General features: G+C 48.7%; 1 protein-coding gene across 2 annotated transcripts; it reads right to left on the reverse strand.

Moving 5' to 3' along the window:
• Nucleotides 1–17,186: 17,186 nt before the first annotated feature.
• ETS1 (ETS proto-oncogene 1, transcription factor) lies at nucleotides 17,187–81,430 on the reverse strand. Of its 2 annotated transcripts, XM_062197336.1 has the most exons (8): nucleotides 81,118–81,430; nucleotides 49,724–49,843; nucleotides 48,064–48,264; nucleotides 44,559–44,636; nucleotides 42,652–42,900; nucleotides 38,240–38,500; nucleotides 21,800–21,918; nucleotides 17,187–20,869 (listed from the first exon to the last, which is right to left on the reverse strand). In XM_062197336.1, the coding sequence occupies exons 1-8, from the start codon at nucleotides 81,197–81,199 to the stop codon at nucleotides 20,654–20,656; spliced, it is 1,326 nt and encodes a 441-aa protein (XP_062053320.1). In that variant the 5' UTR covers nucleotides 81,200–81,430; the 3' UTR covers nucleotides 17,187–20,653. The 2 variants fall into 2 exon arrangements, with proteins under 2 accessions (XP_062053320.1, XP_062053321.1); XM_062197337.1 differs by lacking the exon at nucleotides 38,240–38,500.
• Between the last annotated feature and the right edge of the window lie 62,749 nt (nucleotides 81,431–144,179).

Genomic DNA, 144,179 nt, shown 5'->3' on the forward strand with positions numbered 1-144,179 from the left:
TCTCCCATGCAGGTGCAGGGCCCAAGCACTTGGGCCATCCTCCACTGCACTCCCGGGCCACAGCAGAGAGCTGGCCTGGAAGAGGGGCAACTGGGACAGAATTTGGCGCCCTGACCGGGACTAGAACCCAATGTGCCGGCGCCGCAGGCTTAGCCTATTGAGCCGTGGCGCCGGCCCATCAATTTTCTTTTAAAGAGATTTAAATAATAAGAAAAAAATTTGCACACATAATTCTTATTTCCAAGGTTCTTAATCCTATCCTATGCATCCAAATTTTCATCTAGTATTAGTTTTCTTCTGCTTAAAAGATATCCCTTACAATGTTTTTGCAATGCAGTTTTGTTGGTGATAAAATCTTTCAATGTTTTTTTCTTAAAAAGTTTTTGTTTTGCCTTTATTTTGAAAGATATTTTCACCAGATGTAGAATTCTACGTTGGCTGGTTGTTTCTCCTTCCACTCTTTTAAAGACGCTGTGCACTATCTTCCTGCTTGAACGGCTTCTCATGGGAAACCTTCTGTTATCCTTGCTTCTGATCCTCCGTTTGTAGTGTGTCTTCTCTGGTTGCTTCCAGAGTTCTTTTTGTCGCTGGCTTTAAGCAATTTGATGGAGATGTGCCTTGACATTTTTTTCATGTTTCTTGTACTTGGGGTTTGTTGAGCTTCTACTTCTTGGATCACTGAATATACAGTTGTAATTAAATTTGGAATAGCTTCAGCCATTAATAATTCTTCAAATATTTTTCCTGTCACACTCCCTGCTCCACTGGAGGCTCCAAATACATATTTGTGCAGACACTTAAAATAGTCCCACAGCACACTGCTACTGTACTCATTCTCCCTTCGCTTTTCCTCTATATCTGCTTATTTCTGGACTGCCTCTGTTGCTCTGCCCTCACTAACTTTTGTCGTCTGCAATATTGAATCTGCCCATCAGTCCATCCAGGGTATCTTTCCTCTCTAGAATTTTTACTTTAGTCTTTTTTGTATTTACTTGCATTTTCATTCTTTCCTCTAACTTCCTATTTTCAAAAAGATTTTATTTATTTGATTATATTTATGTGTTGAACATGTGAAAGCATTAATCTCTTTTAATATCCTTGTGCGCTAATTCTATCATCTATGTCATTCCTTGGAAATTGTCAACTGCTTTTTTTCTTCACTATGGATCATATTTTCCTACTTCTTGCTGTGCCTGGTGATTCTTTATTGGGTGCCAGACATTGAGAACTTGGTGGATAAATTTGTATTCCTAAAAATATTCTTGAGCTAAGTTACTTGGAAATAGTGTGACCCTGTTGAGCCCTGCTTTTAAGCTTCAGTAGGCACAAATAGAATGGCATTTAGTCTAGGGTGAATTTTGCTCCGCTATCAATACAAAAGCTTCCAGTACTCTACTCAATGCCCATGAATGATGAAGTTCAAGAACAGGCAAAACTAATCTATGGTCAGAAAAATTAAAATAGTGAGGGACTGTAGAATGCAGATATGGGAACTTTTGGGGGTCTAACTTACACATAGACGCATCAAACTGAGCCAAATCTGTGCATGTCACTGTATGAAAGTTTTACCTAGGCCGGCGCCGTGGCTCAACAGGCTAATCCTCCGCCTTGCGGCTCCGGCACACCGGGTTCTAGTCCCGGTCGGGGCACCAATCCTGTCCCGGTTGCCCCTCTTCCAGGCCAGCTCTCTGCTGTGGCCAGGGAGTGCAGTGGAGGATGGCCCAAGTGTTTGGGCTCTGCACCCTATGGGAGACCAGGATAAGCACCTGGCTCCTGCCAACGGAACAGCGCGGTGCGCCGGCCGCAGCGCGCTACCGTGGCGGCCATTGGAGGGTGAACCAACGGCAAAAGGAAGACCTTTCTCTCTGTCTCTCTCTCACTGTCCACTCTGCCTGTCAAAAAAAAAAAAAAAGAAAGAAAGTTTTACCTAATAAAAATCATGATATGTGTAGATCTATACATGTTGAAAAGATTTCTAGGGGCCGATGTTGTGGCACAGTAGGTTAATCCTCTGCCTGCAGTGCCAACATTCCATATGGGCTCCAGTTCTAGTCCCAGAGGCTCCACTTCCAGTCCAGCTCTCTGCTGTGGCCTGGGAAAGCAGTAGAAGATGGCCCAAGTCCTTGGGCCCCTGCATCCACATGGGAGACCAGGAAGAATTGCCTGGCTCCTGGCTTCAGATCGGTACAGCTCCAGCCATTGCAGCCATTTGGGGAGTGAACCAATGGAAGGAAGACCTTTCTCTCTGTCTCTCCCTCTTACTGTCTATAACTCTCTCAAATAAAATAAGTAAAATCTTAAAAAAAAAAAAAGATTTCCATCAAATTTTCAACAGTAGAGAATAATAGGTGATTTTTAAAAATATCTTCTGAGTATTTTGTGTTATCTAAATTATCTTTTTTAATTAAAGATTTTACTTATTATTTGAAAAGCATACTGACAGTGAAAATGAGAGCAAGAGTGAGAGTGTGAATGAGAATGAGAGAGATAGCCAGAGATTTTGCATCCCCTGGTTCACTCCCTAGGTGGCTGCAATGGCTAAGGCTGGGCCAGGCCAAAGCCAAGAGCCTGAAAGCCATCCAGGTCTCCCACATGGGCAGCAAGGGCCCAAGCACTTGGACCACCTTCTTATGCCTTCGGAAGCAGAGTAACACAGCAGAGACTAAAGGCAGGATGCCATCATCACACCAACTGCACCCCAGCACCAGCTCCTCAATTTTCAATGCATATAAGCCTTTTGAAAACATATCAAACTAATATTTCGTGAAAGTCTATCTTGTAGGATACAGGAAAAGAAATTAACTTTCATTGGGTATTTGCTGCATATCACGTCCCTTGAAAGTCACTTTACTCCATTACTCCATTTGATCAACATAACAATTCTATGAAATAACTAATGTCCCATTTGCAAAAGAGGAACTTGTGGTTCAGAGAGGTTACAAGTTCAAGGTCCTCCACCTGATCTAAGGTCTGCCCTCTTCTGAAGCCCCAGTCTTGATCCTAAGAAAATAATTAAACTACCAGGGACGGCTGTTTTAAATTCAGAGAGTAAAGAATCCGTGGCAGGGTGGAAGGCTCCCATGAGTATATCGTGGTGCACAGGCATAAGATTTGCCACAGGACCCTGAGCAGTCACCCCTAAAAAGGCAAAGTGAGTTATCCTGATGTCAGAGGCACAAATCAGGGAGTGTTCATGCGAAACTCAAGGAAGTCTGACCTGAGACAAAGAAAGAGGTGAGTTGTTTAAGGAAGAGTCCAGAAACTCTAATACTCAGCGTGGTGTTTGGTGGGAGAGGGAAGGCCTCTGTTCCTTCCTTCTAACCGCCCTGATGGAGGAAGGGTCAAGGCGGTCAGATTACATGATTGAGAATGGGGGTCTTCCCAGTATCAGCTCCTCCAGCCCAGCCCAAGCCTGACTCACTGCTTGGTCACCTGTCTGGAACGGGCTGCGGAGAGCACACCGGTGAGTCACCGGCAGGGCTAGGGGCCAGAGCCGCTTCCAGCAAACAGCGTTCAGGCCAAATCCTCCAGCTGCGTTCGCTCCCTCCACTCGCCGTCATAGACCGTTTCAAGAAGGCTCTCTTTGGGTATCTGCGGCAGACGTTGAGGGCTGGACGTCAACAGCCACACTTGCTTTCTGTTACATCCAGCATCTTAGCACTGGGACTGGCAAATGCACTACTCTTACAGCTTAGACCGCAGTCTCTGACTCCCAGAAAGCCCCCTCAAAACTGACAGCAGAGTAGGGGCTGGGGAATCTAGCATTCAGACTCTCTGTTTAGAATGTGGGTTGTGACAGCTAAAGGACTTCCAAATGTGCAAGTTATCCTCAGAAAGCCAGCCTATGCCTTTTATCAGAAAATGTCAATCCCAGTTTGAGCAACCATTTGGGTGGCAATTGGTAGAAGGAAGATCATGGCCACATTGTGATGGCTTCACCCTCCTTCAGCTTGTGTATAAAATGGGAGCTGGGGAGAGAAATGGAAGAACTGAATTCGGCCTCCCGTCTCCTACACACACACACACACACACAGAGAGAGACTTCACCCTTTTTCATTGCTTAGCTTGGCTGTGCCAAATGCTGTGTGCCCAGGGCCTGGTCCAGACTCAGTGGGGGCCTCTGGGTTTCCATGGCTCGTTTATTTCTGAGACCTTTGGCTGAGTTGTATCAGAGGGGCTAATTACCTCCAACTGTGGCACTGTTGTGTGATACATTCTGAAGAGAAAAAAGAATGAATGAAAAGGGAAAAAAAATGATCTGCGGAGAGCTGGATGCGAACCAGCATACAACCATTTACTGCGCATTGCTTGAGGAGCCCCAGGAAGGCCTCCCTAAAACGGTTTTTGAACACGTATGCGTTCAATCCTCCTCTCTTCTCAGGGCCAGCCCATCCGTGCTATGTTGAAAAACACAAGCTTACATTTCTGGCCATGAGCAGTGGCTCCCCGAGGGTCAGTAGTCGGAATCTGTATTTCTACAGGATCCACTCAAGCCTGTGGATCTTCCCCAGAGCCCCAGCAGAAGCAAGGTGAGCCCAGGAAAGGCCAAAACTTCTTGAGCACTAACTGTGTGGCAGGTACTATCCTAGGCACTTAGAAATAAATATGCCATTGATCCTGTAAACAGATCTGTGAGGCAAGTGTCATTATTGTGATGTGGAGCAAACAGAGACTCAGAGAAGTCCGTGTGTTTCCAAAGCCACATAGTAAATTCAATCTGTAAACTCTACTTGGTTGCTAGAGTCAGAACATAAATATTTCCTTATTGCAAATGTTGAGCTTCCCCTACCACAAGCAAATATTCCTTTAGAGCAGTCATCTCAGAACTTCTGACCCCATACTCCCATCAGTAAATGCCTTTAAGAACCACTCTGGGACCAGCATTGTGGCATGGTAGGTTAAGCCACCACCTGTGACACCGGCATCCCATACGTGTCTCGATTTGAGTCCCAGCTGCTCCACTTCCAGGTCAGCTCCCTGCTAATGTACCCAGGAAAAAGTGGAAGATGACCCAAGTCCCTTAGGCCCTGGCACCCTCATGGGAAAACCAGATGGAGTTCCAGGCTCCTGGCTTCAGCCATCTGGGGATGGACCAGCAAATGGAAGGTCTCTTTCTCTCTGTATCTCCCTCTCTTTCTTTAACTCTGACTTCCAAATAAATAAATAAAGTCTTTAAAAAAAAAAGAGCCACTACAATACATGCATATCTATTTATTTACAAACTACCTGTGATATGTAATACCTGTTGGCATGTACTAATAATACACCCCAGAGGACTAGTGATTGTTTATCTAAATTTAATATAGTCTTGATAACTTGGAAAATACTTTTTACCAAATTTTATCAAATCTAGTTAAAATCATTGTTGTTTTACTGCAATACATAGCTGAAAAATAATTTGTTTCTGGAACAGAAATAATCCAGTTTTTTCCTTGTCTTCATGAGTTTGAATTGTTCCTACTGTCTATAGCTCACAGTCTCATTACAGGCAACATTTTAAGTTACTTGTCCACTTTGTGAGGGTTATGTGGTTAAAATTGGATAATTTGGTTTGTAAATCCATTCATTGTTCATATGCAAACCTTAAAATACCATAATACACTAAAAGAGAAATAAAGACACCATTGTCGGCCCTCCACCCACACACATTGCACAATTCCACTTTCCTCACAGTGCTTTGACTACATGCAAACAACCCAAGGAAGCCTGACTGAGGGCTCCAGGGCCAATACGTATGTTTAGTATTTGTATACATATATTTACATTTTGCCTACTAACAAAAAAAGTCTCGTCCACTTCTAGATTAAATACAACTATCACACTGCTTCTTCCCGCATCCCATGTCACACTCCGTCATTCTGAGCACCCCTCTTTTTGGACACCCTTGCAGGATGATTGTCATGATATTGCTGAGTTGGACCCTGCTTAGACACAGGAACTGAGGACTAGACTAGAAAAACTGGTGTCTGAAAAACCGGTGGTGGGCAGATGGAACAGGAGTTGCCCACAGTGTGGGGGCCAAAGGGTATTCTCAGAGCCCCAAGCAAGACCTGCGCCTGGGGGTGAGACCACGCTAGCCCAGGGTTCTGGGTCATCCCCAGTGGATTCTCAGCCTAGGGCGTGCTGGCTACAGCAGCCTGGCTTTCTCAATTTCATCCTTTCTGAGTACAGCTATTCCAAAAGCCTCCCTCTTAAATACTTGAATACCAGAGTAAATGAAAACACTCTCTTTCAGCACAATGATCCCTTAAGGTTTGTTTTCCAATATGGAAAATAAAGGCATTTCTGCCCTTCCATGGATAAAAATAACTTGCCGTTGATTTTGAAATCCCTTTCATTTGTCTCCCGCAGACCAGTCTCATACAATGGCACTTTGTGTGAGAGCTTTCTGCACGGGCCAGCCTGGCCCCATGGCCTACCGCCTGCCAACCGGAGGAGACCAGAGGAGGGCCTGGAGCTCCATAGTGGGAGAGGACTTTGGGCAGGCCCAACGTTGCTGTTGGATGTCATTCAGAAGTCCCTGCTCAGCGGGGGGAGCCCAGAGAGGAAAGCAAACAGCAAGGAGAAGTGGAAAATGCTGAGTCCTGGAGCTAGTGGAATAGCACTCACCCTTCCCAGCCTGGAGCCAGCGCTCTGCTCACCTGCAGCTGCCATAGCAGGCGGGGCCGCAGCAGGCGAGGAGGCCTTGGCACCCAGAGCCGGTGCAAGGCTGGGAGGGCAGAGAGCAGAAGCTCATCTCTTCAGACAGGCCTCCAGCGTTCTTACCCTCGGGCGCTGAATGTTTTCATTGTCTGAAGGGTTCAAGGAAAAATGGTTCGCAAAGAAGGGATGAAAAGATTGTATTGAGCTATGGTATTAGATTTACAAATGGTTCCCACTTACCTAGCACTTCTATTAAGCATCAACGTATACTAGTGGCAACCACCATACCTATCCTGTGAGACTGGTATTAACATCTCCTCTTCACAAATGAAGAATCAAGGCGCACAGAAGGTGAAAAATATGTCTAAGATCACACAGTTCAAAAATGGCACGGCCATTTAAAACCACAAGTCCAGTTTGATAATCTGAAGTCTTTAACATGTGACTGCCTCTTCTCTTTGACTTATCAAATTTCCTCTCTACATAGACAAGATGTCATACACACACAGAGAGGAAACTCCAGATTGAAAGTAAATGCAGTGGAGGAAAATGAGAGAAAAAGAACCAAGGACTAGAATATGACAAAGACTTTAAAAAAAAAAAAAAACTAAGATAAAGAGATGGTAAGGAATGCAGAGTTGGGGGTAGAAGTGATCATTGCACTGGTCACACAGACACCTCCTCCTTCCTATGGCCCAAATTGGATTCTGGGAGTGACGGGGAGACTCGGGGTTCATGTAGCAAATGGGACTCAGACTTCTCTCAAGGGAAGCTCCGAGAAGCAGCAGTTGGAGCAGAGGGTGAACAGCTTCTCTTTCCCTTCCAATTACAGCCTGGGATGGAGGGAGATACAGGGCTCCAGAGACAGATCAGTGCTCTGATGAGAGAAGACAGCCTGTGTCAGTCATGCACACAGTCCTGCCGCACCCACTTGTGACAGAGCCGAGTAGCTCTTTTCCCCCAAGGAAAGAAAGGGAGGAAAGAATGGAGGAGGGAGAGAGAGAGGGAGGAAGGAATGAAGGGTGGGCATGGAGGAAACAGAGAGATGATTTCTCGCTGTGTTGGAAGGGGTAAGCCCCCAACCCTTATTAGATACCTAGCATTGGCTCTGGAGTCCTCAGACCTGAGTCCTAATTTTGCCTGTTCTTACCTTTTTTTTTTTTTTTTTTTTTTTACAATCAGAGTGGACAGGGAGAGAGAGAGACAGAGAGAAAGGTCTTCCTTTGCAGTTGGTTCACCCTCCAATGGCCGCTGAGGCTGGTGCGCTGCGGCCAGCGCACCGCGCTGATCCTAAGCCAGGAACTTCTCCTGGTCTCCCATGTGGGTGCAGGGCCCAAGCACTTGGGCCATCCTCCACTGCACTCCTGGGCCACAGCAGAGAGCTGGCCTGGAAGAGGGGCAACCGGAACAGAATCCAGTGCCCCGACCGGGACTAGAACCCAGTGTGCCGGCGCCTCAGGCGGAGGATTAGCCTATTGAGCCGCGGCGCTGGCCTGTTCTTACTCTTAAACCCTTTATCTATACAATAATGGGGCTGGATTTTAAATGTGAGCTTCTTTCCAGATCACAAATCCACTCTCTTGCTTTTTAGGGTGTTTGTTTGTTTGCCTCTGTATGTATTCTGGATATTAATTCTCCCCAGATCTGCAGCTTACAAATATCCTCTCTCATTCTGTCCAATGTCTCTTCACCCTGTTGATTGTTTCCTTTGCTGTCCATAAGCTCCTTGGCTTGATATAATCCCATTTGTCTAGTATGGTTTGGTTTTCTGTGCTTTTGGGGTCTTATCCAAAAACTCAAGGCCTACACCAATATCTTGGAGTGTTTCTCCTGTGTTTTCTTCTAGCAGTTGCATGGTTTGCGGTCTTCAATTTTGGTCTTTGATTCATTTTGAGTTGATTTTTGTATGTGATGAGAAGTGGGGTCCTAATTTCACTTTTATACATGTGTGTATCCCATTATTTCCAATGCCATTTATTAACTCCCTTCTCCAATGTGTGTTCTTGGCACCTTTGTCAAAAGCCAATTTGCTGTACACAGATGGACAGGAGGAGATTGAATAATGGGGTAGAAATCAGAGTGAGATAAAGGGAACAGGCTTCAAGTGTTACACAGACAGTGGAGTGACTATAATTCACAAGAACCTGTTACATATTTTCTGAGCAAGTGTAAGAGAGGAGCTCCAAGGCTCCCATCCTAATGTAATGATAAAAATAATGAAATGGTAATCACCCTGTTTTGATCAATACAGTGAGATGTGACACACTATACCCCATTCATATGTATGATTACTGTTCATCAAAATAAATGTTTAATGTTTTTTAAAGTAATTTTTTTTTATTTTTTATTTTTATTTTTTTATTTTTTGACAAGCAGAGTGGATAGTGAGAGAGAGAGACAGAGAGAAAGGTCTTCCTTTTGACATTGGTTCACCCTCCAATTGCCGCTGCGGCCGGCACATCTCGCTGATCCGAAGCCAGGAGCCAGGTGCTTCTCCTGGTCTCCCATGCGGGTGCAGGGCCCAAGCACTTGGGCCATCCTCCACTGCACTCCCGGGCCATAGCAGAGAGCTGGCCTGGAAGAGGGGTAACCGGGATAGAATCCGGCGCCCCAACCGGGACTAGAACCTGGTGTGCCGGCGCCGCAAGGCGGAGGATTAGCCTGTTAAGCCACAGCGCCGGCCTAAAGTAAATTTTAAAACATATATATTCTGTGACCAAGGACAGGGGTTGCCACGGTCATCTTTGTTTATAGCACCTATGGCTGGGGTCCTTGGACATGCACAACAACACACAACCCTTGTCTGAAACACAATTTCTGTGTGCCCACTGCACTGCTGCTTCTTTTGCAGGAATCTCTTCTGAGAAAACCCAAGAGTTTGCCAACACATTCCTTGCCTCCATCCTTGTCCCTTGTGACCCGTTTTCTACTCTACAGGCAGAATGGCTTTTTGAAACACACACTGGGCCACACGTATGGCCTCAAGATGCCAAGTTAATGTTCACATCCCCAGATCATCTCCTGTCCATTCTTTCTCCTCATCTCCCACCCCTACTCCTTTGTATCTATAGCTCTGGTTCCACACATCTCAAGCTTCTTGCCTAGTCCATATGCTTTCCCAACTCCTCTCGACCTGGCCCTCTTTTCTCTCCACCTAGCTAACTACTGCTCACTTTTAAGCCCTAAATTCCTTCAGGTTAGGTTTCCCTAGGTGTCAAATCATAGTATTGTTTTCCCAGATGGTGATGCTCCCTTTACTCATCTATGACCCTTAGCTTACTAAAAGTAGAGCAAAGGAAAAAGTTGTTTGCCTTCTTCCTGACAGCTTCCCTGGTACTGAACCCAGTGTCAACCACATAGCCAGGGCAAAATGAGTGTTTGTTATCTGAATGAATGTGTTTGTTGGCATCATAGAGTGAGGCATCTTCTAGCTATAGCATCCTATGGAGCCATGAAAAGGAGTCTCATAGACTGCATTTTCAGTTTCTGCAAACCAGAGGCCATTAGACCTCCCACCACTCCAGCAGTTACCCTTCTTAGTCTCCCATTTCCAACCCAAACCTCAACTTCAGCAAATCCTTATGACCATGAAAACCAATGGAAACAATTATTACAATTGATAACTGGGTCAAGCAGGTTCAGCCTAAAACCTGGATGTATCACCTAGAAATTGGATGAGACCCAGGACAGTACAGGAACAAGGATAAGGCTGACAGGAGCTGGGGAGAGTTAGCTCTACTGTCTGGTACCAGTTATATCACTGACTCTAAAATGTAGAAGTTCTGGGGCTGGCACCATGATGTAGCGAATAAAGCTGCCACCTACAATGCTTGCATCCCAAATGGGCAAGGGTTCAAGTCCCAGCTGTTCCACTTCCAGTCCGGGTCTCTCTTATGGCCTGGGGAATCAGTAGAAGATAGCCCAAGTCCTTGGGCCCCAGCACCCACATGGGAGACCTGGCCATTGTGACCATTTGGGGAGTGAATCAGCAAACTAAAGGCCTCTCTCTCTCTCTCTCTCTCTCTTTTTCTCCCTTTGCCTCTTTGTAACTCTGCCTTTCAAAAATATAAATAAATCCTTAATATATAAAAGTTTCAAATTCTGGTGCTTTCTCTTCTACTCATCATTATCTAGGCCATTGTTGAGTTTAACAGGATCATGGAGAGTATCACAGCAGTGAAAGGATTTACTGTAAGTATGCCAGGATGAGTGGACACTGGGACTCTCACAGATACTCCAGGATGAGTGAACACCGGGACGCTCACAAGTACACCAGGATGAGTGAACACCAGGACTCTCACAGGTAAACCAGGATGAGTGGACACCAGGACTCTCACAGGTAAACCAGGATGAGTGAATACCAGGACGATCACAGGTACACCAGGATGAGTGAACACCAGGACTATCACAGGTACACCAGGACGAGTGAACACCAGGACGATCACAGGTACACCAGGATGAGTGAACACCAGGACTATCACACCAGGATGAGTGGACACCAGGACTCTCACAGGTACACCAGGATGAGTGAACACCAGGACTATCACAGGTATACCAGGATGAGTGAACACCAGGACGATCACAGGTACACCAGGACGAGTGAACACCAGGACGCTCACAGGTACACCAGGATGAGTGAACACCAGGACTCTCACAGGAACACCAGAATTTGTGGACACCAGGAATATCACACCAGGATGAGTGGACACCAGGACTCTCACAGGTACACCAGGATGAGTGAACACCAGGACGCTCACAGGTACACCAGGATGAGTGAACACCAGGATGCTCACAGGTACACCATGATGAGTGGACACCAGGACTATCACAGGTACACCAGGACAAGTGAACATCAGGACGCTCACAGGTACACTAGGATGAGTGGACACTGGGACTCTCACAGGTACACCAGGACGAGTGAACACCAGGATGCTCACAGGTACACCAGGATGAGTGGACACCGGGACTCTCACAGGTACACCAGGACGAGTGAACACCAGGACGCTCACAGGTACACCAGGACGAGTGGACACCAGGACTCTCACAGGTACACCAGGACGAGTGAACACCAGGACGCTCACAGGTACACTAGGATGAGTGGACACCGGGATGCTCACAGGTAAACCAGGATGAGTGGACACCAGGACGCTCACAGGTACACCAGGACAAGTGAACATCAGGATGCTCACAGGTACACCAGGACGAGTGAACACCGGGACGCTCACAGGTACACTAGGATGAGTGGACACCGGGACGCTCACAGGTACACCAGGATGAGTGAACACCAGGACTATCACAGGTACACCAGGACAAGTGAACATCAGGATGCTCACAGGTACACCAGGACGAGTGAACACTGGGACGCTCACAGGTACACCAGGATGAGTGAACACCAGGACTCTCACAGGTACACCAGGACAAGTGAACATCAGGACGCTCACAGGTACACTAGGATGAGTGGACACTGGGACTCTCACAGGTACACCAGGACGAGTGAACACCAGGATGCTCACAGGTACACCAGGACAAGTGGACACCAGGACTCTCACAGGTACACCAGGACGAGTGAACACCGGGACGCTCACAGCTACACCAGGACGAGTGAACACCGGGACGCTCACAGGTACACTAGGATGAGTGGACACCGGGACTATCACAGGTACACCAGGACGAGTGAACACCGGGACGCTCACAGGTACACCAGGACGAGTGAACACCGGGACGCTCACAGGTACACCAGGACGAGTGAACACCAGGACGATCACAGGTACACCAGGACGAGTGGACACCGGGACGCTCACAGGTACACCAGGATGAGTGGACACCGGGACGCTCACAGGTACACCAGGACGAGTGAACACTTGGACACTCACAGGTACACCAGGACGAGTGAACACCAGGACTCTCACAGGTATACCAGGATGAGTGGACATCACAGTTTTAATGCAGTCTTTGCCAGCTGGGCTTCAGATGGTTTGGTTGTTCCTTGTAGTAACAGGAGGCAATCTGGAATTGTTACTCAGGGCTATGAGATGGTATTTTAGGGATGTTGCACACATGTGCTCCTAGAGCAGCTAAGATGCACAGCTCTGGGTCATCAGCATGAAAATGATGCAGAGAAATCAGAAACATGAATGAGACATCCACTATTCCTGTCACCCTGATGACACTGGTCGTTGTCTTTATCATCACCCTTACCTTTCTTCAGCATGTAGAAGCATCTCAAATTAAAGGTGCGTTGGCATCAAAATGGATGTCAGTAGAGGACATCATGTTGAGAGAAATAAGCCAGACACAGAAAGACAAATAGCACATTTTCTCCCTTATGTGTGAGAGCTAAAATTTAAAATAAAGGGTTGGGAGAATCAAGAAACAAAAAGGAAAAAAATGAAAGAAATGTCTGTGTGTACCAGTATTGCTGCATACCTAGCTTTGTCAAACTTTGTTTTAGACCTTTGTCAAACCAATGGTTAAGAATGTTATACGACTGTAATTTTAATGATATGTGATTAGATACTTTAAAATTTTCTGCCTATGAATGAAATGCTTGTTTTTCCATTTAATTATTGTTGATAGTTGTTGCCTACAGCCCTACTAAACTAGAGTCTATTTGCTTTTCACTTGCTAAACTTCTTCTGTGGTGAAGCATTAAATCTTTTTACTGTAATGTAAATTTGAAATATGCCATCTCAAAAACAAAGAAGGAAGAAAGAAAAAAGAAACAAAGAAATAAAGAGGGAGGGAGGAAAGGATGAAGTGAATATCATTACATTCTTCCAGTTGTATCTACAAACTATATTGAGTTTGTTCAAAATTAATTAAAAATAAAAATTTAATTAAAAGTAATTTAAAAATAAAGGTACATTGGTAGCACTACAGTTGTCAATGTTCTTTTCCCTATGAAACCAGAACAAATGAGCAACTCTGGTCTATTTGAGATTATTAGCACAGAAGGGCTTCCCAATTCTTAGAATTTGTGAACTTGCCTTCATCAGAGATCTGTAGGAACAATTCCCTTTTTTAAAAAAAGATGTATTTATTTATTCGAAAGGCAGCAGGACAGGGTGGGATTTGGGGGGGACACAGACAGAGATCTCCCACCCAATGGCTCAGTCCTCAAATGCCCGCAACAGCCAGGGATAGGCCAGGTCTAAGCCAGGAGCCAGGAGCTCCATCCGGGTCTCCTATGTGAGCGGCAGGGGTCCAGGCAGTGGAGTCATCACTTGCTGCCTCCCGAACGCATTAGCGGGCAGCTGGGTCGGAAGTGTGGAACAGCTGGGACTCAACACTAGCACCCCAATACGGGATGCAGACATTCCAAGAGGCAGCTTACTCACTGTGCCAGAACACTCACTCTGGAAAAAAAATGTTTTTAAATGAATACTACACAATTCCAAAAGCTGTTTGGAAGCTCTCAGTCCCATCTCTCCTGAAGTCTGGACCATTCTTGCATCATCAAGGCAAACCCAGACCAAAGCTCATGGTCATCATCCAGCATGGGATGACTGTTGCCATTTCTCCAACTATCTCTGCACACTTACTACTTCCAGGCACTTCTGGGACATGGGCATCGAAAGAAGGGTCACAGCACAAATCGTCAAGCTGCCTGTAACCAGGTTCATAGCAGTTCACTCCTGCCCAGGGCCAGCATCTCAGGCTGACAGCACGGAATGGACACGACAGAGATAGGGGCTATCTCTTGACCCTCAGTAATTCCCACAAGTGGCTGTTGAAAACTTCCTTGTTCCTCTACATCCTATCACATGGAGTGGCCAGAGCTGAGCTGACATCAAAGCCCTGTGCAAACGCTGTGGCTGAGAGAACTCCAGAGCCTGAGTGGCAGGCATGAGAGATTAGAGACAGGACTGTGGATTCCAACAGGCCTGGGGTTCGTGTAGCACGTCACGGTGACCTGGCCATTGTCATTCCCTAGTGTCGCTCTGGACAGGGGCTCATCCCTATCATTGCTGTGGACGTCAGCACGTGGAGATACACCAGGCAATTCAATGAAACAGGCTTTCCCAGGATAGAAAGCATTTGCCAGGAAAACAAGACAGGGAAAGGGACCCGCACATGAGTAACAGGAAACACCATTCACCAAGGAGCAAGACAGCCACAGCCACTTGATCCCTTAACTGGGGACTCTAATTTTTCAGTGCATGGTTTTTAATTCAGCTTCAGACCTTTTAAAATGTCAGCATTTGATCAACACTTGGCTTTTGTCAGATTCCTTAAACCTCTGCCTCACTGTAAGAGGTGCCAGACAGCCATTTCTTTCCTGCTACTGATTATTCTTAGGTGAGGATTCTCACCGCATGGATGCACCCCCACAGAGAAGGGCACCACCAGCAGCTGCTGAGGCAAGACGCCCATCAAAGAGCAAGGGCCTGGTCCTTGAGCCAGCTACCACGTGGGTCAAGGACCCCCCACATGGGATATGGCTTCTGTTCAGCCAGAAGTGTGTCACAAACACTTCCCCGAGCAGCCGCTGGGAAAAAGCAGAGAGCAATAGAGGAGTGGACTGAAAGGAGACTTTGCCCTTGCCCTGTGTTTGCGGTGTGAGACGTACCTCTCCGCACCCACAGATGGTGAGCCATCAGCCAGCATCCTCAAAGGGGACCTTTCAAGTTCTACGGTGGCACTGTGGCGTCATGGAAAGAACCAGGCCTTAGCAATCAGATGGCTGCTGATGAACCTGATGCCCTCTTGTACTCGCCTCCAGTGTACGTTCCGGAATAAAATGAGCTCCATGCCAAAGAAACACAGAACATGGGTAGGCATGTACACTGTGGTCATCAACTCCAATTCTACGGGGACCAGGCAAGGAAGTGAGTGCGTGGGGCTAACCCCTCAGGAACAAACGTAGGAGTCGTGTCCATCTACAAAGGGAGGCTCACCCTTACTGCCCATGGGGGATGCTAAAAAGGTTGCCAGAATTCTGAGACCCTCCCATCACCCCATTCACATGGGCTGCCCGGGTGGGTCCAACACCGCGCGGGCCAAACAGGATGTCTCTACGGCACAGAATCGGTGTGTGCGTAACCTCTGGTTTACATTGTCTGCCCTCTTTTACCCCAAAGCACAAGTCATAGTCTTTCTCCTTTTTAGGTTAAAATAGTTGCATTTCATTATACTGGAAAGTTCTGTTGCTGTCTTATGAAGGTGGTTGTGGGGCCTGGGGCCATAGCTCGCTCTCAAGATGTAGCAGTGGAAAATCAGACTAGCCGTTTTTCTCCCACCACTTCCTGAAAGGCTGTTCCATCTAGACGTGGACCACGACTTTGCTTCACGATTCCTTTTTCCTGCATACCCTGTGTGTCCTTCTAAGCCCACCCTACTCTATCCAAAGCCCCCAGCATGGATTTTGGTGGCCCCAGCAACATGATTCAGAGATCGCCGAGGCCAGCTGCCTGACACTTACTTGCTCACATAAAACCCTAGCTCTTGCTTTGGGAGACAGAGGCCTGAGCCGATTTCATTAAAGTTTATCTTGTGTCTTCTACCCCAGCCAGTATTATTAAATCAGATACTTTGAGGGATCACAGCAACTTGGCCCAGAAGGAAAGCCCTCTGACCAAATCCTTGACACAGGCACAAAGCTATTCTCCCTGTATTGCTGATTTAGGGGAAGGAGAGCTCCAATGTGGCCTCAGGTTGGCTCAGGAGTTGTGGTTTTGCCCAGGTTTGCAGCTGAAAACTCGAAAAATGTCAGGACCTCAAGCCGTTCTCCCAATGCCTCCCAGTGAGAGGTGAAGGCTTCCCTGGGATTCAGGGGCCAGGGCTTCCTCGCGGCCAGTCCAGCTCTCCGACCACCAGACCACACAGTCCGCGCCGAACGTGTACTCAGCAAGCCTCAAGCTCCTGCCCAAAGAAGCAGATTTTCCAAAAACAGAGCTCTCTTTGTGATCCATTCAGCAAAAAGCCTCCTTCCAGCTGTGAGTCGGGCTTCATGTTGCAAACGCTGGTGTTCATTCAAAACATCCACCTTCTGCAGTCTCAACAAGGAAAAAGGCCCTTGCGGGACGCATCCCTGAGCCCTCCCCTCCAAAGCACTTACAAACACCATCTCCTTTATGACACGATGTGCGGGGGGTTCTGCTAACATGGCATCACTCCCAGGGCCCGAACTGTCACGGAGCAGTTGGTGTCAGAGAAGAAACGTGGATCAACAGTCTCCACTCAGGATCCGCAGCTCCCTGGGGTCAACACCAGGAGCTGTTCCTAGCTGAGATCAAATGTGTATCTGTCGAGTCCCTCACATCTTCCTCAAGTGGCTCTTAGTCCGAACAAATGAGGTGTGACAAGGCCCAGGACTCTCCACAACGGAAGACACAATCTACTTAAGAAGTCGGTTACTCAATGACTTCCCTTGGGAAGTCCTTCCCTGAAATGGTCCTGAGCTGACGAGATCAGAAAGACTGCCCTGCCCCTCCGTGAGCTTGTCTCTGGATGGTGAATTTGTCTTACACCAACACATGATCCAGACAGGAAAGAATCAGGCCAAAGCCGCATCATTATGAATGAATTTCTTTGTTTTAATTTCACACAGTTTAAAATACAATATGAAATCAGGCTACAGTATATAAAAAACTCTCCAGCAAAATGATGTGCCAGCATCAGCTACGAAAATAAACAAACAAAAAACTCCCCCATAAGAAATTTTTTTTGCATTTAAAAAAAAAACCACATAGACACTTACATCGCTACATCTCTAAGCTACCTCAGTTCTGATTTTTTAAAAAGCACCTGCTTTTCCTTTTTTTCATCTTGCTTTTAAATTTTCAGCTTTTAAAAAATATAAATTATATGAAAATACAAGTTGGAAAATAGTCAAACACAATATAACATCTTTTTCACCCCTGTACTTCTCAGCTTTTAAAAAAAAAGGTATTCTTAAAAAAAATTCAATAACTGAGGCAGTATTCCTGATAGAGATAATTTCATTTTAATATATATATTTTATATATGTATATGTATACATATATTTATGGTTCCTTGAAACTTCTTTGGAATGTAGGTAAGAGTTCAACAGATTTATATAGACCCCACCAGAGACAGCAGCATGCACAGCATGTCTAGGAGAGAGAAGGTATATTTTTCACCATGACGTTAGGCAGGTTAATGCTCTAAAACCCAGAGGGCTCCTCTCCAAAGTGAGGAAAAGCACATCTGATCTCTGAATGCCACCTCCAGTCCCCACAGCCACAAAATCAGGGCTCTGTGTAGGGAAGTCCCTCCCTTCCGTGGACCCTGACCCTCACAACCAAAACCCACACAGGTTAAGGCATCTCTGGGAAAATAAAGGTTTCACCCAGCTAGACCAGATCTGCCCATCCTTCCTCGGAAGTTAACATGTGTTTTTAAAAAGCATAAATGCAACAATTCTGCTACATTTCCAGTGTATAAACCACCCACCACTCTTCCTGGGATGGTCTCTGGCCTTGGACAAAAGGAGAAAAAGCATGCGGCCAGATGGACAAAAGCTGTCTTTAACTATCTACAAATCCTGAAAACGGTGGACCAAGAGAGGGGGAGGTGGATCCTAGCACACGAGCGGGCGGAGGAGCACGAGGAGGCACTTTCTTCCGTCTTTTCTGCAACAGCAACTGCAGGAGTTGGACAGACTCACAGAAGGGGAGTTTGCAGCTAGATTGAGTCGGAAAGGTTGCTGATTCGAGAAAGTGATGTTATGCCTGCTTCCAAGAGCGAGCAATGACGGATATCCAGCCTTGCTCTGCTCTCACTCGGTACTGAAATATGGGAAGACTTCCCTAGAAAGCCCAGCTATTATTTCAGCTGCAGTTTTGCATGTCTGCACACACACACACACACACTCCCTTTGCCAGTGCCCTACAAAAAGATCATATAATCTAAGAGAAAAGAATATAGTCCAAACAGTTCCACCTAACACTCCCTGAGCAGCTCCTAAAGTATTCTGAGAGCTTCATTAAGGCACCTGCATCTGACAGATTAAAATTACACAGCTGGGAGAGTTCTGCCTTTGCTCCAATGTGTGGGTGTGGGGACACTGGGAATCACAGGGCGATGTTCCTGATAACAGCTCAGGGTCTGCAAGAGGATCTGGGAGTAACAGCTTTCCTGCCGCTGCGCTTGAAGGCAATCACCACGGCTTGTCGCTCAGCTAAATCCCAAAAGGGCCAGCTCTGAGACGCTCTCTTCAGCATTTCTTCCCTTTTCTCAAGGAAACGTAAGGCCACCCCCTCCACGGAACTGGGCATCTTTAGAGCAGGAGGGATTCTGATTGTATTCGGCATTTTTTTTCCCCACAAGTTAGATGTTCATTTTTGCTCCAAAATCCCTTTTTGAGATCCTGTCTCACAACCAGCAGAAAGATGGGTGCTTCGGTTGATCATGGTTGCATTTAAACTTTAAGGAAATTAAAAATGCCTTCGAATCTCATGAATCACCGTTTTTTTCTTTTTTTCACTCAAGCTCCTCCCCTTTGTTTCCTTTGCCTTCAAGTCATTCCTCTCTTCCACAAGTAATCTTCATTTGCCCTGGCCCAGGACATGAGACCCACGCCTCGGGAGGCCCTGACACCACTTATACCCTTGCCTTTGCACACACAGTCTCCCGACATCCTTCCCGACTGGCTTAGCCTCTTCCAAGGAGAGCCTTGTACTTCTCTTCCCAAAGACAGCCAAGTTAGCATTGTACTGAAATGCTCTCTTGCCTAACGCTTCTGGAAGCCAGCACGCTTCACCTCGTGTAGACTCTGAAGTTATTCTCACACTCACTCAACAGAAAGCTGCCCGTTTCGGCCTACTGAATAACAGAGTCGGGGGAACGGGCAGCAACGGTGGGATGGACACTGGGACAGGGAGACATCCTCGTACAGGAGAGGCTGCAGGTTGTTAGTGAGGGATGCTAGGGATTCAGGACTTCCTTCTTCAGACCTGCATGCAGCCTTTATTCCAAGTAATCTATGTTACAGGTGTAGAACGAATCAAGACCCAAGTCCCTCTTGCTCCTCGGCTTCCTTTCCACGACTTTAGCAGTGCTCCTAAGCTGACCAAGCCCCAAACCAGAGCTTACAAGAATACATTCAGTTCCAAGGCTCAATGTTTCCTAGCCCAACATTAAGCCCAAACCCCAAGAATCCACTAATGACAAGTAAGTAAAGGGGTGAGAGAATATTTTTTTAAATGGTAAAGAAATTCACAAGCACAGTTCCCCTGTGCCCAAATCAGCATTAATGTTTCCTTCATATACAAGTCACATGAATTTGGAATCCCTGATCTTAGTCACAGAGCCTTGCTTTTCCAATGGGGTCTATATAAACGGGTTTCTTTCACTGTGACAGAATCCTCAGCCTGCAAATAAAAACAAACTGGCATGATACTGCAATACTGAGACCACCTTAGAGCTTAAGACGATTTTTAAGAAAAAAAAAAAATACTGGCACAAAATTTAATAAAATAAATTTTAACACAAAAAACAGTTTTGGCCCCTCCCCACGGAAGTCCATCTTTGTTTTGAAAGAAGAGTGAAAAAGGTAAGTAGTTGTCAATTTTTAGCACATCCCCCCGACAAATATTTTAGCCCACCCCCCTCTTTTTTTGTCACCCCGGATTTCAACACAAGAGAATGAACTGCCTCTCACCAGTCTTAAGACTCTTGATGTGACAATTTTCTCTTGCTAATGGGTTCCTAACTCAGGACACGGTTTTGTCATGGATGACTGAAGAAACATATTGAACACGTTAGTCTCTTCCTCCCTCAGCCAGATCCTTCTCTGAGAAGATCCTTCTGTCTCCTGAGAATCTGCCCGAGAACTTCTTGCCCCACCCACCCCACAGGTCCTGGCTTTCTGCTTCCAACCACACACAATGGCTTACAGCTGCAGCTCCCTTAGCTCCCACCCCTGAATGTAAAAAAATTGAGTTCTGGAAAATAAAAAATAGAATAACAATGGAAAATTGAGAGTCCAACCAACGCGGCTGTTCTTTGCAAGGTCTCAGCAGGGTTGGCCCTGCCCCTTCCATGTCCATCACTCATCAGCATCTGGCTTGACATCCAGCATGGCGTGGAGCTCCTCGGGGGTATAACCCAGCAGGCTCTGCAGGTCACAGACGAAGCGGTAGACGTAGCGTTTACCCGCTGTCTTGTGGATGATGTTTTTGTCGTAATAGTAGCGTAGGCCACGGCTCAGTTTCTCATAGTTCATCTTCGGCTTGTTTTTCCTCTTTCCCCATCTCCTGGCCACCTACGGTGTCAAAAATAAGAGGGAAAGCAGGTGGAAATCTACAGGATCGATCAAGTATACATCGCTTCATTGCCTAATGCCATTCGCGGAGACCCATGAGATCTGCAGATTCATGTACAGACGGGGCACTTCTCTGAGCCGTGGCTTCTGAACTCCATCCTTGCAGGACTGGGCAGGGATGGAAGCCAAGTTGATGAAAACACGGTGACCCTGAACTTCCATGTAATGAGGTTAAAGTATTTGGTTTTGGAGGGGAAAAAAAAAAAAGGAAGAAAAGTTGCCTTAAAGATGCTCCTCGTAACCCACACGGTTAAACGGAGCACGTTCTTGCTTTAAAAGCGTGAGCCGTAGCGGGAGGGTGTGGAGGGGAACAGCTGAGCTGCAATCGCACCTGCCTTTCATCAACAGGAAGTGCTTTCTCTGTACCAGGGCATAAATATTTTCTCATGTCTGCCAGAATAGAGATCTTGTCTCTTGCTCATTGTTGTTTCTACTCAGAATTGGGCCTGGCACAGATCAAGCGTCAGCAAGCACTTGTGTAAGGAAAGAATGGGTGAGTGAACAAAGCATACTCATCTTCCAAGGGCTCTTGAGACATCCGGGCCCTTTCACATGGGGATAGGAAGAGGACCAACTCGGAAAAGGCAACTCTACTGACAAAGGGCCTACTCTGTATGCTCCCGGCACTGCAGGGGCATCCTATCAGTCAGTCCAGGAAAACAAGTGGGCAACGCTGGTGTTTTCCCTATTGTTCAGATAATGAAAGTGAGGCTCAGACAGGCTGTGTAACTTGCTCAAGTTCACACAAGCAGCAAGTGGGATTGCTGGGATGCCAATCCTAGACTATGTCATCTACGCCCACACCGCCCCTTCTCTGGGCTTTCTCTCCCCCTTCTCAACACAGGGGCTCTCAAGTCACTTCTTTCTTACCTCATCTGGGTCCGAAAGCTTGAACTCCCAGCCATCTCCTGTCCAGCTGATAAAGGACTGACAGGATTTATCAGTGAGTAATTCCAGAAGAAACTGCCACAGCTGGATTGGTCCACTGCCTGAAATCACAAGCCACAGGAATCATCACATCACATACCCAGCGCTCGGGGTGGCAAGTCCAACCTCGCAGCAGCCTGCCCGCCCCCGCCCACTGTCCCTCCAGCCAGAAGAGGAAGGTAACCTACTGGGGGGATGCTGGTGGAGGGAGTAGGATGAACTCAGACAGAAAAAGAGAAAAACCTCTTGCCCCTCCCCCCCAAAAAAAATGTAAGATAATCTATCATTTGCCTTATTTTAACTGACTGAAGGGCTAAGAGAACTTTATTGCTAAGCAAACTCCAGATGGTTCTAAGTTGTCCCCTGGAATATTCTAAGGCAGCATAATCCCTTTACACCTTCAACAACGCAGTCATTATGTTTGCCCGAAGGAGTGAGGAAGGTGCTAAGGATGTCTTTACCAGCTCCAAGGAGAAGTCAGGGCTCCCAAGTGCTCCTGCGTAGCAGGGAGCTGCTAGCCAGACTCCTGTCACAAGGAAGCAGACACTGCATGTCCTTTCAGTCGCAATACTCCTCTCTACCATTGCCCCAGCCTCCCAGGCCAGCATCCAAACCAGGAAAGGAAAGCTCTGTGGATACCTGAGGAGTTAACCTGCCACCCAGGAACGTCTCAGACGCCCTACACAGGTTTCATATCTTCTAAACATACACACACATGCTTCCTTTTGTTTGCCATCAACGCTGCCAGAATCTTAGCTCTGGGAGGCCTGGCATACTCTGACAGTCCATTTGTTCTCTGCTAAAGGATGTATGCCACATAGTTTCCCTGGAAGAAAATTTCTATGCTGAAAAGATAACCCTACCAGTGGTTTCCTATCCAATGTATGGGCACAGCTGGAGAGCCTGTGCTGCTGGTGTCTACACTGTACCTTCTGACACCTCTCAGAAACAATCCAGGCAGGGTGTGACGAGGAAGACCCGCCCATGTAGATTAGTGACGCTCAGGATGCTCTAATCATATGGGAGCACAGGACATTCTACAGCTCTCATCCTGCACCTGAATTTCAAATAGCTGCTCCAAAGTAAACGGAGATTCAACGGGAAGCAAGCTTTAGGTTCTTTCAGTGGAAAAAAGAAATATCCTTTGTGCCCTCTCATGGAGATGTCTCACTGTATCTTGCATCTTGTACTTCCACAAGTCATGTTTAGATTTATCATTTTACTGGCTCCTAAAATCCACTCCCCAGTCCTCTGCTGTAAGCCAGGCACAGAGGCCCTACCATTTCCATCCTACTGGGTGCAGAAGAAAAAAGCTATGTCACTTTGCTCTAAGGCACAGTTAGCCAATGGTGACACTGGACCTAGCAACCAGGCCTTTAGCCTCTAAATACTAGGGTGACTGCACTGATGCTTGGCAAGGAGACGGCTCCTGAGCTGCACTAATCATCCCACAGGCCACGACTTCCCACGGTAACAACTTCCTAACAGCGGTCCCTAGCGCTCCTCCTTGGCACACCCCAAGCTAACCACGGAAAATGAATTATCCCTACCTCATCTTTCCAAGAATGCATCTTTAGCTCTGTAAAACCATCCTGAGGGAAATACTTTCCATGTTTTCCAGAACACAAGGATGGAGCAAATGCCTATACAATCATTTAACATCCTAAGAAACAGCCCAGAGGGCTACACTGGTAAAGCCTCAACTTCTCTATCTTTTGTTGAAAACTAGTCTACAACTCAGGTGCATCTGCACATTTCTTTGGGGTTGACAGGAGTCACCAGCTACGACTCCATGCCTTGGCTCACAAAGCAAACATGACATTACAGGAGGAAAGAGAAGCCATCCCAAGGGGCCCAAGGAGTTAGGAGAGCAGATCTCACTTAAGAAACACAGCTGCGAGAGCCTTGTGATGTAATAGGTTTCCTGAAGAAGTCTACACAGCATCCCTGAGTAGAGACAGAAGAAGAGAAACCAACTACCCCAAAGCTTTGTCACTGAGGCCTCTCCAGAGTCGAGACCTCAGATCTAGGATATGAGGGGGTGAGCAACTGCTTGAAGGCCCTGACAGAGAGAAAACTCACAGGAGATGATTGAACCACGCACCCCCTTATGAACCTGTGCGGCAGACACGACTGCTATCCCATTTGTTCCCCCTCACTTCACAGCAGAGAAAGCTGATGCAGTGTGGGGCTCCCCGACCTGTGCAAGGGCTGTCAGGTCAGATGGGGAACATGCAGTGTGGCCCCCACATTCTTCATCTGCACACTGCGGCGCTCTAGACAAGACCCAGCATTCCCAGCCGCCTGCCTGGCTGTACTGGCCCAAGGAATCCAAGGACCTGGCTTTAAAATGTTCATCTTCTCTTCCTCAGCCCTTATGGCAGTCACAGGACACTGGGCACGGCCAGGGGTTCTACCTCCACAGGTGATGTCCCCAGCCCCATGCGTCGGGTGGCCTGGAGCAGCTGTGACGTTAGCTGTGACATTTCATTACTGCTGTGTCCACCTTACAACCGCTCTCACACTCCCTTATTAATTAACCTCTCGGGGGAGATGGGGGGTTAACTATGCCAAGCTGAGGAACGGGATGGACAGATAGGGGAGCCTTCTACCCCCACAAACCCCAGCCACAGGCAGGGAGCAGCCAGCACATCAGCATGTCCTGGAGAGGAAGGCGCTAGAGTCAACCCAGCCTCCCCGCCCCAGAGACTCAGCCACCATCAAGGAGCAGGGATCCGGTTCTCGTCGCCGGTGCCCGCTCACAGCAGACGGAGCGGCGGGTGGAGCGGTTCCTGCGGTTTTGTTCTGCCACTGCCATTTCCAGATCTGAAATGTCAAACGGTCGCAGGCTGCAGGCGCCCTGCTCTGGGCCCTTCTGTGTGTACTTGACCCCTGGGGCCTGTGTATATGACCACAGGACAGGGTGAGTCCTGGCCACAGTATTTGTTCCTTCATCGGGAGTTTCTCTTTGTTCAAAAGCATCATAAAGACGTTAAATTCCGAGACTGGGGCCGGCGCCGCGGCTCACTAGGCTAATCCTCCGCCTTGCGGCGCCGGCACACCGGGTTCTAGTCCCGGTCGGGGCACCAATCCTGTCCTGGTTGCCCCTCTTCCAGGCCAGCTCTCTGCTGTGGCCAGGGAGTGCAGTGGAGGATGGCTCAAGTCCTTGGGCTCTGCACCCCATGGGAGACCAGGAGAAGCACCTGGCTCCTGCCATTGGAACAGTGCGGTGCGCCGGCCGCAGCACGCCTACCGCGGCGGCCATTGGAGGGTGAACCAACGGCAAAGGAAGACCTTTCTCTCTGTCTCTCTCTCTCACTGTCCACTCAGCCTCTCAAAAATAAAAAATAAAAAATAAAAAAAAAAATGCCGAGACTGGGACCCCAAGTCCTAGGTACTGCCCACCAGAACTCTTTTCACATCAAAGGAAGAGGATAAACAGGAAAAGCAGATGCCTGCGGACAGCACAGGGCCTTAAAGGGAAAAATTGTTTCCGGTTAGCTTCTGCTGTGGTTTGGGGATGGATTGAGTGTGTCCCCAAGGGCTTGCATGTCAGGAGCCTGGTCCCAGTGTGGCAGCAGCAAGCAGTGGGGTCCAGTAGGCGCTGCTCACGTCTGTGGAGACCCTGCCCTTCGAATGAAAGGGGTGATTTTGTAGTGGGATCCCTGAGCTGGTGGTGAAAGGCAAGCCTGCCTCCTCCTCACAATCTGGCTTCCCTTCTCACCAAGGGTATTCTCTCCCTGGCACACACATGCTCCTGTCTTGTCGTCTTCTACGGTGCGACGCAGCCAGGCAGGCCCTCGCCAGAGCCTGCACCACGTGCAAGCTAAGTAAACCTCTTTTCTCTGCAAAATGCCCAGCCTCAGGTATTTCATTATAGTAGCAGGAAAGGCAACACAAAGGTGATGTCAGCTCACTGCTCCGTCCCCTAGTTCTTGCAGACAAGCCCTGGAAGCTCAGCCCAGCCCACATGCACACCCAGTATCCCCATCCTTTGGAAAGCCCACTCGGTTCTACCGACGAGAGGGACCCACCGCTGCTGCTGAAGCTCCCCCTCTGGGGTCTTCTGACCGACTCCCAAACTGCCCTTGTGTGGCGGGGAGCAAGAGAAACAGGGCAGCTGCGGAACAGTCCTCCCAGCCAGGATGCCGGGCCACAGCACGAGTACCAGCACTGGGCCTAGTGGATGGTCTCCCTGGGGAGCCTGTGTCTCCCTCGCTTCAGGTCTCAGAGGGCAAATCAGGGCCCCGGAGGCCGCTCTGGGGTTGGAATGCGGGCTGGCCAGGCACAGCCGGCAGCCACATCCGAGGCGAGGCCCATCGGAAGTTTTCAGGCCCCAGACTCATCCTGCGAATCCCTCAGGCTCGCTCTCCAGGTTATGGCTTTGCCAGAGGTGGTTTCTGCACTGCTTAGCTTAAGTCTGCCCAAATCCACAGTGCTCCAGGGCTCTGGTCCTTGCCCTTGCTCCAACAGAGCCTACCATTATCAAGCCCCTTTCTCTCTGCTCCCAGCGCCTCCCTCCCTGCCCCTGGGCCCAGCCCTATCCAGCTACCCAAATGGACAGTGGTCCCAGTGACCTCTGTCCCTGGGAGCAGAGACCACTGCTAAGAATAGCGCGCATCATGGGAAAGGCGAGCTCACATGTTCAGTGACTCACAATGGCGTCCCTGTCTGGGGGCCCCACGGCGGTCAAGAGTGCCCTTCACCATGCCGCCCGGGAGTGTCACACATCAGGAATCCAGTGCCTCACTGGGAAACTATGCTTCTCAAGTGGAGGCTCCGAGTACGACAACAGAGGGAGCCCTGTTAGGAGGAGGTCCGCGGGAGCGAAGGCGGCACACACACTCACACACATGCCCCCCACACGCACCCTCTGCACCCTTCCAGCACCCCCTCACCGGCCACAGGCAACTTCCTGCACGCATGGTTCTTCCCAGCGTCTGACTGACAGGTAAGGTCTTTACAGCAACACTGCTGCTCGTTCGAACGTGAAGAACACAAGGCTGCCCCAGAAGACCTCGCAGGCGAGCGGCTGGAGGGGTCCCAGCCAGCACAGCCACACTGAGAGCTCTTCCCACCCCAGCCAACCCTGCAGGCACCTCCGAGCTAAGGCAATGATCTCAGTTTTTCATTTTTTATTTTGAAAAGGAAAGCTCGGGGGCTGGCGCTGTGGCATAGTGGATGAAGCTGCCACCTGCACTGCCAGCATCCCATCTGGGTGCCAGTTCGAGTCCCGGCTGCTCCACTTCCAATCCAGCTCTCTGCTACAGTTTGGGAAAGCAGTGGAAAATGGCCAATGCCCTTGGGTCCCTGCACCCACGTGGGAGACCCAAAAGCTTCTGGGCTGGCTCCTGGCTTCGGATCAGCCCAGTTTCAGCCATTGTGGCCATCTGGGGAGTGAACCAGCAGATGGAAGACCTTTCTCTCTGTCTGTAACTCTACCTCTCAAAGAGAGAGAGAGAGAGAGAGAGAGAGGAAGGAAGGAAGGAAGGAAGGTAGGAAGACAGACTCAAGCAAATTCCTGCTCACGTGGATCTTGTTTAAAGTCCCGTCTCCTTGTCCAGGAGCTGCAGTGCCCAGCATGTACCTTGATGAGGGTTGGTTATTTAAAAAAAAAAAAAAAAAAAAAAAAAACCTTCCTTTTTAGCCCCTTATCTTGAGGCTAAGAACTGAACAGCCTAAATACATAAATGGCAGTGGGCAGGATAAACTCTAGCAAAATGCCCGTGGAGATAACCCTCTCTGCTGACCAATGGGTCGGTATCTTTCTTCTCATTTTCCAGGTTTGGGGGTGGCCTGCCCTTGGCTGGCGAACAGCGTTCGTGACTGACTTTGGGTTTTGCCTGTACTCCTTCCTCATTTCCATTTCAACCACGAGTTCCCATCTGTCATCTGTGCCCAGTAAGAGGCAGGAGCAGAAGAGAGGTGGAGGTCCCCGCTGGGCAGCCCCCTCCAGCTCTCACTGTGGCCCACCTGCTCTCTACCCATACGTCTCCTCGCCAGAACACACACGCAAGAGAAGACGCTTCTGTTTTTCTACTGCTGTAACCCAAAGCATAGAAGACCACCCCAGGAAGACACACCTCACCTCACTAATAATCATCAACCAACAAACAGAACTCTTAGCTGTTGGGCGACACTAGCGTTAGCTTCCTGAGCACAGAGACTTGACCCTTGTTCGTATTCTCTGTGAAAGGTACGACAGCTCAACTCCAGCAACCCTCCCTAAAGAAAGACATGAGGATCTGAAAAGCCCCCCCAATATAGCATGGGTGACTCCCAGGCTATGTGTCATCAACAAGCTCCCCCAAAATAAAACTGACCACACCTCCTGCCCTTTGGGGGTTCACCTGCTACTCTGAGAAACTAATCTCCTTTAGCTCGACTCTAAAAGTCAAGTCAAATACCTCGGTGTGGGCAGGACACCAGATTTATTTTAACCTATGAAACTCTCATGGTTGGTTGCCCTTGCAACAGGTCTGACTCTGCCCTCATCGCACACATCTGGCAGGTGGCCCCAAAACAGAGACCGGGTCTAGCGGCCCCTCCCTTCCAGCCAGGTGTCTCTAGCCACAGCCAAACGAAGACAGCAAAAACAGAACCCTTGAATCCAGAAATGACCCATCTGCTCTCAAACGTACCTTCTTTCACGCCACTATAGGAGCACCCGCCTCTCAGGGTGGGCTAGGGGACTCCGGGGTCTGAGCGTCATACCCCCCCTAAATCTGCATTCATAGAAGAGCCCCACATCTGTTCCTATGAAGTCCTTATGAAACAAGATTACCGGCAAAGTCAACAGAAAACAGTTTCTTGTCCTTTGGACCAAACTCAAGCTAAAGTTGCCCAGTGGTTGGCCTGAAAATGAATTACACGAGAGGTGATATGAGCTGAGCTATTTGGCAGTCAGGGCACCGGTGAGACCTTTTTTTTTTTTTTTTTTTTTTTTTTTAAGAAAAGTAAGGGCAGGGGCTGTTTGGTATTTATATGGTACAGTTTTATGCCTGGGAGTGCCTCCTCCATTTCTTCTGAGTTATGCCCTTTCTTTGCCAACACCTTAACCGAATCTCATCTCATCTGTACCATGATCCAAATATGGTGCTTTTGGTAACTAGCCAACAAGGTTTTGGTTTAATGAGTCACTGAATAGTCAACGTATTCTATAAATATGCTCCTGTATCAATGGCTAGGGCAGTACTGGGGATATGAGTTCCAATAACTCAATTCGTAACAACAGAGAACAACGGAACAGGTGTTTAAGAAACACACCTGATGAACCCAACGATGAACAGTAACTTTATGAGCTTGTATTTATTTATTGCTAAGATAGCCAGTATCTGACAATGGAAACAAACTGGAAAACAACTCACAAATCAATTAAAACCAGTCTGTGAATGTTAAGTTCATGTCCCTTGACACACTGGAAGGGGAAAAAAAGGAGGAAGCATTTCAAAGAAAAATTAAGAAATCCAATCTTTTCACAATGGTAAGCAGTGGAGGGCTAACAGATGATGACATGGCATCCTATAAAATTTTTAAAAATTCACACACACACATACACACACACATACATTCACACACACACACACACCTCCCTATAGGAAAGTCTCAAATGAGGATTCAAAGTTGCAAGGCTTAAATCTCAATTCTCTGATTCACTGTGCAATCCTGTCCAACTCCTCAAACTTCTCTGGGCTTTAGCTTTCTCACTGGTAAAATGGAAATACCAATCCCTACTCCACTTTACTGAGATGTAAATCAAGTCCTTATTATACAAAAATATCATCTTTCTAGATAAATCTACAGAGGCAATCGCAGCGAAGAACTGTTCAGGATCAACAGAAAATGCGGCAAGGGGATTAAACAGAAAAGTGGAACAACAGGGAAAAGTTTTAAAATAGAATCTTCAAAGAAATAAAGATTGAACTTTGAAATTTCAAAAGCACTAGGTAAGATTTAATTAGGCTTCCAAGAATGAAATTGGCCATTTACAAGGCAACTTTATGAAAGCAGGTTGGAGGTAAAAAAGTTTTAATTATAAAAATGTAAATTTTTTTAATATTTTCAATGTGAATAGTTAAGATTTTTTAAAGTTAGGGATGACTCTGAAATCCTTGCTCTAATTAGAAGTAGGCACCAAAAGGGAGAGCAGATGCAAACTGCTTTGCAAGTGAAAGTATCACAGACATTTATGGTTTGGGGAAATCTTGGCCACAGATGGACTTAGATCCTCTTTCTCCCAAGGCACTTTTCTCCCTAATCATTCATGCCCCTCTCCAAGTGCCCTCCACCCATCATTATGTACAGCCAGCCTACAGTCAGCTCAGCAGCACTGCCCACACAGCAGGTAGCCTGGGCTGAAAGACAGCTCCCACCAGCACTAACAGAGGGTAATGCAGTTCTTGTCCAACCATCATTGCCTGGGGCGCCCCCTCCCAGCCAATCCAGTTGCCTAGCAACTGGCTGGCAGGTGCCCCACCTGCAGCAGACCTAAGTGAGGCTCACTCAGCCAGTTGGCTTGGGTCTGAGAACAAGACAGTTAACACATTTTTAGTGTCTGGAGGAAAAACCTTTGTTTTTGCTTGGCTCCCACACCTGCATGTGTTGAAGTACACATGTGTGGGGGTGGCTGCAGAGAAAGGAGACTGTTCCTCTCTTAAAGGGGCAGCCTCTATTCAAATGCAGCTACCCCCTTCCTTGCGACCCACCACAAACTCTGTCTAACCCCAGCTGACCCAACACCCAAAGGTAAACTTGGACAGCGAGCTGGTGAGCTCAAGTCAGGAAGTGGCTTCTTTATCGTTTTTTCCTCCTGATGTCTTCTAGGTAAACTTTACTCTTTCAAGAAGTCACCAGAGATGGGTTAGGTTTGAACTTGGGGATGGTGGGGCTAACAGTTTTGTTATAAACCGAAGAAACAGTGCTGACCAAGGTGAAATGTCTTAAGAAAACACCTTCCTCTGCATCTAGGAAACGAGAGGACACGGAAGACGTGTCCACTGATGGAGAACAGGACTTCCAAAGTCTACAGACTAACATTTCTCATCAGGATGCTCAACTTGGTCTCTGGAATTTATTTTGTCCTAGGAGTACAGTCCCTCTGCATATTAAGAGTGAGAGAAAACACTAGTTAGGCACATGAGGAGACTTTTTTTAAAAAAAAAAAAACATGTGGAAAAATGGAATTAAGCCACATTTACCTTGGTGCAAAAAATTTTTTTGAAATGCCAGCAATTTTTTGATAACATGAAATTTTCCACACAGTTTTGGAAGACTCCTTGTATGCATGGATTTCCATTTTTTTTAGAGCAAAATAAACTTACCTTTGAATTCCATTTTCCGGGAACTTTTTGAAGCATCCTCAGAATTCTTGGGGAGGGGAACTAGATACTAAGTGATCGTTAGCACAATGAATTTTTCATGGCGCTGATGCAGCAAATAATTTCTGAATACCCCTCAGATCTAAGGTGCAGCATCCAGACTGGCAAAACCAGCACCACAGAATAGTAACAGCACGGGAGCAGCAGAACAAACACTTTTAGTTTCACCATAATGTGAGGCATTAAAGGCGCCCTGCCTACGCCTTTTAAGAATTAAGAACAGAGACCCAAGCTTGAGAGGCCTTCAACCAGAAACTGCACTGCGCTTGGCTCTGAGTGACAACCACCTCCACAAAGCTCTGCCCTATGAGCATCTCCCCATCCTCATTTCAGAGCTTAAACTTTCACATTCAATCAGCCTAGGAGAACTTTCACTCTCGTTATCTCTCAGGGAGAAGTGAGTCACACAATACAGTTGGGTGAGTTACAGTCAACAGTGAGCCCAGCATGGGCCACCCACCACAGGCATGGGGATGGTTGGTCTCGAGCCCTGCCTTACCCACCAGCCGGATTCACCCACCAAGTCAGCGGTACCTCTCATGCTACCTGGGCTGCTCAGATCTCCACTCCAAAGTCATGCTTCCTAGGGCTGGGAGGGAGCATGGTGGGGAGGGGGTGGCAGGCAGGCCCCTTCCTGTAAGAAAAGAGCTCCTCCCCTGGGCGACTCTGTGACCCAAGGATTCTCCAAGCCTTTCCTAGAACTGAGCTACAGTGATGCCCGGACTCCCCCTGCCTCCTCTTTGCATCGCCCCCTCCCCTGTCCTTTGACAATGACCCCCATAAACTCCTAGCACATCTAACCACATCTCTGCATCTGTTTCTCAACAGACCCAAATGAACACATGACACTTCGGGCAGTTTCCCACTAATTGTCTGACATTGTGAAAAAACTTGAAAAGCATCAAATTTCTTATTTGCCGTGTGGCTTTGGGCTACACTTCTCCCTCAAAAAAAAAAAAAAAAAAAAAAAAAAAAAAAAACTCAATTCCCCTCACGTGTACAGTAGAGATAACACAACCTTCCTCATGTGGTTTTTGGTGAAGGTTTAAAAAAATCACGGTGTATGGAAGGGTCGAGCAACACAGTAGAAGCTTAAAGCCCTGGATCGAGCTCAGTGAGTGCAGTGACCCAATCCGTTACTAATGACCCACCAGAAATTACTAGAATTCCATGAAGGCATTGGCCCCCTGACCTCAAGGAACTTAGAGTTACACTGATAAGACAAAAGGTTTGGAGGACAACACGGAGTCATAGTAATAGCTAACACTTAGTACTTCCTATACACCTGGCATGGTTCCTGGTGCTTTCCATAAACTAACCCACTGATTTCCACAACAAGCCTATGGGAAAGGGGCTACTGTTTCCGTCATTTTGAAGATGCGAAAACTAAGGCACACATATGCCAGCTTGCCCAAGGGCAGTGGCAGAGCCCACAGCTATGCTCTATTTAAAAATATGCTTTTATTTTTTTTGTTCATTTATTTATGAGACACAGAGAGAAAGAGAGCTAGAGAGCTCTATCTGCTGGTTCACTCCGCCTACAACATCCAGGGCTGGGCCAAATTGGAACCAGGGGCTAGGAACTCAATCCAAGTTTCTCATGTGGGTGGCAGGGACGCAACTCCTTGAGCCATCACCTGCTGTCCCCCGCTCCAGGGTGCACACTAGCAAGAAGCTGGACTCAAACCCAAGCAGTCCAGTATAGGATGTGGGTGTCCCCAGCATCTTAACCACTACACTAAACATCTCTCATCTCCCTCCTCCCTCCCCTGCTGTCTATGCTCTTGAGGTCCCTGCTATCAAATCCCAGGCACCCATACTGGGACTGAGGTGCGAGAGATACTGCAGCAAATTAGTAAGTACAAATAGACCTCTTTGCCCTGAAAATATCTTGCAAGGAAGGTATTGCTGGAGCCGAATCGAGACACAGAGGTGCTTCAGCCGGCTGCTGCCTTCAAAGTCCCCCAACGCCTACGGGGAACCTCTGCTTCCTACATTTAACAAGGAGGCCGACTTCTCTAGCCATGTGATCTTTCTCTCCTGGTGGCAGATGACTAAGAAAAAACTCACCAAGCTCATCCATGGAGAGGCAGAAGCAGTCAAAGGGGCTTTTCTTCCCATCCAGTTCAAATCTTTCCTCCCCAGGGTTCTAGAAAGCTATTTCCCTATCCATCTCTCCTGACTGTGTAGTCTCCACGGAGACTCCCCCAACCCAGGGCCTGCGTGCACGATCCTCCACAGACGCAGCACACAGTCGGGAGTCCTCCCCAGCACCTGAGGGGCTGAAGCTGGGGGTCTGGCTGGCTTCCTGCACCTGCTAATCTCAGCAGCCACTGGGCAAGGGAGGGGAGATGCTCTTCCTTCCTCACTCCCAAGCTCTCATCCTCTTCTCCACCTGGACTCTTTCTGAAGGTGCTGTCCACTGGGGCTGTGATGGCTGCAGCAACCTGCAAGCTAGCCCTGCCTCTGCCTGGCCCAAGGACCCCGGAGAGGTCACCTCACGTCTCTGGGCCTCTGGCAATGAACACAAACTGGTGCTCCACCCGGGTCATCTCACACGGTCTTAGACCCACAGTGGACTTTACCTTCCAGAGCTTGGCTCAGGGAACTCCCCAAACGTGAAAGCCCTGCTCTGTTCCTAGTAACACAGCCACTTGCGCTGAGAACAGTCCCAGCCTCCTGCACGTCAGTTCCCTGGGGACTCCTTCCCATCACTCACTTAGGCTCCGACCAGAAGCTTCTTCTGTCGCTGTTTGTATGTGAGTACAGAGAGACGATTTCGCAATCCTGCTTTCCTTCGGAAAACTGGGATTTCAGCGAATACTGCCAAATCTCAGGTTTCACTCTGGACTGAAGGGCTTTGAAGTACTTCCCTTTGCAGTAAAGTTGTTTATTTTCAAAAGCATGTTTTAGCAGCAGCTTCGGGTTACTGAACCTGAAAATTCTCCCGTGAGCCAGAACTTCGGGGTTCTGGGCCTGGCCTGGGGACTTTCTTATTCTGTGACTTGAGACTGGCACTAGAGCCACTGGGGGGGGGGGGGGGGGGGGGGCAGCAAGTAGAGGATTTAGCTCAGGACGTGGAGGGGCTTCTTTTTGGTGACACTGGGGCCTTTTCCGCCTTAGCCAGGACACCGAGAGCCTGTTTGTTTACAAAATCTGCACAACACTCTAAAACAGCGCTTCATTGCCATTAACAAATAGCTTTGTGCTCCGCCTGTCGGGGCTCCAGGAAGAAACAAGTTAAAACCATTTCATTCAGAATTGCAACTCCAAGGGTGGGACTACAACTAGACACTGCCAAGGGCATTGCCACACGGCCCACTCAGTACAACTGCAGAAATGATAAGAGTGGGACTCCTTATCAGAGGCCACCTCTGGCTATGTCGGGTGAAATTTAGTAAAGGTGATTTATAAGCCATTACCTTTGGACTGATGCCAAATGCTAGCTCCACCCCCCTCCCACATGCCCTAGCCCACACACACAGTGTTAATTAGTGACCAGAGACCCAGAGTCCAGTCACTCCAGGCAGACAACGGAAACACTCAATGTGTATTCTCAATTCTTACTACAGAGCAAAGATGGTATTCAGGTGAAGCATCTAGGACTAAGGACTCAACCCGGAAGCTGCCTTCTGTGTAGACTGTAACTACATGGCCTAAAGTAGGTCACTCATTTGTGCCTCAGTGTCAACATCTATAAAACGGGGCTGACAATTCTGTATTTTACTCTTTACCTCCTGAAACTGAAAAAAAAAAAAAAAAAAAAAACACATCATCAGAGATGCCTACTTTTCTTCAAGGACCTGGAAGGCATTTTGCTTAGATCTATAAAATAGAGAACCTGGCACTACTTCTCTGTAGCCTGTGCTGTAATTAAAGGGTTCATAATGTACCTCTGAAGAAGAGAAAACTGAGCTTTCTGATTGTATCAGTTTGATAACCGTAGCAGTTCACGGCGAGGTAAGGAGGTGCACTTTGGCGGAAGCCAGCACGCATTTGATGTACTCTGCGCTCAGCTCACAGGCGGGCTCTCCAGCCATGTTATCTGCCCCCACATCTTGACCTAATTTAACAAGTTGCCATGGGAGCCCAAGGAGGGTTGATGCAATTTTCTTATCTTTGAAGAAAGACTATAACTGTGCCAGAGACGGCGAAGATTCAGTTCCTAAGTGATTTCTACACTTGCAGTGCAGTAACTAAGACATCATACCAAGAAGTGAAATGGATTCCTTTGGAGGCGATACGGACAAAAACCTAGGCTCCCGGTGGAATGGGGGGAAGATGGAGGAACCAAGGATGCACCCTTTAGTGCAGGTCAAGGAACATTAACGGGAAGAGCACGTGGCCTTGCTGTGTGGCCACTGCCTGGTGCGGCTGAATTTTAAGGCAACAGATCGAAATGAGGGAGAAGAGGCAGAACGTGACAGAGAAAATATTTTCATGAGCCATAAAAATATCACCAACACTTGTACAACGATTTCTGCTTTTCCACATTTCGGCTCTTCTAGACCTGTCTCACGCAGCCAGAGCCCTGTTTGTAGGCATTCTAGTACTGTGCGGGTGGCAGCCGAGGCTGAGTGTGTGTATCCTATCCTTCCTCCCGCTGCTAAGATGGGTCTGAAATGACAAGGGACACAGGCGGTGGCAAGAGCAGAAAATCCACCATGTAGGTCTGGCGTGCCGTGCAAAAGCAGATGGTGTTCACCAGGCGTGGAGTTTAGGGGGAAAAAAAAACCACCAAAAATGTAGTCCACCCTTGGACTCTCCTAACAAATCCCAACCTTATTCAGCCCCCAAGAGTACGAGACTGCAGTCCAAGTGAAGGCACACTCACAATGTCCCGAATTCAACCACAGACAGCGAGCCCCCGAGCTCCTCTGTCTGCTCTGTGCTAAGTGCTCAGATATTTGCTGAAATAATTGATTTGTGACAACGAAGGGTTTTTCCCACCAAGGTCTTGCATTCGTTTGTTTAATTAATTTGAGGCAGTTCAATTACATTTTCACAGCTCTGCCACCACCAAGATAAGGATGAACACCTCTACTTCACCAAAAGCAGAAAAAGGCACAAGGTAAATTTGCCTAAAAGCACACGGTGTTACCTAAGCATGGGGAGGGAACACGGGGGACTTCTGGTTTCTGGGCTATTGTTCTCACCAACAGGAGAGAGAATGAAAAGTTCAACCCCCAGTGATAAAAAGACACCACTACATGGCCAGAGGCCTAAGATTGGAGTTTGATTCGAATGACTCCTTATGTATGGGAGACCTCCTCCCCTTCCACTCCCAGAATGCTTCACTCTCAGCAAGGGGAGAGGGAAGGAGGGAAAGGAGGGAGGGAAGGATTCCACAGACAGATGCAGAGCTACCTGGACAGATATGGAGGGAGATGGAGGCGGTAATGGAAGGAAAGGGCTGGCACCTACTAGACAATCTACCCAAGCAAGGGCTGACACCAAACCTAACTCAGACCTTGGGAGCTGTTTCCCCTGCACTGTAGGAAAGCAAGCAAGTCATGGTTAGAGACAGAGTCATTTTAGAACTCACTTGGCCTTTTCTTTCCTGGTCCCCATCAGGAAGGGCTTCTCCCCCACCCCCCTTCATGAGCAAAGCCAACCAGCATCTAGTTCTTAAATCACCTTGGAGCTATAATGATAATAGAGGAGCTGGCACCCTGTACATCCTCAGAGAGACTTAATACACTTTTTCTCACTCCACATGTCCTCAATGCAAACAGGCAAACTTTCCTGGAGTCTCCTGTCCAGACACAGGACAGGACCCCCTTGAAAGGTTGCAAGTGCCCACAGACAAGCCACATTCAAGCGAAGATCATAGCCTTATTGTCAAAAAAAAAAAAAAAAAAAAAAAAAGCAGAGAACATTCAGGTTGCTTTCCTGGCCCACGACTCTCCATATAAATTTTGGTGCTACCTCCAAACGGACGTCATTCCTGGGCACTCTTCATGCAATGAACTGCCCCAGCAGTTCCTAGGGTATTTATTAGAAAAAGGGGGGATTTTTTTTTAACAATTCAAAGCAGAGTTATAGAGAGAGGAGGAGAGACAGAGAGATCGTCCATCCAGTGGTTCACTCCCCAGATGGCCGCAATGGCCAACACTGGGCCAGGCCAAAGCCAGGAGCCTGGAGTTTCTTCCAGGTCTCTTACATGGGTGCAGAGGCCCAAGCACTTCAGCCATCTTCTGCTGCTTTCCCAGGCCACAGCAGAGAGATGGATGCGAAGTGGAGGAGCCGGGTCTCAAACAGGCGCCCATAGGAGGTGGCGGCGCCACAGGCAGCAGCTTTACCCATTAGGCCACAATGTTGGCCCCTCCTTGGGTATTTCTGAGACACACATGACAAATGTTGCCCAGGTGAGGCAGCACAGGTGCTACAGCTCAACAAGCAGCTCTCTGGCTCCATCACGCGATTCTCAATCCAAGCCTGAGCTCGCTTTCTTCGATGAACTTGCCTCACTCACCGTGTCTATAATTTTAACTCCAGGAAGACAAATCCTCAAAACTGAACCAAGCAAGAAAGACTCCCTAAAAGGCCAGGATTGATCTGGACAGGGTTTAGGGCCCCTAAGGGCACCTTCTACCACCTCTAAGTTGGAACAGCTAAACAAACTGCACCATACAGTCTGGGGCATAGCCCATCCCATCATGCCTTTGGGTGATGCTGTTGCCGCTGCATTTTACAAAGACCTCCCATGAGAAGGCAAGGAACCGTCCCTCACTGCCAGGCCACTAAGCAGAGTTCCCAGCAGCTCCTTTGGCCCAGATACAGAATAAGGTCCAAAAATATTAAGTTCCCTACCACCCTTGGGAGGACACTAATTTGTTTCCAAAAAGCAACGGCTACTCACAAGCAGAGTGGCTTGGGAGACAGACGTCCTCTTGGGCACTTCTCCCCCACAAGCCCCCAAAGAGAAAGAAAAGAGCATGTTGTTCAGTCTCTAGGTAGATCGCACGGTGTCGTCCACTGGCCCTGCCCAGGGGAACACGCCTACCTGTGTAGCCAGCCAGGGCAGCAGCAGGAATGACAGGCTTGTCCTTGTTGAGGTCAGCGCGGTCACGCACATAGTCCTTGAAAGTGCCCTTGGGCTTGTGGTTGGGCAGGGCGGCCGGGTAGTCCTCGGAGTCGAAGCTGTCATAGGAGGGCACGCGCTGCAGGCTGTTGAAAGATGACTGGCTGCTCCAGGACTGCGTGAGCCGATCGCAACTATCGTAGCTCTCTACGCTCTCAAAAGAGTCCTGGCCCCCGAGCTTACCTGGAGGTGGAGGAGGAGGAGGGGAGACGGGGAGGAGGGATCAGGAAAAAAACAAACTGTGAAAACCCTCTTAGGCAGAGCTGCAGGAGGGAGGGGCTGGTGGGCACAGCAGATCCGGGGGTCATGGCAGGAGAGGGAAGCCCTGACACTGTGCCGCCCTGTTACACAGCTCCCCACGCACACTCAGACATCGCAGCTCTGCTGGCTCCTAGCTGGCACAGAGACCCGACGTGTGCTAGGGACCTCGAGAATTCTAACGTCAGGAATCTAAAAGATGAGTATCATACATTGTTACAGGATTTCTGACTGATGTATTTGACCTGACACGTAAATGCAGAAATTGGAGCAATGTCAGACTGAATTTTCTATTCCATCTTGGGCCAATGAGATGATTGCAAATGGCCCCATTTGGCAAAATATTTTGGTCCTAAGAAAAAGAAAAAAATTCCACTAAGCTAAGAGCAGACTGCCCTTCCCCAATCTTAGAGCTGAAGTGTCATTTTTTTAGCATTTTTCCCAAATACTATTTAAAATTAAATACATGTACTGCCCTTATGCCCTCTCAAATAAAGAGAAGTTATGAGATGCTTTTTCCAAGAGATTAAAATTCACTATCACTCTTGTGAGCAGAAAGCCATATTCTTTATCCTCTCAAGTGCAATTCTGTACTTGAAATTTATACTTCGTTGGGGGAAGTGTGGGCAATAAAAAAACAAAGAGGTTGATGAAAGAGTTAAGGTCCACAGCGGTGTCAGGAATCCTTGACCCTGTACATTGCTTAAGGCATTCTTAACTGCCCACAAGATCATGCAAGTTCATTAATTTCCCAAACCAGGTTATAAACAGCTGCTAGATTGCACAACAGCTCCTGGAGAAATTTCCATTGGCAAAAATGTCATTGAAGAGGAGGCTAACAAAAAAAAAAAAAAAAAATGGTGGGGGAGGAAATAAATGCATTTAAGAGGTAAAAAGGTTCTTGGAAATGTTTTTTATGTTCTACTTTTAGATACTTTCTGGCAACCTAAGCTAAATCATGGGAGATGAGAGAACCACCTCAATGTGGCATAAGCCAAGAGGCAAAGGGATGTGACAGATGTTTACATGGAAAGAAATATCTCTAAGTCAAGTCTCAATTGTTCAGGGATGACTGATTATAAATTTTCAATGCCAGAAGATTCACTTTATACAATCCCAACATAATGTGTCCCCAGTGTGTTCTTTCCTTCATAAGCACAGTGGCAACTGGTTAAAACAATGAAATTCAAACATGAACAGGTTCTCAAAGCAAAAGTAAATGTACAGGAAAAAATACTGCTCCCAACATTACAAAAAAAAAAAAAAAATCCAGATAAAACGCATCAGAGTTGAGGTGTGCGTTCTGTCTGTCTGTCTGTCTACACCACCTGTCCCTCCAGGGCTGCTTGTAACAGAAAGGAGGAAATACCAGGTTCATCTCCTGCCTTCCTCTCCTTGTCCATTCAGCGGCACATAGCCTCCAGAAGGCAAATCAAGAGCTGCATAGGATTATGGGCCTGCCTACCCAGCCCGCTGCCTCACTTGCACCTCTTTGTCCCTTCCTGCAATGCACGTGCAGTGACCCCAGGAGAACAGTCCATAACCAGAACGCCACGGCCTCTTCTCAGCAAATGGGCTTTATGACAGCTCATAAAAAGGTGTTTGCTCATACCAGCAACCGATCTTAATGGCCATTCAGTTTTTCTGGGAGGCAAACACACCAAAACACTAAGAAAGAGAATTTAAGTTTTCACGACAAAACATCCTCACTGAGTCACGAACACTGAGGTTGCACTGATGCTCCCTGAAATGATTCCATCTCTATCAGCCACTTCCACACTTGGAGGGCAAGGAGATCAGAGTTCCCACAAGCACAGTGGCTGAGTTTCCAAGGAGTTCCAACAAGCAATGGCACCAAACTAGGCCATCGCCAGGCCCTGGCAAGCTCCCAAACATGAGCCAGACCCAGCACCGCCGAGAGCTGTGGTTCAAAGAAGTGGGCTGCTTTCACTCCAGCTCTATTTCACAACCGAGAGCTGGGAACCTTCATTTACTGGTATTTTCTCCAAAAGCGAGTTGGATCCAACTGGATGAGACGGTGGGTTCTGCTACTACGCCCGGGCAAGGAAGCACGGGTCCTCCAAGACGCCGGCCCGCCGGCCAGCTTTCCTGAGAAACGCTGCAGCGAGTCTCCGAGTCCTCCACACAGACCTCAGAGCTCTCAGAACCATGCATGGGGCAGCGCCACAGCAACCCACCCAACAGACCCACACAAAGACCAGCCTCAGAGTCCACATGAAGTGGGACACAGAAGCACTTTGTGTACCACCATGCATATGAATACTATGATTATTAGTAATCAGCTAAGAGGAATGCTTTCAGTCTAGACCAATCGCACCAGCTCGGGCCCTTGGACCCGGTCCCATCTGCAGCACTTCTCACGAGCGGCCAGCAGCCCTGCACCAATGGCCTTTCCCTCAAGTGTCTGTGGCCTGAAGCTGGAGGCAGCGAGGAAGAGGAGAGCAGAGAGAAATACCTCCCGAGCCTTTCTAAGGGTCACTTCTGGTTTAGAGTCATTCATTTGGGGTTGGAGGGGTGGTAGGGACCAAAACCAAGAACCAGGAAGAGGAGAGGGAGACGGACAATTACACAAAATGCAAAGCCAGACGTAATTTTTAGCAGTGGGCCAGGAGATCTACCCAAAGTTACAACAGGGCCTGGCCCCAAACCCACAGCCCTGGCCTCACTGCACATATGTAAAGAAAGCCCCATGAGAAAGAGGGCCGTTCTAGTGCTCTGAGCCGCAGATACACACAGACACACACTTGTGTGTGTGCATTTAAATAGATACGCACCCAAAAATAAAAGACAGAAAGGGGAAGACAGAAGTGGTCCCACCCATTCCCCTTGGGTCTGAAACACAAACACACAGGGGCCCACAAAGGACGCCTGGAGGTTCTGAGTTCGGGGGACTTTCCCTGGACGGGGCCTGATGGGAGGAAGTGCGGGTCTGAACACTCGAAGAAGCTGACCGCGTGCGGGGCCCGGGTTAGTACGTGTAGGGTGACTCCTCAACGCAAAGGTGCCCGGGGCTCCCCTCCGAGAGCCTGACAGTGGGTACCACACATGGTGGTACCTCTAACGGGCCAGCCCCAGCCTGACTTCTGTGGCCACAGACCGGCTTTCTCCTGTTCCCCTTCCTGTGTGTAATTATTTCCCACTTATCCACCACAAGGCATCTTTTTCAACTTTTTAGCAACCAGCTAGCTCTTCCTGGATGAACAAATGCCCCCTACAATAGACTGCACTTGTCTCAGACACAAAACCACTTGGACACTCTGCTAAGTGGGCTGTGCCTCCGAGTGCTTGTGTCCCGGTATGCAAAGCTGGGTGTCTTTTACCTCTTTTGCTCTATGTCAGCCACCTCTTTTTGAAATGTTTTCCTTCACTGTCAGTGAATATTTTGTCACTACTGTAATAGTCATGTCAACAGAGGACCTTCTTTTGGGAAGCTCTGGCCACCTCTGCGCCTGCTCGTTGAGCTAAATACACACTTTCAACCACACTGCTGATGACCAGTTCCAAATAAGCCACTGGTTAACCACCTTGTATCTTCTCAAACCAGGGAAGTTACAGGAGGCTAAAGATCCAGGCTGGGTAGCAAAGGTCATCCCAGGTGCCACGCCAGGAGCCACTGTCTGATCTGAGGGTGCTCTGGGTGGAACTCAGAACACATGCAAAGCTTCGAACCCCCTTGGCCACTTTTACTTGACTGTGTACTCTTCAAGCTAAATCCTCTCAAAGGAAATGGAATACGCCTTCAAAAATAACCAAACGCAGCTAGAGCCACTATCCGGGTGACATATTTCACCCAAGTAAGACACCTGAGTGCTTATCCCGCCGGATTTGAGTTCTGCCAGGGAACCCCCCCACCACCCCCCCACCCTGGTCTGTGTCATGACGATGACTTGGATGAAAGGTCATGATGGGAAGGTGTTGATATCTAGACATTCCAAGACGGGAGAGCTGAGCCTGGGAAAGTCACAGGGCTAATGGCAGGGAGGGGACCTGAAAAGCTCCCGGAGTTTGGTCACTGTGGGAGACCCGGGGGCCTCTAGAGAAGAGACGTGACCTACCACGACTGGTCCGCCCCATGCACATGTTGTCTGGGGTCACGACTTCTTGCTTGATGGCGAAGTAGTCGGTCTGCAAGGGGTCGGTCTGGAGGGGGTCGCGCAGGATGACCGAGGGGTAGTCGTTCTCATACTTGAGAGACAGCAGTTCCTCCGAGCTGATGGGATGCAGGGTCTGGTAGGACTCTGTGATGAAGCTCGGCTCCGAGAACTCCGACGGAGGGACGCACTGGGCATGCTCGATACCGTAGCCTGGAAACAGAGAGCGTGTGCAATGGGACAGGGCAGAGGTGTGTCACCCACATGCAGCTCTTGGCCATCTACAGTGCTCCACAGTGGGGAACGAGCTGACCACCTTGGTGAGGAAGAGGAAAACACTTTGAAATCAGAAGGGCTTGGGTTTTTAACCCTCACCCCACTACCTCATAGCCACGGCCCAGACAAGCTGCTCCTGTTGTCTGATTTAGTATCCTCAGCTATAAAACAGGGAAGATGGAACTGGCGCTGTGGCGTAGCAGGTAAAGCCACCGCCTGCAGTGCCAGCATCCCATATGGGCGCTGGTTCAAGTCCCAGCTGCTCCACTTCAGTCCAGCTCTCTGCTATGGCCTGGGAAAGAAGTAGAGGATGAACCAAGTCCTTGGGCCCCTGAACCCATGGTGGGAGACCTGGAAGAAGTTCCTGGCTCCTGTCTTCCGATCGGCACAGCTCCAGTCATTGCCACCATTTGGGGAGTGAACCAGCGGATGGAAGACCTCTCTCTCTCTCTCTCTCTCTCTCTCTCTCTCTCTCTCTCTTTCTGCCTCTCCTTCTTTCTGTGTGTATAACTCTGACTTTCAAATAAATAAATCTTAAACAAAACAAAACAGGGAAGTCACCCATCTGCTCTGGGGCGTTGTGATGGACATCCGGAGAGCACGTATGTAAAATGCCCCCAGCACTTCTGACACACACCAAGTCCTTAACACACAGCCGTTCACATTACTGCTGTCACGGCAATACTCTTCATAATAAAGCGCAAAGATACAATGAAAACAAACCTATGTCAGACTCCCTTTGCTGGGTAAGGCCGCGGGATAACAGCCGCACACCAATTCTTTTTCTCTGGTCACCCCTCCACTATGCTTAGGTGTCTTACGCTAAAAAAGGAGAAGGCCGTATTTTCTGTCACAGAACTTGAAGCTGCATGGTGCATTCTTAAAGAAGGACTTCCCAGGAAAACTGCCATCTCCACAAGGCAAAAGGCAAGAGCCAAGTGCAAGGTCAAATCCCCAAGGCAACCCTCCGACTCAGGAGCAGACAAGGTCAAAGTTTAGGGCTCAACCTGTCTTCTCTTTGCATGAATTTCATGTGGAAGACTTCGAAGAGCATGTAGAAACTTGCTGGTTAACACTAACTCACCTAGGGCAGACGCTGTGGCACAGCAGGTAAAGCCGCTGCCACGTGCAATGCTGGCATCCCACATGGGCACTGGTTCAAGTCCCGGCTGCTCCACTTCCTATCTAGTTCCCAGCTCCTGGCTTTGGCCTGACCCATCCCTGGCTGTTGTGGCCATCTGGGGAGTAAATCAGCAGATGGAAGATCTCTCTCTCTCTCTCTCTCTCTTTGTGTGTGTGTGTCTCTCCCTCCCCCCTCTGACTTTCAAATTAATATATCTTTAAAAAAAAAACAAAACTAACTCAATTGTTTAGGTTAAAACTCAACTGATGTCTAACACATACAAACAGACTGAAAACTTTCAGCATTTTGTGGGAAATAATATGAAAAAAAAAAAAGGAAAAGTCTCCATTTAATAAAGGATTACTTCCCACAGGATCCCCTTGAAGGAGCCTGAGATGAGCCAACTGGGGTCCCTCCCCAGGGTCCCACGCAAAGAGCAAGGTGAGGGAAGAGGAGCGGGAGCTGAACTTACTAATGAAGTAATCCGAGGTGTAGCGGGATTCTGGATAGGTAGGGTTGACTCCATTCACTTGATATGGTTTCACATCCTCTGCAACAGACAGGGTCGGCAATGAAACCACGAGGGCAACACGCAAGTCAGCTTGGCCAGCGGCCGCGTTGGATGCAGGGCCACAATGACCTCAGCCCCTTCTCTAAGAAATCTGCAGGCTTGTTAACCGTGCTGTCTGAGTTGGCCCTGCCGGAGGCCTCTGAGGATGAGCTCACAACCCTATGGCTAAGATCATCATTTCAGTAGCTGCAGAGTGGGATTGAATATCTTGGAAAGAGAAATCCGTGAGTAATCCCTGAGGGTTGGAAAAGCAGCCGGGCCTCGCTCCCGACGTCTCAGTGCCGTGTGCACCATGTGAGAGTGGTACAGGCTTGAAGACAGACGGGGGGAATAGCAAGTCTCCAATGGATTCACTCCCCAAGCTTTCCAGAAATAGATGGCAATCCCTAGGCAGAGGATGGCACAGCCTTCGTGTCTCCAGCAGACATCTGTTCCTTGCATTGCTTTGTGTTTCTTGCATTGCCCTCAGATGGCAAGCACAGGCCCAGACAGGAAGCAGGACGCTGGAAAGGTGTGTAGTGCAACACTACAGCGCTCCCGCTGTGGCATCAAATGGCTGCCCAGGGGCCTACCTCTCCAGGAATGAGACAGGGATGGAGAGGTGGGAAACTGAGGGCTTCCAGAAAGCCATGGAATCAAACAGCAGTGTCTCTGACTAAATCTTAGGGGACGGCTTTGTGGCATAGCAGGTAAAGCCACCACCTGGAATGCCAGCGTCCCCATATGGGCACTGGGTGGAGCCCTGGCTGCTCCACTTCCAATCCAGCTCTCTGCTGTGGCCTGGGGAAAAACAGCAGAAGATGGCCCAAGTGCTTGTGCCCCTGCATCCACATGGGAGACCGAGAAGAAGCTCCTGGCTCCTGGTTTTAGCCTGGCCCAGCAATGGCCATCGCAGCCATCTGGGGAGAGAATCAGAGGATGAAGATCGCGATCTCTCTCTCTCTCTCTCTGTCTCTCCCTCTGTCTCTCTCTGTAACTCTTTTAAAATAAATAGATAAATCTTGGCCAGCGCCGCGGCTCACTAGGCTAATCCTCCACCTTGCGGCGCCGGCACACCGGGTTCTAGTCCCGGTCGGGGCACCGGATTCTGTTCCGGTTGCCCCTCTTCCAGGCCAGCTCTCTGCTGTGGCCTGGGAGTGCAGTGGAGGATGGCCCAAGTGCTTGGGCCCTGCACCCTATGGGAGACCAGGATAGGCACCTGGCTCCTGCCATCGGATCAGCGCGGTGTGCCGGCCACAGCGCGCCAACCACGGCGGCCATTGGAGGGTGAACCAACGGCAAAGGAAGACCTTTCTCTCTGTCTCTCTCTCTCTCACTGTCCACTCTGCCTGTCAAAAAAAAAAAAAATAGATAAATCTTTAAATAGATGATTTTTAAATTAAAAAAAAATAAATCTTAAAAAAGAAGATGAAGAACCAGACACAGAGCGAGTGTACTGGCTTGGTTTTTCCCTCAGGCATTTGATCGTTTGTTGAGACTAAAGACTGCAGGGGAAAACAAGTTCATGCCTGTCTCCCAAAGACACAGGTCCCAGTGAGATGAAACGGTTCAGTGCTGCTTCGGCAGCTTATCAGGTAGAAACATCCCCCGAGCCCGTGGCCTCCCAGCCCGCTGCGAGCAGCTGTGCTGTCCGGGCGTGTGTGGTCCTGCTGCTGCGTTGCTCTAGTGTCCCTGCAGCCTGGGGACAAACCCCTCGCTGTCCTCTTCAGGTGCGCGTCTCTGCTGCCAGTCTCTCTCCGCACGACATGGCGCAGGATGACAACAACAGGACGCCTGCTCTCTCACCGGCCTCACCCTAGCTCTCAGGACTTCTCCGAAATGACTCCGTCACAGTGAGGTAACCCAAACCTGCCTTTGTGACAAATGTCCCTCCTCCCAGCCCCCGAAGTCCTTATGATTATAATAAAGGAAATACAGGATGGGAAGTTAAACTGACAAAGATTAAAAAAAAAAAAAGATGAAATTAAAAAAAAAAAAAGGTTTAGAAGTTAAATACAATAAAGGTTAAGGAAATGAGTGAGATTGAGGAAAGCAGCTAAGGTGAGCCTCACTGGAGGGACACAGACAATACAAGCACTTGCCCTTCCTATCTCACAGGGTCATCTCGAGGCTCCAGAGGGGAAAAACATCACTTAATGCACCTTGGAAACAGGGAGACACAGAGACAGGCTTGGACGCCCCAGAGCACCTGGCAGCTCCACTCTGATACACAAAGGGGAACATTGTGTCTGTAGAACACATTTGGGTTGGACTGCCTGGCCCAGTCTGCTGCTGTGTTTAGAAGCCAGCAGTGAGATCAGATCTGTGCGGGGCCTGCTGTATCTTCCCCTCTATAAACAGGTCGCTCATGTCAACACCTCCTCGTGGGCGTGTGTGCCGCTACGCAGAGAGTACACCGGCACTGTGGGGAAGACGGTGCAGCTGCCTGCCAGCCCCTGGGAACAGCAGCCACAGAAAACTCCATCTCGGTCTTTACAGCAGCTGCACAGGAGGAGTAAAGATAACACTCTGCGCTCGGAGGCCCCGGATCTGGGGCTCTCTGGAGCAGCGTAGAAAAGGGTTTTGCGGAATGACAGTGCTAACCCCCGGCTCTCTCCCTGCCTCCAGCCTCTGTGCCCATGGTTGGAGCTGGTGACCACAGGCAGGGGTGGGCCTGGGTGAGAGAGGGCAGCGGGCTTCTAAGCTTACAGTCAGCTGGAGGGCACTGCTGACTGCTGGTAACTGCCATTTATTTTAAGAAGAAATACAGAAAAATAAGTGCAAAAACACCCAAGTTTGCCGCCTGTTGCTGTTTCTATACTCAGCCAGGACTGTGGTACATGAGTCACTTGGTCCAAAAAGGTTGGAAGAAGCTGGTAGGGGAGGCCGTGTCATTATAAGGTTGCGACACAGCGTCCTGATATAACCCTGCTCTCTGCTCCAGATGTAAGGGTGGACGGCACCAGTACAACGCCAGTCCAGTTAGTGGGCAGAAAAGTCCGTCTTCTGCATAAGCTTTGAGAAGCTAAGCATTCCTGCGGGTGCAATCAGGTATTATGTGGCTACAGATCAAAGGAGTGTGCATTGAGATTTCAAGAAGGGGGGAAAAAAACCTAGTCTAGGGTTGGCTGTGCGCACTGTCTGTTCACACAGTGCATGGGCCTCAGTAAGGACTGGGTTCAGAATTTTGCTGGCTGAGAAGCTTCATGAGTACAATCTTGCCAAAGATTAACATCTGAACCCCCAATACATAGAAGAGAAAGAAACTAATGTGCATTGAACAACTGCTATAAGCTACAGCTGCAGCAGGCACAGCCCATAGACCACGCATGCTGTGATAGGACACCCAGAGACAACGGCACGGTGGTCCCACCCGCCACTCCTACAGCAAACCCCGCACAAGATGCACCTACCCTGCCACACTCACCTTTCTGCAGGATCTCCAGGTGCTCCCACAGGATGTCCCCCACAAAGTCTGGGGCCAGCTCGAGAAAGCAGTCTTTACCCAGAGCGCAGAGGGCTGCTCCATTCATACAGAACTTCTGGAAGTCCACGCCTTTCAGGCTGAACTCATTCACCGCCCACATCACCCAGTCACGCACGTGGGTTTCTGTCCACTGCCGGGGGTCTGAGGGAAAAGACCAAATGAGGATCCAGCGAGTGAGCCTCTGGACGGGGCACGGGAGGGCCTGGCCTTAGCTGAGGACGCCATCCTGCTCACAGAGCCAGCTAGCATCGGCCTGCAAACGCTACCTCACTGGGCACCTTCCAGCCACATCCCCACCTGCTCTGTGCTGCGAGCTAGGAAATCACTATCATCAGCCAAAAAGTAACCTAAGAGCATTCTCTGCCGTCCGCTCGGGAGGAGATGCCCATGAATCTCCCTTCTCGCTGCCTTAATTCCATTAGACTTTTTTAAAAGCCCTGGACAAAGAACAAATGGCTTCTTTAATAGCAATAATCATAGTAATATGTTTTCTAGGGATTACACAGGCCCCTCCCTGCTCCTAACTCTAACAGTAGACTTGAAACCATTCTTTGCCATTATTTTTATCTAAATCACATTTAGTAATAACCATGGCAATTAGTGGCAGTCATTCACCCAAATAGCTCTCGGTAATGACAAAACTCCTAGGTGCCTGTATTACACTGGAATCCCTGGGGAGCTGCTGCCTATCCGAGGCTCCGCTGTGAAAGCATCGCAGTGCAGACAACACAAACTCTTCACGCAGGACCTGAGACTTAACTCGGTGACACCTGCTAATGATCGAGCCTTGGAAGGCCAGCATAGCTGCTCCAAGAGCACTCGTCCATCTAGCACACTGCTCCAGGAGACGCTGCCAAGTGCAGCGGTCAGAACTGACTTTGTTCTGCCCCGAGTCTCCCGAGCACCTGGCACTGCTGTCTGCTGAGGTTTGCAGTACAGAAGTACACATGGGAAAAGGTGTCTGGACACATTCAGAGTCTACCCAAGGCTTGGGTCTCCTGCGGTTGGAGGCCTTTCATCTGGTGGCAGTGGCTGCTCCAAAGATAGGCCTACTCCTCTTCAAGACGAAAGCATCCCGCCTGGCCTCCACTGCTCCTGAAACGTACCCCAGGGAAAGCTGACGTGTTCCCCATCACGTCTCCTTTCTGACAGCTCCAGTTCCCCAGTAAACCCTCTGGATAAGAAGAGAAGGGAGTCTTCAGTCGATTCAGAAATGCAGCTCACTAGGTTCAGTTCATTCAATGGAAGCCCAGGGAGAGTCTAAGAGAGGGTTTCCCAAACTTGTCTGTACCAGTGCCACCAGCAAGTAAGATTCGACTGATGTGGAACAGGACCTGGGCTGTGCACGTTTTCCAAGATCCAGAAGCGATTAGAAGGCATGGGCAAGTTTGGAAAGGACTGTCCCGAGGCCGGGAGGGGCTGACAGAGCCGGGAGCTGCAGAAGCAGCAGCAGGTGGGTCTCTGGCTGTTCCCACCGAGCCTGCAACCATCCGCCCACTGCTGCCAACCCCAGTGTGCTTGGTCGGACGTCTGCCCCACGGACGACACGTGATTCCCTTGGAGTCTGGCCTCGGACTGTTTTACAACTACAAACACGTACCTTTCGGGATTCCCAGTCTTTGCTGCTCTTTAGCAAAACCACTGAACGTAGCTTTCAAGGCCTGAGACATCATTTCTTTGCTACTGGGAGTCAGCAGTGGGACATCTGCACATTCCATATCTGGAAGGAAAAAGAATAGTGTAGGAATAACAAGACTTAAACAGGTAACTAATCACTCATAAAGCCCAGCAGGACGTGGATAGGCTAAAGACGACAAGCTGAGAAACACTGTAGTCACAGCCTCACCATAGGCCCCTAGTGGTTCAGACTCCAACCCCGCCCTACATCAGGGGCGGGACCCTTTGTTTTGCCAAATGGCTATAGCATCATTCCTGGACCATACAAAATTATCAATTTAAAAATTAGCCTGCTTGGGGCGGGCACTGTGGCATAGTAGGCTAAGCCTCCACCTGCAGTGCTGGCAGCCCATATGGGTACCTGTTCATGTCCTGGCTGCTCCTCTTCCGATCCAGCTCTCTGCTAATAGCCTGGGAAAGCAGCAGCAGAGGATGGCCCAAGTGCACCCACACAAGGAGACCCAGAGGAGGCTCCTGGCTTCGGATCAGCTCAGCTCTAGACATTGAGGCCACTTAGGGAGTGGACCAAAGGGTGGAAGATCCTCTTTCTCTGTAACGCTCCCTCTCAAATAAATAAATAAAATCTTCTTTAAAAAAAATTAGCCTGGTACAGATTTATGGAAGTTCAAGTCCCGCCTTGGCACAAGTCTTAGCTAGCCTGCACCTGCATATTCCCCAACCCTGCCTTACACAGTGGCCTACATCCAGAGCACCCAGATTCACCTCCCAGCTCTAGCTGCCAAGTCTACCTTCCTGCTAATGCAGACACCGAGAAGCAGCAGGTGATGGCTCAAATACTTAGATCCCTGCCACCCACAGGGGAGACCTAAACTGAGCTCCTGGCCCCTGGCCGCAGTCTCAGCCCTTGTAGATGGGAGGGATGTCTCTCTCTCTCTCTATCTCTCTCTCTCTCTCTCATTGTGTGTGTGTGTGTCTCAAGTTAAAAAAAAAATTTTGAGGGGCTTTCCACACAATGTGCTAGGCCCCCATAGAAAAAAACCCTAACTCTTGCCTGTACCCCTGCATAAAATATCTTCATTCTTCCTGTACTCCTCTACTAGTGAACCCACAGTCCCTGCTTATCTTTCATCCTCACTGAAGATCTTAGCATTACTGCACATTTTGTTATCGACATAAAATAACAACATTCATTCCTTCAACAAATAATTATTTGGCATTTGCTACATGCGAGGAAGGAAAGAAAAAGCAGTGAAGAGCTGAAACGGTGCCCGCCCCAATTCTGCAGAGGAGTCGGTCATTAAAAACCTGTTTACACAACAAACGTTCAAATACAACATCAAAGGTGAAGCCAAGATGCAGCATTGGTGACCCACAGGGACTCCTGCAAGTCTGGAAGCACCAGCGCAGGCTTCCCTTTGGATGAGAGACAGGTGGGACCGCAGAGCTGAAGGGCGCATGGGAGTAAGGGGAGGGAAGGATGCTCCCGAAGGGTAGGCCCCAGGGCACCTACATCAGCATCAGCATCCGCATCACCTAGAAACGGTTAAGACGCAAATTCTCCATCCAAATTCCAGGCTTACTGAATCAGACCCTCCAGTAGCCCAGGAATTCTGTGACTTTCAACTGAGATCCAGGTGATTCTGATGACTACCAGGGTGGGCAGACAACCATGCTTCACAGAGGGAAGCAGCAGCAAAGCAGGGCGTGTGGTCGTGTGGCCGTGTGGCCGGGTGGGAGTTAAGTATTTCAGTGTCACACAGATCAGTGCAGCTGCAGCAGGGCCCTAGGGCCTGAGGGGACGCTGGGGAGGGGTGCAGGGAGCACACTAAGGAAGCAATCATTTAATTCCTAACAACGCAGACGTCACTGGAAGAGTCACACAGATGACCACATCTTGTTGTAAGAGGATGGCTGTGGCTGTTCCGTAAAGGCTGATGTGGGAGGTGACTGTGAGTGGATGAGGGAAGACTTGTAAGAAAGCTACAGCACTGGTCGTGGTGAGGGATGCCAGTCCTGACTCGCAAGGCGGCAGTGCCGATAGTGAGAGCTAACAAACCGGCAGCACATTCGGAGGCAACCTCTAACAAATCTGGTTTCCGTAGGTGGAGACAAAGAGTGAGGGACCCCAGCCTGCAGACTGACCAACAAGTCTGTGTGTGCTAGGCTCATGTGCACACCCATCGAAATCTCCATTGCATCCAAACTCTCCTAGACCTACAGGCCATGTCCACAGGGCAGGCCCAGAACCAGCGCTGACATTTAACATCTCGATGCACCTTGGCCACTTCTCACCGAAAACTAACACGCAAAGACATGAGCTGGGAATCTGCTGGTTTTCATGTGGCTGGCTGGCAGCAATGCACTCCACTATGGTAGCTTCCAGATGTTTCTACCTTCGGGGCGTCGTGCAAAATGGACTTAGGAAATGGCTGAGTTCCACGAGAGGCTACTACAGAAGTTCCCCCAACTAGCCACTTCTGAGCCTTGGCTAGTTAAAAGCAAACAAGCAGAAAAAGTCCCTGGACATATATAATATGCTATAGGCTGAATCAACAGGCACACATGACAATGGGTGAGCTCCTTAAAAAGGAGCTTCTAAAAGGAACGGAAATTGCACTGCACCAAAGAAGGCCAGGCAACATCTTCCCTCCCTGTTTCTTTTTAGCAATGCTGTCAAGAAATTGCTCAGTCCAAAACCTGCCTGGGAAGATCAGAAGGGCCCACTGGAGCTGCTCCCCCAGGCCTGCCAGTGACCGGCAATCTGAAGTTCCAGGGAGTGGTGAGTCCGGGTTGCCCTGGGACGTGCCCCAAAAAAAAATCTAGTGGAAAAATCAACATGCCTCCAGGAAGGTTGACAAAATGATGGAAAATCCCAGATTGTTAGGGGGAAAAATACGGGGGGGAGGGGCAGAGAATGCTGATTACATAACATCGAGCATACAAACAATGGAGCCATCATCAAATGAGTCACTAAGAAACACATCAGTGCTCCCCGATCGTCCCCACTCCACTCATCCAAGAACAGCTAAGCCACAAGCCCAGAAGGGCCTCCCCTTAGAGCAGAAGTCGCCTTTACTACAGAGAAAGGGGCTCTTTAGGTCATCAGAGTATTGCTGCCGAAAGAAGGGACAACTGTAGCTCCTAGCACAAAGCTAAACACACAAGTCAATCAACCGAAGTTTGGTGAATTGAATTTTTCCAAATCTGGATCAACTCTGCTGCTTGCACCTCCATCCAACACAAACTCATGAACGAACTCTGTGTGGATTCTGTTTTGTGTGTTTGTTCCCGCCAATGGATTTATGACTCGATGAAAAGGACTTTACTGAGAGCAGAAATCAGCCAGGACAACACATGTGGAAAATACACTCCAGGCGGAGTGGACAAGGAGTGGTTCTGTTGCAAACGGGAACTGCGGGAGGAGGACCGGCCAGGAGGCCCCAAGCATCTTCTCAACATGAAACCTGGGCAGGTGACACCGTGGGACAGCAAGGCCAAGGGCGACAGCCCCAAGCCCGAGTCTGCTTCCTGTAACTCCACACGCTCTGGCAGCACGGCTGGACGGGATGCTGAGCTGACAGCTCCCTGGGCAGGTTTCTGCTTCCTGTCAGGGAGCCTGCATTTCCGAGTTCTCTCTTGCTCTCTCGGAGGGAAGCAGCTGGAATTACTTCTGCCTGTCCACCTCCTGGCCATCTCCAAAAGTCCCGTCCATGCGCTGCCAGCCACAGCTGCACTGGGGCCCTGCCAGTGGTGCCTGGCTCTGCCTCTCTGGCTGTGGGATTCAAGTGCTGGTTATCTTGTTAAAGATGGGCTCGCAGCCCGCAGCCAGTGAGGGCCAGCCCCGCCCACATGAGACACCTGCCTTTGGACCTGAGGAGCTGCAGAAATGGCACATCACTACCCTGGGATGTAGAGGATGCAGAAGTGAAAGTCACAGCTTTACCCATGTTAATTTTGCTTAAAAAAAAAAATCAAATCAAACCAAAGCACCTCCATAAGAAAGAGAATTCTTGGCCTAGATCATCTTTTTCAGTGAGGTGAGCACTACATTTGAATGATGATGAATAATCACGTTCAAAAGCAGACATTTATAGAAAATATTAAAATACTAAATTCATCACACGAGATACCATGCAAAAATAAGAACTGTCCTACATTCTGAAAGGAAAGCAGTGTAGAAACTGGGGAAAGAAGGAAGTATCCCAAGACTGCCCAGCATTGGGGCACATGTGACGCAGCAGCTGTCCCTGAACGAGCCCAGGCGTTCTGAATGCAGGCGGACATCTCATCTCTCCCTGTGGCCTAACGCAAAACCACCTCATAGATGTTTCAAGTGAAATGTAAAACAAGGGTTTCCATGCACTTACACGGAACGGCCAAGTTCAAAGCCGTATAGTTTGAGAGGACCCTTCAAGGGTGTGGCATGTGTCCTTTCCTACCCTTAGGTTGAGTTCTTGGAAATCCAATGGCTCACACCAACAATGCCACCCACAGGGAGACGACCCTCCTGGTGGCTTCTGTTTGGGAGGAAGTTCAAGACATTGGTCTCACTGGTCTCACCATTTTCTTCTCTCAGTGCAAAGACAAATAGAAGCCTAGAGCCCCTGGGGTCCTTGGGGTTAGGTGGGAGGTGCATGGCCAAGGACAAGAAATCCCAAGTGCACGTCCCAGGCTCATGTGACCACTGCACTGGGCCAAATCCCAGCAGATGACGATACTAGTCATGTGTCCTGGGCACTGTCACAGCAGAGGCATAAGAAAACACCAGGAATGAGTAATGTGCCGCTCATCTGCAGACGGCTTTTCAGTTCTCCAGTACTCTTCACATACACTATTCCATAACATCCTCACAACGCGAGGCTTCTGAAGGGACTGGAGCGGTCCTACCGAGCCCCCACTGTACAGACGAAGAAATCCAGACTCCAGGAGCGCAAGAGCTTGGCCTAAAGCCACAGGTCGGCAAGGTCCAGCCAGGACTGGAAGCCAGTCTTCCGACACTGGAAATAAGGAGTGGTTCTACTCTACCCTCTACCAAAAAAAAAAAAAAAAAAAAAAAAAAAGAGTAGATCAGAGATCCAAAGATGATAAAATTTTCAGATCTGAGAGAGAACACCAGACTTCACATTTCTTAGTTTGAGAATTAGTTACTCTGAGGGAAATAATCAACAACTTAAAGCTATCTGAAGAAATCCAGGGTGTCACATGGCTAGCCCCATAAAGCCCTAATTGAAAGCCATCGTTGTCTATGATCTCCTCCCTTCCTGGGACTAAGAATAGCAGGCCTCCGTCCCTCCAAGTGAAGCAAACAGGTGAAGTGACAACGGGGCTTCCTTCCTTGTCAGTGTTCACCACCGACAGCCGAATGGGCCACTGTGCGCGCAGCCCAAGGTTAATTAGTTACATAAAGGCTCACAGAAATATGTGGCTTAAAGCAAAAGGAAACCAAGCAGAAAGCTTCCAGATCCTATACAGAGGGGAAACGCAATGGGAAGAGAGGTTCCTGATGGTGTAAAAACAAAAGATAGAGAGGCTAGCCCTGGGGTTGACCGACTTGGTGAAAATCCATGGGTTCTGATGTCAATCGTGCCATGAACAGAGCCACACCGGTTAAGTTCTCTCCCCAGTCCATTTCTAAAGGAGGGCTGTAGATAGGGGTGTCTGTATCTTTCTTCATTTGGCAGTTTTCAAACTACATGCAAGGAGGCTAAGGCTAATGCAAAGCAGAGAGATCAACGCCCCTGCTAGCCCCTCAGTGTTCATAAACCGAAAGCTATGAAAAAGCCCTGGACCACAAGCAGGGGAGAGCCCAGCAATAAACGGCTCTGTCCCAACCCAACAGTCCTGCACTGTCCCCATGGGTGGGACACGGCGGGCCCTGGAACAGACTCCTATCTGTCAGGGACACGGGCAACCCGGCTTCTGCACTTCTCTTAAGTCCCCAACCCCCTCGAGGGCACCAGCCGGTAAAATCCACTCCGAAGAAGGGAGAGCGAAGCTGCACAGAAAATCCCCCATTCACCCTCCAGTGACCTGGCTGACCCAAAATGCGAGCCTGTCTCAGATTACAGCATCCTGGCTCTGCTGCCAGCACACACAGCCACTGCCGGGGAACGCACACTGTTTGGGTACCATGCGCCAACTCTGCGGTGCGTGCCTCTTCACCCAGGGAAGCTGCCCTAGGGCCCCCAGGGACGGTCTTCTGCGGGGTACAGCACACCCCAAACTGCCTGGAGAAGCCGGAGACAGAAGCCCACAGAGAGGGCCGCGCTCCCAGAACATCTGTAGGAAGTGACCTCAGACTTCTGCCTCCTTCCCTCCATCCACCCCGCCCCATCCCCCAAAAGGCACTGCAACACATTATTACCACAGCAGTCCTGACGATTGGTGACTCACCAGGCTCACACATGGTTCCAATGAGCCCTTGACCATTACATGGTAGGGAAGCAGGAAAAACAAATGAAAGCAGTTGTAATTCGGCAGCGCCGGAGCCCAGACCTGCCAGACAAAAGGGACTGCAGGCATGTTCCCAAATTCGTTCAGGCACCTGACACGCAAAGCTATTTTTAATCACTGGATTTATTTCTTTTCCTCCCCCTCCACCATCCTCCACCTCGGCAAATGTTTCGAAGCCGGAGCAAAACCCAAATCAGTTCCAGGTGTTCAGGGAAACCCAGAGAGGCTCTTCCGCTCCAGGATCCCATCCAGAAAGCACAACCGCCCCCGGGGGCCTGCAACTCCGTCTTCCCCCCACTTCCCTGGAATACTTTTCCCACCCTACACACTGGGCACATGGTGAAGAGGAAACGTCGGAACCATGGCTGGAAAGACATCCACACAAGCATCTTCTCCAGCAGCCCTGGGCAAGTGCAGACACAGAGACAGCGCCCAAAGACCCCGAGGAGGAGCGGGCTTCTCTCTGCCTCGCCGTGAGCACGGTGTGAAGTGTAAGTGTGGGAACGCCCATGCCTGGCACATGGTAGGTGCTCAATAAATTCTTGATGCATTGGACTACAAAGCATTTTAGGAAATGCAGGAGGATGTCAAAAACTTCATGGATAATGTGTGTTAGGAAAACACGATGTTTGCACCAAAAGAAACTTTTAATTCCATTTACTACCTACTTCCTGAAGTGCCCCCTCCTGTAAAGACTACAACATAAATTTAAGATTTTGTCAATGTTTTAGACAGAAAGAAGGATCAGGCAACTCCCCAGGTACAACTATCCAACCAAAAAAAAGAGAAAAATGAACGCTAAAAAATCAGATTCTGAGATATAAATGGAAACTGACATCACCTGAAACTACATCTCTTTTTTTTAACAAAGCAGATTAATTTCTTACCTATTATGCACCCTCCACTTTGCTGGGGAAAATCCTTTTTGTAGCAATAAGCACCTAAAATCTAAATTATGTGTGCCCTGATCACACTTCCCAGCTACATGAATGCAATGGACCCACTGAGCAAGAAGTACCTTCGAATTAACATGGCACAAAACACAAGCGTAATCTGATGCTACAAACTCGCTCCTGTATGTTTGGAATTTGCCAAAACTGAAGCTGTGTTTTACCCTCGTGTTTTACAAGTCAGGGAATGTTTTAATGACTGAGATGAGGATTCTTGTGTGCACGGACCACCTCACAGGGTCCACTTGAAGAAGTTAGGGTTCTTAAATGATCATCTTGGGTCATTCACAAATGCTTCACCTGTCCCCAGTCCTGGCCTATACCTAGGACTACACTCGACTCCCACCACACAAGCCCTGCGTGCTGCACAGCTGGGCGATTTCTTTATCATGAAAAGCACAGACTCACAGCCTCCAGATTACTTGGAGAGATGTGAATGGGGCCCTTTCAGCTCTCGGCTTGCCTGAGTCGGCCGCACAGCATCCCATTGGCTCTTCCCTGTCTTACGCTTCTGGGAGCGGGGAACTCCTGCCTTGCGCCTCCGACTGCAACACTCACCACACGGTCATAAGGCCTGAGGCACCAGTGTGACACGGGACAGCCCCACTCAAGGAGAAGATGGAAAATCTGTGACATCCTGCGTCTCGCCCTGATCCTGGCTTCAGCTACTTCTGGTTTGCATAACAGTGCTGAGGCTCATCTTCTGAGACCCTGAAGATGCTGGCTCATTGGGCCAGTTAATTTCAAAGTCGCCTAATTCCTACCTTTGAGGATCATTACTGCTATCTGAGTAGCACTTTACACTTTAGAAAGAGTTGTCTGGAACATTCTAGAAGGATCCTCGAAACAACCAAATGTAATATTATCTGCATCATAGAGGTGAGAAAGCTGGGGCTCTCAAAGGTGACCAAAACGACTTAACTAAGATTATCAAGACTCAGATCCTCAGACAATAAAACTCAGGTGTTTTCTCCCTGGACCTGTCCCCGCCAAGTTAAACACCAGGGAGGCAGAAATGATGGGGCAGAAGAATATTGCATTTCCTCCACCGTTTTCATTATAGGAAAAAAAAAAAAAAACCTCCTGCTGGAGAAGGGAGGAGCCTCAGTCCCTGAGACTGTTGGCAACACTGGCGTCACAGGCTCCACGGCTCATCCTGCCCAAAGCCCTGCTCACATGCCCGGCTCAGAGCCACTTGGTACTTGGTCTGGGCGGCAGAAGAGGTGTGGTGGGGGAGGGGTCCTGAGAATCACAAGGCAGGCCAGGCAGGGCAAGGTGGAGGATGAGGCATATGCTCCATGGGCAAAGGAAAAACCTGGGCAAACAAATGGAGTGGAGCCCGTTTATTTAGGCTGGAAGAGTTAACGTTTTTCTGCACTTTTGAACTGTTTTCCTAAGGCCTGCCTCTCCCTCCCACGCAGGAAACAAACACAGCCCAGTGAGGGCTCTGGTGGCTCAAAGCTAGCCAGGCAAGGGCAGAAGGAAGCAGGGCTGGAGAGAAAGGAGAGGAGCCAGCCAAGGCAGGCGCTGGGAGAGGAGAGGAGAGGAACTGCAGAGAAGCAAACAGGGAGGGAGAGAGAGAAGGCGGAGGGAGAGCATTCTGGAAAACTTGAAGCCAGAATCAAAGGACAGAAAGCAGAGTGGGAGTGGGCTGGCAGGAGGCAGCTGCTGGCTCCCAATTAATAATGTCCAGAAAGCAACATTTTTCCATAGATTTTGAAAGGAAACTCTCTCGGCTTTCTTATTTATTTATACTTTATATAAATACATTTTTAAACCAAAGAAGGACCATTTTTCCAATGGGAAAAAAAAAAAAAAGAAGCCTTGTCAGAGATGAAAGCCAGTCTTCAAAAACCCCTCGGAGGAAGCTGAAACCCCACATGTCTTGGTGCGACAGAAAGGAAAACAAAGTGGACATTCTTTCTGCGTTCTAAGGCCTTTGTATGCAGATGTGTTTTGCTTTTAATAAATAAATCTGGACAGAGAAGGAAAAGCATGCTCACACACGTTCACCCAGTGCACTGGCTGGTCTCCACCCAGGAAAACCCCAGTGAGAAAGAAAGGGTAGGTGAGTCCCTCTCCTCCCCAGGACAGGAGACAAATAGCCATGCACACACTCGGCCCACGCTCTCCAAATCGACAGGGGGATACTTGCTCATGAGTGACAACAGCCAGCAGTGGGGCACTGGCACCAGACTTCCCCAGGGGTCTGTGCACTGAAGCTGGAAGAGGCTCTCTACTTCTGTGGGCATTCAGTTAAGCCATCTTCATCACAAAAGGGTTATAAACACTGACTTAAAATCTGCTGTCTAGGGTATTTTTGGCTAACCATTACAACACAGCTTGGGACACCTACTTACCGTATCAGAGTGCCTTGGATACAGTCCCAGCTCCACTCCAGACTCTAGATTCCTGCTAATGGGCCTCCTAGGAGACAGCAGATGGTATCTGCAGGAGTTGGGTGCCTGCCACCCACCTGGGAGACTTTGGGCTAACCTCACCCTGGCCATTGTTTGCATTTCGGGAGTGAACCAGCAGATGGGACCTGTGTGTATATGTGTCTTCTTGTCTCTCAGCCACTCAATTTTTTTTTTAAGACATCTGCCTTAGTACAAATGAATGCACTGACCCTAGTCCTATTGATTGAAGACAGTGAGTACTGAGTTGACCTTTCTGTAGCAGTGGTCACCCTTTCTGACCCAGACTTCAAACCCCTGGGTCGTGTCCACCACTCATGATACTGCGGATTCTCTCCACACCCCTGCTGTATGCCCAGGCTCCTGACGAGCACGGTAAGTCAGGAGAGATTCAGAGAACCACCACTTTACTCCGTCAATTTAGGTTGGTTTCACACCAAGACAGCGCGGATATTTCTAACCAGCAACACTGCAAAAGCCATCCAACTACACTGCCACCCAGAACACTTCTCCATATAAATAAATACTGAGCCAGCTCTGTACCCGGGGACTGAATCTTATTAACAAGCCAGTAGGGCTCTACCGTCACTCATCTTAAACTTCACCTTGTCTGATCCATGTTTCTGTGGGTAGGGATTTTACTGGTACCATGACTCTATCCTCAACACACCAGCTATCCTTCTCAGCACCGTGCCATCTGCAACCTACTAAGTTTGCTTTCTGCAGCCTTCTCTATTCTAAACCCCTGATAAAAACGCTGACAAGGCAATGACCAAGTACTGAGCCCCATAACCTAACACCAGAGACCATACATTACTCTGACACTGACATATTACTCAAGACCCTGTGGGTATAGTTGCTCAACCAGTTACAAATCCTCCCCGACTTTACTATCACTACATCCACACATCTTTGTCTTGGCCACAAATATATCATGAAAAGACTCAGACAAAGGCATTACTGGAATCAAAATATGAGCTTACAACATTCAGCTGATCTACCCACCACGGAGCCGGTTCTCCCTAAGCACCAGACAGTGCTAAAGGCAGCTGATGGAGATGGCTGAGCTGGGATTAGGCCCTCCCCTCCCCTCAATGAGAGAAAGGAGGAAGGGGGCTGGGGGGGAGGGAGTTTGGGAAGGGTGCACCACAGGCAGAGCAATGCTTTGCTTCTAGAAACAATGAGCAGTTAGAGAACAATGGCTACAGACAAAGTCTTGGTCTATTTATAGCTGCCCCTGTGAGTCCCAGACAGCAGGAACTGGAAGTCTGCCGGGCGAGCACAGCTCCAACTGGACCCGAGCTGGAAGGAAGATGAGGTCACCAGGAACGCTGCTGCCTGCTTAGGAATGGGCTTCTTTTCCGAGCGAGCGCGTAGTTCCTTCTGAGCCCCAAAGAGCTCCTTAGCCAAGTGCAGGAGCTCGCTCGCCAGCCGCAACAGACGGCAGCCACCACGGAGGGGCGGGGCGGAGAGTTACCTGCTCCTCCGCCCTGCCCAAAGCAGTGAAGGCCCCTGTCTGTGGAGGTCATGGGAAGGGGGGATGCCAAGGACAAACTAACCCTCCACTGATGGAAGTCCACTCTGAAACAACAGTCTTATCGTGTCTGTTAACTATACAAGTTCAGGGGCACTAGAAAAGCGTTCCTCCGTGGGAAAGTCTCCTCCTCACTTCCATGGAGCTGACTTAAGAGCCCAAAGCTGAAATTCACGGGTCTGTGTGCATGGCCGTGCAGCCTGCTGAAAAGCGCTCCTGTCAGTCTCTTTGGATGGTAACTCTGTTTTCTGGAATTTTATCGTTTGCTGTAACATGACTACGGAGTGACAATTTTCCCAACTGTGCTTATATTCTTAATCTCCCTGCTTCCCGACAGACTAACTCCAAAAGGCTACCAGTGAGGCTGGCGCCGCGGCTCACTGGGCTAATCCTCCACCTGCGGCGCCAGCACGACGGGTTCTAGTCCCGGTCGGGGCGCCGGATTCTGTCCCGGTTGCTCCTCTTCCAGGCCAGCTCTCTGCTGTGGCCCGGGAAGGCAGTGGAGGATGGCCCAAGTACTTGGGCCCCTGCACCCGCATGGGAGACCAGGAGAAGCACCTGGCTCCTGGCTTTGGATCGGCACAGCGCACCAGCCGCAGCGGCCATTTGGGGGGTGAACCAACAGAAGGAAGACCTTTCTCTCTGTCTCTCTCTCTCACTGTCTAACTCTGCCTGTCCAAAAAAAAAAAAAAAAAAAAAAAAGGCTACCAGTGGTCAGATTAACAGGTAAAAAGAAACCAGAGTGAATATGAAAGGGAGCTGGGCAGAGGAGGGAGCCCAGGAGGAAAAGTCCTGTGCCTGCTCCGTGTGCTGTCACTGGGAGTTTCCACTCACTGCCCTCAGCACGAACAGCCGACCAGCAGTCAGCAACTGCACCCTTGCATGCAGCCCAACCTCAGAGCTTTAAGAATTCTAAGTGCAAAGCTGGAATCTTCCAAAGACAAAAAAAACATTCAGCAAACTCCTGAGGAGTAACTTCAGCTTTCCACTCGTGTCACTGACTCCTTTTCATTTAAATAGCTTAGGACATTTCATGGAGCATATGCCAAGACATCTCACCTCCACTCAGAGGGAGGTGGTGGCAAACGTGAACACTTTACACTTTCAAAGCTCAGGTGCAGAGCAGACAATGGCCGGACGCTACTGCAGCCAACAGATCCCAGCAATGGTTAAAAGGGATGCACTGCGTTCCTGCCCCAAGCCCCACTCTCTCTCCACATTAACTTCAGACGGGCACGCGTGCAGATGCTCAGGGTCCAGACCATCTGGAGGAGGCTCTAATAAACTTGAACTACCAGGATAACGGAGATAATTACGTATAGGCCGCAGCAAGCAAATATTCCAGTACAGCTCTCACTCCACACAGATGGTGGAGACTGAAACCGAAATGAAGCATCTGACCACCCAAAACTTGGAAAATCTCCGTGAATGCAGGGGCTACCCGACCTGGTCCAGCACTGCATTCAAACGCTACCTCCTCGACTTCACCCTCACTCCCTGCACCCAACAGGCTAAACATTCCCTTCTCTCCCAGGGCCCTGCTGAATCATCCCAGGCTAATTTGAGAGCACCACATGGGAGCCACATGGTAGGAGTGGGGAGAAGGCAGAGAGACACACATTCCTGCCCCGAAGGAAGGGTGACTTCAGAGAGGACGCAAAAATTCCCACCCAGGTTTGGCAAGTGCAGGAGCTAAGCCTTCCCGTGACTATCACAGTTTTCAAAAATGCCTGCACATCAGCTAAATGCACCCAAAACCCCTGGCACTGCCCCAACCTGCAACATCTGGAGCTCACACTCATAGGCTTTCTATGTTTAACAATTCATAGAATAGGGGCCCCACTCGGTGGAGCAAATTCAGAAGGATGTCTCTAATGAGGAGTCGCAAATCCCATTACTTTGAGCCAGGGAAGTAATGATTCAGAGTCCATGAGAGAGTCCTAAGATGCCAAGGAGGTACTCAGGGCCCAGAGAGGCAAGCTTTGAAGAGAGTACAGTTACTGTCCTTAAGCCATTAGGCTCACTGGTAAACCTATCATCTGAGGCCACTCCAGCATTGCTGTAGATCTGCCTGATCTATTCCTTTGGCTCCTACATCTCCTCAGCTTTGGTCTTCTTGTACAGCTAAAACTTTTGCACTCTACTTATGTGTTCACACTTTGCCTGTTTCTGCTCTTCCATCGTGCCCTCACTCTGGCTAAGGGATGCATAAAGCCTTATCTGGGGCCAAAAAGCTACCAAAAAAAAAAAAAAGAGGAATCTACAGAATTTACTATGAAAGTTTAACAACTCCTTGGAGGCAAGTTCTCCTTCCTGACAACCAGATACGTAATTATAAGCTGCATGGAAAGCAGGCTGCTGGTGGGAAGGAGGAAGGAGCTCTGTCATTGGCCAGCGTCCTGCACTATTCACGGAACACAGAAACAGAAGGGACGTCAGACCTCACGTAATCCAAACCTTTCTTTTGCTGATGGGGAAAATGGAAGTTCAGAGAAGAGACATCAACTAGCCTTGGGTGACACGCTTACTAAATCTAGACCTGGACTCCCTGTCCAGTGGTTTCTCCCCTCCACATCATTGCTACTTGCTTACAGCATAGGGTTGGCAGGGAGGCAGCCCCGTGTCTTTCCTACCGCTGAGCCCAGGTTCATCATTCTGGATAAACACGATCCGTCCCTAAGAGCTCACCAACCACAGGAGGAAAACCCATTTAAAGAAGTTATAAGCGTGGCTTGGGTTCTGAGGGCCCTTGACGCTGTCCACACCCATTCCAGGTTCAGACTCTGTTGGAGAAGCATTTTCTTACAAAAGAGACTCCCGGCAACGCCAGGGGTCCTACGACAAGTACTCTTCACTACCCATCCCATGGCAAGACACCATGGTGCATGACAGCTCTGAACGTGGAGGGTGCCAGTCCTATCCATCCAAACAGAGCACAGACAGCACTATATTCCACTGACCGTCATCTAAAAGGCCCCGAAAGGAGAACAGATTGCTATTGTGTCACGAGAAGGTGTGACTATACTACCAACTCCAGTCCCACTGGTGTTCCTCCAACACGGTTACCAGGACCCAGTGATGGGGTTATAGGGATACAGCAAACCCCGGACAAAGCTGGAAGATGAAATCAGGCTTTTAATGACTGATGCTGCCTTACCCAAAAAGACCCTGAGTAACAGGCTGCTCCAGCTCCAACCACAAAGAGCCCACATAGACTTCTTCCCCTCTTTCACTAATGGCCCCCAGCGCCCAGACTTCAGCATTCTAACAACCCCACTCTGCTCCGGAGTCTCGCCCACGCAGGCCCGGAGCAGCCAGCCCCGCATGCCTCCCCCAGCAGCAAACCCCAGAGGCTGCCCAGTCGCCAGGCAGACCCAACCTCCAGATCAATGGGCGAGATGGACCAGTGGGCAGAGTAGAGAGGAAGTGATCAATGCAGGAGAGGGAGGCAGCCAGCGCCACTCTCGGTCTGCCTGGGTCAGGTGGGAAGGGGAGCGCTAGGGATGCGCAGACCTCATCCGCCGCTAATAAATGGCTCTGCCTCATCAGGAAGCCATTAGGAAATTGCAGCCACCACAGCCCCAAGCTCCCCAGACTGAACCGTCTGCCTGCAGCTGGTGAAAGCGCTCATTATCTCCGCCCAGACTGCACCAGCTCGCTCCGGAGTGCAGCCTGAGCACGCAGCCATGGGAATAGGCTTGAGCTGGAGTATGCATGGAGGAGGGACGGGAAGGCCAGGAGAGACTGAGGAGGTGCAGGGCTTGCTGGGGGTGGGGGCCACGCTGAGCTCCCCTCAGTGACACGAGCCCACTTCCACAGTCACTGGCTGGATGGCATTTCTCCACTCAAAAAGAGCTCCCAACCCTGGAATGTCCATGAGATTTAATTCTGGGGGTGTCGAAAACATTCTAGAATTAGAGACCACGCCATTCTGTGAACACAACCTGAGTGCCTCAGAAATCTGTGAGAAAATGGAATTTAAAAAGATAAGTTTATTTGGGTACAAAAGCAGTTCTTAAAGTCCGGGCACAGCTGTTTCATAATACTCATTTCTTATGAGCTTTCTGAAGTACTCTTATACTAAAAACCATTAACTATACATTTTGAAACGGCGAGCTTTATGTCATAGGAATTATACCAAAATTCAAAAAGCAAGAATTTACTAAGAGAGAGAGAATGTGTGTGTGCGCGCTCCAGATGCACCTGCTACAGGCTGCCAAGCAATGCGAAGACCCTGGTGACTGACAGCACTGGACCATTCACAAGGAGTCTCTGTTCCAGTGGTGGGGCACAGTTGCTGCCTAGGCACTCAGACAATGCTACAGCTCACAACTCCAAGGAGCACTTGGATTCCGACTAAGACAAAAGGCTTGGCAGTGCAGCTGGAGCACTGTGGCTGGCTTCCAGGAGTGCTGCGGGAGGCGGAGAAAGACCTGCGCATGCCGCAAGACAAGGTGTCCAGGAGGATGCCACGGGTGGGTGGAAGGTGCTACTGAGAGGGGACACCTTGGGGAGGACGGAGTCTCCAAGCCCACCCCTGGCACACAGAAACCATTCGTGGGGTGGCAGACAGCCTGTGCTCACCAAGAGGCCGGGGACGAGACGTGCCGGGTGTGTGCCATGTATGCCATCCCTTATGCAAGGAATAGGATGGAAGTCTCTGGGAGATAAAACCCCTCCAACTCCGCACCCCGAAGCTGCTCCCCTATAAGAGGCCGCCCAAGTACCCACGTAAAGCGACCCTTGCATTTTTCTATTTATACAGGAGAAAGGAGGCTCCACAGGAGCCTGCTGGCTGGAGTTTTTCTCTCCCCACCCCTAGGGGTGGGGGAGACGGGCAGAACACAGAGCCTCGGGCAGAGCAGCCCAGGGCAGGGCAGGCTCCCTGTTCAGTAGCTTCAGAAGGTGCAGTTACAACACGGCGGCGGTGACAAGGGATCTTTTGGGGAAATTCTTTTCCCAGAGGGATCATGAGTCCTGTCCCCTGGAATGCCCCAGAGCAGCTCTGATTGGTTCTCTGGCCTTGACTCAGATAGAGCAGGGCCCCACCCTCCGATGAGTAAATGAATGGACAAGGAGGAGGAGGAGGGGCGGGGAGAGAAGACAGGCAGGCATCCAGATGACAGGAAAGGAGCAGGCCAGCGCTGACTCGGGTTCAGGGAAGACACCCGGTGAGATTTCAGAGAAGTTCGCGTGTGTGGCAGAAGGCGAGCAGCAGTGCTCCGAGCCTCCCGCACCACTTCAGTTGGGCTGCAGCCCTGCCTTGGCAGCCGGCTCGTTGCTGCTTTACAATAAACCGAATTAGTCACTGGCTTAGCAAGCACCCTGACACACACTGGCGCACAGCTGTTTAAAGACACACGATCCCCTTTCTAGGTGCCAGATTCTGGCTGTAAATCAACCACTGCAATCAGCAACTGGCAAATGCCGGAGTGGGTGCGGGGTTCCTCGGGGTTCCTAAGTCAAGCACGGTATGCAGAGTCTGCTAGAACCCGAGGGCCCCACAGCCTAGCGTGAGGGGCCAGGAGGGGCAGGGGCGGAGCCAGGAAGAAAGAAAGGACAGGGAGCGCTTTTCCCACCTCCTCAGGAGGGCACTGAAAGAATTCCTTGACCTGGACCTGCACGGGGTCCACAGAGAGGGCAGCATGGCTTGGAAGGGATACACGGGAGGGAGAATGGGAGTGGCGATCCCACCTCCTTGCGTTATCAGGTGCTACAGTCTCTTTCCTTTAAACCTCAGGTAGATGCCCAGGTCATTCCAGGGCAAGGAGGAGCGTACTTTAAACATTAAGATGATTTTATGTGCTGATAACAGAAAGTCCAAGAAACCGTCTCGTGACGTGCAAGAGCGATGCCTGAAAATCACATTCTCGCGCTGGAAACTTGACCGAAGCCCCGGCTTAAGCTCAAGAGGGTAATGTGCGAGAGATATCTGAAAATCATGCCACCAGCCACAGGCACTCCTCCGGCCTGCCTGATGCTGGGGGAGTGGAAACTTTTTCTGTAACCAGGCTGACAGTAACCGCACTTTGAAGAACCGCAGGAGTGATACTGGCGTCAGCAGCAGCAGTGAACACTTGGTGCAGAATCTGGTGGTCCAGCAGATGCTGAAGATACCATGTGGCAGGGAAAAGGCATCTAACAGGAGTCATCTCTAACCCCAGGAAGCTCCTTACTTTCATGCCTGTTGCATGGATCAGAAACAAACACAAGACCTGGGGGGAAGTGAAATAATTTGCCTCCGGACAAATGAGTGAAGCAGCCAGCCTGAATTCAAACCCAGGGCTGTTTGACCTCAAAACCCTGCTGTTGCCACAGAGGGAAGTCATCATCCCCAGCATCGCTGTGAGGTCTGGGACAGAGATCCCCTACTAAGAGCAAGCTAAGTGCGAGTGCCTTCTCTCTGACACGGAGACCTCATCTACCAGATGGGAACGAGAGAACCCATGCGTATCCAAAGATGAGGTGCGGAACCAGTGGCACAAACAAATCCACCTGGAAAACACAGAGAAGAACCAGGTGTCGATGCCGAAACAAGGGGAACCACAGGAAGACTCCACCAGCCCAGCAATGCTCAAACAAGTGCACAACTGCCCAGGAAACGCAGTGTGCCAGCCGCACCAGCTTTGTGGGAATCCAAACAGCACTTCCTCGGAGCGTGTTGGGAGCAGAAACACCAAAAATATTGTGTGCTTCCGAAGCCAGGCAGTCAGGGGCCACTGGAGGCCTGGCTCACCCCAGCTCCTGGGTGAGGCTGATCAAAGCCCAAGAAGCCCAGGATCTCCTGGAAAACGAAAAGTGGCCCCTTTGTTCCCCAAGCACCCACAAGCCTGCGGAGGCTTCTAAGCCAATGTGAAACTACCCAGTTCTTCATCTGCCCTGGAAGAGCAAGGGGGAGGGCACAGGAAAGTCAGGAGGCTCCTGCAAGAAGGGCTTTCAGAAATCCTGCAATAGACGCTGTCAGAGTAAGAATAAAGAATCTCCAGCTAGATCAGAGGTTAACGCCAGGGCCTCCACGTAGACGTTGATTCATCCCGCGTGCGTGTTTGTTTTTCTACAAACATTCCTGTTGCATCAAGTGGCCTCGAGGCCTAGACTTGTGCCTCCAAATGCCCCCGCCCTGGGGAATTCTTGAACACGGGCGGAGCTCTGCCTTCATAACTCGGCTTCCCAACCTGGAACATGGGGGGATGTTTAATGAGCCAGGGTAGCCCCCTTTCAGCTGTCCACTCTGAACTGGACAATGCAGAGTAGAAGCAAGGTGAACTGCTCCCAGTGGGAGATATTTACAGAGAAACTGAATGTGTGCCTACCGCAGCTGCCAAGGAGGAGCCCAGAGAGAACACGCCACCTAGGACATGCCACAGTGCTCTCTTAGGACAACCTCAGAAACTTCCCTTGGCAAACAGACGCAATAGAAGCAGGTAGGGCTCTGTAATCAGGAAAGATCTAACTCTATGGCCTGGAGAGAATCACCCGGATTTTCCCAAGATTCAACTTCTTATCCACAAAATTAGGGGCTGAATTACTAGCCCCAGAGTGTTAGAGAATGGGATTCTTTCTGTAGAGGGCCTCACAAAAGCCCCCACGGATTCACGGCAGGGACCCTATAAATTCAGGTTTCACGGCTCTCACCCCTCCAAACTGACCCACAGCTATGGGTAGAGTTCAGCAGTTTTGAAGACTGTTTGGTTTTCCACCAGGAGGCAAGGAAGACGTAAAAGCAAACCCCGATCTCTCTGAAATCAAGGATGCACTTCCTGCACACGCACACAGGACCCAGCCTTGGGGAGTTCCTCCGTACTTAGCATCGCCACTCTAACGTATCTCCCACACTGATTTAATAACATGCCCGCCTCACCAGTGGTTCTGGACAGCTTTCTGAAAGTGAACTCATTAAGTCTCCCACTCTCTCCCCAAGACAGGGCGCTCACTCACTGGGCGCCTCCCTCTTGGGGATGAGCATGGAGGAGGCACGGCAGAGAGGTGGCTATGTTCCGGTAGCTCAGAGTTTAAAGCAAGCACACGCATCCCGAGTCTCACACCAGGCAACAGAAGGTAACACGGCAGCACTTCAAACAGTTTGTCAAAACGCGGAATTAAAAGATAAGTGTATTTTTGGTGCAAAATATTTTTGAAATCCAGGCAGTTATTTTTATCATACTGTTTTTTGTGAACTTTCTAAAGATTCTTCGTAGGCATGAATCTTGATTTTTTTTTTAACCAAAATAAACTTACCTTTAAATTCCTTTTCCCACAAACAATTTTGGTGTATCCTCCCAGGACGGCCTCTTAGGTTGATCTTCCCTATAGATGATAGAGCAAGCATCCAAACCAGGAAAAGGTAAGACCAAGAACCCCTTGACCCTGACCCAAACCTACTGCATAAGAGGCCTGAACCCCAGTCTGAGAAGGAGACATATGTTGAGGCCACACTGGGATCAGCTTTACAAGTTAAAATTGCCCTGGCGAGGGCTAATGTTAGGGCCCAGAAATACAAACGCCGACCTTAAAACTCTTGGCTGCATTGTCGCTACACACAGCTGTCTCACTTTCTACTTCTGATTTCCACCTCCTCTCTCCCAGCAATCCAGAGGCTCTCACTATTTCCGTAAACCCACTCCCAAGTCAGCAGCCATGTGCCAAGGGGACACTTCTCAGGACGACAGCCTCTCGTCCACCCTGGAACGCTCCGGCTCCCAGAACAGTGCAAACAAGGTGGAAGGTGGCTAAGAACAGCATGTTGTATTAGGGAGATAATCTAATCTGCCTCCACTGAACTCTGAGTACATATACCTAGTGCCACAGCAATGCCCTCTGTCCCAAATGGAAACTAACAGAGAAAAAACAAGTCCCTTCTCCGAGGATGCATTAAATTCTCACACAGCCCTTGGCACAGTCTTTTCCTAGAACATGCTGTTGGCGAATCCAAGTTCTTTCCTTCTTGTTTTCTTTTATTCCTCCTCCAGCTACCTGGAGTTCCTACTGGTCATTAAAAGGGGTAAACTGAGGCACAAAAGATTCAAGCACTATGTCCAACAGCTCTGTATCGTAAGACAGAAACTGGACAGGAATTCTCCTCAAATCTCTTTCAATTAAAACAAACTGCAACTTCTCAAAATCCAAGGTCAACCTGCTACAGAGGGAACCTGCACACTTGTCTAGTGGCCGCAGAAGAGCACTTTTTTTTTTTTCAACTTCCTGAAAGGGAACTAACTTGCTATCCTCCTGAAAGTTTGGCCAGTGGCTTGGCCTCAAGGCTCTCTGTGCCAGCTTTCCTGGTACTATGCCACAGTGACCACTTCAATCCACGCAGAGCTCAATAAGCAGGCAACTGTATGTAGGCCTCCTAGAATACGTATAAAATACACAGAGGAACTCTACCTCTATCCAAAAAGAGATTCCTTGCTGATACTTTGATCTCAGGCCAAAGTTTATTATTATTATTATGTATGTGAATGTGCTAGATACTCATCAAACCAAAGAGATGTTTAACATGACTGTGGCTACAGGCAAATGTCAGGGGACTTGGAGAATTCCAGCTTGGAGCTCCGACTCAGCCACTTCTTTGTCATATAACCTTGAGAGAGGAACTCAGCATCCACCCTGCGTGCTTCCCTTATTTGGAAAATGTTGGTAACTCAAAGGATCACCGTGAGCTCAAACGCCATGAAGCCAAACAACCAGTGGCGAAACGCTACCAGAGTTGAACCAGCTATTAAGATGAACTGGCAAACAATATGCACAAATAGCCCTTACTATCTTGCCCCGATTCCACAAATAGCCAACGATGTCTGGAACTCTGAAGACACACATGTGGGATTTGGAATCGGCTACAGTTGGGTTTGAATCTGAACTCCTCCACACCGTAGCCTAGAGACCCAGGGCAGGTTGTTTAACTTCTCCGGTTCTTCATCTGTGAAATGGGATTAACACTTCACTATCAGGGATCAAGGCAAGAGAATGAGGTTTTTGGCACAAAGTTAGCAGACAATAAGTGGGAAAAAGGAACAAAACACAACTCAAAAGGTAAAGCTGATCAGAGATGAGAGGTGTCTGTACAAGCACGGGTAGATACATGTTAGCCTATCACCAACAGCAAGTCGTTCTTGTTTTTGCCCCCAAAACTAGGGGTAAAACTTAGCCTTCCACTTGTGAAAGAAAAGCGACACTCACTGTGACAGATCTTCCTCAAAATGTAGAAAAAAAACATCAAGAAAACGAGGTTTCATCAACTGCGTAGCACAGCTGCCTTTGCAAACCACGGCAGCCTGTGCTCAGTACACCCTGTGCACCGGCTAGCTTCCGGGACAGCTAGGGGCGCCTAAGCAGGTGGTCTCTTGCCTGCCCACAGAAGGGTCAGCCGCCTGCTACCCAGACACCCCTGCACAGGCAGCCCCAGGCAAGCAGGCCCTGGCCCTTCCCTCTGCCCAAACAGGCGGCAGGCCTTTGACTCACTGGGTTTGTCAGCAAGAGGCACTGAGGTGGCAGAACACATTCCTGATGCAGGAGGGGACTGTTGCCCAACAGAGCAGTGCACCAAGGGGGAGCTGCATGGATGAACCCGGCTCATTACTCAGACCACACGCTGGGCTCTGAGCACGCAGCTGGGGTGGGCTGCTCCGCCTCCTGGGCCCCTACCTACATCTCTGCCACCAGCTCAGACTCCACACTGGAGCTGCCTTCTGCTGCTACTGTGGCAAAGGCTTATGGGAAAGGCAAGCCACCGCATGCTGAGAGACTGTGAGGAAGGTGTGACTATTGCTCCATGGCCATACCCAACGAAGTCACTCTCCCCAGAGGTGAGCAAGTCTGGTATCAACTCTAACATCTCCCACTCTAGAAGCTGCTCTTTACCCCAAAGTCCCCAGTGATTAAACTGTGCTTAACAGAATTTGGGAATTGGAATGAAAACATCTTCATTTTGCCTACCTTTTGAATGGCAGTCTACAATCTCTTTGAGTACTGTCCCCCGACACACACACACCCAAGGCAGAAAGAAACAGACTAACAGAGATCTTCCCTCTGTTAGTTGACTCCCTAATTGCTCACAACAGCCCGGGCAGGGCCAAGCCAAAGCCAGGAGCCAGGAGCCAGGAATTCAATCCAGGTCTCCCATGTGGGTAGCAGGGATCCAATGACTTGAGGCATTACCACTGCCCCCCCAGGGGGTACAGCACGGAGCCATAATCCACATAGAAGCTGAAGCTGAAGCTGAGACGCTCAGATATGGGAGGCAGGCATCCCGAGCATCATCTTAACTTCTGTGCCAAGTGCTCATCCCAATTATCTTACCTGTTACCTAAAGCCACAAGATGTCAGTATGAAGAGAACTCTCACAGGTCACCTTTGCCAGTTAATTCACGTATGAATAAAGTGAGATCCAGAAAAATGCAATGGCATGCCAAACAGCTGCAAAGTTGTGGCTGCAATTAAAGCCTCATGAGTCCTCAGCTGGTGATGGTCCCCTAGAACGGGCATTCTGGGTATTTTTATGCAACCCTGATTGCTACTATGCTGATGGGTCTCCCTTTTCACTTCTGATTCCTCATTGCATTCCATATATTTCATTAGTACCTCCATGATGGAAGACAACCTACGCTTAATGTGTAGAAGTAACTTAAGTTTCAGGCAAGGAACACTAAGTAGGAAAATAGCATAAATACTGTAAGTATAAAAACCAGTCACATGGACATTACCTGTAATGAATTTTCTGAAAGTTATTTTAAATCAGACTGAATGACACGTTCTTATTTTAAATTTGAATGATAACAGTGAATTACACTAGCACAAAACCGTAATTGCACAAAAATGTCACTAAGAACACGTATAGGACCTGGGACATAGTGGGAGTTCCCAAAGGCTTAAAACAAAACCAACAGTCAGCATTGCAGTGCTGCAAGTCAAGCCGCCGCCTGCAACGCCGGCATCCCATATGAGCGCCAACTGAAGTTCCAGCTGCTCCGCTTCAGATCCAGCTCTCTAGGAAGGCAGCAAAAGATGGTCCAAGGTCTTGGGTCCCTGCCACCCGGATGGGACACCCAGATGGAGTTCTGAGCTCCTGGCTTGGGCCGTGGCCATTTGGAAAATCAACCACTGGATGGGAGATGTCCTCTATCTCTCCTTCTTATTGTCACTCTGACTTTCAAATAAATAAAACACATTTTTTTTTTTTGCTTTAAGAAAAAAATAGTGGGTATCTACAAAAACTTCACAAGTTTAGGAGATTCCCTTTCCTGATCCAAGCTCTTTATTATCCATTTGCAGTTGAAAATAGGCACCTGGTTTGTCATCTTCTCTGAGGGCTGATACTTATTCTGATAAAGTGATGGAGTTTTTAACAGTTAACAGTAAGAGTGGGAGAGAAACTAACAAAGTTTTTTAAAAGGCACCTCTCTTATGAGCCTATTCATCACTCTGTTCTTAAATCATCCTACCTTCAAAGGCAAGTTCACCCTGAGATTCCAAATGTTCCCCCTTAGGTCCTGGCCCCACACCTCCTTCCCACATCCCTTCCTACAAACCAAGGGTTTATTCTTTGTGTTTATGTAGTCCTTTCATTCTAAACTTACAATGATTTTCCCAACTATTCTCTCAATGCAAAATAATCCTCTCCTTGCTTCTCTAAGAAGCTGACCCCAGAGAATACCACAGCCTAGAACCACGGGAAGACAGAGCCCATCAAGTAGAGAAAATATGACTAGTGAGTGATGCGCAGGGATCTTCACACACTCAAACATGGAGTTCCTGGAGCAGAGCAACGTCCCTTGAGTGATTCTGACCAGCCATCTCTTGGCCCACCAGAGAGTCAAGATCAGAAATATCCACACAGATCCAAGAATGCCCACCAGGCCACCGAGCCAGGAATTCACCAGGCCACCGAGCCAGGAATTCCTAGCCAAGTGCAAAGCTTGGTCCAGATGGGGACTTTTCCAAAAGCCTATGAAATCTCTCTTAAATTTGTGCACTCCTGGTTTTTTTATTATTATTATATTTCCTTTTGTTCTTTCACTAGTTTTCTTGCACTTTCTTACTCTTTTCCTGGACTCATTCTTCTTTTACTCTTTTATTAGCCAAAAAGGATGTTGCAACTGACCCCACCAATCCCTTCCTCCCCTCCTGAAGATCCCAGGGCTTGTTGTTTACTTTTGTTTTTGTTTTTGCCTACTTTAAAAGGACACTCCCCCAAAAAACAAGACATTTTTTTCTTCACCTTGTTTTATCTCAACAGTAAACTTTCTCATCTTGAAGAAACATTAAAATGAAAAATCTGTCTTCATTTTTGTAATATTTCCAACTCAAAAGTTCGTTTTCTCTTTCTCTCTAACACACACACACAGAGAATATGCAGAAATTCTACAGGTCCTCCACAGACCTTTGCGGAGCAAAACCTAACAGCTTTTCACAGCAAAAGCTACCAAGAGGTTTCAAATGGCTGAAGTGAACTTGTTTGAGGTCTGAGTTGTTTCTCAGGCACTGAGAAATAATGTATTATGTGTCAAAAACAAATTTAAAAATATAACTCAGGCTTGGGGGAAACCACACTGAACTTGAACTGTTTCAAACTCTTAATCTGGTCCTGTTCGCTAACTTTGGATGGTCTACACTGTAAAATTAGCAATGGAGAAAAGTTACTCTACAGTGTATTGTCACCAAAGCTAGTGCTAAGTAGAGTGGCCTTCATCTTCTGGGAGAGTCCCAGCTTACACCTGTCATTTGGGAGTGATTATTAATAGTGTCCCTTTCCACTCGCACAAAGTGTCTCGGTTTACATGGCAAACTGTAACTCTCTATCAAACGCCATCCGGATCCGAAACCCAATAGCCTAAAATTTTCCAATGCTACCTGGGCTCTAAAAGTGCTGTCTGTCAATATTTTACACCCTTCAGAGACAGAATTAAATGTCACAGAAGAGGACAAGTGAGGAAAAGCTGAAAGAGGAGCGTGGCAGCCGAGATGGGAAAGTACCTGGGAAATACGACCGAGATGGTCAAATAATCAATAAATATTTATGGCTTGAGCAGCAGTATCCTAAGTATATCTGTAAGCATGGCTCTCGGCTTGTAAAATCAGACCTGCCATGACCTACACGGCAGACTAGTGTCTTCCTCTATCAGCATGGAGATGATAAGCTATACAAGTAACAGGTAACCCAGGCAGGCACAAGGCTTCAGGAGGCCACGTACAACCAGCCTGCAGAGGCAATTGAGAAAAATCGCAGTTTTTGAAAAAGCTATCTTCAGCCTGACTGAAGGAAAGCAAAGAGTAGCTACAGAGCCATGATGGGTAAAAATGACAGATCCGAGAACAGCCCTGACATTCCTAACCCTGAGTCGGGCCCTGCTTCACAGCTGTGGGCAGAAGGGAAGACACGGAACACTGCAAACCCAGAGGCAAACCCTATCAGAGATGCCAGCCGGGCAGGGAGTCTAGGCAGCCACTCGCTGGAGCCGCTCATGGGAACACTGAGATTATGTTGCCCTACACAAATTCCTCACTACGATGACTGTCTGGACCCACCAGCAGCTCTTGGGGGAAGCTCCCCACCCTTGCACAGGCAAGAGTGAGGGAGTCCGCGTCTCCACTCACCGTGGGCTATGGGCGGCAGAATCGTGGAGCTACCCGTCCTTCCTCCGTTAGGCCAAGATAGCTCCATACAATGTGCCTTGACACACGACATGGACTTGACACAACTACATGGGAGGTTGGGGGTGGCATAAAATCTCCTTGCAGCATAGAGGGCTATCGTAACTACACCATCACCACTCTGGAAGCAGGAAAATGAAAGCTCCAACTAAACCAGTTTGCTGGTCTATGTTCCTCACAATCCATAGGAGACTCTGTGCACAGCAGCGTGAGAGATGAGGGAGGCAGAGGGCAGAATCTGGAGGCCAGAGAAAGGCCTGACCTTGGACAGAAACATAACCACCTTCCCACCTGTGAGAGGGCCAAGGACATCTGGAAGGCACTGGAAACACAAGAACCCTGGTTCTCGGCCTCATGAGCTTGGCGAAGTGTTGCTCCAACTTTAAGCATCTTCCTAAAACAACACATGTGGCCATCCAGGCCAGCAGACAGCCCACAGGACAGGCCCCTCTGCAAGCCACCCAGGGCCCTGGGTAACAAGAGGCATCTAATTCAGCTCAGGGCAGCTTTGCAGTGATGGCAGGGAGCCCCTGCACTTCCTGAACCCCCAAAGCTCCCACCAGCACTGCCTTCTGTTACACCTGTCTTTTAACTTCCAGGGTTGCTGAGAATAACATGGTACTTTGATGTCAGGGACAACACGCCTGTGACATCTTATCAGTTGGTAAGTTTCCAAAATGTGATGTTGGACAAAGTATGCACCTTTCTGAATATCCATTTTCCTCATCTGAAAAATAGAAAATAACACTCCCCCCTCCACCCCAGAGTTAAGTATGAAGCATAAAAGTGTTCTTTCACGTGAACATGTATGGCCCACAATGCATATTTCTGAAATGACCCTATAACTCCTGAATGGCCAGCTTCGGCCTTCGGTGCAAGCTTCTGGAAGGCACGATGACCACAGGTCACTGTTCTGCAAACTGGGGAGATGTCTAGGGGAAGTTATGCCTGGACCCTTTGAAACAGAGAATCTCACTGCTGAAAAATTCTGATCTACACCACCCAGCTCTCAGCTCTGCAGACAGTTTTGAGGCACACAGAGCAAGCTGGGTTCTGGGAAGCTGACCATGGACTGGTTTGTCCCTTAGAGGGAGGTGACACTCCTACAGGGTGGTCTGGCCTCTTTAAGAGAGAAAAAAAAAGTTACACAGACAAAAAAAAACAGCAACACAAACCAACCAAAAATGCCAGGAATGCAAGCTCTGCCAACCAAATAAATAAATAAAATGTGAGATACTTTATAATAACTGGACACGAGGCATTTCTCAACTCTGCACAACTGAAAAGTCTACTTTTGCATGAACTCTGCAAATGTCCCCCTCGCCCTTCAACTCAGTGGCCTTCTGCCTCGGAGGTTAACCTGGACAACTCCAGTACCCAAAGGACCCGACCGGCCCCTGTGCCAGGGGGCCCTCGGGCTGCTCTGGAAGTTACCTGCACACCCTGTCTGCTCTCTGGAACACAGAACAAGGCTCCGTTGGCATGAGTTCACAGCCATGTAGGTGAAAAAATTCTGTTTACTCTTTTCCTTCTCAAACAATGGCTTCCACGAGGTGCACAATGCAGCTACCTTATCCCCTACCAAACACGTCAAAGGCCTCTGAAAACTCGAGGCTCCTGAAGGTCATTCTGTGTTGACCAGTTGTCTAGCGAAACAATAGGTATGAGGAAGCTTCCAAAAGTTCATGGAAAACTGAACTGAAAGATAAACTGAGGAGCAAAATAATTTGACATGCATATATACACAGAATCATCAAAAAGTTCACAGAAAATGCATATTATGGATTTCAAATGATTTGCACTAAAAAAAATTTAACTTTGAATTCCATTTTCCCCTGAACTTTTCGCAGTGCTCTCAGAGACTATTATGGGTCAGGGACTGTTTAAAGATTGTGCACACAATCACAGCTTTAATTCTCTTATCAACTCTGCGAAGTAGAAAGGTTCTTACATTCGTTTCACAGATGCAAAGAGCAGGACCCAGAGAGAGGAAGTCATCTATCCAAAGTCACACAGGTGCTAAGTGGCCAAGGTTGGACTTGCACCCGGACAGGAGAGCTCCAGAGTCCCGGCTGTGGACCCTGAGGCTGTTCTGTCATTACTGGGTGCAATCAAAGCAGATCTGGGTGTACACACTGAGCAAGTGACCCGAACAGCCCTGGCAGCTCTACCCTTCCTCCTCATCCTCACTGATGAAGAGGCAAAGACAGAGCAAGCTGGGAAAGGACGAAGTTTCCAACAATCCCTAAGGTTCCTGTGGATGGTTGCCTTCTGCTGCATGGACAAGGGGCTCATTTTTTAAAAAAGAATCTTGCTCGGTTCTGGGTCATTCTCATTTTTATTTCAGAGAGAGGTCCTGTTTGCTGGTTCACTCCCTAAATGACTGTCAATGCCTGAGACTGGCCCAGGCCAGAACTGGGAACCAGGAACTCAACCCAGATTTACACGTGGGCGCCAGGAACCCAACTACATGAGCCATCACTTTTGCCTGCCAGAATGGGCGCTGGCAGGAAGCTGGAGAGGGGAGCCAGAGCTGGGCACCAAATCCAAACGCTCCTTCCTATGTGGGACCCAGGACTCCCACCTGGCAACACGACGGTTAACCCACACGCCAACATCCAAAGTGAGAACCCCTAGCTTGATCTGGCCATGAGACCCCACCTCACCAAGAAGGTGGAACAGAGGTAGAAAGAAAAGGGAAAAGCAAGAGGCTTGGGCACCTGTTGGCTGAGCACCAACCTCAGCCAGGTGGGATGGAGAAGCTTCCGCTGAACCAGTACACCCCACTTTACACTCACAAGGAAAACTCAGTCCCAGGATTATTTCAAAGTATATGTCAACTTGGCACTTAGCAAGGTTAAATCCCTCGAGGTCTCAGTACAGGGTAGAAGGAAAGGCATATGCTTGGTCAGGTCTTAGACATCACCACAGGCAAACACTCCAGGTCTCTTGATTCCTATCTGGACCTCCCCACTGCTTCTCTCGGACTCTCATCAGTGCAAGAGAGGGGACTGACAGAGGGGACCGGAGGAAATTCTGGTGTAATCACTGAAGCTGGTAAGATTCCCACACTAGGTGTCTCCATATGTAAAGAACTAGGCAACCTCCTACCCCCCACCCCGCCCAAGAAATCATTCTGACAAATATTTAGATCACAGCCGTGGATACAAAGCCACGCTGTGAGAAGTTAAACTTTAAACACATGTCCTGTATGGTCTGATGGGCAAAGCAAATTCCCACTTAGCCAACGTCTTGTCTTTCCAGCAGCAAAGCCCTGCAGCCCTGGCCACTGTTTCTCCCACCTTCGCACCTGCAAGTTCAAGTCTCAGCCTGGCTTTTCAAGTCACTTGCAATATTACTCAGGGGACCACACACTGAGAAGTTAGAAATAGTTTTACTCCAGTCCCTGGCTCTCTGGGTATTTTTATGCATGTGACTTACCTTCTCTGAGCCTATTTCCACCTGAGGTATGGGTATCACAGGGACACTTAAGCAAACAAACATCCAGGAGAAATTAGCTAAACCTCAGTCATGATATTCTGTATTTACTTTCAAATTTTTCTTTATTTCCCCCAAGAGTGCAAGAAGTCAAACCTTATTGAATGCATGGCAGAAAACCAGTCAACTTCTTATCACCAGCTGAAATTCTGCTGTACTGTAGGTGGCTAACAAAACCTAAGTGGGGGCTTGGAAACTTTTTTTTTTTTTTCCAAGAAGGGATACCCCTGTCAGGGAGCTTATTAGAATGGACATGGACTGGAGCATTAAGCCCAACTGTCCCCATTTCACAGAAGGGAAAGCTAAGGAGTTACTGGCCCAGCAGCACACAATACATTAAATCTTTTTAATATGAAATGACCAAAAACAATGCTGCAGCTGCTTTCTGTGATCTGAAACATGTGCTGCCGGGGGCTCGGTTCACATTCCCGGCAGGAAGGACCCCGCGCAGGTCTGTGAACTGACGTATCTACGTGACACTTCCCAGATGACCAAACCTGTCTGTTCCCCATAAACACACATAACAACACACATAAACAAGCCATTCTTAAGGCAAGGACCTATCGGCTGAGTTTGTCTCTTTGCTGTAAGCAATTCTTTCCCTTCTTCTATATATGGTTTGAATCAAGCGGGACACCAAGAACTTATCTGGGCTCCCCAGAACCCCCAAAGACAGCTATCAGGGGGACATCATTTGTGAAATGCCTCCGGGGTTGCCCAATCCTGGGGTTGAATGTTGGGTGCCCACAGGACATGGGAGTCTTTATTAACATTTCTGAAGGCTCTCAAAGGACAAACTCATGAGCTGGGTTTGTGTTGCAAGTTTAAGCAGATTAGCAAAGGGTTAAAATAAGCAGAGGCAAAGAAGTGCTAACCACAAGGAGCCCAAACTAAACTTACTGATAATCGCATACAGCCGAGAAACACTTACTGCAATGAATTATTTTCCAAAATGCATCACCACCTCCCTGTGTTTTTCTACACACCTTCACCTCCACAACTGCTCATCTCCAGGGGGAGCCGACAGGTTCTTATCCTAAAAGAAAGCATCGTTTGCCTCCTCGCGCTGCATTTGTTCCAGGAATCCTGTCCGGCTGGACTTTATTAAGCTGCGAAATCTGTGTCTAAGTCGAAATTTCTTTCCCATCCCTCTCTTCTTCAAGTCCTTGCCAACCAAAGTACTGGACAACACCGCAGACCACGGACACATTTTGCTTTTGGGGGATGCCTTCCTCCTCCTCATGGATCCTTGGCACCAGGGGACAAGTTTGGGGCAAAGCAAGTCACCTGCATGAACAGGATCAGAAGTTTCCCGAAGCGAAGAGCATAATTTCAGCTCGCCCTCCACCCAGAAGAGAGCAGCCGGACGGCAAAGCGACATGTGACAGGGGAGCCTGGGGAGGGTAACCGAGTTTGAAAGCGTGTTTGAAGCCCACTAGGTTAGGCACCACTTCTCCTCTCACGGTCTAGGGCTCTCCATCCAGCTGCAAGCCCGGGGGCCACAGGGTCAGGGGATGACGGCAAAGTCCACGCCCCCCCTCCCCCTTCCCTGAACGTTAAGGAATTGCGCCAGTTCTCGCTGTTTGGGACAAAAAAATTTAAAAAAAAAAAAAAAGCAGAAATGGGGACGCTGTTAAGTCTAAGCTTTTGCCTTCTGCTCACAAGAAACACAGCTGTGAAAATAAATACCACCCCCAAACCAAGAGTCTGCGGCCACTACCAGTCCTCCTCCTCCTGGTCGCTAGCCTCTCTCCAGCTGCCAACAGCATCCCCGACGCCTGCAGGGACTCGCAGCCCAGGAGGGACCGGCGAAGGGCGCCGAGCACTGGAGGGGGACCCCTGGCCTCTGGCCACTCACCGGGGGAGGGGAAAAGCTCCAGGTCGACCTTTTCCGTCTTGATGATGGTGAGAGTCGGCTTGAGATCCACGGCCGCCTTCATGGTGCCAGCAGCAGTCGGGGACGCACGGGCTTGGAGCAAGTTTGCGGTCACTGTCGTTGTTTGCGTTTGAACGGGGACTCGCGACAGGGGCAAGGGGACCGAGGAAACCCGACTTTCCCTGCCTGCAAATCTCAGATTCCCGCAGCCGCGTCCCGCGCCCGCACGGTGCGCGCCCGGCGCTCTCGGCGGCGAAGTTGGCACTTGGCGGAGAAGTGAGAGCGCTCGCCCCAGCCGCGCCCTCGCCCGCTCCCCGCGTCCCGCTCCCGCCGGCGCCGCCGCAGCTCGCTCTCGGCTCCCGGCCGCGCTCTGCCAGTCCCTCGGTTCCCTCCCGCGCTCTCCCCTCCTCTTTAGGGCGTTTCTCGCCGCCGCGCGGAGTCTCGGCCGCTGGGTCCGCTGGCCCTGGGCCGGCGCTCTGGGCTGCGGGGCGGGGTGGGCGGGGAGCAGGGGGCGGGGGCGGCCGGGGGCCGGGCCGAGCGCCCCCCGGCCAATCGGCGCCGGCGGCCCGAAGCGAAAGGAAGGGCGGGCGGAGCGCACGGCGCGGCGCGGCGGCCGAGCGGCGGGGCGCGCAGCCGGGGCTGCGGAGCCCGCGGCGGGCCGGGAGGGACGCGCCCAGGGCGGGGGCGCGGGCCGGGCGCGCAGGCCGCCTCGGGAAGGGCCGCCCGATTCTCCACGCATTCTTGAGGACTTGGTCACCCGCTGCTGCCCGCCTCCCGGGCGCGGCATAGTTTTCCGAGTGCGTATACATCATTCATTCACAAAGCCCGGCACCCAGGCCGGCGTGCGGGGCCGGCGCGGGCCACGCTGCGGGGCCGGACGACCGAGAGACTCCGACTTGGACCCGGCTCTGAAGGAGCCTTGGGTATTCCGGAGCGCGCCCTCGTGACGGTGAAGAAATGGCAGGGGCCGCGCCTTGGGGTGCAAACCCTGCTCCATGGCGCTGGATCCGGCGCTAAGCCCGGGCAACCTTCTGGGGACCGCGAAACCCACGTTCCCAAAGCTCGCGTGTGAGCGGGCGGTCCAGAAGGGGAGTCTTCCAAAAATTTCCAAGGTGCTCCCACGCTGGTGGAGGGGAAGGGAGGCTATATTTTCTACTTATCCAGTCCCTCCAATTGTAGCACCAGTCGGCTTAAGCCTTGTCTTTTCTTTCACACACCCTCCTCCCTTAAGTAAAACTGACAGCGGTCCCAGGCACCAACACCCCCGAAGAGTGCAGCGGAGGGTCTGGTTTTGGATTTGTGGGGCATCGCTGATAGGCACGACAATCACAAAGCACAGTGCCTTCGGATCACGCGAGTTGCCAGTGATAAAACTGGCTATCACAGATAGAGTTGGTTTGTCCAACTTAACAAGTCCACCAAGAGCCATAGATCCCTCTATGCTTTGTGTTTTTTTTTTGTTATTATTATTATTATTATTATTATTATTATTATTTGAAAGGCAGAGAAAAGAGAGCTCCCATCCGCTGATTCACTGCCCCACAAATGCTCACAGCAGCCAGAGCTGGGCCAGGACAAAAGCACAAGTCAGGCACTCAATGTGGGTTTCCCACAGGAGGGGCAGGAACCCAAGGACTTGAGCCATAACCTGCTGCTTCGGCAGGGGGTGCACTGTAGGAAGCTGGGGTCAGGAGCAGGGGCCGGGCTTAAGCCCAGGCACTCCATCCCTTAATGGATGCAGGCATCCTTAAGCACCGTCTTAACTGCCATGACAGATGCCTACCTCTGAGCTCCATCTTTGATTAACAAAGAGATTAAACTTAACCCTTCCTCAGAGAAAGCTATTTGTAATGCTGTTTCCTAGTATCTTGAATTCCCACCACTGGACTGTAACTGTTATAATCTCTGCCTCCTTGTGAGTTGTAACACACCTGCTCACCTTCCTCCAAACCCACAGTTTTATCTCCTTGCAGATTTCCCACAGCAAAGCAGGAAAGGATCCAGGAATAGAAAATAAATCTCTGGTTCCTGGTCCAAGCTCCAGATCACTGCCCTCCTTCAGTGACCAAAAGAAAATATTTGCGTGTGATAATTCTCATTTTTGAAAGGACAGCCTATTGCAGCCCAGCTGTGTTTCTAAAAGGTATGAGCAAACAATGCTGGCCTCCAGATGACAAGAACAGACACTTCTGCTCCTGGGAAAAGCTCCGGGAAACAGCTGATGAATGAATTGTACGTTTACACATCCAGAGGAGCAGCAAAGAAAGGGATCTGGAATGGGTCCTGGCTTACTCACTGTGAGAACATCAGGAAAAGAACTGAGCAAACCATGAGCTGCTTTGGGGAATTGTGTCTGTGCGTGTTGTTTTAAGCAAACGCTGGTACAGTTTAATCCACGTGTGCGCCTTTCTCTGTTTTTAGATGCAGCTTCCTTACTCTCTCTCTCTCTCTCTTCCCAAGTCAGCTTCTCAGAGCTGTCCCGGGAGCTAGCCTAAACACTGCTGCGGGTACCCTACGAAGTGAGACGCGGAGCGAGCCCAGCCCACCGTGAAGAAACCGTAAACACTTTCCACCCTTCAGTGAGGGAACTCATTCCTTCACGTCTTCAATAATGACAACTCAGCCAGTCAGTCACCCTCCTTCTACTCCAGACCTGAAACACAGAGGCTCAGAATGCTTGGACGTGCAAGTTAAGGAATGGGGTTAGGTTCAGTGGGAGGATTGCACAGCCAGCCAGGAAAAGATTTCCAGGAAAGTTACAGCCACGTGACGCTAATTATGAATATTTATGTGATCAGAAGTTAGGCATCTCCCTTGGGTCTGGTCCAAACTTCCCTTAGGATGAGGAGTGCTAACAAGGTCAGGTTAAAATGTTTGTACATATTTAAGACATCAGTAATCCAATCAGGTCTGTGAGTGTCATGACTTATTAATTGGTTTTGATAGATGAAATTCTTGATCTCTTTAGGGGACAAGCAGATTTTTCTAAATGTTCTGAACTTTAGGCGACATTTCTATCTTATCCTATCCTTTAAGAGCCATGCCTAACCCAGTGCCCAAGACATTACAGATGTTCAATAAATCTGTGTTGAATGATGAACTATCAGCTGTCTCATCACTATAGGCTTTCTACTTGGCTGTGGGTTCTCCATCATTCGAAGGTTGAATTTGGCAGCCCAAGCTGGCGCTGTGGCTCACTAGGCTAATCCTCCGCCTTGCGGCGCCGGCACACCAGGTTCTAGTCCCGGTCGGGGCACCGATCCTGTCCCGGTTGCCCCTCTTCCAGGCCAGCTCTCTGCTGTGGCCTGGGAGTGCAGTGGAGGATGGCCCAAGTGCTTGGGCCCTGCACCCGCATGGGAGACCAGGAGAAGAACCTGGCTCCTGCCATCAGATCAGCGCGGTGCGCCGGCCGCAGCGCGACTACCGCGGCGGCCACTGGAGGGTGAACCAATGACAAAAGGAAGACCTTTCTCTCTGACTCTCTCTCACTGTCCAATCTGCCTGTCAAAAAAAAAAAAGAATCTGGCAGCCCAAAGGTCTGCCCTCTGTGCCCCACAGTAGAGCAGAACCTCTGTGTCCAGCACGCACATCCACTCAGATTCCGGTGTGCCCCAGTTTCCCCACTAGCAGAACAAGACACCTTAACCCTGCCTGCCATCCACTTGGCCAAGATAGTTCCAGGCTGTGTCCGATGCCTTGTAAGGCACTCAGAATAAAGAAATCAACTAGCAAAGTATCCCTCTGCTTTTGCCTGTGAGGGGGCCGCCTGTCCCTCCTGAGATTGGGAGAAAACAGAGTGGCATTTTAAAACACGCCTTGGACTATAATCCCATACATCTGAGGGCTGAGACACCTGAGAGGGGGGACAGAACATCAGCAAGGCTCAGGGCAGGAGCTGGGGGACAGGAGGCTGCAGCTGAACCTGGATGAAGCAGTCACTTTTGTGCAGAAGGTCCCCCAAATACACAAGAGTCTCTGAAAACCATGAGCTGCTTTTATGTGTCCTCCTCAACTCCACCCCACCCTCAATGAAAAAAAGAAGCAGAGAAACACACCTAATTTCAACGGCTCATAGAAGAGACAGCTTTCCTTCGCCAGAAGTATTCTAAAATGTTATTTGTCCACTCTTGAATCATGAACTTCAACAAAACAAAGGATCTCTGAGCTCCGCGCTAAAACATGCTTTATTGGAGGTAGGTACAAAAACATTCAGACCACTAACGGCTGATCCAGAAGGAGTTTATGACTCACAGATGTTGATTTACTGGTATAAATGTAAGATTTAAAAAAAAAAAAAAAAGAGCCCTCAATTAACAACCTGTCTGAGCTGCATTTGTGGTCTCTTGTTCTCTGAGAAAGGCAACAGTCCTTGTCCTACACAGAAACAGGCTTCTAAAGCTTAACTCCAGAGCAAGTGGTTTCTCTGTGATAAGTTTAGTCATTAAAAAGCACACCAGGGAAGAAAAATGCCCCAGGCTTCAATATCTACCATTATCAAGCAGCAATAAAATGGAAAATCGGAGATAGGAAGGAAAATTAAAATAACTCCCTTAATTAAACTCGGATGCCAGAAGGCCTTAGGGTGAGTTCAGGAACCCCAGTGGGGACTCAGAAAGTGCTGCTGCTCACTGCAGGCTAGCTCTGTGACCTCACCAAAGCCACTTAACCTTTGTGTGTCACAACCCCCTCTGTTTCGGGGAATAAAATCACCCCTGGCTCTCGCTGCCATGTCATACAGGCTCATTAGCTATTGTCTGGAAGGTACAATAAACAATGGGCGATAAGAGGCCCTGCAGTTAGGAGGAAGGAGGGGAGGGGGGCAGTGCACAGAGAGGGGAGCATGGAGACCTGTCTGCCCTGGAAAGCTCTGGACAGTAACACAGAGATGCGAGAAGTTAGTGTGGACTCGGGAACAAAATTCAGGTTCAAATTCTGGTGCTACCTGCAGACTGCTGCCCACGAAGCACAGTAGATACCAGTACTCACCTTTCAAGTCTGGAGGATTAAATGAGATAATGTGTGCAAAGCCTTTAGCACAGAGCCTAGGTCAAGATCGGTTGCTCAATGAATGTTAAACCCTTACTACTGTTATTAGGTTGCAGTGTAGAATATCCGAGAAATCACTTGAAAGCTCGCTCACTTGCTCTCTCTCTCTCTCTCTCTCTCTCCCTCTCTTTTGCCATTCCTTGGCAGAATAGCTTGGCCCCTCAATTTACCTAAACTGTCACCAGGGAGAGAGATGGGGACAACCATCACATTTAACTAAAAAATCTCTTTAAGCCCCCTTTTCAGTTCTTGAATTGGGAACCTGGCCCACTTCCACCTCATGGGAAAATTTCCAGCCCTACCCATCTGGAGAAGGAAAACGTAGATTGTCACGTGTTTGAAGGGTCACAGAAAAACTAAGGTTCCAATCCCAAAAGATCACATTTGTGGTGCCTCGCTGGGGACAAATGCTTGGGTCTTATCACAGGGTTGAGCTAGATGGGAGGCGACGCAAGAGCCCTAAGTACAGACCTCCTGTTCACCAGAGGAGGACCACACAGCCTCAAGAAAGCAGCGTCAAGGACTGGACCCGGAAGTGCCAGGTGCCCAGCTCCCCACAGCATCTAGGAACCCACAGGAACTGCTCTGGCAGGAAGTTGCTGCCAGTCCTCATGGCCCCTACCAGACATCCGTGAGACCTACAGCAGGGTATAGCGTAGCTAGGAACACAGTGCTGGTCAGACTGGATTTCTAGAAATCCAGCAATATTGTGTGCACTGGATGTGTTGTCTTTGGACAAGTAGCTTGCTGGGTAACCACACCATCCCTCCCTGTGGGAGACAGCTTGGCACGGGTGGGAAGGAGGAGAAGGGTCTGGGCTGGCTCTATTGCTGTCGGCAGTTTCTTTAGACTATAATTACGAGCCATTCAACTACATCTGCAGCCCCAACAATGCGGGACGGATTGGCCTAATCCACAGACCAAGCGACACTGTAAAAGCCACCAGCTTAGACATCACGTATTCCTCTGGAGCAAATCAGACTCCACTCAGACGGGGAGAGACAGAGTTCTGAGGTCTCCACGCCCAGGGTCGCTTTGCTTCTCCCGGAAGCAGGCCGAGCGTATTTCCCGGGATTGTTGCTCCCTTCTGGGCCTGGATAATGTGGAATGCAGGCTACCCGGCCAGCCTCTGGGGATCATGTAATTTGGATTCCTATTTAAGTTGTCCTAAATTGGCCTCTTCGGGAGGTAGAGGGAGGGTGGCCTCAACACAGCTGGCAGCGAGAACCCGAGTCCTTTAATAACATGGCAGAACCAGAGAACCAGGCTCCCTGCTAGGGGCTGCGTGCCCCCAGGGGAGTAGGATTCCCACGCCTGCCACCCCCACCCCGGGGCTGCAGGTGGTTCATCCCCACGGAAGGCTAAGGCCTCCCTCTGATCTTAGGCTGCTTTTCTCTTGAGTTACAAAGACAACACTAAACTTCAAAACAGATGTTCTCTGCCGTTGTGGTTTGAATCTCACATGAAGATCATTTCATTGTGGAACCTTCCCCTCTCTACCACCCACTTTCATTTTAAAATGCCAAGTCTGTGGCCCCAGAGAGCTACCATTTGCCACCCTAGCAATCAAGGAGCAGAGCAAGGGTAGAGAAATTCACCATCCTGTTCTCAACCCTGCAGTGAGGCAGAAAAGGCAGCCAGCCCTAGGAGAAAAAGCGCGTCAGGAGGCACCTCCCCTGAGAACAGTGGGAGGTCAGTTGGCAGTAGACCCAGGGGAGCAATCAGGAAGGAGAGACACTGTGATTCCAGGTCCCCATCATTCTGGGACTTAAGCCCTCGAGATTCCAAGACGGAATTAAGGCCCAGGGATGTATCCCATAACTGTGCAAAGCCAAATTCCGTGTCTTGCAAGGCCAACAATCCTGGAACGACACCAACAGATCAATGGGAGGTCCTCCTACTGGCAGGGTTGCAAAGAACCCAGGATCGACCCAAGGTGAAAGGGTCTCAGAGGCCACAGTAAATACAAGGGAAAATCAAGCTGAAAACCTCGGCAGAACACAGGGGACGTTTCCCCACTGGCCCTGCCACCCCAGAATTCCCCAGAGCCTGACCACGCCCCTTGGGGTGTACTTGAACGTGCAAGTCCCTCTCCTCCACTCCCTAAAGGTAAAACAGTCATCCATGTACCCCGTGGCATTCAGCTCAGGACAGTAGGAGCTCGATAAATGTTATTATTTTATTAATGAACATAAGTCCCTGCCACCCCAAATCTGGGCCTTTACAGGAAATTAAAACTTAGGTATCAGTTTTGTTTTGTCTAAAGTGGCACTCAACACTGCCCAAAGTTTAAGATTAAAGATCTAAGCAACGGTTCTTTACTAACTGAAAAGGTTTTTACGCAAAGTTTTATTCTGCCCCTCCGCTACCCTTTAGAGGAGAAGGTTGCTAAGATCTCAATATTCCTTTGACTCTTCATCTGCGTATGGATAACATAGAGTTGTTCTGAAGATCGACATTTGGTTGTTTCGTTGTCAGGCTATTTGAAGCGTGTGCTGCTCATTGCCTCAGTGTGTGGCTCAGAGGCAGTCTTCAGGAGTCTTTGAACTTCAAGTTGCATCTTTTATTTCACTGACTGCCGTGAAGAGAGAGTATACAACTGCCATGGACATGTTTTGGAAGATCGGGAAAATGCTAGTCGGGAACTCAGTCTTCTCCATCTTTGTGAAAAAGAATCAGAATCGAGGGCTAAACACTTTATGGGGGGTCCAGTGCCTGCTACAAATCCCCTCCGCCTTCGCAAATGTAGGCTGTCTGGCGTGCTTATCCACATTTAGAATATACCGAGCTCCGAACATGCTGCTGACACGTGGAAAACACCTCCAAGAAGGGGAATGCCAACTTCTCCGGGATTACGGCTCACCTTTGACTCCCTGTTCTTAAGGGTTCGAGAGAGAGAAAGTCTTCTTGACTTTGCAAAAAGCCCGCTGTGCTTGCTGCACATGGCACGCACACCAGCCAGGTGTTGGAGCTGGAATGAGATGAACGGTACCGGCGGTGATGCACGAGGTGGGGTGGACTCAGGCCACATTTCGCCCATGGAGCTGGCTCCTACACAGGACAGATCTTTCTCCCTCTGAGTTAGTGTGCAGGAGAGAGGCAGACAGGATAGGTGTGGCATGCAAGAAGGCACTGTGCCTGGGAAACCCGCTCTCAAGAGTTGGAGGCTGGGAATGATAGGTGATGACTGACAGGTGATGGAGAAGGAAGACGGTGGAAAATCCTGTAGAAATCAGTCCTTAATGGAAATGGATTTCGTCAGCCTGACCAGAAGTATCTGGTCTCCCCAGACCAGGAAACCATCTTGAAAAACTTCAGCACAGAAAGGCCTTGGGTGGGAAGCGCCACCAGGGCCCCGCTGGGGAGGAGGAGGAGGGAGCAGTACAGCTGGGTGAGGAGCTGGCAACAGACTCTGCGAGGGAAGAACACATGGAGCTCGGCTCTCTTGGGGTGGACTCCCAGGAGACGGCCCTTTCCAGGAACTGAAATTGTTAAATAACGTTGAGAATCTTTAAAAATCCGAAAGATTATAGCTTTTCTTTCAGGGATTCCGCGGCACTGAGAGAATCCAGATGGCTGCTAACGGCCGCTCTGGGTGCAGGAAGGACCTCCATTCATATCCACTCCCACTCGTAGTGTGCTACTGCGTTCTTCCGTGGAAAGAACTGGCTTAATTGAACCGAACTGAACAGGCAGTGGAGGTGAGCAAGCAACCCCAAAGAAACCTCCCTCCAGGCAGCCCATACAAACATCTGCAATTTCTGGCCAAGCCAAACTATCCAGCTATGGTTTCCTCGCCATGGAGAGTAGACTTGAACTCTAAAATAACTGGAGAGGCAAGACAGCAGCACAGGACCACAGGCCTTGGCAATCAATAAAGAATGTGAGTGTTGGCCATTCTCCTTCGGCCTCAGAAAACCACAGTTTCTCCTCCCAAACAATGGAGGTGATCAAAGTGCCCAGTTCATGGTAAAAGTGCATACAGGCTGGCGCCCTGGCTCAACAGGCTAATCCTCCGCCTTGCGGCGCCGGCACACTGGGTTCTAGTCCCAGTCGGGGCGCCGGATTCTGTCCCGGTTACCCCTCTTCCAGGCCAGCTCTCTGCTATGGCCCGGGAGTGCAGTGGAGGATGGCCCAAGTCCTTGGGCCCTGCACCCCATGGGAGACCAGGAGAAGCACCTGGCTCCTGGCTTCGGATCAGCGCGGTGCGCCAGCCGCAGTGCTCCGGCCACGGCGGCCATTGGAGGGTGAACCAATGGCAAAGAAAGACCTTTCTCTCTGTCTCTCTCTCTCTCACTGTCCACTCTGCCTGTAAAAAATAAAAATTAAAAAAAAAAAAAGAAGTGCATACAACACGCTTTCGCACGGCACTTTGAGTTAGTGTTACTATAAAAAGCAGAATGGTGACTTCAGATGCAGGGAGTATGAACCTCCTCTGGATGTTAATCCAAACAATAGTAGATTGTGTTATCACTAAAAGATTAGGACATGTGTCCCTTCATGGTGTGTGTCATTAAAATCCTGCTATAGTGGGGCTGGCATTGTGCCACAGCAGGTTAGGCCTCCTCTTGCAACACTGGCATCCCGTACCGAAGCGCCAGTTCAAGTCCTAGCTGCTCTGCTTCCAATCTAACTTCCTGCTTATGTGCCTGGGAAGCCAACAGAAGATGGCTCAGGTGCTTAGGTCCCTGCCATCCACATGGGAGACCTGGATGGAGTTCCTGGCTCCTGGCTTCAGCCTGGCCTGGCCCTGGCTGTTGCAGCCATTTCTGGAGTGAAACAGTCAATAGAAGATCAGTATCTCCCCCCCCCCTTCTGTCACTCCGTCTTTCAAATAAATAAATCTTTAAAGCAAAATCATGACAGCGATAAAGATAATTATAGGTCAGAATATGCAAATCACATTCATCCTTGACACTGTCCCCTTTGGATGAAGGGGAAAGAATCCCCATGACCCAAGACATAAGAGGTGACTGCCCCAGTTCTAATCCCAAGCTCAAAACCGCATTACAGATTCATAGCGGGGAGAAGGGCTTGGAGGACTTCCAGTACTGGATGGTTCCCTCTCTGGGTTGCAGTTTTGATACCTATTTCAGTGATTTTGGGCAAAATAATACCGTTTTTAGAAGATTTATTTATTTATTTTAAGTCAGAGTTACACAGAGAGAGAAGGAAAGGGAGAGAGAGAAAGAGAGGTCTTCCCTCCGCAGGTTCACTCCCCAATTGGCCGCAATGGCCAGAGCTGTGCTGATCCAAAGCCAGGAGCCAGGAGCTTTTTCCAGGTCTCCGTGCAGGAGCCCAGGGACTTGGGCCATCTTCCACCGCTTTTCCAGGCCATAACAGAGAGCTGGATCAGAAGCGGAGCAGCCAGGACTCGAACCAGAGCCCATATGGGAAGCCAGCACTACAGGCAGCGGCTTTACCCACTACACCACAGCCACGGCCCCAATAATACCTTGTTAATCCATGGGTCTCACCGATTGCCTTTCCACCTGGACAGTAATTTAGCACAATCCTCGATGCAGTCCGATATGTGCCCGGTTTAGCACCCCGCACCGTGCCGCTGAAGGCAATCCCCAACCAGCCCCTGTTGGGCAGCCCATCACGGCATCCACCTTGGGGAAGTCTTCCTGTGTGTGATCACATCTTGTATTTTCCTTGGCTGTCTCTTTTTTCTGCCAAACATTTGCTAACAGTTTAACTTTGTGCTATAAACTTAAGCGTCTTACTCATCTCCAATTGTGCCATACACATGCATTTTATTAACGGAATTCAGGACCCAGGTAGCACTCTCTCCAGGCTTGGGCTTGTCACCTGGAATATTCTGAGGAAATCTTTCCCTTGTGGGTGTGGACCACCTATGCTGACCCATTGCCCTAAAGAATCCTAAGGGACAGTGCCTCACTTTGCCCCTTGGACCACCAGAGAGAACCATCAAGGCTTTCAGTATGGTCCCTCTAGCAAGACAGATGTTGCTATTTAGGGGTGGGCAGCTACTTGATTTGCATTCGAGCACTACCATAGCCTGGCACCTAGCCGTCCAGGCTGGCAGCGCAGTCCACACATCCTCTCCTTGTTAGCAGCCGGCTCCGTTTTGGCAGGACGATGGCTGTGTTGTTGGGAAAGCCGACTTAATTGGTTTTCTGGGGAGGGTTAGTTAAGTCACCCCAGCTCGGCTTCAAGTTGATGAAAAGTGTAGCGTTGCCCTTTCCAACAACCGTAGCAAACAAACGATGGCGAAAGGCTCCAAAATGCACATGGCTGGGTCCTCTGGCTCTCCTTTTTTATTCCCAGTGACTTTGGGGAGGTTTGGGCCGTGATCCTGCATACACAATACTGTTCTTGTTCTTCTTTTCTCTACAGAGCAGCCTTGAATAGCTCTGTCTAAAATTATAAGCAGGGGCAGCCCTAGGCTCCAAGAGATCAGAGCCCTCATGCTGGGCCTGAACAAAGACCCTGCTTTTTCCCAACAATTAGCCCTGCAAAAAAGGACATCTATCTCCCTCTATTAAAACCACCACGTGCCTTCAAGTCAGCCCATTGTAAAGCTAATTAAATAACATGCCTCTCTCCCCATGCAGGTCTCCTGATTAGCTTTCCTCCTTCCAAACCCCTGCAAAGAGCCTAGAGATAGAAGAGCCAATGTTCCACCTCAGATGGGCCCCACCCCATCACCGTGTAGCCACAGCCTTTGCAAAGCCGTCCTGATCAATATGCTGAGCTCCATCCTCACTCACCCACGGCTCACGTTCTAGTCACCTCCAGTTTCAAGTGTGGCTCAAATTGATAGTTTGAAAATTAATTATTTGGGGAAGAAGAAGTTTCCATCACAATGTAAAGTCTTGGGGGGGGGGGGAGTGTCCATCTACATCAATCTAAATGTCCAGCCACTGCCAGTGGGATGCCGCCTTTGCCAGGGCCTGGGGAAAATGCAGCCAAGACAGGGCAGGCCCAGGGCTCTGTGAAAGAGAAAAGGTGTCCCTTGGAAAAGCAGGGATAGAGAGAAAAGGTCTCTACCAGGTTTTTAAAAAACATGATATAATACTAGCATGCCACCCCCTCTTGCTAAATTCCCTTTTGCAGTAGCAAAGCAGATAAAAATCCAAGCATAACCCAAAAGGCAAAAATGGGTCCTGTTCACCTTGTAACCTCACGCCTCCCACTGCGGGATTCCGCTATCCAGCAATCCCGGACTTGAATCCCCGCCCTCTGGGTACGTTCACAGGATTTTCCCTCCCTGGAAAGCCCTGGGCTACCTGCCCCACTCCTCTGTCTCTCCTCGGCAGCAAACCTCACCTTCCTTGTGAGGTTTTGCTAGAGAAAATCAGGCACTTCCTGCCCCGTACTCTCAACCCACCGGCTTCTGCTTGGGCACCTACTACACTGCTGTAAACAACCCGAGGCCCCCAAGAGTAGAAACTCCTTTCTGTTCTAATCAAATGTCCAACTTAAAACAGCAACTTGGACATGGTGAGTGTCAATGTTGGAAGAGTGGACAGTTGGAGACGTGAGTCAAGGAAATAAGGCATGAATGAATGAATGAATGGATAACAACCTTCTTATAGTCAGTGTGATCTGGGATGGTACATGCAGGCTCACATCCGGCTTCACTACAGATGATCCGTGCAGAAATGGGTATTACTATGTTTTTAATTCATCAATTCGAGAGGCATAGAGGTCGAGGGAGAGGGAGAGGGAGAGGGCTCGCATCTGCTGCTTCACTCCCCGAATCCAGCAACATCTGGTTATGACCAAAAGGAGGAGGCAGGAACCCAATCAATCACCTACTGCCTTCCAGGATCCGCATTAGCTAGAGTCAGGAGCCAGAGGTGAGACTGGCACCCAGGCACTCAGAGTGGGATGCAATTGTCTTAAGGAACATCTGAACCACTAGGTTTTCTCCTTTTGAAATTGTGAGGTCTCACACACATGCACATACAGTTTTCAGATATACTTTTGTAAAAGTAGTAAAAATGGAAGGCGACAAGGCCAGCCATTTCCCAAATCTACTTAATAGTTCTAGAGCTTAACTTTCCAAACCACCTCCAGTCTTTGAGGTTTCTAGCTCATTTAGCCTTTAGACCAAGCATACCTTCCTTTCCAAGTATTTTTCAAAAGAGTAAATCTTCTTGGATATGCCATACAGATGAGCAAATGACTAAAATATAAAGTCATTTAAGTCATTTAAATTTTCTGTGAAATACTCACAGGGTTCAAAATTAGCAATGGAATAAAAGAAAACTTAAAGCACTTGGCAAGATGGATTTTGAACTATGCCAAATGCTGAAATTTTAAAAACAGCCCAAGTCACTCAGTGGTGCCCATCACTCACACATAAAACCTTGTAGCAGAAGCCATTACCCAGTGACCCTTTTTTCTTTAAAGATGTAATTCTTTGTGTATTTATTTGAAAGGCAGAGTTGACTGAGAGAGAAGGAGAGAGAGAGAGAGAGAGAGAGAGAGAGAGAGAGAGAGAAAGATCTTCCATATATTGGTTCACTCTCCAAAGGAGCTAGGCCAGGCAAAAGCCCAGAGCAGAGACTCCATACAGGTCTCCCACGTGGGGAGCAGGGCCCATGCACTTGAGTCGTCTTCTGCTAACTTCCAGGAGCACCGCAGGGAGCTAGATCAAGAGCGGAGAGCAGCCAGGCCTTGAAGTGATGCTCTGGGAAGGGATGCCAGCATTGCAAGCGGTATCTAAGCCAACTACACCACAGTGCTGGACCACACCTGATGATGCCTGTAATCTCACTTCTGTGCGCGACGACATTCGACTCTGCGCTTTCCTTGTCATCTTACTATCACAATCTTGACTTTTGCAAAGATGTCTTTTTCTAATGTTTATGGGTGCCTTCTGTGTAAAGTGAGAAATAAAGGCATACAGCAACAGAGGTAGAATCCACGACTGTGCAATTAATAAGTAATCATATTAGGAAAAGAGTTCCCAACCTCCAACCTGGAGCCAAGGGAGAAAACATTGTCATTCACTTGGCAGTCACTTGGTTCTGGCAAGCTTCCTACTTGCTAAAGTGGAATGCCCACTTTATAATGATCATAATGGATTGAAGGCTGTAAAATTAGACTCTGCTGGCAATAAGCTCTTTATTACCCTTCCCCACCACAGTGTGCCTCCTCTCTCAGATGATGCCTTATGGAAGACTGAAATCCAAGACCTCTAAGACGTGTGCAAAATAGGCCAATAGATCTGCATTTTTGTATAGCTTTGTCTCCTCTAGATACAGCTTGGCATGAATACAAAGCAGTCATTGAGCAGTGAGTATGTTAAAAAAAAAAAAAAAAAAAAAACACCTGTTCATTTATTAAGGCCAGATCAAATAAACTACATGGCAGAAATAAATTGTTACAACCAAGATAAACAGAAAACATGGTTGAAAGACGAGAACATTTGGAGTTGAAAACACGTGTGGATGCCATAGTATTAATCAACTAGAAATATCAGATGCATATAATCAATGCACTTTAGCCAAACAATAAGGACAGAAGATAAGGTATATGTATGACAAATGTGAGCACTGTCATGGAGATATTGGATACAAGAATCAAGCATGTTACATAAACACAATATTATTAAGATCTTGCAGAACAGCAAACCTTCTGTGGGCTACAAATAGCTGTTTCTGAATCCAGTTGAGGTTTTGAACCACGTTAAAAGGCATTCTATAGACAATCAAGACACAGAAGAAACCTCTCATTAGGAGGAAGAAGAGCTCAGAATCGACGACAGGGAGTGGCTGTGTTGACAGTTCATGTCAATGCGTTCCAGCTAGCAGGTTATTTAAGCAATGACTTCAGGGTAAGTTGTTCTGCAAATAGGATCTCTTAGAAGAGCAATTAGGAGACGCCCATCTCACACTATCTTCACGGAGTTGAAATGCTTTATGCGCCAAACCTCAGACCAAATGTGACCAGGCATGACTTGTTTGCTCTGATTGGAGTAACAGTGATGTTTTACCTTGTCTAGCATGAACGATCACAAAGCATTTCTGTCCACACCATCTCGCAGCACCTCGGAGCAGCACCAAAGAGGAGGGAAGCCTCCCAGCCTCCTCTGCGCACCGTCTATCCAGGGCTCAGAGACCCCAGTGTTGTGCACAACTGATCCAACTCAGCTGTGCAAAACACTGAAGATGCACATCAGCTCACGTCTTTCCAAGTATTCCTGTGTCCAAAGCCACTCTCACCTAACACTCAAAGACCTCTAACTGTGCTTTTCTCCTGCCAAGTCTTTTGTCATCATTTGTTGGATTTCTTGTTAGACTTTTTATCACTCCGTGTCATAAGCCATCTGAGTCATTATTTTACACAAAGAAAAGAGTGCGAGGGGGGAAAGGAGGAAAGGCACAGGGCGGTGGAGGAACATGATTAACATACTAATTCCCGTCCACTTCTATTCAGAACAGGAATGAGCGGAGCTGTCAATGGGAGGTAGATACAGTAGGATCCCACGTGACGCATCTGTCTGGGCTCAAGAATAAACCACAGGAGGAATGAAATCTGGGCTGGGGATTAGGGAGACGAGAGCCAGGACTCAGCTCTCTTCTCGTGGGAACTGAGGGATGAGGGAAACTGACAAGAAATAAGCTCCTGCACCCAAAATGTCTGCAATACATTTCCCTCACAGCTGTAGCAGAAAAATATTGAGAAGCCTTGGAAATAAGAACAATTGGCTATGAAACAGGTATTTCTAATTGTTTTTCCCCACTTATACATGTGTATTGGGATTTTGTAATAACGTTCCAACAGAGACTTCAGAACAAGTAGGACACAGCCGTATAAACACCACATTCTGGGAAATGGTCCACTGTTACAAACCACATATCCCCATCTGCACCCAAGAGGTGAGCACCTGCAAGAAGACAAACAGTAACAAGAAGGGGAAGGGGACCTGGAGGGTGACTTTGGGATGAAATGGATTGACACTACTTTCTTGGGGCCGACACTGTGGCATAGTGGACTAAGCCTCTGCCTGGAGTGCTGGCATCCCATATGGGCACCAGTTCAAGTCCCGACTGCTCTACTTCCTATCCAGCTCCCTGTTAATGCCACCTGGGAAAGCAGTAGAGGATGGTCCAAGTCCCTGGGGCCCTGCACCCACAGGGGAGACGCAAAGGAAGCTCCTGGCTCCTGCCTTCTGATCAGCCCAGCTCCAATGTTACAGCCATTTGGGGACTGAATCAGTGGATGGAAGACCTTTCTCTCTGTCACTCTCTCTGTCTGTAATTCTACTTCCTGAATAAATAAATAAAATCTAAAAAAAAAGAAAAAAGAAGTACTTTCTTGGGTTCACAGTGTCTATTCTTTCAAAATGCCCAAGTTGAATCAGTTAACTTTTTAAAAGTTTTATTTTATTAATTTGAAGGACAAAGTTCAGAGAGAGAGAGAGAGAAAGAGATATCTCATCTACTGGTTGACTCCCCAGATGGACATAATGGCCATAAAGGCCAGGGCTGGGCCAGGCCAGGAGTTCTATTCAGGTCTCCAACATGGGTAGCAGGGACCAAAGTACTTGAGCCATCGTCCACTCCTTTCCCAGGCACATTAGCAGGAAGCTGGGTCAGTGGTGGAGCAGCTGAGACACAAGCCATCACCCTGATACAAAATATCAGCATCATAATCTGCTGTGCCACAATAGCCAGAATTAATTAATTTCATTAATGTCTGTGGTATGCTCTGTAGGTTCAGGGTGTTTATCAGATAACTGTTAGTAACAGTCTTTGAAACTTCTCAGAAATAAGAGAAAAGAGAAAAAGAATTATCAACAAAGTGTCTCAGGCACATGAACTTGCATTAAATGAGATTTATATAATTGACTCATAAAAGTATGATGAAATTATCCTAGAAAAGTATGCGACTTTTTTCTTCACGTTCAAACCCACTAAAGTAACTTAAAAATTAAATACTGGGCCAGTGCTGTGGCATAGCGGGTGAGACCGCTGCCTGCAGTGCCAGCATCCTATATGGACACTGGTTTGTGTCCCAGCTGCTGCTGCTCTCTGCTATGGCATGTGAAAGCTGTAGAAGATGGCCCAAGTCCTTGGGCCCCTGCACCCATGTGGGAGACTGGGAAGACGCTCCTGGCTTCAGATTGGCCCAGCTCTGGCCATTGCTGCCATTTGGGGAGTGAACTAGCAGATGGAAGACCTCTCTCTCTCTCTTTCTCTGCCTCTCTGCCTTTCAAATAAATAAATGAATCTTTTAAAGACATTAAATAGTGTGGTTTTCATTTAACTGTAATACAAGAGGTAAGAAGAGAGCCTTGATTTTCCTATTTAGAGATGAGGAAATTGATAACTGTTTAGTATAACTAGATGTTCATATTTTTCACTCTCCACAAATTGCACACATAATGACTGCTTTATGTTGTCTTCTCCTGGTTACTCTTATTTCGCGTAACTTTACCAAGGCCCAGCATAGTGGTAAATATGAAGCTACGGTTGAGCTTAGATTCAAGTCTGTCATTTATAAACAGTATAATTCTGGCACGTTACTTCCACTATGTGAAGCTCAGCTTACTCATCTGTGAAATGGGGAGATAATAATAACTGACAGGATTTTTGGTAAGACAAATAGGGTATTTATGCAAAATGTTTGGCAGTGTCCAGATCAAAATAAATAATAAATGGCAGATTTTTTTTTCAGGTTGACAACAAACACACACATGCTGATTATATATGCTGTACATTAAGTATGCAGTTAATAAATACAGGTAGTCTATCTACTTAAGAATCTCTGTCCACGAGAGTAATAATCTTTTAACACAAGTGCTGGTACAACCAGACATGCTCAAGCAAATGAAAAAAAAATGGACCTCTTTCTGTCACAGTGTATGCATGAAACTGAACTCAATGTGGGTGACAGACTTAAATGTAAGCACTAATGCTATAAAACTCTTAGAAGAAAATATGAGTATATTTTTATAACCTTGTATTAGGCAATTATTTCTTAGATCTAAAAACAAAATTTAAAAATAGATAAATTGGGCTATAACAAAACTAAAAAGTTTTGTGCTGCAAGCTATAACATCCCAAAAGTAGAGACAATCCACATTATTAAAGACAGTATTTTTAAATTATATATCTGTTACAGGACTTGTATCCAGAACACCTAAAAAACTCTTCAATGCAATTGTAAAAAAGACAACACAATTTTAAAATAGGCAAGGATTTAAGTAGAGATGTTTCCAAAGAAAATATATAACTGGCCTACTGGCTTGTGAGTGTATGGAAATTTGATCAAGATCGTTAGTCACTAAGGAAAAGAAAAACCAAAACCACAATGAAATTCTACTCCGCACAAGGGATCCAATAAAAGGCAGACAGGAACAAGTACTGGAGAGATATGGAGACTGGGAACCTCACACACTGCTGAAAGGAAGGTAAAGTGGTGCCGCCACTTTGGAAAACAGTTGGGAAGTTCCATAAATACTTAAACAGAGTTACTGGGTGATGAGCAGCCCCACTCCTAGGTCAACAGCCAAGAGGAATGAAAACATGCTCACACAGGAACTTGTGTATGCATGTTCACAGCAGCATTGCTTACAACAGCTGCAAGGCAGAAACAATCCAAATGTCCATCAAACAACGGATCAGTAAAATGTGGCATAGCCATCTAGGAGAATATTATTTTAGTGATAAAAAAGCAATGAAGCAATTACTCATAGATGTATTAAGTCAATTGAAAATAGATCCCAGTTAAAAATAAGAGTGGGAATGAGAGAGGGAGGAGCTGTACAGATTGGCACACATTCCCACAGACTTAACCCTAAGGGTGAAGCTAAAAAGCTTGCCATGGGACTCCAAGTCCCATTGAGCTGGGTAGCACTAATCCTATCTTAGGTGATAAAGTGATCATATTAAGATGGAATTGATCATATAGGTAGGACCATAGTCAAAGGAATCATATAAATAAGACCAAGTGCCTGGTAATAACAATAGATGGAATTACAAAGGAGAGAAAGTTTCAACACCAGAAGCAGTCCACACAGCAGACTCAGAATGACAAACACCCTAAACAGCAGTCTGACCTCAGAATCAGCCCCTAAGGCATTTGGATCTGATTGAAAATATCATGAGAGCATTTCAGGCATGGAAAGCCATGAAATAGTGGCAAAAATGGTTCTGCATGAAAGATCTCTGTGAGTGAGACCCCAGTGGAAAGAAGAAGCCATCAAAGAAAGATGTACTTTTCTCTGAAGGGAGCAGAGAACTTCCACTTTGCAAATGACCCTGTCTAAAAACCAACAGTTTGTGAACTCAAAAGGCTTCCATAGCCTTGGCAGCTCATGACAAGAGCCTCGGGCAATCACTGACATCATAAATAAGAGTGTCAGTTGTTAAATCAACAACAGGAGTCACTGTGCATTTGCTCTCTATGTTGTACCTCTGTCCTTAGTGAGTTGTACTATGAGAATTAACGGTAAAACTTGTCTTCAAACTGTACTTTATACTTTGTGTGTCTGTGTGGGTACAAATAGTTGAAATCTCTACTTAGTATAGAGTTAGTCTTCTGTATATAAAGTCAATTAAAAATTAATCTTAATGAACAATTGAATGGGAGAGGGAGTGGGAAGTGGAATGGGAGTGCAAGTGGGAGTGGGGGAATGGGGGGAAGAAACACTATATCCCTAAAAGCTGTACATATAAAATTTGCATTCATTAAATAAAAACAAAACAAAAAAAGCAATGAAGCAATGATCCATGCTGTACATGGACAAATCTTGGGAACACTGTGCTAAATGAAGAAACCAATCACAAAGACCACTTACTATTTGGCTCCATGTATGTGAGAAGCCCATGTTAGCAAATTTATAATGGCAGAAAGTAGACCAGTGGTTGCTGGGGTGAAGGAGTGGAAGAGATGAGAGGGAATGAAGACAGGCTGCTGGTGGTATGAGATTTCTTTTAGGAAGGATAAAAACGTTCTAATATTAAATTATAGGGATGATTGCACAGAACTGTGAATAAAAAAATCATTAAATTGTACATTTTCTTTATTAATTAAATTATTTGAAAAGCCAGGGTGAGAGATGCTGAGGAGGGGCGGTTCGATCTTCTGGGTTGACCCTAAAATACCCCAGCATTAGAACTTGGACCAGGTTGAAGCTAGCAGCTGAAAACTCAGTCCAGATCTCCTGCATGGTGGCAGGGACCTAACTACTGGAACTATCGCCACTGCCTCCCCGAGTGTAAATCAGCAGGAAGATGAATTCAGGAGCAGAGCTGGGGATTCTAACCCAGACAGTATGATATGGGATATGGGCACCCAGAGTGGCATCCTAACTACTTGAGGGAGCATGTGCCCCTCAAGTACTACAATTTAAATGGCTTAATTATGCAGCGTGTAACTTACAACTCAACCAAACATACCTGAATAAAGGGGCTTAAAAAAAGAAAATTTTCTTCTCCAGAGGCGAAGGCAAGACAAATGAAAGAGGAGAAAGAGTTTCCTATCACCAGGGACATCTGGGAGCAGCCTCATAAGACAACCATCTGCTTAAGCAAAGTTCAGTGGAAAAACGGCTAACATTTCCATGACCTTCTTGTCTAAACTTCCTAAGTGGCTTAGAGAGAGGCTGCCCGGGGAACTCCAAATGGAACCTAAAAATATTATCTCCCGGCTTTATAAACACGAGGGCCGCTGATGAAGTGAAGAGCCACGGTCCCAGGGATGTGCTCTTCATTCAGGCAGGAGGCATAGGGGCGCCTCCCCCCAGCTCAGAGAGCCAGCAAGAGGGCCAGACAGGGGCCCAGGCAGGGCCAGGAGGGGACCCTCCATGCAGGCACGAGAAGGAAAGAATCCCAATGAGCGGGGTAGGTACACAAAGCATAGCCAGGGGAAAACTAGCCCTTTGTCCTCAGCTGCGCACCAAGTCTGGACAATCGAGGGTTCCTCATGGAAAACTCCCTCCCTCTACCCCTACTCTGACGTCATAGAGAGGCCACAAAAGAACCACGCTGTTCTGGTCTGTCCTTTTCTCTCTCCCTGGGGATCGGCCCCGCCTGCTGATGTGTGGCTTCGGCCAGGACTCCAGCACACGAGAGTGCCACCTGACTTCATAGTCCCCATGCTCTGGCAGAGTAAGCACACACTAAACATGCGCTGATTGATAAGGGACAGGAGTAAAGGACTCTACCATAGCCAGGACCCGGGAGCAGTCAATAGCCAGGCATGATCCACGCTCTAACTGATGACCAAGATACCAGGCGCCCTTCCACCAGCCACGATGGGCCTGGATAAGCAGAAGGCAAACACGGACCCTGTCCTCTGCTGTGTGGCAAGGACTGGGATAGGCACCAGGGATACGAGAAGGAAACGTCTTCAAAACAATTATGCAAATTGCAGAAGATGTAAAAATAGGCTTGAATTAAAAAAAAAAAAAAACTTGTTGCACCAAAACAAACTAATCTTTGAGCTCTTGTTGAACTTTCTGAAGTACCCTTGCAGAAAGCAGGGGCTCAGTCCTTTGGTCTTACAGGCAGAGGAATCAAGACACAAAAATCGTCCAGGCCAATCTCTGGACTTGATTGTGAATTGATAATTACAAATTATTGAAGGGTGTGTGCGTGCGTGCACACACTTTAATCTTAGGAACTTCTTAACTGGTTCGTGAAATCTGGGTAGTGACCGCACTCCCTTAACAACATCAGTTTGTTTAGCCAACAGATACTCACTGGGTACCTGTGACAATTCAAGCACTCTAATGGGTACCAGGAACACGACGTGTACAAAGTCCCCGCCCTTGACGTGCATTTAGTTTCATAAGGAAGACAAAAATCAGGGAGTCCAATGCAATGCAACCAGTGCAAAACACGTCCTCACCCAGTATCCTGGGAACACCGTTGGGGCCCAAACTAAGGCACGGATGGCTTTATTAGAGAGATGGGATAAAGTCAGGAGCTATCTAGAAGACAAAGCGGATGAGGCTGGGCTGCTGGCTGAACGTGAGGACGCAGTGACCATCCGCTGGTTTGCTCTCTCTAATCTCCCTCTTCCAGTACAGGGTCCCTCTCACTTTCCCCGAGGAAACTGACCATTCCTCACACAGTCTGGCTCTGGAGGAGTTGCTGGTGACAGCAGCCCCTGTGCCTCCTCTTCTCAAGGTGGGTGCAGGACCCAACAGGGAAAGTTAGGGCGCCCCACCCCCATGATCTCATTAATTGACCTGTGGAAGGGCACACAACCCAGGAACTCTACACATGGGCATAAGGAGGGAGACACTCTGGTGATGTCTGCGACTGTGGACTTCTCTTCTACCAAAGCAGAGAGAGAGGGAGGAGAAGGAGAAGAAGGAGAGGAGGAAGAAGTCAGGGGAGAGAAGAAGGGGAACAAGATTTCAGATCCCTTAGCATCCCACAGCCTGTCTTTCCCAGAGCTGCCCATCTGCATGTCAACCAATCCCCTCTTACCCAAGCTAGTTTGATCCAGGTCTCTGTTGCATGCAGAGCGTTCACACCACGCAGGAAGAAGGATGTAAGTAAGGACCAGTTTTCTAGTCTGGTGACAGGGAGCTGATGGTTTCCTCACCAAGACAAGGGCGACGGCAAAGACTCGGATCCAGAGGCAGGGAGGAAATAGGGCGCTCAGGTAAAGCTCTGGGGCAGCTGGGTGAGGGCCACGTGAGTTATGCTCAGAAGACACTCGTGGAAAACAACTCAATGTGAAAAGAAACTGCCTTTTCTGCCCTACCGTCCTCTAACACCCAAGCGTTCTGTAAAGAGGTCATTATTTTTATAGTGATTATTTTAAAAAAGACACAAGCTATACCTGCACATGGGCAAGTTCAAGGTCATGGCAAGGAACAAGAGAAAGCAACCGGAAGACCAGAGATCCACTCCCACACCTTTGCAGCACAGCTTTCACCGCTGTTGGGGGAGGGTTGGTGGGTACTCTCCACCTGCCAGCTCTGCCATTGAAGCTGGGAAATTTGGAAAACGAAAAGAGTAAGTGACCAATCAATCACAGTGGGAGAAGTGCAGAATCTCATCTCAAACTTCGTGTGTCCAGGCCTCAATCTCATGGTTGGGTTCACGCGTCAGCACGTTCAGCCTGAGTGTCTTTTTGGTCTCTCCCACTAGAGCTGGAGTAAAAGATTTCTCCCAAACTCAGTGGCTTTCTTTTCTTACCCAACCTGCTCTTTCCCACTTGGTAGTTGCCTGAAACATTCCCTTCAAGTTCCTTTCGAAGATGTTGAAATGTTTGTCTTCATGCAATGGGATCCGAAGGATAATGATTTTAAAAATTACCTAACCCCTTTCCAAAATACCCTGAGAGCTATCTAAATGGGGATTGAGGTTGGGTTGGGGTGTGTGGTCATTTAGAAGTCCCTTTAGAGGCCGGCACTGTGGCGCAGAGGGTTAAAGCCCTGGCCTGCAGTGCCAGCATCCCATGTGGGTGCCGGTTTGAGTCTCGACTGCTCTTCTTCCAATCCAGCTCTCTGCTATGGCCTGGGATAGCCATAGAAGATGAGTCAAGTCCTTGGGCCCCTGCACCCACATGGGAGACCTGGAAGAAGCTCCTGGCTCCTGGCTTCAGATTGGCGCAGCTCCAGCCATTGCGACCATCTGGGGAGTGAACCAGCGGATAGAAGACCTCTCTCTCTGTCTCTACCTCTCTCTGTAACTCTTTTAAATAAATAAAATAAACTTTAAAAAAAAAAAAGAATCCCTTCAGTAAGAGATTGCAGAGTCAAATTTCCTGGGAGCTAATCTAAATCCTTCTCTTCCCATTTAATCCCATCTTTTTCTTGGTCTTCAAAGTATTTTAAAACACCTGGTCACCTGCTAGTGATCCTTTGAAAAGCATTAAGTCTGTGTAAATATTTCATTTTCATTGATTTCATACTTAGTTCCAACTCACCCGAAGCTCAATTTCTACAAAAAGCAAAGAAAAATGCAAAAAAAAAAAAAAAGTAAATTAACCAAGGGAGGATATGTAGTACTCAGTACAGCACTTAATGGTCCAGCACCTCTAAGGTAAAATATGTCCAAATGGTGGAAACCCCCTGAAAAGTTGTAAGAAAGCCATTTCCCCTGTAGATTTTACAATATAAAGGTTTTGAAAAAAAAAAAAAAAAAAAGCTCAAAGCTCTCTTGAGATAAAAATAGACAGCCAAACAAGTGTTCCTTCAATTCCATTAAAAACTTGTGATATCAGGAAGGAATTTTTAAAGGACAGATGGAAAAGTGATTGTTGACTTAAAAAAAAAAAAAAAAAACCTGGAATTTCCCTCATCCAAAGCCACTCACAGGCAGCCCTGGGGAACTGCGAATGAATGTGGTGTTGAGGCTGGGAGCCTAATCCTGGAGTCTTCCAGCCCTGCCTTCGTCGTTCCCTTCGGCTCCGAGACGTTTCAATTCCATTCTTTTCCAAGGCTGTCCCTCTCCCCGCCTCGTCTCTGGAGCAGCAGCTCTGAATCCCATTGAGTTTAAAATAAAGAAATGCACTTCCTAAAGAATTCGCACACAAATAATCTCATTACTGCAGCGCTTAGGTTTATACAGCCGGCGTCCTCTGCACTCTCCGCTCACTCACATGGAACAGCTGCGAGCAGAGAAGTGGTATTTAATTCATTGTGAAATATTCAACAATGGCTACACTGCACTTTTAAAAGCCTTTTGATAGTAAAACCCACAGGGAACAGCCCATCCTGTGTGCTGAAAAGCAGCTTCCCCACAATTAGTCTGTCTATTCAGAGGTCTGAGAACTCTGTGTAAACTTCAGCACGTGCTGTGTACACTGTTCGTGGCTTCAAGGGTGTAACCTTTCACAAACGTCTTAGGGCTTAGTCTGGCTCAGCGAATGTGAGAGCCGGATGGGGGAAGGGGAGGGCGGGGAGAGGAGTGAAGGGGCAAAGGGAGTGGGACCATGGGGGAAGGGTATGAAAACCCTCAGAATCCTAGCTGAATGCCCAATGCAGCAGAACACATTCTCCGCAAAGGCCTTGCAGGTTGCCAGGTTGCTCTGTGCCCTGCCAATCAGTCAGAGCCAGGATCTCAAAGAAAGCAGGCAACGGTAGCTCCGTTTTCTCTCTCTTCGATCTCGGCGAGTTTTTCCTGGATCTCCGGGGTATGGGAAAGCCAGAAAAACCTTATTCTCTTATCCAATATTAGTCACTAAGGACAAGGCAACGTGAGTGAGAAAAAAATCCCATGCAGCCAAAGCTTGTATAACAGTCAAAATTAACTGGCTCTGGAGTGAGATTTGGATTTAATTACAGAACCCCTCTCTGCCCATCCCCCCACACCTGCTGCCGAATTACGGTTAAGCTTCTTTGGGAGGTAGCTTTACCTCTCTGGGTCTCATTCATTTCATCTGTACAGTGGGAATAATACCACTCTCATACATAGGAATAGTGTAGCAGCAAAAGACCACATCTGAGCTATCCTTAGCATATAGAAGGCATTTAGCGAGCAGCAACTTGCTTTACCTCTCAGGCAACTCAGGAAGAACTTGCCTTCTCTAAGACCTTCTGCAATATGATAATCTAAAATTGCAGATGGAGCCAGTGCTGTGGCATAGTGGATAAAGCCACCGCCTGCAATGCTGGCATTCCATATGGGCGCCAGTTGGAGTCATTGCTGCTCCACTCTGATCCAGCTCTCTGCTATGGCCTGGGAAAGCAGTGGAAGATGGCCCGGGCGTGGGAGACCTGGAAGAAGCAAGCTCCTGTATCCTCAGCCCAGCTCCAGCTGTTGTGGCCATTTGGGGAGTGAACTAGCGGATGGAAAATCTCTCTCTCTGTAACTCTTTCAAATACATAAATAAATCTTTTTTAAAAAACTGTGGAAGGATGGGCTATGGACTCTTTTTACATCTATATTCTTAATTTTTTTTTATTTTATTTTTTTTTTTTGACAGGCAGAGTGGACAGTGAGAGAGAGACAGAGAGAAAGGTCTTCCTTTTGCCGTTGGTTCACCCTCCAATGGCCGCCGCGGTAGCGCGCTGCGGCCGGCGCACCGCACTGTTCCCATGGCAGGAGCCAGGTGCTTATCCTGGTCTCCCATGGGGTGCAGAGCCCAAACACTTTGGGCTATCCTCCACTGCACTCCCTGGCCACAGCAGAGAGCTGGCCTGGAAGAGGGGCAACCGGGACAGGATCGGTGCCCCGACCGGGACTAGAACCCGGTGTGCCGGCGCCGCAAGGCGGAGGATTAGCCTGTTGAGCCACGGCGCCGGCCAATATTCTTAATTTTTTAAGTTTGGGCAGTAGAAGAGCAACATAGAAATAGAGATACACACAGATATTGAACAGAAAATGCAGATATAAACCACACTGGGAAACAAAATCCTTAAGTCAAGAAAGCGGAGCATCCTGCTACATGGGTTTGATTGTTTGGGAACTTTGAACTCACACTTTTCAGACTTGGTCCTAATGACATGTCTGAATAGGTTGAAGGAACACAACCATTTTTCTATTACATCCAGTCCATACCCCCAGAATCAGCCCATGAGCATTGTTTCAAAAAAGTAACTACTCAACCTCTGAGCCTTCCCCAGGAGGCAAGCCCCCAGCCCTGCTAAGAATGTCCAGCCCATGTATGGGCTAAAGATGGGAATGGGAGGACACCCCTGGGTTGTTCAAAGGAGCTGCCTCAGGTGGGGGCACTCTCTCTAGGCTGGAGAAGTTGGAATCCCGTTTCCCTTGTCTGAGCGAGCTTGAGGCAGAGTGGATGACAGCCCAAGGTTGCAAGAGAAGCCAAAGATCAGAACCGAAGGCTAAGACTGGGGTCAGGTGTAACCAGCTGGGAGGGTCTGCAGCTTCTTGCAGGGGGTCTGCCTCCTTGCTGCTCTATACATTGTTGCAGAGGTCCTCGTGGGGGTGGGCTGTCCCGTCTACATGTCTGACCCCCTTCAGAGGCAGGATTTCAAAAATGCTCCCTCTCCCACCCAACCCCCCATGAGCGAGGGATCGAGGGAAAACAGTTTACTAGAAAGTCCCAAAGAAGCAAATCACCTCCAGCTCACGCCCCAGAGCCCACAGGTCTGTAGTCATCATGAAGTAGAAACACATGTTGAAGAAGGCAAAGGAGAGAGGTGGCTGGACTTCGGGCAAGGCTGGGATGCTTTCTGTCTCCAAGACAATGGGATGATTACAGCTTCCAGATATAAATACACTGTCTCAGGGGCTGAAGCGAGCAGGGAGAAGAGACTTACAGGAAGGAAGTTGACACCAGCGAATTCATCCTAGTGCAGCTATTCTCTAAGCACAACATGCTAAGGGGCTGTTGGGGGAGTGCGGGGGGGTGGAGCACAAAGACACTTTTCCCCTGGAGCAGACCACAGGGAGAAACAGGAAAGCTACAGAGCATTGGAAGCATTCTTGGGCGCAGTGTCAGCAGATCACGCCTTTGTGAAACTCATCCGGGCCAAGAAACCCTGCTTTGTGAGTTCCGCAGGTCTGAGTTGTGGCACCAAGTTGTCAGGGTTGATGGACAATGAAGTGTGAGAGCAAGGGAACCAGCAGAGGCCAGGAGAGGCCCAGCTCTGTAGGTAGTCAAATCCCTGCCGGCAACTTAGGCTGCTCAAGCGCCCCTTCCAGTGTGAGGAGCCACTGGGGAAAACCACTTGGGGAAGTTTTGGGTCAGGGCCTCTGAACCCCACGTGCAAAGATGAGCACAGCCCCCCACCCCGGCCTGTTATCTGAACGTGCAAAGAGACCTCTCAAAGTCCAAAGCTCCTCCAAAGATCCCAAATTGCATCTACCTGGGCTGTTGGGGAATGGAGTGATGGGGGTGGCCAGGGAGTGACGTGGGCGCAGGAACTCAACTGAAAGCCGAGGGGGTACAGCCTGAAGGCAGCAAAGGCAGCCCCATACATCAGTGCGAAGGTAATTTCTCTCAGAGGGAAATTAGGTCTCATGTGTGACCCATGACCTCGGTCCCATGCAATATTTATGCTCACCCGACAGGCAGCACGGGGACAAATGGTAAGGATGGAAACTGAAGGCCATGGTCCAGGTGGAAGGTGACAGGTGGGGCGGGGGGACAGGGATGGAGGGAGAGAGAGGAAAAGGAAGGCTAGGAGAGAGGGAAGAGGGCAAAGAGTGGAAGGAGGGATGGAAGGCCCACAGGAGAGGTGGGGCAGGACAGCAATCATCCATTAAGAGCCGGTGCCACACCTGGTGCCTGGCCATTCCCACATCCAACCGTTTTTCCATCTTCCCAATAATGGGAAGTGGCGTGGAGTGTTGCGGGCAGCAGCGGCGAGAGGGGTGCGATTTTATATAACAAATGAGGAAGTTGAGGCTCAGAGGGCTCAGGGATTGGTCTACGGTGCCAGAGCGGGGGGGGGGGGGCAGCGGAGCTGAAACCTGGGCGCCAGTCAGTCCCGCGCCCCTCTCATCCGCTGCCGCCCGCAACACCCCACGCCACTCCCGCGTTTCTAGGCAGAACCACTCCCTCCACTCCCTTACCTGGCTACCTGGCTCCCCAGCTCCCCGTGCAGCTAGAACTCCTCCTCCCTCCTGCAAAACGAACTCTAATCCTAGAACCCGTCCCCACCCCGCCGATTTCGGACCCCCAGCCCAGTGGTGACCCGTACAGGGCGCGATGGTCCTCGCCAACGTCCCCTCTCCCCCCACCTTGGGCCCCCGGGGCCGCCCAGCCCGCTCCTCTGTGGCGGCCGCGCCACTGGCAGCGTCGGGGTTAACCCACCAGCCCTGCGCAGCAAAGATTTCTGTTTTATTTCAGCAGGGGAAGTGTGTGCTGCCTGATTAGCCTGATGGTTTCCTCTTTTCCCATAACCTCCAGACCCCCACGGCCCAAGTGTTTACTCTCTGAAATAAAAAATCTGCTGGTGTTTTTCTTTTTGTGTGCTCGTGTATTTTGGGAGGATTGCAGAGGAGGAGGGTGGGGTAGGGGTTAGGGACCGGCAGGCTGGGGGAGGGGAGCCGGACGCCTCCTCCAGCTGCAGGCTCCGGGCCTGAGACCCCCTGGCCGCCGTGCAAAAACGCAACTTATTAATGAGGGAGCTGGGTCTCCTGCTGCAGCAGCTATAAACACAGCGAACATCTGGAGCGAGCCGAAGTCTCTCCGCGGCCAGACGCTGAGCACAGGGCCTCCCCGAGCCCCCGCGCGGGCTCACACGCCCTGCCCTCCGCCGGGCTCCGCGCTCGCATCCTCCTCCCAGCGCATTCGCAGCGCGCCGCCGCCGCCGCCCGACGCCAGCCCACGGCGTCCTCCGCCCCCAGCCCCAGTTCCAGAAGAGAGGTCAAACTGCTCGATCACGAGAGAAGTCGGGGCCGCAGGGACCTTTTCCCAACTCGGACTGAATATTTGTGGTTTGAAAAAGTTAAGAGAAACTGCTCCCTCCCCAGTCCCCTGGGAGCTGCAGTGCAACGCTGTTACTTCCTCGGATTTTGGGAGCCGCAGCGAAGGAGAGCGGTGGCCAGGGGAAGGAAGGCTGGCCTTGTGAGCCTCACGCCACGAACCCTGCCTGCAGGCTCCGCTTTCCACTGGTTTCCCCCTCGTCCGCTTCCATCTGTGAAGGCCCCTGCTTTTCCTGTCCACCCCGGGCTGCTGGGGTCACTTCTAAGAGCACCAGCCTCTAAGTGGGCTGTGCCTGCCTCGCTGGTTCTGTCCAGCCTTCCCTCTCCTCTCTGGGAAGATGAGGCACGGCCGAGTTCGCAGGTGTAGCAAAACTAGTCTCGGGCGAAGGAGTGCGCGCAGGACTCGATAGATAAGGGTGGGGCATTTCCTTCTGCGCCCTTCAAGCTCAAGCCATGCAGGGAAGACAAAGAAAGGCAGCGTGTATTCGTCACTTGCTTAGGTCACGACCTTGTGAGTAGACGGGGCCCCTGTAACCAAGAGTGCAGGATGAGGGTAAAAGGGGAACACAGAGAATCTGCAACTGTTTGCTCTCTCGAGCTTGTTTTTCAGAGAATGTTCCAGGAAAGCTTATCTTGCAACATTGTGCTCCGAGGGGCCCCGACCACCGCAAAGAAGTCGAGCTGCGAGAAACCAGCCTGAGTCAGATTTTTGATCGTACAGTGTATGAAGGGGTTTGTTGCTTCTACAGGAACCGGCCTCCTGCTGCCGGTTTGCACCCCCACGATGCTCCCCCAAACCCTAGCTGTAAAAGCAAAGTAGCAAACTCTAGCAAACTGCTTGTCTCAGAGAAAGTCTCTTTACTGGCACCAAGTAAATAAGTTTTCCGTTGAGCTCCTCCACTTGAGACTATTGGGCGAGTCACTTGTGTCCACTAACACCTGCATTGAATGGGCACAAAAAGTCAAAATGTTGCATTGCACCTGTGACAGGTGAGGGGGAAAGACGCTCTGATGACGGCAGCAAAGCCGGGGGACCCTGTGTTGGGCAGAGCTGGTGAGATTTGGGTGTTGTTGTGTCCACCAACCCTTTGCTTGGACTCCACACCTTCAGCGTACACTCCGCGGCGTACATGGAAGGTTCTGGTCATCAGAATAGGAGCTAACACGGGCTCCACAGCAGCAAGGCTGTGGGAGGGTGGAGAAAGAAGGAGGGGGGCATGGAACATCCCTGAGTCAGAGCCATTCAACCCATAGCTGATGCCATCCGTGCTGCAGGAGAGGGTGAGCTCTTCACGGTTGTCTCCTCATCAGAAGAACAAAATGATAGAGTGAGCTCCTGGGATGCTTGTTTGCATGAAGGTTCTCCTCCTAATGTAGTACTTGGTCTAAGCCAACCTTGCTTATCTTTCTCCAGTGCTTCCTCCTGAAAAATGCAGCCTCCTCTTGGAAGTGCAACCTCTGGGCACCTCAGAGACGGTTTGAAGGTGTGTGGTGCCCTGGGAGTTGCTTGTCGGAGTAGCTGGGCCCCAGCTGTGGCTTTTTGTGAAAGGCTAAGACCTAAGGTAGGAGCACAACTTGCTCCTTCCCAAGCACAACCAGCAGATCCCAATCTGAGCAGACTCCCATTTCCCCATCTCCTTTAATGTTGAGACTTGGCTTACTAAAAGGAGTTTTATTCCCTAATCTTGGGCTATACAATAGTTGCATATTAGTGTCTTTTGAAAATTTAGCATAATAGGCCGGCGCCGTGGCTCAACAGGCTAATCCTCCGCCTTGCGGCACCGGCACACCGGGTTCTAGTCCCGGTAGGGGCACCGATCCTGTCCCGGTTGCCCCTCTTCCAGGCCAGCTCTCTGCTGTGGCCAGGGAGTGCAGTGGAGGATGGCCCAAGTGCTTGGGCTCTGCACCCCATGGGAGACCAGGATAAGCACCTGGCTCCTGCCATCGGAACAGCGCGGTGCGCCGGCCGCAGCGCGCTACCGCGGCGGCCATTGGAGGGTGAACCAATGGCAAAAGGAAGACCTTTCTCTGTCTCTCTCTCACTGTCCACTCTGCCTGTCAAAAATAAAAAAATTAAAAAAAAGAAAATTTAGCATAACCTCATGTAGAGTTGGAAAACTGAGAAAATAAAATCCTGAGATCAGGGTTCTCAGTCTGCTTCCTAGTTCACTTTGTTTAGATGACTTAGTCTCCCCTGATGGGAATATTCCAGCATCCTTCCAGGGGCAGTATGGATCCAATATTGTAATGATCCCATAGTACACCCTACCGGAAATACACACTTGCAGGATCAAAACTGTTTTGAAGAACAAAGAACCTGAACCAGGTCATCTACAAAAGGAAAACACACCCTTAAGGAGGAAAGCACAGCTATGAACACCAGACAGACATTGAAACATCATCTGTAAAAACCACAGGGCGTCTGAGATGGTTGGAAAGAACAAACCTGCTATGAGAGTAAACATTTCAGAGCAAGGTGGATCTCCATTTAACAAGTCTCTCTGGCATTCCCTCAACGTTCTCAACACTTAAAAGCCAAATTGGAGGCATCTGTTTCTCTTGCTGAAACGTCCCACCTGGTTGTCCATAGCCCTTTCCAAACACTGCCCAGGTTTGATCGCTCCCAGCCGCCTGGCTGTCTGAGAAGGCCCCAGCAGAGACCATGAACTCGGACTCTCCAGATAGCTCCCACTTGAACTTCCAAAGTTTATTTGGAAAAGGCATTCTTCAGCCTCACCGTTATATTAGTAAACTTGTTTCAGAAACTTTAAGTCGTGAGATCCGAAATTTCCATTGCCAACCGCTGTGTCCTCTACAGAAGGATTACTATGGGAACCATTTGCTCTGTCATGTAAATGTACCACCCCCACACACCCTTGGATAAAAGTTGCTTGTGGATAAGGACGGAGTCTTTCCCTCTCTTCATCCATCTTCACAGCATCCCTTATATGGCATTGGCCACCAAAAGTGTTCAACCAGTCAGTGGATCACTTTCAAACTCCATGATCCTCAGACATTTTTGGACTCCCAAAATGCAGTCACAAGACATTTCAGGGGCTACGCTGTGGTGTAGCAGGTAAAGCCGCTGCTTACAGTGCTGGCATCCCATATGGGTGCTGGCTCATGGCCCAGCTGATCCACTTCCGATCCAGCTCTCTGCTATAGCCTGGGAAGCAGTAGAAGATGGCCCAAGTCCTTGGGCCTGCACCCATGTGGGAGACCCAGAAGAAGCTCCTGGCTCCTGGCTTTGGATCAGTGCAGCTCTGGCCGTTGGGGCCATCTGGGGAGTAAACCAATGCATGGAAGACCTCTCTCTCTCTCCCTCTCTCTCTCTCTCTCTTTCTCTCTCTCCCCCTGCCTCTCTTTCTCTCTCTGTGTAACTCTGACTTTCAAATAAATATTTTAAAAAAAGACATTTCAGGACAATGAGTTATTTCAGCAAGGATTCATAGTGTGGCTTGCTAAGACCTGGCACTGCCTTGTGCTTTACGTCTATTAACTTGGTGGTTTTCAAAGTGTGGCCTACATCAGCGGCTTCTGCACCAACTGACAACTTGGTAGAAATGCAAATTCTTGAGCTCCATCCTTCACTCCCAAATAAGAAACCCTGCAGGTGTTTTTAACAAGCCCCTCCAGGTGATTCTGAGACACCCCTCGAGTTCTGGTTCAATAGATTCAGGGTAGGACACAGGAGTTTGCATTTCTAACAAGTTGTCAGATGGTAACGGAGCAGCTGGTTGGGGAACACAACTTCTTTTTTTGAAGATTTTATTTATTTATTTGAGAGGTAGAGTTACAGATAGTGATAGGGAGAGACAGAGAGAAAGGTCTTCCTTCTGTTGGTTCACTCCCCAAATGGTCTCAACGGCCAGGACTGAGCCAATCCAAAGCCAGGAGCCAGGAGATTCTTCCAGGTCTCCCATGAGGGTGCAGGGCCCAAGCGCTTGGGCCATCTTCTACTGCTTTCCCAGGCTATAGCAGAGAGCTGGATCGGAAGAGGAGCAGCAAGGACTCAAACCGATGCCCATATGGGATGCTGGCGCTGCAGGCAGAGGATTAACCTTCTGTGCCACAGCACTGGCCTCAGGAACACAACTTTGAGAATCATCAGTGTAGGAGAAGAAACTGAATGAAGTACAAAGATAAGTTGTCTAGAAAGAGCTGATGCAAGCTGAAGGAATCTGGTTCCGGAGCCTGGGCTCTTTACTATTCTGCTATATCCACATCCTTTCTCAGGAAGAATGGGAAGTGGCAAGCAGGCTGTGAATGTGGGAAGATGAGGGCTTTGCTGTGTTCCGTGACCAAAACATACCCTGGTGCACTGTGCAAGAAGGAAAAAGAGATTTGTCTTGCTTCTTGAGTCAAGGACCATGGTAAGGAAACCATAGGTTCACTTTGGGAGAGTAAGTTGGGTGTGCCAGGTTGTTTCCTCAGCTCCTCAGCAAGTATTTTTGCAAGAGTGTGCTTTGGTTACAACATAATATCCAAAAGTGGCCAATTCAAAATAAATCCATCCCTGAAATGAAACACAGTTTGATAGCATATCACTCTGAGAGCATGCCAAACAAACCTCGTGTTTGCTGACACACACTGTGGTCATTCATAATCATCCAAAGGGTAAGGTTGAATGAAATCAATTAGGGATAGTTGGCAATTGATGGGACGGACTCGTCTGGTGCTCAGTGGGGTCTCTGATTGTAGGCTTCTGATTCCCAATGGAGAACAGGCATTGCCTGCCTCTCGCTGGCTCTGGAAGCTTACTGTTTCGGTCTGAAAATGGTTTGCTGTCTACCCTGTTCTGGCTCACCAGGCTGAGGAGAGGAGCAGGCCATAGTCGTGAATGACCAAAAGCCGTTAGTGACTTCTTAGTGATGGGCAGCAAGAGACTGACATGAAAAGTGATGCTTGTTGCAATGATCGAGAGAAAGGGCTGAAGTCGAGGAAGGACACACAGGAGGCAGGGTCAGTGGGCTCCGGTCCAGTCAGACTATAAACAGCAACAGACATTTCAGCCCTGTCTTGTGTAATGGGCTCCACTGATTCACAAGGTTCCCTGACACAAGGATGACGAGAAGCCAAGACAGAAAGGGCCCATTCATGCATGCAGAACACCAGCTCTCTGCCCCCATTGGCTCTCGCTAATGGCTCCAGGCTGATCGGGAGGAGGGGGCAGAGGCAGTCGGGAAGAGGAGACAGAAATGAAAGAAAATGATGACTACAAGATTGCCATGAAGAGATGCACAGCTGCACTGGCAATTGCATGCAAATGCGGCTTCCCTTTTTAGCTGCACAGTTAATGTCCTCAGATTCATCTATTTTTCTCTTTCATGGCGTCTTCCCCTCCCCTGCTTGCCTTGTCTTTTCCTGGTGCCTTGTCTTTTCCTGGGCTCTCCATTTCTTTCTCCCCCACCCCCATTCCTCATTCACCTTCTCTTTCCACTATTCTTCGTCTCTCTGCTGACCTCCACTTTTATTTTCTGATTGTCGCCACACATCTCTCCTTTCTTCCTTTATTGTAACATCCACGCTGTCTGCCCAATCACAGGTTCACCTTGATTACTGAGTGTTCTCATCCCATAATGCTTTCCCCATTCATGTTTTCCCTTAGCCTGACTCTCTTCCACCCTCCCACAATGCCTCTCCCCCACCCCTCCTCCTCCTGCGCCTCTGTCCCTTTGTGAATAGGAACAACATTCAGACGAAGGCTGCCACGAGGGGCCTAATCCATCCTCAATGGTCCCTCCAGTCTGTATTCCAGTCATTGACAGATGTGTAATCCTTGGAAAAGAAGTTCATTCATCCCTTCTGAGCGCATACACGTGAGGGGGAGCAGGGTGGGAAGTAGCCATGAGACGGAGGATGGGAAGGAAGCTGAAGTTATAAATAGGATAAAAGAAGATGAAAAAAATGTAGAGTATTTTTTCTCTTTCTTTTTTATTCAACATATCTCCAACAGAATGTGTCCCAGCTGGAGAAATCATTGGTTAGTCCATCTTCATCTCCCATCACTATAACCCCCTGCTCCCCTTCCAAACGACACCCATCACTAAGGGGAGCTGGACCACAGCCCAGAAATAATCCCTGCAGCTCCTTTATCTGGACAGCTCAGAAGGCAAAGGAGGGCTGGAAAGGCTCAGGGCTCCTGCCAGATCCTTCCATCAGAGGGAGCCTGGGACACTGGGGATTGCAGCCCTCACATATGTGGAGAGATCGCCACCAACTGGGAGGGGCCACACCCCCTGGAAGCTGTCTACCACTTCTGAGCTGCAGCTGAAGTTGACCCAGCTCACTCTCGGCATGGTTATTCCATGCCCCATCCTCCTAGACTCCCCAAAGCCACAAGTCTGCATGGCTTCAACTTCTTTCTTCCAACAGTAAAATAGGCGGTGGGAAGAACACCATATTACCCTGTATTACGCTGCTATAATCCTTGCATTTGAAAGCAGTTTGATCCTAAGGGATCCTTCATCTACTTCACAGACACTCTCATTGCTCCTGAAGTTAGAACTTCTTTTTTTTTCCTCTTTTTTTTTTTTTTTTTTTTTTTTTTGACAGGCAGAGTGGACAGTGAGAGAGAGAGAGAGACAGAGAGAAAGGTCTTCCTTTGCCGTTGGTTCACCCTCTAATGGCCGCCGCGGTAGCGCGCTGCGGCCAGCGCACCGTGCTGTTCCGATGGCAGGAGCCAGGTGCTTCTCCTGGTCTCCCATGGGGTGCAGAGCCCAAACACTTGGGCCATCCTCCACTGCACTCCCTGGCCACAGCAGAGAGCTGGCCTGGAAGAGGGGCAACTGGGACAGGATCGGTGCCCCGACCGGGACTAGAACCCGGTGTGCCGGCGCCGCAAGGCGGAAGATTAGCCTGTTGAGCCACGGCGCCGGCCAGAACTTCTTTTTTTTAATACCGGTGAGAACTCTGATAAATAGAGGAGATTAAAAACCATCTCCATTTGGGAGTTTATGTACTTCTCAGTGAAGGAAGGGAAAGACATGTCTCTTTGCTAGGAAGAGACATTCTGAGCTTAACACTGTGGGTATGTGTGGAAATGAACTCAGCTATTAATGAGATATAACTCAGCAGCAAAGAGAAGCACCATCCAGAAATGAAAGTTTCGGTAGTTTGGGAATCTCAGTTGCGTTAGGTAATAGAACATGTAAGTCTTATTGCATTAATAGCATTCAACAATTAAGCAAATACAAATACAATCATTTTGACCTTTTGCTTGTGTAAATAAAACCTATCATGCTAGAAATTTTAAAGGATCACTTTTTTCATGTCCTTATATTTTGAGTCTTTAAGTCAATCCCATGAACAGGTGCAAAATCCTCCTGGCCTCCTTGTGAAATGGGTACAAAGGTTTGACATCTGTGTTTATGCTTGGAGGAACTGAGATACTAAGCAATTAATGATAGCATAGATGTTTGTTGTGTCTGCAATCCAGGGCTATGTAAAAAAATAACTCAATGGCCGGCGCCGCGGCTCACTAGGCTAATCCTCCACCTTGCGGCGCCGGCACACCGGGTTCTAGTCCCGGTCAGAGCACCGATCCTGTCCCGGTTGCCCCTCTTCCAGGCCAGCTCTCTGCTGTGGCCCGGGAGTGCAGTGGAGGATGGCCCAAGTCCTTGGGCCCTGCACCTGTATGGGAGACCAGGAGAAGCACCTGGCTCCTGCCATCGGATCAGCACGGTGCGCCGGCCGCAGCGCACCTACCACGGTGGCCATTGGAGGGTGAACCAACGACAAAAGGAAGACCTTTCTCTCTGTCTCTCTCTCACTGTCCACTCTGCCTGTCAAAAAATAAAATAAAATAAATAAAAATAACTCAATGGTCAATGGCTGTTGGGTCAAGAGAATATGGAATGTAGGAATTGATTTCATTTTTTACTGGAAAGGAACCAAGCAACTGCAAAGCAACACTTCATGCCTTGCCTACTACACACACACCTTACTAAGTGCGACAGCTTCTTACTTTATGTCTCTCTGTTTATTTCTCGTGAAATAAAGCATGGATAGAAAAGCAACCAGTAGCTTTATTTCTCTGCTGTTATAAATGTAGTTTACAATAGAATTGTGTGGAATAAAGGGACACAGAACAAAAGGTTGCATTTAAGTTAGTTTCCAGCGATTCTTTTCCCGAAACCCCCACTTGTATAATTCCTCAGAATTACATATTTTCAATATGTAAGAGTAATGACATTTCTTATGCTGAGAATTTATCCAGGGAGAAAACAAATTTTGACTGGCTTTTTGATATCCAGCCATATATTATCATAACATGATCTCATGGAAAATTGAATGTAACATCTGTATCGATCATTTCTGAGTCCCCAAATTAAATTGTACATTTTGCATTTTAAAAATGCTAGCAGGTGAACACAAACCAAAGAAATTTGTGAAAAACAGGGTGAATTATGAAAATAGAACCAGGGAAAGACTTAGCACTGCTCAGGTCCTTGGCAAAATAGATCCATTTGTTGGAGAGAGCTCCTGTTCACCAGAGGGCAGCACAGTAACCAGCAAACCACAGGAGGAAGGGGAGTGCTCAGAAGAGAGGAGCTTGGGTTAGGGAAGGTTTGGGAAGGGAGGGATGGAAGAAAAAGAAGCCAGATGCAGGAGGGCCTGGGCAGAGAGGCAGGGAATGATGGAAAGAGATGATGAACAAAAGGGATTGAGTTGTGCAAGAAGGCTAAGTAATTCATACACCTCTGCTTACTCATTCATTATGACTGCAAAATTAGTAGACCTTTTGTCAACAGGCCCACCTAAATGGATGAGTGTCAGGAAATGCACAGTAGACAGGAAAATGATCCATTTACAGAGACCTGAATCGACCTCTCTTGGGCCCACTCCTAGGAATTAGTAGTCTTCCTGTTGGAGAATAAAGTAACCCAAAATTATCAAGACAGTTTGGGACTTTCCATTAGAGAACAATAGTATGGGTACCCACTTAAGCATAGCAGCTGTCATTTCAGAAAACACAACCCTCATCACATTTCCATTGTCCTTCAACTCTACCCTCATTCCTAGCTCTTGTTTACGCTCCTACCTGAGCCACAGTGTTCGAGACCAGTAGGGACTTCCTGAGTGGCCATCTCATCCCAGAACGGGTAGCAAGGTCTTTGCTGGTGATAATTGGCCTGAAAACCACAGGTCATGCGAGGATCTTCATACGTGTTGAGGGGTCCCTGCCTCTGTGAATGAGAAAAATCAAAGGAAATATATTGGAAGAAAAATCCCTACAGTTTATCCCTAATGGAACTATGACTTCATATGAGCCAATCATATACAAGGGTACTTCGAAAAGTTCACAGAACACGGAATTAAAAGATGAGTTTATTCTGGCTCCAAACAATTTGAACTTGAATGTACAAAGAGTCTTCAAAAATTCATGAAAAATACCAGTTATGACAAAACTGCATGGGTTTCAAAATTATTTTGCACCAAAATAGATATTGTTTACCTCCATTTTTCCACAAACATTTTAAAGTCCCCTAAGCAGGGATCATCCATAGCTAACACAACTGTTGATTCCCTCCCCCAAAAAGGCACAGGGAATGAGGGGAACTTCAGACTCAGGCTCTACATGCATCATCCACTTCTTCAAGTACCGAGGGCTACCTCTTCTAGTCTTTAAGTAACACTCCTGGTTAACAGTAGGGCACAACGTGGATTACGTTAACTGTCTAAAATCCTGGCAATTTGTTAATGATAATTTATCCTGTAAAAACACCGTGAGAGGATTTTCTTACAAGACTTATTCCAGGGGCTGGTGCTGTGGCATAACAGGTTAAGCCACCTCCTGTGACAATGCCATCATCCCATATGGGTGCCAGTTTGAGTCCCAGCTGCTCCACTTCTGATCCAGCTCCCTGCTAAGGTACCTGGGAAAGCACCAGAAGCTGGCACAAGTCCTTGGGCCCCCTGCACAACATGTGAGAGACCCAAATGAAGCTCCTGGCTCCTGGCTTTGGCCTGGCCCAGCCCTGGCTGTTGCAGCTATTTGGGGAGTGAACCAGCTGATAGAATACCTCTCTCTCAATCTCGATTTCTCTCTGTAACTCTGACTTTCAAATAAATAAATAAAATAAATCTTTTTAAAAAATTATTTCAGTATCATAGACCTACTAGATAAAAAATGTCAAAGGAAAAACCAAAAAGGGACCTACATAATAAAATTCACCTCATTTTCAGTTAATCAGTGTTTTTTTAAAGATTTATTTTATTTATATGAAAGTCAGAGTTATACAGAGAAAGAAGGAAAGGCAGAGAGAGAGAGAGAGAGAGAGAGAGGTCTTCCATCCAATGGTTCACTCCCCAATTGGCCACAACAGCCGGAGCTGTGCCAATCCAAAGCCAGGAGCCAGGAGCTTCTTCTGGGTCTCCGTGCAAGGGCCCAAGGATTTGGGGCATCTTCTACTGCTTTCCCAGGCCATAGCAGAGAGCTGGATTGAAGTGGAGCAGCCAAGACTCAAACCGGTGCCCACATGGGATTCTAGCACTGCAGGTGGTGGCCTCACCCGCTAGGCCGCAGCGCCAGCCCCAGTTAATCAGTGTTTTAACAACATTGGTTGCTAGACAGAAATTACTTATTTTTTAAAATACTTGAGGACTTGTACTTCCCACTTCCAGTTTTATAAAATTCATAAAACATAGCCTACACCCAGTACTCTTTAAAGAAGACAGTGTTTTGCAGGGTTTAAGACTCTGATTTTGATGCTGGTGTATACAGATTCAAATCCTGGCTCGCCATTCACTAATGAGGAGCTCTGGCCTCGTTCTTAATCTCAACCTTGGATTATTCAATTGTAAAATGAGAATAATAATACTTCACAAGGTATACAGTACATACAGGAAATTTATACATAAAGCAAAATAAATATGAAATACATTTGTAAGAATGTGTCTTGTATGACATGCATGTAATAGAAAACATGAAGCCTGGTTGTCAACATAAGGTAGGTATTATTTCAATGTAAGAGACCCTTAACATTTGTGGAGTTGGCCAAGTGGGCTAAAATGCAGACATAAAAGGAAACACGGCAGATTCACTGAACAATTTCCTGAGCGTAGGAGTCTGATCTACATGGGCTCATCCTTGACTTCCATTTTTTCTTTTTTTATTATTATTTTTTTTTATTTTTGACAGGCAGAGTGGACAGTGAGAGAGAGACAGAGAGAAAGGTCTTCCTTTTGCCGTTGGTTCACCCTCCAATGGTCGTCGCGGTAGGCACGCTGTGGCCGGCGCACCGCGCTGATCCGATGGCAGGAGCCAGGTGCTTCTCCTGGTCTCCCATGCAGGTGCAGGGCCCAAGGACTTGGGCCATCCTCCACTGCACTCCCTGGCCACAGCAGAGAGCTGGCCTGGAAGAGGGGCAACCGGGACAGGATCGGTGCCCCGACTGGGACTAGAACCTGGTGTGCCGGTGCCGCAAGGCGGAGGATTAGTTTAGTGAGCTGCGGCGCCGGCCCCATTTTTTCTTTTTTGATCACTACTCTTTTCTCTTATGGAAATTTAGAGAAAAACAAACAAAACACCAATTAAGAAAACCAAAACTCTATAGATTTGATGTGGTTAAATCTATTGACAGCAGGGTCAGAGATATACCTCCCAAGGCGATATCTTCACTCCTGTAGAATGGCTTCCTAACCCCAGGAATATCCTCTAACCAAAGAACCCCTTATGCCCTCTCTCCCCAGGAACATAACCAGAATTCAGCAACATTACATGACGTTCCGTTGTCAGCATCTATGCTCTCCCCCATTTTGCAATGGTCCACTCACTTAAGTTCAGTTAAAAATAACTGAAAGCTGTATATTGGCACAGGGAAAAATGACAATTGGACCCAAAATGTAGAAGGTTTTGTGAACTTTGTAAAACTTCATTAATTTGGACGTTGTTTTCCATAATATTCATAAAACCACCCAAGAGAGGGCTGGAGGAAGCTTCCTGTGGAGCCAGTCTTCTTCCAACTGAACTAGAGACACTGAGAATGCAGAAAGAGCCTGGCTGAACAATGGAGACACCATGGGTTGCAGGCCAGAGGCTAGGGTGCTCAGTCTTCGCCGCCAAGTGGCCTTGGTGAGAACTGAAAGAATACAAACGGAACAATGGCAGATTTGCCACCTACATGTGCTTGGGCCAAAGATTTTTAGGGAAATCATCAGTAAGGATGTACTTTGAGCGTGGGTCAGAAAATGTTTCCTGAATTCTGACTTCAAAGCACTTTAGCGACACTTTGTTTTAATCCCGTAAACTCCTGAAGCGACTACAATTAGTACTTCTTGGGAATTTCCAACAGTTGGGCAGGTCTTCCACAATACTTTGAAACTAAATCAATTTAAAACGCATTTCCCAGATCTATAAATCAAGCCGTGTGCTCTTAATAACCAGCCCTATGTTTTCATTTTCCTTCAGAGCCTGTCTCAAAATTCAGAGTTGTGCCGGCGCGGCGGCTCACTAGGCTAATCCTCCGCCTTGCGGCACCGGCACACCGGGTTCTAGTCCCGGTCGGGGCACCAGATTCTGTCCCGATTGCCCCTCTTCCAGGCCAGCTCTCTGCTGTGGCCCGGGAGTGCAGTGGAGGATGGCCCAAGTCCTTGGGCCCTACACCCCATGGGAGACCAGGAGAAGCACCTGACTCCTGCCTTCGGTTCAGCGCAGTGCGCCAGCCGCGGTGGCCATTGGAGGGTGAACCAATGGCAAAGGAAGACCTTTCTCTCTGTCTCTCTCTCTCTCTCTCACTGTCCACTCTGCCTGTCAAAAATAAAATAAAAAATTCAGAGTTGTAGGCACAGGGTTTCCAGTGAGGACATTTGCCTTCTACATGGTATTGAAGAGAACTCTAACTCACTTGGTCTTCTGTAGAGTCAATGTGTGAATGACCCGCCTGAAGTGGAAGATGCTGTGAGACAGTACTAATAGTGGTGATGGTATGTACGATCATTGTAACCAGAGTAGCAGTTGGTTAGAAACCTGCTGAAGAGTTCAGCTCTTCTCTGCTAAGGAAAGGCTTGGAAAGCATGGTGTAACACAGAAAGAGGTGTTGCAGGGAAATTCTCTGGGTGCCGGGTACAGAGCACAGAGGGGAAGGCAGAGTGAGCAGTTAGCAGGCAGGGTATAAAAAATAATGAGTTCCAGACCCAGTGATGACTGTGACTGTGCTGTGAGTCAGCCCACAGCTTTTGAGTAACGACCTTGTATGTATTTGCTTGATGTTACACGGTTGGTTTTTATCGGGGAGCCTTTTTTGGTCCCCAAATCAGGCTGTTCGCTAACAGGAATAGTTCATTTTCTTTTTCTTTTTATAAATGAAACTCTCTGTGCAGTTTAAGACCTATTTCCTCTGTAGCTGTCCTCAAAGGAGACAGAGGACACTATTTTAAAAAAAAAATGAGAAGGCAAGCATCTCCAGACACATCATAAACCGTGAGCATCTTTGCTGGCCGATGCTTCTGAGAAACCTTTTGTGGTTCTGTTATCTAGACACCTGCCCGTTTATTAGACATTTCATGAACTGGCTTAATCACTATTTCATAGAGTATGAAAATGACATTTTTACTCAAGGGAGCCACACCGCCAGTTCCAATTCATTATGAAACTGCCTCCGTTGAGGAGAAAGAAGCAGGTTTTTAGCAGGCCAGAAATTGGGGCAGCACAGCCCCAGTTGAATGGGGCAGCACCCAAGACATGCTCTTGTCCACCAGATCTCCTCCCTGCACCCTCCTTCCCTGTCTGGAAATGCACTGCTGAGACGCAAGCAGCACTGCCAGTCTCTGCCCTGGTCGTAAGGAAACCACGTAACAGGTTCTCACTCACTCATCCCACTGCACTTGCTGAAAGCAGCCAACATCTCCCACACACCTGTCAGTGCCAACTGGCATTCGAAGCATCCGAAAGACGTGGCCGCCCTTAATCCTCGCCACAGTCTTGTGAGATGAGTATTGCCCTCTCCATTTCACACAAGTGAGGTTTGCAGAGGACAAGCCCATTTCCAAAGGCGACACGGCTTATAAAATAATGGAAAGAGAATTCTCATTCAGAGCCGGTTGGTTTTAGACCGCCTTTTCTCCTATCTGGACAGCATGAAGTTTGCATGGCTAAAGAACAGATTGCCCAAGAGTGATAGCTGCTGTTCCCTGATGGTGCTCAATGACTTATGGTGATGAATATGCATTCACTAACATATATGGCACACCTAATTCCTAAGATGCTAAGAATATAAAATAAGCAAGAATGTATTATGCCTTCAGGAGTACACAGACCAGTAAACAGAAAACTATGGGGTAGGGGTGGTGGTGATAGGACATTGGAATCTGATCAGTAGAAGAGCCCCACCAAGTCATATTGGGGCCTGAGGCAAAAGGAAAAATCAATAAGCTGATCCTGACTTTAAAATGTGAATTTTCCCATAATGATTTCTACATTAATTCTGATTTCTAAAATGCATGACATTAAGATACTATCCTGCTTGATTCCTGAGTAAGACTGGTCACTCCTCTCATCATAGTTCTGGTGTTCAGCAGGAATCCAGTTACGAAGAAGGGGTTGTCTGGGTCGTGAGTGTAGACATGGTCAAGTAACAAGAAACCTGTGTCTTAAAGAAGACTCAAGGGGCCAGGCGTTGTGGCACAGCAGGTTAAGCCGCTGCCTTAGTTGCTGGTATCCCATATGAATGCTGGTTTGAGTCCCAGCTGCTCTATATCCAATCTAGCTCCCTGTTAACGCACCTGGAAAAGTAGTAGAGATGGGCTAAGTCCTTAGACCCCTGTCACTCACACGGGAGACCTAGATGGAATTCCAGGCTCCTGGCTAAGCCTAGCCCAGATCTGGCTGTTTCAGCCATTTGGGAGTGAAGACAGATCTCTCTCTCTCTCTTCCTCTCTCTTCCTCTCTCTCTCTCTCTCCCTCTCTCCCTTTCTGTGTCACTATGCCTTTCAAATAAATAAATAATCTTTAAGAGAAAATCAAGATAATAAAGGAAAACATGACATGATCGTATGACTGAACATAATAGATGAAGGAAAAGGAGAAAATTGAAGGTAACTCTTAATAATAATTTGCTCTTAAAATAGTGGAAGTGGTGACTGTAAATGATGACATAAATCAGGAGGGTGGAATCCAATGCCACTTTTGATTGTGTTTGGATGGATTGAAGACAGAGCAAGTTGGTAATGGGGACCCAGAGGTGAATACAAGACAGGAGAGGACCAGAGAGAGTAAAGTTAGAGTTAGTGGCACAAAAGATCAAGTTAGAGCTCAGATTCATGGGGAAGGGCAGCTAAAACAAAACAGCCAGGGTCAAACGTGGGTCTGTAAAGTTGCCTACAGTCAGGAGGAGAAAGGAAGGGACCGAAATAATAAAGAAGTTCCAGTTGAAGGCATAGGAGGATGATATGTGTACAGGGTCAGGGAAGCTGAGAGTTGAGCCCTCAGTAGCAGGGGACACAGCCAAGCAGCTGAGAGCCACAGGGTCACCCTGGCCTCTCAGGAGAGTACATCCCTGCCTTATCCCATCACTCACGGTGTGATGAGCCCCCTAGGGGACAGCACAGCTCTCCCTTCACCTCCAGGCCACCAGAGGTCACGAGCCTGCCACCTAAAATTGCTCCCCATGTGATCCTGGGCACAATGACATGGAGTTCCGGAAGTCTGGAAGCCAGCAGGACAAGGGACCCACCCTTGTCTCTGCTCCACTCTGAACGTGACCTGGTTCTGACAGCTCCCACCTCAGGCGACCCCTGCCACTTGTCCGGTACAGGGTTCATCTGTCTGTGACTTCTCCCCAGCTCCACTTCCGTATGCCCCAGGGTCAGGGACTGTCCCTACCTAGTGCAGCAGACACCACCCTTCTCCAGCACTCGTGGTTCTCTGTCTACAGCCAAGTCTTCCCCACCCCTCCAGTCCTGCCATCGCTCAGCCATTCCTTTTGCTCAGTCTTTCTCCTCTCTGCCCCCCTCCAAATCCCACAACCTTGGGAAAGAGGGGTTAGGAGAACATCAATGTGTGCAGTCTCTTCTCCCAGTTAGCATCTGTGCTTAGCTAAGCTGCCTGCAATGTCCACGTGTTTGCTTATCAAACTTTCAGCACCCAACCTTAGGTGTGGGTTACTCACTGAGTCAACTCTATGGGGGCACATCTCTCTGCTTTGGTTAATTTCAGAACCGAGGGCTGGCCTTGGTCGAGGGCTATAGACATATAAGACGCAACAAATATTTCTGGATGCTTCTGCTTTTTAAACATGTTTTGCACCTAGTGAGGAAGCCAAACTCACCCAGGGTAGACAGGCACTGTGATTTGCCATCCACAGGATACAGCTGTGTCATGGTCTGGCGGTATCTTAGACGCTCACTCACTCTACCAGAAAGACAGAGGGCTGGAGGCCAGGAAGCCTGGGTTCAAGTCTTGCTCTACCACCAAGGAGCCCTGTGACTTCCGGCTTAACGCTCAGTGCTTTTGCTTCCTGAGAAGGCTGGCCGGGAGGACCTCCAAATTCTTTGCCAACTCCAGATCTCCTTTTCGCTGATCCCTCCACATTCCTTCTCCTGACCTTGTGGCTAACAGCTTGGGTGGATAAAGTACCAGGGCAGGGTGAGGAAGCCTAGGAAGCCAAAGGTTGTCAGCGTCATGGTGTGGGTTCCTGACAACGTGCCCTTACAGTGTAGGAAAGCACTGCCTGTTTGTCTTCCCTCTTCTCCCAAACCATGCTCAAACACTGTTTTGCCAACACATTCCCTGTGTTTCAGTAGAGGACAGCAAACCTCGGGAAGTGCCTTGCTTATGGGGCTCTTAAACTGGCTCTCACTTGGTGGGTGCTTGAAGATGGTTTGCACAGGACACAGGCCAGCTCTCAGCTCTAAGACCTTTCACTCTTGACCGTGGGCCGAACAACTCCATGGGCTCCTATTAGATTCCAGATTCCCCCGTCCTCAGAAGATGCTGCGGGAGGGAGCAGCCCCTTCCAGGGACTCAGACACTTTTGGATGAGCTGTCCTGGCAACACCAAGGAGCTCTGGTCAGCCTGCATTTGGCCCCAAAGGACATGGCAGGGAAGGGGCTTCTTGGACGCATGTGTCCCGAAGGTCACACTGGCCCCACTGCTTTGAGACGCAGAAGGTAACAAGACAAAGTCGAAATCCGCCCGGTCCTCCTGCCTGTGCCTATCACAGAGGCGGGGGACGAGGGTGGTGTGGCCACCAGGAGAGGCAGGAACAGACAAAATAGGAAACTCTCAAAGGGCAATTTAATTTTAGACTCAAGGCCAGGAAATTCTTTGTGAAACAATAAGAGTGATGGGCTTGGTCCTTGGTGAAAGGGCAGGGCTGACATGGCAGGTTTCTGAGAGAGAAAAAATTCGGAAGCACAGTGCAGGGTGCTGAGAAGGGAGAACCTAACTGTGCTCTTAAATCAAAGCTGTGCTCGCCTTCGGTGCGGATCACCTGGGCAGCTCACCAAGTCAACGACAACACGGCAGCAATCCAGACCGACCTGAGAAGCCAGCGGCTGCCTCTCGCAGCAGCCAATGTTCAAGGGGACATAGCCCGGGGGTACAGAGGGCTGCGACCTTGGAAACCACTGTCCTGGGAGCCTGGAGTTGCCACACCCTGCTGCGTGATCACAGGTGATATTATGGGTAGCATGTGTCAGCTTCTAGTCCCACGGAGCCTGCTGTCTCCACTCAGCATGGAGCCTCCCCACTCTGCATGGCACTACAAGGTGCCGGCTCCCAGGCATCTCCTGATATGGAGGTGGAGGGTGGGGTCAGCTCGGAACATTGGTATGGGACAGGGTTGGGAGAACTTACCATGGCTAAGAGACTATCCAGCAATTCTAATTTGTTCAGCAGCCTACAAAGGGGAATTTTGATCTTTTTTTTTTTTTCCCTAAATCAAAGAAGGCCAATTTTCCATCCACAAGGCATATGGATGCATAAATGAAAGTCTGTTTTAAAAGTTCTTACAAATAATCAAATACCTGAAGAAGATGAACCACAGTTGGATAGTAAGGAGTTGCTATGATTTGAGTGAGTCCTCAAGAATGCATAAGTTGAATCTTAATCACCATGACAGTGCTACAAGTGAGTCTTCATGGGTGACTAGGTTGTGAAGGTAGAATCCTCAGGGACCAGGGCACCTACAAAAGGGCCTACGGGGTGGTCCCTTCCGTCTGTTCCCCCAGGTGAGGGCACAGTGCTCATTCCATTCGGAGAACATTGTCAACATGGCACCATCTGGAGCCAGTGCAGTGCCGTAGTAGGCTAAGTCTCCACCCATGACGCTGCCATCCAATATGGGCAACAGTTTGTGTCCTGGCTGCTCCTCTTCTGGTCCAGTTCTTTGCTAATGGCCTGAGAAAGCAGTGGAGGATGGCCCAAGTGCTTGGGCCCCTGCACCTGTGTGGGAGATCAGGAGGAAGCACCTGGCTCCTGGCTTTGGATCGGCCCAGCTTCAGCTATTGCGGCCAGTTGGGGAGTGAACCAATGGATGGAAGAACTCCCTCTCACTCTGTCCATCCCTCTCTGTCTGTAACTCTGCCTCTCAAATAAATAAATAAATCTTTAAAAAAAAAAAAGAAGAGAAAAAGAAAAACCTGGCGTCATCTTGGAAGCCAAGACAAACCAGACACCAAACCTGCCAAGTCTTTGATCTCGGACTCCAGCCTCTAGAACTGTGAGAAATAAACTTCTATTTCTTATACATTACAGTCCTAGGTATCTCCTTATAGCCGTACAAATGGACTAAGACAGAAATGTTCAAAGCCAGGCGTCCAGAAATTAGGTCCACACTTCACCCCTTACCAGCCTCGTAAACTCTGGCAATTCATTTAACCTCTTAGCACCTTAACTTTCCTGATTTTTTTTTTTTTTTTTGACAGGCAGAATTAGACAGAGAGATAGACAGAGAGAAAGGTCTTCCTTCCGTTGGTTCACCCCCCAAATGGCCGCTACAGCCGGAGCTACGCTGATCCAAAGCTTGGAGCCATGTGCTTCTTCCTGGTCTCCCACGCAGGTGCAGGCATCCAAGCACTTTGGCCTTTCTCCATTGTCTTCCCGGGCCACAGCAGAGAGCTGGACTTGAAGAGGAGAAACCGGGACAGAACCCGGTGCCCATATGGGATGCCGGCGCCGCAGGCGGATTAACCAAGAGAGCCACGATGCCGGCCCCTGCTGATCTTTTTAAAAGCAAAAAAAAAAGATCTATCTATTTATTTAAAAGATAATTTCAGAGAGGGAGAGAGGGACAAAAGAGAAAGAGACAGAGACAGAGAGAGAATCTTTCATCTGCTGGATCACTCCCCAAATGGCCACAACAGCCAGGGCTGGGCCTCAACCAGGAGTCGAGAACTCCGTCCGGGTATCCTACACGGTTGGAAGGTGATCAAGTACTTGAGCCAAGGCCGGCACCGCGGCTCACTAGGCTAATCCTCCGCCGGCGGTGCTGGCACCCCGGGTTCTAGTCCCGGTTGCTCCTCTTCCAGTCCAGCTCTCTGCTGTGGCCCAGGAGTGCAGTGGAGGATGACCCAAGTGCTTGGGCCCTGCACCCCATGGGAGACCAGGAGAAGCACCTAGCTCCTGGCTTCGAATCAGCGTGGTATGGTGCGCCGGCTGCAGCAGCCACTGAGGGGTGAACCAATGGAAAAGGAAGACCTTTCTCTCTGTCTCTCTCACTGTCTAACTCTGCCTGTTAAAAAAAAAAAAAAAAAAGTGCTGGAGCCATCTTCAACTGTCTTCCCAGGCACATTTGCAGGGAGCTGGATTGGAAGAAGCAGAACAGCCTGGACTTGAACTGGGGCTTGGATGTGGGATGCATGTGGTAGCTTAACCTTCTGCACCACAATGCAAGTCCCCCGATGATATGATCTTTAAGCTGTTGTCTGACTCTGGAACACTCTAGTTTGTGTTGGCCATTCCTGGTTTGCGCTGATTGAACATAGGAGCTTAGAAAAGCCGCACTTTCTAAGAAGTTATGAAAATACACATTATTGTGCTTTATTTTTTCTCTATCACCAAGAGTTACAAGTATAAATAATTTCCTTAAATGTTATATTTCAGTTATCTGTCTAGGAATAAAGTCATCCCCATCCCAAGCAACAAGAAAAAAATTTGTAGTTTCCACTTAGATTCTAAGTTTCTTTTTGTGCTTTCCAGTATCTCTAATCCCAAGTACTTTACCCATCATTCTAAAGGATTCCCAGACAGAAGGAAAGGCATTTGCACTAAACGTCACAGTAGCAAGCCCAGCACTTCCCAGGCTACTCCGCCATGGACACGCGCATAGGCCTGAGGCCTGCGGCTTGTGCAGAGGAGGGGAAGAGCGTGCCAACAGCCTGAGCCAGGGGTAAGAAAGGAATTGCTTCCCAAGGAGGGCCAATTAACCAGCAATTACCCAAGATAAGAGAACCAGGTCTATGTACACAATGGGGCTGTAAACCACCAGCTCAAGACAACAGAACTTTGATCTGGTGGCAAGGGAGTGGTTTCACTTGGTGGGTAGGCACGAAGCAAGGAGCTTTCCCAATGAGAATGTCCCCACCGTTCCCCCAGTAGCCCCATCTCCTCCTGACAACACCCTGGTATGGGCAACAAGTGGAAATCAACTTCGCTCCCCTCCGAGGTACCCATCTGACACAAACAGAAAGCCCAGGACGTCGGGAGAAGAGATGGCGAATACATGGAAAAGGGGGCTCACTGGGTCATCTTCACAGCGGCACTGGCTGGGCGCTTTCTTGTGGAACCATCACAATGATGCTTCCCAGTAACTTGGGCTCTGTCTGTTACATAGATGAGCACCCTGAGGCTCAGAGGGGTTAAGTCATGTACTCAGTCATGTGGCTCAAGACAGACAAGACTTGAACTCAGATGTTTCTGCTTCTACAGCCCAAGTGCTTCCCACTCTCTGTGATTGCCTGGGGCACAGTCAACCACTGCCTGGCTCAGGACCAAAGGCTCCAGCGAATGCCCTGGTAAAAGGGTTGAGAAGTGGTCCACTGCTACAAGTATGATGAACAACTCGAGGCAGATTGCTACATAAAGAAGAGGTTTCTTTAGCTCAAAGGTTTGGAGGCTGAAAGCCCAGGCCCATGGCACACGGCATCAAAATGGCAGGAGATCCTGGGTGAGGAAGAGATCGCATGACCAGATCGGAAGCTGGAGACCACAGGGTCAGACAGGAAGGCAGAGAGCGATTCAGGGGTTGGGCTGAGGTATAACAGCTCGCTCTCCCCAGAGCTAACTCAGCGTCCCATGGAAGTTACCATAATCCCTTCCAAGGGCAGCTCCCTCCAATGACCTAATGACCTCTCACTAGGCCCTACCTCTTAAAGGTCCATTCCACCTCCCAGCACTATAGCACTAGGGACTAAGCTCCCAGCACAGAGACCCTCAGGGTACCCAAACTATAGTAGTACCCTTCTACCTCACCAGCATCTGAAGGTGGAAATCGAGTGATATGTATCAAATAATCCATCATGAAAGGGAGAAAGAAAATATACAGAAAAATATTTACCCAAGCCTAGGCAAAGTCTACAGTTAGTGTAGCCTCATGGCCAGCTACTCCCCTTTGCTGACACCAACTAGAGAATCAGACAACCCAGCAAACACACAGGTCCCACTGACACTGCACAGGAAGTATGGATGCCAATGCCAAGGGCTAGCCAACGGCTGATGGACTCAGGGATATTTCAATCACCCTGTGGTCATTCAGTGATCACATGTCATGGCTTCGTGTCATTTTTTCTGTATAGCAAAAGCAATTGTCTAATAAATGCCATCTGATGTATGAATCTTAGAAGTCTTTCATAGAATAAATTCACAAAAAAGAAGTCCGTGCAGGGAGAGAGGCGTTTGGCACAGCAGTTTAGATACCTGCAACCCATGTCAAAGTGCCTGGGTTTGAGTCCCCTGTGTGCTTCCAGTCCAGCCCGCTGCTAATGCGCACCCTGGGAGGCAGCAGGTGATGACCCACGTGGGAGACCTGGATGGAGTCTGGGCCTCCTGAGACTGCGCTGGCTCTTGTGAGCACGTGGTGGAGGGAACCAGCAGATGGAAGATCTCTCTCTCTCTCTCTCTCTCTCTCTCTCTCTCTATGATGTTCTGCCTTACAAATAAATATAAATAAATAAAACTTTTTTTAAAAACCCCTCTCTAGTTGGACAGTTCTTGAATCTCTGTTTTCATTCAGAAAACACAGACATCATATTGAAAGAGAAACATGTTTGATCAAGAGAGTGAAAGAGGAGTGATTTTTCAAGGCAGTTCCTCCACCTCTACTCTGTTAGGGATGTCCCCCAGACCCAAAGCCTAGCCAAGGAAATTCTGGCATTTGGGAATGTTTACTTAACCATGTCTTCTGTGGGGCCAGCACCCTGGGTGGCCACTCTTGCCCCAGGGCACAGGACTATGTCTCAAGTCTGTGGCTCTGGGGCAGAGCGCTCCTTTCCTCCGAACAGCTCAAGGTGCCCCCTTAAGTCCACAAGGCCCAGGGGACGTTTCGTCATGGAGGACCTCCTCCTCATATCCTCCTTGCCGGTGAGATCACCAAGGCCGGGACATGTTTAGTCAGCTCCCATTCCTGCCCTGCTCCAGCTGGGCCAGCGTGGTGGTGGTATGAAAGAGAGCATGACACAGAGGCCAGATGAGCCAGCCCTGCAGGGACTTCAGGGCTCAGGATGGCTGGCCGACGGAGCACAACAGGAAAGAGCGCTTCCTCCCCTGGATGAAAGGGTCCCTGACATACAACCCATATAAGTACCTGGAAACGTTGTCCCCTCCCACACAATGGCCAGACAACTTCCAAGAGTGTTGCTTCTCTACCACCCCAGCTGTGACCTCACTTCATTCATTACAGGGCTGACCTTCCAGGCGGGAAACGTGGGTTCTGTTTTGACCAACTGACCCCGAGCAGAGGATGGGAGCTCTGTGTACAAGGGCAGATTCCTGATGGAGGCATCGATTGAACAGTGGTGGCTGTGAATATTTTAAGAATACTTCTAGTCTGGCAAATGACCAAATAATGCTAATGTGACCTTTAATTAGTAAATGAGCACTCTGAGACCTAGCGATTTTTAAGGGTTAGAAAATACTTGCATCCTAATTTAGAAGGTTGTTTCTTGGTCAACTAAATCTGCAAGCCAAACACTGCTTTTCCAAAGAGGAATATGTGCTCACTTTTTTTCCTTGCTTAGATTTCCTTTCATTAAAAGTTTTATTTATTCGAGGGGTAGAGAGACAAAAAGAGACAGACAGACAGACAAACTCCCATCTGCTGCTTTACTCTCCAAATGCCTGTTGGGCCAGGCTGAAGCCAGGAGCCAAGAATTCAATTCAGGTTTCTTATGTGGTTCCCTGGAATTCAACTACTGGAATCCTCACCACTGCCTCTCAGGGTTTGCGCTCGTAGGAAACTAGAGTCAGGAGCCACAGTTGGGGTCTGTACCCAGGCATTTCAACAGGGGTTGCAGATATCTTACCCAGCATCTTAACCACTAGGCAAGCACTCACCCCAGATTTCTCTAAGTCAGCACTTTACAAACAGCCAAGACCTACTGAGATAAGCCAGTCCACAATACCCTCCTGCCTTCAAATTGGTCTGTGGCTTCCCAGCGACCAGATTTAAGTGACGTAAGCATAGCTGGGGCCCGTGCAGTTGAATGATTCTTCTTTGTAGGGGGCTGTCTTGTGCACCATGAGAAGTTCAGTTACATCCCCTACCCCTCCTCTCTAACTGCCAATAGTGTAGCACTTTCCAAATTTTGACAACCAAATCTGTGTCCAGACCTGATCAAATATCCCCACAGTGGGTAAAAATCATCCCCTGTTGAAAGCCCTACTAACTCCCATGGTTTTCACCTGCCAACTTTCCATTCCTGGGACAGTGTTTCTCTTTGTAGTGGCTCAGTCTAACAAAATCAGAGACAAAGGACCAAGCAGGGGCACTTGGATTATTGGCTAAGCCCCTTGAGGTGAGCTGTAGCCAGAGAAGCTCCAACAGAACTGGGAAGACAGCAGGTCAGTTAGTGGAACTGTGCTCAGTCCTCTGCTCCCTCTCCGAGCAGAACTGACAGCATGGGGTCCACGCGGGAGGACCCCCTAGGGCCCACGTGCCAAAGATGTATTTTGTAGACAATTTATAGAGTCTTTGTTAGAGCCACACCTATCATTGAAAGCTACCTGTTGAAGGTAGTTTACTGAACCTAAGGTTGTACCAACAATGCTTTTTATTTGTTTATTTTTCTTACAGAGAGAGCATAGGAGAATGTAAAGGAGTTTGCTTGCTTTACGACTCTGAAAGGTTGCCTAACTAGTTCCTGTGAAACCAAAGCCCAAAGAGAAGTTATGAGAGAAAGTGATGCGCAAGAGCTCACAGCTCTCTTAGGCAACCTCTGCTTTTTCCCCCAGGCAACTAGTTTGTAGTCAAAGGATCTCCTATTCTGATAATTTTTTTTTTGAGATATGGCTGCTGGGAGTGAGGCTAGATGGCAAATCAACGACACCACTCAAAATGTATTAAAAATACCCATCTGACGGGTCTGCAGTTGAAAATAAGCAGAGTGATCTTGTTTGTGACTTGTAATCTACAACTTCCAGATACTCTGCCTACGATAAAATACAATTCCTGGAACTTGTATACTTACAATAATTATTTTATTTCTGTGCTTAAAAGAAAATAAGTGCTTATTTGCGTACATTCCTTTCTCAGACAAGATATTCATTTTTTTAAAAATTGATTGCAAAACTGGTAAAGAGAATTTATACAGGCTGACACTTAAATATTCTTTTTTAAGCCAGTGACACACTTTGCCCTGAAATCACAACATTATTCACTTGAAAAAAATCCCTATAATATCATCTTTAAGAAAACTTTCGTGCAATTCATGCTGACCTAGGAGGATAACCTCTGTGTGAGAAGCAGGAGGAGCCCTTCTCTGGCAACCCCTCCAGCCTTGTGTGACCTTGAACCGCTAGCCCCTTGGGAATTTCTACTAAGCAAACTTGAGCAACTCCTTGCCTGGACTTGTGTGCATGGGTTTGTTTCGCTTACACATATTTCTAATGTGAGTGAGAATCTAAAACTTTTCCTGATTTCAGTTTTTCAGAAGACTGAATGGTGCTTCTATAAAAAGCAGAAGTCGTTTTAGAACCCAGAAAAGTGAGTTACAGCAGCCAGTGAAGGGATGTGTTGACTGTCTTTTACATGGGACTTTTCCCTTGAACATGGACTAGTCTTTGCACGATGATTTTTAATCAACCCTACAGAAAAGAAGTTTGAGTAACTCAGATCCTTTAATATAATATTACAGTGAAAGGTCTTGGTTAACTTAGAGGTGACAGGACCTCAGAAGGGTAGAGGTAGATTGAAGGCAGGAAGCAGGTCTGGCTAGCAGCTAAGATACCCAGACCCCACACTGCAGTAGCTGGGGTTGACTTCTTACTCTAGCACCTGACTGCAGCTTCCTGCCCATGCAGACCGTGGGAGGGCAGCAGGGACGGCTTACGTAGATGGGCATCTGAGGAGTAAACCACTGGATGGGAGACCTCTCTCTCTCTTTCTCTCTCTCTCTCTCTCTCTCTCTCTCTCTCTCTCTCCCTCTCTCCCTCTCTCCCTCTCTCCCTCTCTCCCCACCTCTCTCTCTCTGTCTCTCAAATGAATAAACAATTCTTTTTTTTAGGAAGCAAAGAAGAGAAAGCTGTAGTTGATTGGTCTCTGTTTAGACCTACAAAGGTTCTGGGAAGAGTTAATAATGACAACAACTTGTCTGTCCATTTTCAGAGTAAGATAAAAATAAATTCAACATTTATGGAGGCTACCTTTGCATAAAAACATAGAATTTCCAAGTAGCAGTTAATGACACATCTTCTAACATTACAGGTTGATTTAATGTTGGAACTGACCAATGACAGCACACTATACACTCTTGTTTTCAGTTAATTTTTTAATTCCCCATTTTTAAGGAACTGAAACATTTCTACTGATCAGCATATAGATTGAGCAAAAACTTTATCTAATCTTATTTTTATCTTTAAGATTTATTTATTCATTTGAAACGCACATACATCTTCTGTCTGCTAGTTCACTCCCCAGATTGTTGCAATAGTTGAAGCCAGGAGCCAGGAACTCCATCTAGTTCTCTCCTGTGGGTAGCAGGAACTCAAACACCTGAGCCATCCTCTGCTGGCTCCCAGGATTCATTAACAGAGATTTGTAGCTGGGGCTCGAACCAGCATTCCAGTATCGGATGCCAGCATCGCAAGCAATGGTTCAATCCACTGTGCAACAATACCTGCCCTTATCTGGTCCTATTTTAAAGTTCCCTTTATTCCTCTCATTTAGGATTCATAAAAGTTTCCCATAAACTTACCATCACATTTCATTTCCACTTTCTAATTCTGTGATCAGAAATCATGTTACTTAGCTGTTGTGCCTGAAGCCAAAAATAAGTAAATGATAACATGAATAGGTCCAAGGGACATCAATCCATGAAAACCTTTGCCAGGTGAAGTGAGAAGGGGAAAGCAGCTGGCTTTAACTATTAATTCGGGTCTGAGTTGCAGAAACTCAAACATCCTCAGCAAATTCATCAGCACGGATTTTTTTACTTTGTGTGCTGATAGAAAGACACATAATCACACAAGTGAACTCCTCTAAAACACTCAAAGTTGATGGCAGCCTTGGAGTTCAGGTCCATGGCTTCTCGGTGCAGGAAAGGCCAAGGCGCGGACAGCCAGGGGAGGCAAGGAGCAGGCTGGGTGGGCAAGGGGAGGGCAGGGAAGATCCCAACTTACCACCACCGCAGGACGGGTCATTGCATAAGGGACAGGGCCGCTCACCGTGGAATCCACAAAGTAGCTCATCCTGCTCTCAGCACCTGGGTGGGAGAAAGCATTTGCTGAGCCACTAGTCCAAGCACCAGAGCCCATGAGAAGAGAGTGAATCTGAACTAGGGGTCTCCTTGGAACCATTCCGTTCCCTTCTTTCTGTGTCAGGGAAGGCAACTGAAATGAAGCAAGACAGAAGAGACCAACTCCTACACACAGGGGAGCAGCCCCAGACACAGCCCAGGGCCCTGGCTGCAATCTGGGCGGGGAGATCGATGCTGCCCACGTGCTGCAGACAAGGAGCAGTGGAAGACTCTCAGAAGGGTCTGTGTCTTCCTCAACAAAATGCCTCTCCGTGTACCACCCTCGCTCTGGCCCAACCAGGCCTGGCACAGAGCAGGCGCTCAACCTACAGTCGTGGTGAAAATTAGTTAAGGAAGGATTGGGGAAATGGAGAGTCAAGTGAACCAGTCCCCAAGATGCAGCAAGAAGCTGTACACTCGGGGGAAGTTGTGCACATGGGAGTGACCGGCTCTCATCTTTGGGGTAGGAGAAGGGACATTACATAACTCCTGTTGAGAGCTATTGTCTGCACTGGAAACCTGAAGGCCTCAAATGCTTGAAGAATGTTCTGGCTGAAGGGATTTTCCAGCTAGCTGCTGGTCATCAGGAAAATCGTTTCTATTGCAAACATCACTGTTGACCTAAATGCTTTCTAAAGTGCACCAGTTCACACACTTGCGCAAATGGAGTGCTATACCCTTTTTTGAAAAACTCCTTTCTTGAATGTTTTAGACGATTCAGTTCTTAATCGTATCATCCAGAGGCCAATTTTCTAATCTTGGGAAATGATATTTCATCATCACTGCTTCTCAGTTTGTACTTGTCTGTTCTTTTCCTTTATTCTTTTTGTTTTCTTTTTTTAATTTTTTGACAGGCAGAGTGGACAGTGAGAGAGAGAGACAGAGAGAAAGGTCTTCCTTTTTGCCGTTGGTTCACCCTCCAATGGCCGCTGCGGCCGGCGCATCTCGCTGATCCGAAGCCAGGAGCCAGGTGCTTCTCCTGGTCTCCCATGTGGGTGCAGGGCCCAAGCACTTGGGCCATCCTCCACTGCCTTCCCGGGCCATAGCAGAGAGCTGGCCTGGAAGAGGGGCAACTGGGATAGAATCCGGCGCCCCGACCGGGACTAGAACCCGGTGTGCCGGCGCTGCTAGGTGGAGGATTAGCCTGTTAAGCCACAGCGCCGGCCATCCTTTATTCTTATTAACTCACAAAGCAACTGACACGTTCCAGGAAAAAGGAAGAGTACTGATCTGTGTCTGTATGTTCAAGCTGCATTTTTGGTTTGCTATCCTGATGCCACACGATAGCTGATGGATCTGTCACTCTTCGTATGTATGAAATGTTTGCGGGGACTTCACAAAGTTCAAGGAAGATGGAACTAAAGGGTAAGTTTATGGGGCATGCACTTGGCACAGCATTTAAAATGCTACTTGGAACACCCACTTCCCATACTGAGTACTTGAAGTTCCAGCTCCTCGCTGCTTCTGGTCCAGCTTCTTGCTCATGCATACTCCGGGGAGGCAGCAGATGATGCCTCAAGCAGTTGGGTCCTTGCCACCCACGTGGGATACGGAGATGCAACTCCAGACTCCTGGCTTTAGGCTGGCTCAGCCCTGGCTGCCTGGCTGTTGTGGGCATTTAGGAAGTGAGTTAGCATATGAAAGATCTCTCTGCATCTCTCTCTCCCTCCCTCTCTCTCTCTCTCTCTTTCTCTTTCTTCCTCTCTCTCTCTCTCATTAACTCTCAAGTAAAGTGAAAATAAATATAATTTTAAAGATAATCTTATTTTGGCACAAAAAATTTTGAAATCCACACATAGCTCTTTCATAATCCACATTTTCTGTGGACTTTTTGAACTACTTGTATGTGTAAATGGTACAACTAAACAGGCTTGGCCATGTAAGATCATGCTGACTCAGAGCTACAGCCACAGAGCCATGACCAGAACAAAGGTGAGGGATGGAAGCTAAAAACCTTCCAAAGACCTAATCCAGAACTGTGTTATTTAAACTACTTTGTCTTTTTAATTTTATTTATTTATTTGAGAGATAGTTACATAGGAAAAAAGAGACACTGAGAGAAAAGACTCCCATCTGATGGCCGCAATGGCCGGAGCTGAGACGATCGGAAGCCAGGAGCCAGGAGCTTCCTCTAGGTCCCCTAGGTGGGTGCAGAGGCCCAAGGACTTGGGCCATCTTCCACTGACTTCCCAGGCCACAGCAGAGAGCTGGATTGGAAGAGGAGCAGCTGGGACTAGAACCGGCGCCCATATGGGATACCGGCACCCACAAGCAGAGGCTTTACCTGCTACGCCACAGCATTGGCCCCACTATTTTGTCTTTTTATGGTTCTCCCAGAGGCAGAACACAGTCAAAATAACATTGATTTTTTAAAAAAAACAGGTTAACTATAGATTCTGGATAGTTTGGCTATGCTAACCAAGATTTCATTCTCTAGTTTCTTCCAGGACTTGAACTCTGCTGCAGGAAACCAGTTCCCAGGAGGCGCTCTGAGTTGGCAAAGCTGAGTAGTAGAAGGAGATCAAAGGGACACCGGCTAGGTAGGGAGTTAGTGAGGGACAAGGAGCTGAGAGGCTTCCAGTAGTCTCTGTGCTTTAACCCTGCACGACTAAGCAAACTCCACCCCTTCCATGCCAACTCAGCACTCCCACTTTCCCATGATGCACTTGTGCCTCCTCCATCATGAAGAAGATGCCATGATGAACCCGTGTATGCCGAACTCCGTGAGGAGATGCTATGAATTCATCCCAGATGTCATCACGGACGCTGGACCCCTCCCCAAACTCAACTCTATTTGCATATTCAGTTAGGGTACCACCACCCCCCTACCCAATAAAGGACTTCACTGGAATGGGGTCTGAGTGATTCTCTTCCTGAGGCTGCCTGCATTCACTTCAGAGTGTGTACTATCTCTTTAAGCTCTTAAAATAAACCCTGCTCACTTTATCTATGACTCTGCTTTGAATTCATCTGTTAGGCTGAGACAAGCACTTGGCATAAATCCAACTGGGGACCCCAGTATACCCCACAACAAAAGGATTCTAGCCCAAGGACCTTGTTGACTTCTGCTTCAGCCATCATCTCCATGGGGGTTGTTTCCAAAATAGTGAGCAGCTACAGTGTCTCAGACGGTTGCTGGACACAAGGCATAAAATAAGAGTGAGTTAAAGATATTACAGTTGAGCATATGCCTACTTGTCCTGACCAGGTATTGTGAGGATGGTCTCCAAAAATTCAATAGCCCCCTTTTCCCACAGAAGAATTCCTTATTCAAAATCTCAAAATCAAGCTTTACAGTCCTAATGCGTCATCATCAAAGCATGCATCCCCCAAAATTCAGAGTTTTTTTTCAAAAAAAAATTATTATCGGGGCCGGCGCTGTGGCACAGTAAGTTAAACCTCTGCCTGCAGTGCCGGCATCCCATTTGGATGCTGGTTCTAGTCCCAGGTGCTCCTCTTCCAATTCAGCTCTCTGCTATGGCCTGGGAAAGCAGTAGAGGATGGCCCAAGTCCTTGGGCCCCTGCACCCATGTGGGAGACCCGGAAGAAGCTCCTGGCTCCTGGCTTCAGATCGGTGCAGCTCCAGCTGTTGCGGCCATTTGGGGAGTGAACCAACAGAAGGAAGACCTTTCTCTCTCTCTCTCTCTCTCTCTCTCTCTCTGTCTCTCACTGTCCGTAACTCCATCTCTCAAATAAATTTTTAAAAATCTTTTAAAAAATCTTTTAAAAAGTTATTATCAATTTATTTTATTTATTTGAAAGGCAAAACGAGGGGCATCCTATTTGCTGACTCTCTCCTGAGATGCCTACAACAGCCAGGGCTCTGCCAGGCTGAAGCCAGGAACCAAAAACTCTGTCCAGGTCTCCCATGTATGTGGCAGGGAACCATGTACTTGAATAACCACCAGCTGTCTCTCAGGGTACACATTAGCAGGGAGCTGGAATCAGGAGCTAGAGTTAGGACTCAAACCCAGGGACTCCAATCTGGGATGCAGGCATCCCAACTGCTATGCCAAATGACCACCCTGCTTCAAAGTTTTGACGACTCATGGATGAGACACGTTACTTACACAGAATGGCAACACCATCATCAGATTTCTCCATGGAAACACTGCTCAGCCCTCCAGCATCCTGCAGCACAACTTAAAGTCTCAGCAAATATCCAGGGGTAGCGGAATGCTACTTCGTGGAAGCCATTCAACCTCTGATTTCCTTCCCCAAAGCCCCAAGGGCCTCCCGAGTCCTCCCAGCCCTGTTATTCATGCATCAATCATGCAGTAGGCTTCCTTTGTCGGGAGCTTGTTTATCCATTCAGTAAATAATTACTGTGCACCTCCTACGTTCCAAGCCCTGTTCTGGACTCTGGAGACACACGGGTCAACAGTGATTCCTGAACTTGTGGCCTATGGATTCTATCAGAGCCAGGACCAAACTGAAAAAAGGACAGAAACTATGCTTACACAATGGAGAAGACAAACCCTATCGAACTAGAACATAATGTGAAACGCGGTTTGCCAGCAACATGGGAAAAACAAGTCACAGTCAGGTCTGCTGGGCGCAGAGAGTGGGAAGTCATGGAAGAGCCTGCAGAGCCAGGTGTCACCACATGGCCCTATGAATCATGCCTAGCCACCCCTAAGCAGCACGGGACCTCTGCCCTCCTGGATGCCTACCCTCTGCAACACGTGGAGCAGAAAGGATATTTGGAGCTAGCAGCCGCGTCCTGAAGCCCAAAGCTCAAAGACACCAAGAGTTTCTGTCTGCCGGCCAGGCCTCACTCCCCCTCATCACAACACACTTGGAAAAAGGTTCAGGGGAAATATATTTTCTCTTCCAGTTGACAGAATGAGGGAGGAAACCTCTGGCCCAACATCTGGTGCATTCTGTGCTGGACCGTATTCTGGAAGCTAGGACTGCATGAATGACACCTCCCTTGGGGACCAGCCCTTTGCCCAGGGAGGAAGCTCAAAAGAGGGAGTTGCCAGCGCTCTCAGGGGCTCTCATCTCAGGAAATAACTCTGGGACAGAAATGGATTGCTGCTCTATTATTTTTTTGGAGAAAGCAAAAAAGAACCCTCCCTTTTCCACTTGTAGATAGTGACACAGAGCAGCTGCTGGAGATGTAAATACTTTCAGAAGAAGAAAAAAGGAGCACTTGGCGGAGGAGGGGTGCATTTTTCCCCTTTTTGGATTTGGCCAGAGACAAGCTCCTCCCACATGACAGCTGCTCGCACATGAGCTGGACCAACTTTTTGTCTTGGCATCGCACATGTTCGCGACCTAAATGCAAACCACCTGTGTGATTTTAAGGTGGCCTCCCCAGCTGAGAAGCAGCCGCAGAACTGTCTGGGTGTGGAAATGATTTGAACACTCAGTAACAGAGAGTCATGAAGAGCTCAGTTCTTTTTCCACAAATGCTGAGCAGAGAGGACGTGCGCCCAGTGGGAGACAGTCAAGCTCCGGCTACGTCTGATTGCCCTCCATGCTCCCCCACCTCCCCAGCCCCTTCTCTCCACACCCCTAACCCTCCACCCCTAGACACAGAACTCTGCTGTTCTCTCCCTCTCTCTTTAAAGATGTATTTATTTATTTATTTGAAAGGCAGAGTTACAGAGAGGCAGAGAGAGAGAGAGAGAGAGAGAGAGAGACAGAGAGAGAGATCTTCCATCTGCTGGTTCACTCCCCAAATGGCTGCAACGGCTGGAGCTGGGCCGATCCAAAGCCAAGAACCAGGAGCTTCTTCTTCCAGGTCTCCCACGTGGGTGCAGGGGCCCAAGGACTTGGGCCATCTTCTACTGCTTTCCCAGGCCATAGCAAAGAGCTGCATTGGAAGTGGAGCAACCAGCGCCCATATGGGATGCCGGCACGAAAGGCAGCAGCTTTACCCGCTACGCCCCAGCACCGGCCCCCTCTGATGTTCTCTTAAGCTCTGGGTGCCTGCCCTCCCCACTGTCTCATTCCTTCTAGAAAAGCCCACCTAGTCCTGGCCACCTCAGGACCAGGACACCTTCCTCCTCGGGTGTGCATGCTCGTCTGAGGACCACGCTGCCTGGAATCCTTCCTGAGCCATCCTGCACCCCGGGTGCGGCCTTCTCCCACTCGCCCACGCGCACAAGGGTGCCTCCAACAGTGGATGGGAAAATGGAAATTTAAAAGAGAACGCGCCTTTGCCATGAAGCCTTTGAAGCCCCTCATACTTCCAGCGCCTATCAGACTGTTGCATAAGCATCTGTCCGTTTGTCTCTGCCACTGAATTCTGTGCTGCTGGAGGTAGGCGCCATGCCTTCTTCATTTTTGCATTTCCGTCAGTTAAGACAGATCAGGGGGCAGAACAAAAAATCATTCTTTTTTAATCTGTGAATGAATGAACGAATGAGCGGTCTCTTAAGTACAAAGATGTAAGAGGTGGATCAGGTGAGAATACATTTGTTTCTCAAATCAGAGACCCTGAGCAACTTGCAGATCTGAATAAAGATCCACATGAGGAGCCCACACTGTGGTGCAGTGGGTTAATCCTCCACCTGCAGTGCTGGCATGCCACATGGGCGCCAGTTCTAGTCCCGGCTGCTCTTCTTTCGATCCAGCTCTCTGCTATGGCCTGGTAAAGCAGTAGAAGATGGCCCAAGTCCTTGGGACCCTGCACCCAGGTAGGAGACCTAGAAGAAGCTCCTGGTTCTTGGCTTTGGATCAGCAAAGCTCCAGCTGTTGCAGCTATTTGGAGAGTGAACCATTGGATGGAAGACTTTCTCTCTCTCTCTCTCTCTCTCTCTCTCTCTCTCTCTCTCTCTCTGTCTCTCTCTGCCCGTAACTCTCTCTCAAGT

This window comes from Lepus europaeus, chromosome 7, assembly GCF_033115175.1.
Source record: "Lepus europaeus isolate LE1 chromosome 7, mLepTim1.pri, whole genome shotgun sequence".
Taxonomy (NCBI): Eukaryota; Metazoa; Chordata; class Mammalia; order Lagomorpha; family Leporidae; genus Lepus; species Lepus europaeus.

Bases quoted from the DNA above. Each gene is read 5' to 3' on its own strand.
- ETS1 (XM_062197336.1), bottom strand. From the start codon at position 81,199: ATGAAGGCGGCCGTGGATCTCAAGCCGACTCTCACCATCATCAAGACG. The intron at 49,844-81,117 runs GTGAGTGGCCAG...TTTTCCTTCCAG, and splicing joins GGAGCTTTTCCCCTCCCCCG to ATATGGAATGTGCAGATGTC. The intron at 38,501-42,651 runs GTAGGTCACGTC...CTCCACCTCCAG, and splicing joins CATGGGGCGGACCAGTCGTG to GTAAGCTCGGGGGCCAGGAC.